The sequence below is a fragment of the Epinephelus lanceolatus genome, chromosome 18, assembly GCF_041903045.1.
Source record: "Epinephelus lanceolatus isolate andai-2023 chromosome 18, ASM4190304v1, whole genome shotgun sequence".
In the NCBI taxonomy this organism is placed as follows: Eukaryota; Metazoa; Chordata; class Actinopteri; order Perciformes; family Serranidae; genus Epinephelus; species Epinephelus lanceolatus.
The window spans coordinates 19,392,822-19,537,000 of record NC_135751.1 but is presented as its reverse complement, the minus strand read 5'-3'; the positions used below and the strand labels follow the sequence as shown (position 1 = coordinate 19,537,000).

The 144,179-nt window shown below is 41.1% G+C and overlaps 3 protein-coding genes across 3 annotated transcripts in view; 1 reads left to right on the top strand and 2 right to left on the bottom strand.

Annotated features, from left to right (window-relative positions):
* Window positions 1-7,726, bottom strand: part of gpr146 (G protein-coupled receptor 146) — a 9,291-nt gene extending 1,565 nt beyond the window's left edge. The window contains exon 1 of the mRNA XM_033645296.2: window positions 7,415-7,726. The gene's annotated coding sequence lies outside the window, so the exon portion shown is untranslated. The remainder of the gene's footprint in view (window positions 1-7,414) is intronic.
* A 43,042-nt stretch (window positions 7,727-50,768) lies between these two features.
* baiap3 (BAI1 associated protein 3) lies at window positions 50,769-109,542 on the bottom strand. Its single transcript, XM_033643783.2, has 34 exons — window positions 109,324-109,542; window positions 95,969-96,111; window positions 82,440-82,527; window positions 80,441-80,524; window positions 80,158-80,265; window positions 79,620-79,679; window positions 76,892-76,958; window positions 75,054-75,267; window positions 74,798-74,842; window positions 72,873-72,950; window positions 71,991-72,096; window positions 71,713-71,820; window positions 71,517-71,609; window positions 70,105-70,208; window positions 69,897-70,014; window positions 69,580-69,704; window positions 66,462-66,552; window positions 66,152-66,208; window positions 64,796-64,893; window positions 64,632-64,683; window positions 64,362-64,513; window positions 64,086-64,209; window positions 63,310-63,450; window positions 63,067-63,162; window positions 62,582-62,797; window positions 61,126-61,194; window positions 60,946-61,025; window positions 58,065-58,173; window positions 57,467-57,538; window positions 54,171-54,254; window positions 53,748-53,868; window positions 53,544-53,667; window positions 53,253-53,458; window positions 50,769-53,062 (listed from the first exon to the last, which is right to left on the bottom strand). The coding sequence occupies exons 2-34, from the start codon at window positions 96,100-96,102 to the stop codon at window positions 52,959-52,961; spliced, it is 3,528 nt and encodes a 1,175-aa protein (XP_033499674.2). The 5' UTR covers window positions 96,103-96,111; window positions 109,324-109,542; the 3' UTR covers window positions 50,769-52,958.
* Window positions 109,543-119,454: 9,912 nt separating this feature from the next.
* usp31 (ubiquitin specific peptidase 31) lies at window positions 119,455-134,209 on the top strand. Its single transcript, XM_033644704.2, has 16 exons — window positions 119,455-120,660; window positions 120,858-120,992; window positions 121,321-121,415; window positions 121,508-121,600; window positions 122,168-122,303; window positions 122,928-123,075; window positions 123,170-123,350; window positions 123,507-123,618; window positions 124,573-124,667; window positions 125,622-125,699; window positions 127,802-127,931; window positions 128,359-128,478; window positions 129,246-129,471; window positions 129,568-129,726; window positions 130,789-130,941; window positions 132,050-134,209. The coding sequence occupies exons 1-16, from the start codon at window positions 120,136-120,138 to the stop codon at window positions 133,534-133,536; spliced, it is 3,873 nt and encodes a 1,290-aa protein (XP_033500595.1). The 5' UTR covers window positions 119,455-120,135; the 3' UTR covers window positions 133,537-134,209.
* Window positions 134,210-144,179: the final 9,970 nt, after the last annotated feature.

Here is a 144,179-nt window from a genome sequence, read left to right as displayed (position 1 = left end):
GTACCTAGCGTGAATTCCCAGTTAGAATTCCCACAATGATCATTGTTCAGGAGGTTTTTAATGGGAGCTGAATCATCTACAGAGGTCTCTTCCTCTCCAAAACAAAGGGACAAGGTGATTTAAACTGGTAAAAACACTGAATAAAACAGTTTCATGTTACAAATCAGTGTTTTTCTCCAATGCTTTTTATCGCAGATGGACCCCTAGCCCTCTCTGATAACTTAAGACCCAGATATTCATGAGGTTTTTAACCGGGAGCCGAAATATTCTAAGATGTAAAAACACTGAATGAAACTGTTTCACCCTAAAAATCTGTTTGGCTTGTTGCAGAGGGGCTGCTAACTATAGTGGCTGATGCAAAAACACAAATGCCCCTATCCTAGAGTCAGTGTTTGGTTTGTCTGTTTGAACTGCTCCCTATGCAGATAAACAGCTCATTCTAAGGTAGTAAAAACATGACAATTCTTATTTTCAGATCATTTTACAATAAAGAAAACTTACTCATATTCCATTGCTGCCACTATATTCCCATAAATCCTACACACTGGACCTTTAATTCCTGAAGCAGGACACCCACTCAGTAGTTCCAGTAACACTGTGCATTCACTGACTAAATTAATACACTGACTACACAGTATCAGCCTTTATCTACAATGGGTAACTGTAGCAACAGGGACGCAGGCAAAGCCTCCCTTTACAATTTATTGCAACACATTAACAAGCTAATATCTAATTACAATGAAACATTTCAACATGTCAACCTATTTGGAGAATACGACAACTTAGAAGGAAACACAAATAGAAAGACAAAAGAGAAATGGCACAAGGAGTTAACAACAGGGATCAAATCAAATAGGAAGTGAAAAAGATGACAAAAAACACAACAATCAAATGGGCAGTTAATAGACTGAAGCACAAATATAAAAAAAAAAAAGAAGCAAACATTGCATTGTTATTTTGTAAGTTTTACTGTATGTATGATGCATGTACTTTACGTCCAAGTCTGTGCATGCTCTGTTTTGCCTGGTCTCTTATTACTGTGTATAATTATATTGTTGAAGTAGTGATGATGCATCACAATAGAGCTAACCAATTCTCTCTGTTGCTGGCAATGGGTGTTAAATTGAAGTGCCAGGCTAAGTTCTGAGGAAGTACCACAAAAAAACAAAACTAAACCACATTCAGTTGTATTTCCTCTATGAGCACAATTCAACGTTTTCTATTCTTGGTTTCTGCGCTGGCTAGAGGAGCAAACAAGGCCTTGACACAAAAACACGTCAGCCACGGCGCAGCTATTATGCCCTGGGTAACACTGTTAATTTCACTTCACTGCATCTGACTGGCTGAATACAAACGCCTCACAATATGTTTCACTTGCTAGCTCGGCCTCACAACCCACTACTTCTCCTCTTTGAGAGCCACACTGGCCAAAGCAAGTGTTTGACGCCTCTACAAGCTTTTCCTTTGGTGCTCTGCCTCTCTTTCTCTCCCTCTATCACAGTCACATGCAGGGTCTTTGCTGCCTGTGCAGTGCCACCCTTGTGCTTTTCACATGGTCAAGCAGCCAGATAAAGAAAAACACTTCTCCAGCCTGACACTTTACAGACTGTTTTTGGCGTTGCTGCTCAGAGTTAAGCACATGCACCCTTCTGTTCAGGTTGACTAGGGGTTGGGCACGTGGTGATGGGTAGATTTATAAAGAGTGAAATGTGAAGCAGGCTCTGGCAAAGGGTCAGCGGGGATTGAGTCGCGGGGGTTGGAGTTCGGGGCAAGGTCAAAGAAGACGACCACGCGCATGTCGGGAGTGTTTGGGATCAAGCTTGACAGCGCTGCGAGTTTTGAAAAAAGCTTCTGTAATGCTGCCTTGCATAATTAACTCAGGTCCTTTTAAATAAATTATTCAAACCGCTTTGGTCAAGGAAATGGAAGATCATAAGGCTATCGCGGGACTGCAGTGATAAGTCACTCCAGTTCACTGTATTTTATTCCCGCTGTGATAATTTGGCTGTTATGTTTCAACACGTCTGGCTTCACTCCCAAAACTGGAAAGGAACTCCAAAGGATTCTCTGAAGAGCAGACAAACTTAGACATAAAAAAAATTACGTGCTAATCTGTGCAGGATTTTCTGGAAACCTCTGCCTTCAAAATACCATGGAACAAAGTGCAGGAAGGCAGTTTTGTTTTCAGGAGGATGAGTAACGATGCCAGTAAAGGGGAAACATTCTTCCGTTCACTTATGTAACACCACTACAGAAGGGCTGTTTTGGCCTTAAGCCTCAGACACAGACGCATATACACACACAAGGCCTCAGTCCCTCCTCTATACTACTCCAGTTGGCTGTAATGAGACTACAGTGGAGGCTGGAGCTCAGAGCTGGACTGGACCAGGATCAGGAGGAACAAAGTGTAGAGTTACTCTTAACAAAACAACCTGTCTTCACCAAGACAGGAGCACTGGTCAGACCTCTTGTAAACACGGCTCTCCAACATAAGCAGCCAGGGTGACTCATTTACTAAAACAGGCCTTGACACAAGTACATAATTAGCTGTGGTCGTCTCCCATAGATTATGCGCTCTTATCTGAATGTGCTGTAGATTGGAAGACGTCTGTTTACCTTTCAACAACCTCTGATCGCTTTAGGAGAAAATGACTTAAAGAGAAGTTGGTGATTGTTAAAGAGGAGACACTGCATTGTGGCTGGCTGTCCCCATTCATTAGCACCTGCTATGTACAGACGTTTTAGCCACCCTTTCATTATCGCATTGGCTTGAACTACTGCTTCTGAGAACTGACGGGAAACTAAATTTCTGCAAACAGGTTTGTGGTGTGCTGGTGTTTAATTACTTAAACAGTTTGTTTCCAAAGACGTCGTCTCCTGTTACTCCATAGATGGTATATGCCTAGTATTTGACACGAGACCTTGACAATGACAAAACAATGAGGAAATAGAGATGAAAACTGACAGCCTGTGGACACTGACACCTTGGAATTTCATACTTTTACCAACCGGATTTGACAGGAATTAATTATATGTGCTAGGGTTCGGGTATTCGCACCAAACTGTCATGGTATGGGGCTCACGGTCCGGTGCACTCAGCTGCACGTGGAATACATGGTATGTAGAGGGATGCACGTTATGTGGAACCAGACTTCATAAGTGTGAGGTTTTGGAAGCTTTTAGCCATATGCTGCAACAGGCTCTGAGGTTAGCACAAGTGGATTGGCGTGCGAGTCAAGGTACATGTCCACAGGATCTGTCATTTCCACACTTCCCATTCATTATCTATGTAAGCAGTTGTGCCATGCAATCTGGTAGCACTGTGCTGCATTTCGAAGGCAGGGCATTTGCCCCTTATTTGCATAATGCTGAATTTAGGCAACTTTATGAAAATCAGGGGCATCCGGCACAAATCACCACCTCTGGAAACTCAAGAAAACCTTTTCAACTGACTAGTGTCAGACTGATTCAGCAACTGCACTGCATATTTCTAGCCTTACTTGTTTTCAGAAACACATCTCAGTGAACTATTTTTGCAATGTAAGAGAAAGTTGCCAAACGACCGCTATATCGGTCCAGTTTGAAATCTTCGGGGAGGCAGCCTACGTGCCTAGTGGCATGCCCATCAAGCGTCCAATGCTGGGAAGCAGCACGAGCCCTCACATCTAAAAGCAGCCCAGCACACACATTAAGTCAGTCACACTATGGTGAGTACAAGTGAAATATTGGACCCGCCTTCGATTCCTGGTCTATTACAACAGCAACAGAGAAAGCATGGCATGTAAGACAAGTGTTTTCGTCATTATATGAGATGTGAATGGAAACATCTAACATGCTAACGCACATTTGACGACACCACCCAGATGTGCGGATCACCAGGATGATAAATGTTTGGGTTCTTTGAATGTTTTAATGTAGCCAAGGTGTGAGACTAATTATAACTCTCCTACTTATGCACAAGTTTAATTTTCTATTATTCAGTGTATTTTTTGGCATTTTCAGTTTCATAGCATCAGAGATGCTTATCAGTTTTATAGCCTGTTGTGACCTGTTGCCTTTTGGGAACATGTTTATTCAGTGTTCATACAGTTTAATATGCAAGTGTTTTAAATTATCCTTATTTCTATAGTTTAAAAAAAGTTGTCAAAGGACAAAATGTACCTAAGTCCCCAGGAAGAGGATTCTTTCTTTGACACTTGCACTACTGTCTGTTCAAAATAAACAGAAAGAGACATATCCTGAAACATTTGTTAGTTTATTTTTCGCTGTACCGAACCCGCACTGAACTGGGACTTCTGTGTACCATTAAACCCCTATTATGTACATATATTTTATTCATGCTGGATCATCAGGGCCTTCTTTCTAAAATCACACCCACAGGATTTCACTCTTTTAAAAATAGGCCAAACCAATTTGGCCAGACATTACAGTTGTGCCGCATGAATGGAGAAGAAAATGCCCATTAGTACAATATTAGGGAGCCATTAATTTATTCTGCATTTCCTCCAGGTCACTGCGAAGTGAAAAAACACAGTCAGGTATTGTAGCCTGGTATTTTAAACCATACGCTTGTAAATAACCACTGCTGGCTTTGCAATGTCTGCATTCATTCATTCACTCAGGGCAACCTTTGGTTTTGTCATTGCACCTTGTAGCGCTGCACATTTTGCCAGCAGCCCATGATAATGAAATCTCTAGTTTTCCACTCAGCTGAGGGACAAACAGACGAGGTGAAAGAGAAATGTCTGTTTGAATTCAGGGTAATGGGGAGCATTTCATTTTGAAGTCCATGCCAGATTCTGCCAAATCTACAGATGTTGCAGCTGAGTGAAGGTCAGAGATGTGATGTCATGAGCAAAACAACAGGCAGTATTTCAGATGTTATTACAGCATGTGCACAACCTGGGGCATAGCAACTTGTGGTGGCTGCCTCTCTTTTAAGGCAGTACTACTATGCAGTGATTTATGCAGATTGGTTACTGTAGTATGCATGTGAGTATGTGAGAATAAAACCAGGAGAAAGGTGGCTTCATGCCACTTGCTTCCTGCAGAGGTGCCATGCGTAAAGTTACACAGCTGAGTAAGAATAGCCTTAGCTCTTGTCAGATCCTTCTTGCACGACTTTGACTGCAGTCATAGACTTGGCTAAGCCCTGTCTGAACTTTTTGCCCTTCTCCGTGTCAAAAGTGGTTAAAGTTAAATATTCTCAGAGGGGGAGGCCGTGCTTCAGCATGCTTCAGCCCCACCAAACCTGATCTCGTAAGAGTGACGCCCACGTGCTTGACGTCTCAGAGTTTTGAAGCCAGATCTCGCGGGCTGATGGGAGTAGTGTGACATACTGGGCCCACACCCCTCATATATCCTTACTGGAATTTACAGGCTCTTCTCAGAAAGTACTGAGTGATGTCACATGATTCGCTGCTTGTGTCTGCGGCAACGTGCAGTGGAGCAGCAACAGAAATACTACAGAAGGGAAATAAGGTTGCATGACACACATTTCTCAGCAAACACATGCTGGGACTGTGCAATAATGTCAGAGGGGAAGTATAACACAATGCCATTTGATGCACAGAATTTCCTGGCAATTAACAGTGTATGATTTTAAGTACCTGCCCATGGAACTAAACTACTTACAGTATGAACGGCCATTAAAATGTAAATGCTTCATTTAAGAAAGTCCCTAAATCTTTTCTGGCTCTAGTGTGTTTCTCAGCTGCCTTTTATTCTTGGAAAGCAGCCCATTAACTCAGAGTATTAATGAGGGATCCGACTTCAGGTGCATGCTAATGCTGAATAACATTTTGCAAATTAAAATCACTAAGCTCTCAGAGGTGATTAAAGTACTTGCCATCGACTCCATTCCTGTAGAAGGGTTTTACATAACTCTGAACATTTTCCCCCAAATCATCATCAGTCCCCAAAGAATTGAGTCACGGCACTGGAATTGTTTTTGTTGGGAAGATAACTTGTTATTGTATGGGTTCCTCGCAAACTACAGATTTTTTTACGCAAACTGTACAAATAGGTCAATTATCCACCTGCCTGGCTTCTTCTTGTCAATCTGTTAATCTACAAGTCCTGGCAGGTTAATCGCAGAAAAATCAAACAATCCAAATTTTGATGATTTAACTGACTCTCATGCCTACACAGAGGGTGTTGAATGATGTCCAAATTGTTTTGGGAAAACAGTATTGCCTCACACCAAGTTATAGTGTAAGAGCCTCTGGTCAAGCACAGGTCACTGCCAGTCAAGACAGCCCTCCTCAGTGTCTTTTCCGGCAACATGTTGAACTGTGACAGGCATCGACAGAGTCAGAGTTCAATGGTCAGCACAAAGCAGGCTTACTGCCATTAAGCCATGGCACACATGCCCACGTCCCCTTCAGTCACATGGATGAAGTTGACGACAACAAGTGCAAAGCCTAAATCTCAAGGAGCATTTTTATTTGGTGAGCAGAACTACTTTGGCAGAGACATTTACCCAGTCTCCGTGTTGCTGACTATAATTACTGGCACATAATTAGTAACTAAAGGGAACATCTGTTAATATATGTTATTATATAGTCCCTTTAAGAGCTTATCAAAGGTGTTGAGATGTTTATGAAAACAAAGATGGCAAGCTGTGTTGAAACCAGTGGATAAAAATAAAACTCGGAGAACATATTCATGTGTATGTGTGGGAGCTGAAGAATCTAACACTGCATTACTCTGGCAGGTTATGATCTTATATTTTATGTATGAATACATAAAAATACATGTGAAAAAGTAATATTAAGTCATGGATGGCCTGGAATTTAAGGACATATATTACTAATTTGCTGATCCAGAGAGCAAAACTGCCTTCATCTTGCTGTCTACAGTTATAAACATTGCATATGGACTCATTTTGACATCCTCTAGGTGTCATGGTCATGTCATGTCAACAAGACATAAGCTATTATCCATGCACTGCACCACAACTTTAAAACTACACTTCTTATTGCCAGTGAAGCACCCTTTAACTTCAGAGATCCCTGACTGAACTGATAACTTTTCCCAGCCAGCACATGAGAAAGCTGATCGCGTGAGAAACCTCCTCAGGTGTTGTTTTCCAAATATAACCGCGTCGATAAAACTGTGGAGCTGCTCCAGCTGAACAAGGGGGGAAGAAACACGAAGCAGCCTGTGGTTATCTCTCTCTTCATTACCGCGGACATTGTGTCTCTCCATCACACTTGACTGCACAAATCAAAGCGTGGATAGCTGTCACGGCTTCACCATTATTTCTGCGGCTATTGTTGGCACAGCTCCTCACCCTCGCATCTAGTCACCTTCAACGGGGCAAATTCACTTTTCCAACACTGTGAGGTGACATTTGAAGGCAACAACATCTCAGCTGTGGGTCGCCAGAATAACAAAAGATAGTAAAACTCACCAGAAACGTAAAGCGTTGGCTCGGTGACAAACCTACGGAGGCATTGGGTTTGGATGGAGCATTTCCACTGGCATTTCTCAGTCGTTTCATTTCACAAACACACGTCCTAAAATAGTCGCTTCGGCTTCTCCCTCGCGCTCTAAAAGCGGCAGAAACTGCAAAAAGACGCGTTTAAGTGCGTTACGATGGAGACTTACTTCACCTATCAACTTTTCGGACGAGGCTTGTTCTGAAAAGGGGCCGTCCGTAACAGACTTTACTACTGCTGGAGTGCTGCTGAGCCCTACAGTGTGTACACACGTGACCCTCCCCCACTGTCTCCCCGCTCCGCTCTGTGCTGCTGCTGCTGCTGCACGGTCGCGAGGCCCGAATGGACGTTCTCTGCTCTGATTGGACGGGAGGCGGGGAGGTGGGGTGCGAGGGAGACCGAGGGGAACACACACATACACACATAACAAAAAACCTACAAACTATCAATATGTAGTGATTTATGAGAACAATGGTTTAATAACTGTAAGTATCATTATAATTTCATACGCTGTAAGTTTGAAAGGTGAAGTGCACACACTTTAATCAATGTTTTAGTGTTTCTCCATTATTTTGTTTCCTATTAGCTAAACCTCACCCTACTTAATATAGGATAGGTTCACAATTTTTTAATGTAGCAAAGGAAGACCTGTAGTGTGTCTCAAATCACATACTTCCATTAGTACACTTCCTTGTAGTATACTATGTGCACTATGTACTTATTGGCGTACTGCGCAAACTTCAAACACGGCCATTGTGCACTTACCGGAAATGACGACCACAAATTAGCTAGTTAGCAAACAAGCATTAGCATTTGTGTTATCGTTTGCTGTACAAAATCATTACAGACTGCTAAATTAACCCAATAAACATACTGCAGGCTTTTATCTGACAATAGTACAGTGGTGCTTAGTGCAAAAAACACATTTGTACAATGCACGTTCACGGTCGCACAGTCCTCGGCCGCCATTTCCAGTTTGAAAAGTGATCCCTCCCCTTCCGCTACGTAGCCAAGATGGCGAACATTGAGGGCGAGAAGTGTCCATAGTTCCACACTCAACTTCTTGACAGTTTTGAGTGCACCATCCGGGTACTCATAGTGCACTGTATTTTTCCATACTTCTCAGTGTGAATATGTACTCAAAATATTAAGTGTAAGTACAGAAGTACGCAATTTGAGACACAACATCGCAGTGTCTTCCAGTGACTTCCGCACGATAAAAATCATTTACAATTTTTCCTTAAACCTGGCTTAAAGGGACAGTTCACCCCCAAATCAAGCACCAAAAGCACCAGTGAACTCATTGTCATGTTCAAGAAACCAGTTTAAGATGATCTGAGCTTTGTGACATGGTGCGTTATCCTGCTGGAAGTAGCCATCAGAAGATGATACACTGTGGTCATAAAAGGGATGGACACGGTCAGCAACAATACTCAGGTAGGCTGTGGCGTTTAAATGATGCTCAGTTGGTACTAAGGGGCCCAAAGTGTGCCAAGAAAATATCCCACACCATTACACCACCACCACCAGCAGCCTGAACCATTGATACAAGGCAGGATGGATCCATGCTTTCATGTTGTTTACACCAAATTCTGACCCTACCATCTGAATGTCGCAGCAGAAATTGAGACTCATCAGACCAGGCAACGTTTTTTCCAATCTTCTATTGTCCAGTTTTGGTGAGTCTGTGTGAATTGTTGCCTCAGTTTCCTGTTGTTAGCTGACAGGAGTGGCACCTGGTGTGGTCGTCTGCTGTAGCCCATCTGCTTCAATGTTTGTTGGTTCAGAGATGGTCTTCTGCATACCTTGGTTGTAACGAGTGGTTATTTGAGTTACTGTTGCCTTTCTGTCATCCTGAACCAGTCTGGCCATTCTCCTCTGACCTCTGGCATCAACAAGGCATTTTCATCCACAGAACTGCCGCTCACTGGATACCTATCCTTTCAACAGTGGTTCTGAACTAGGGGTCTGAGAACCCCCAAGGGTCCTTGAGGGAGTCCTAGAGGGACCCCTCTCAAAAAAATACTCTTATCACAGATTTCACTTTCTCCGCAGTTGTCTCCTGAACTATAGTTGACAACAAAAGAATTCTGGTCTTAATAATATCTTACAGCCACAATCTTTTAGCGTGGAGGTCCCTGAAATAAAATCCTATCAAATGGGGTGCCGTGACCTAATGTTTATCAATTTAAGAGTCCTTGACATGGAAAAGGTTGCAAATCACTGCTTGAACCCAGTTATCTTTGTGACGCCTAACCATGAACAGGAGTTCAAAATGAAAACAGCCCTGCATTTAAACAATACCAGAGATTGTGTTGTTTCAGATTCCAGCAAGATTTGAAATATGATCCATGACGGCCAGTAAAAGATCCATGATTTTGACGGTTAAACAGTCAGGACGCTTCTATTCTTGCATTTTACTTCATCTCATACCTTAGGGAACAAAGTCCTGCTTCAGACCAACCTCTGTTGATGTCCTGTCCTGCTTGTCCTAAAGGTGAAAGTAAATTACTATCATGTTTGAATTTCCAGTCCCAGAGGAAGAATAACAGTGACTTTCTATTATGAGAAATATATGAGGAAAATGAAGACTAGTTTGTAATGACGCAGGGCTGACTGTAATGTTGAGAAGTCCTGTAATAAATACAATATGTTAGAATGATGTAATGCCTTTGTGTTGTTCTGTTGAATGGAGTCTTTAATTAAGCAACCGAAGTTCGCTAAGAAGATTAAGGATTATGATGTACATTCTCCACAGTTTACAGCACATATCATAATCCTGACATGGAGAACAACGTTGCACAGCAGATAATTGGATGACGTATTACACGTGTCTTGTTTGAACTGCAGCCAGTTTCACTACGTACTACTCTGATAGCCCTGACAGATAACGAGCTAAGTTAGTTGATAACTCAGTTTTTTATTTCAATGCTGAGAGTGTTTTACGACCAAATATTCATATATAAATTTTCTGGTTTCTTGCTTTGCTGGTTACACATTCTTCATGTTGCGTTTTGCAAAGTCTGGGACCATATTGCATTTTAATAACTCAAATAAATTGCAACGATTTCAAGGCCCCATAGTGATGTATAATCATTACAGTACAGAATTACCACAGCTTTAAGTGGGTGCTGATGAGTCATAGACAGTAAATAAATGCCATGTTCAGTTTTATTGTCACTGGAAACCTATAAAACCTCGTTTGATCATGGCTAAGCTCTATCCATGGGTCTGAGATAACATGGCACATGCAGCATGGTAACATCAGGTCTTAATCAGCGCTTCACTGTGTACAGATCCATCCCTCAATTTCCTGCTCAGCCCTAGAGGGAGAGGAGGGATACAGCAACGAAAGCCCTAAAGAGAAACCCTGAAGGTCCACTGTGTTAAAGGAACTGGGAAGCAGATATTTCATTAAACTCTAAACGTCTTGGTGCCCCTTCAGCTCTCCTTGCGAGCGATGGATTAGTTCTAGGCCAGCAATAAAAATGAAAAACAGTAGTGAAAGATTTCTGGAATGCACAGTTTCAAAACAAAATGCCTTGCCATGGCTCAGTGAGCGCACTCAAGCTTTACAGAGAGTGCGTAGGAGTGCTGAGCATAAGTCTCTTGTGCCACTTTGAAAGAACTGTAGCAGAAATATTGGAATGGAATAATTCAAGAGCAGCATATTTCACTGATCTTATATTCAAGAGTTAGTGTAACCAGAGTTGTGTTCGGTTTAATAGATTCAGTCGCCAGCCTCTCCCTCGGTCAGAGATATGTGTAACCACAGGACTGTGAAGTTCAAGTGTGTAGCGTCCAATTCGATAACTGACCCTCCAGGAAACTGTAACTCAGCTCCCTGATTGTAGCCCATTGAATCTAATGAGCCAAGTAAGAGCAAAGAACTCTGTGCTCAAAATGTGAAATTGGGAAAAGACATTAACTTTGTCACCATATCTTCAAAAAGTGTACATGCACATTCCAGGACAAAAGAAAAACGCCTTATATCAGCTGTCACAATATGGCAGTAATAGGAGATTAGTGCAGTGGAAACACACAGTCTTTCCTTTTGCATGTGCTATAGTGATCACTAATGCAAGGAGGAGCTCTGCATCTCAGGAGTGAGTCTTAAATGTCAAGCGCTACACTTTCCACAGCTGCAGCAATGATGAAACCAAATCAGGAGCAACCATGCAGGAGAGTAGCAGGGAGATATCCACCAATTCACTGCGGTACGTCGATGATAGTAGGTCTCTAGAGGATACGACATGACAATAATGAATACAATAACAGTTTTACCAACTAATCAGCCAAGACAAAATGTATAACGGGCTGGTATGACTTTTGTATCCACGTATGCATCAGATGATGCCTCTGCAAGACAAAAGCCAGAATACAGCAGAGACACGTCACACACAAGAGCAACAATAGCACTGCAGTTTGACAACCAAATGATGTATCATTTTAAGACCACATAAAAGGAAAATCCTTCTTGTTCTTTCCTGGCCCGCTATTCTTCATCTCTGTCTTTTATCTCTGCAGTGGAACATAGGGCTCTCATTCGTGCAAAAGCATCACCCTGGAGACATGGATTAGGGCTGTTCCCGTAATTATGTTGTTGACAGTGTTCACTTATCAGATAAGACATTTTAAGTCCATTATCATAGCAGGCCGGGTAAAACTCACAACACAGAGAATTACAACATTTCAGTCGGTTTTTTTTTTGTCATGGAGTTACATTTATTGTTAGATATTGAAAGAGGAGATTAATTTTCGTGAGGATGTATCAGATACATTGTCTTGTTTTTCATATATTGTTGAATACATATTTTATTTGGATCCTCACATTACATTTGGGAAGTATTTAATATCACGCACCTTACCTGCAAGTAATAAGAGTTATGATGGAGTTTGGCAGAGTGATATATAAGATGCGAGATGCCACTCCTGTTGTGGATTTTCAGTTGTCCTACGTTCTTTTTGGGCATAATAAAGTGGATCAAGTCCCTGTACTCCTACTTGACCCACAGTCCTTTGATAGATAATTAAGTAACTAAGATAATATAGATAAGACAGGAGGAAGAAACTTGCCTCACAATATAATAGATAATATTTTCAATTGACAGAGGAGATTGAATCTGTCTCAATTTGAGCATTACATGTATCAGATTAGATGATAATATTACCATGAATCCAGATGTGTATTCAGATAGCTCTTATAACCTTAAGAAAGAAAAAAATACTATGTTTTATTTAATTAAACCTTCATATTAGCTGATATTTGTGCACCAACTGAATAACGCAAGTCCTTTTTAATTCTTTATTGCATATTAAAATAAGAGTCAAACGTTGTTTAATGCTTGTTTGCATGACAGCGCCTGTGATGTGGTCACTTACTGCAGCAGGGGAGAAAGCGGGTGTTAGTGTTAGGGCCAGAGTGGACCGTGGGTCTGAGAACTAAATCACAGTTTATCCCCAATCAAGCTCTGAAATCTGTTCCTATTCTTGGAAGCCTCGACACCACTGCAAGGCTCTGGTCTGCATTTACTTTCCCCTAAAGACTTTAGGCTGCATGACGACATATGGCTTGTTTACAAATGAAAGTCTACGCCTCGGCCTCAGTCAGCCCCGGATGCATGTCAGCTGTTTGCACAGTCACTTTGGCACCAGATGGTCACAGACACGTAATGTGAGTCTAATGGTAATGATTAAACCACAATGATGTCTGTGGGCGCGCTGAAATATTCCATACGATTATAACCATATGACATGTCTTTTCTCACACCGCCACAACACTAGAGCTGTGACCGCGCTGGAGGATGATGTTGTCAGGAAGGCATGACCAATCACTGTAGCAGACACACCTCGCTGCTTGTGTGTCTGACTTAAGTGTTTTGTGTGGAGAATGAAATGCACACAGAGGCAAACAGTGCAACACAGCAGTACAGTGCATGCAGTGCACATGCCTTTAAGCTCAGAGGCCTGGGAGTGCACATTAAGCTCATTAAGTCTGTGGTGGATTATGGTGTGTTGCAGACCAGGCACCAGCGTCCAGTGGCTGGGATACCTCCTCATTTTTAGATTGCAGGGAGGAAGTGGATAAATGAGGGTGGAAGAGCTCCTCCTAATCACTATCAACTCAACATTTCCTACTCATACAGATGGCTGACTCAGGATCCCGCACGCTTCATTAATATATAGAATAAGATGGCGTGAAGACTTCTGCCTTTAAACAGAAATAACTCATCTAATTCAGCTCTAATTCAAAACACACGTTTTAATTATGGAAAATCCTCCTTCAACGCAATGCATAATGTGATTGCACACACCTACACAGCTAAAAACAAAGCGCAACCACTAGCCTGCATAAAATGTTAGTAAGCAGGAGATCAGAGCTTAGATACAGCCAGCTCCCACGATAATCCAAAACAAGTTCATATTATAAACATCAGTATGAAGCCTGCAGCTTGTTTTTGTTTTGCCATCACGACTGATTCGGCACCACACTGGGGACTGTCATCCTGTCTGACAGCTTCCTGGAAAAAGGCTTCCCATGTAGCAAGATGTGTTTGTGTCACCAGGACTGCTTGGGGAGGCAGTGTGTGTGTATGCATCATTTAAATTTATGGTAATGTAAATGAGAAACAAAAACAAAAGTATTCAATTTTTTTAATGTTACGTGAATATATATGCATACAAATGATGGTGTTGGAATAGCAGTGGAGCCTGGATTACTGTAACGCTACATAAGCCTGTCTGCTAAGCTGGTGTCTGTGTGTGTTTCCCCACTGGGACAAATGATGCTTTGGAAAGATTTTTGATGATGAATTTTGACGTTCCTCTCCCATCTGTCTGTCTCACCACTTCTTCCCAAAGATTAATTAACCTTTAGGCTTTGGAAGCCAAATAATGACATGAGCTGTAGTGATTTTTTGCATTGCCCTGGCCCATAGCCCTCCTTTTTGCTGATGCTCATATGAGTATGCCTTGGCAGAGGATGGCAAACAGCAAATCTGCTAAACTGGAGCTACGCCTCCTAGTCAAAAAACATTATTTTGGGACGTTTCCAAAGCTTAACCACTGTAATAATAATAATCATAAAGAACCTGTTATGTGGGCAGACATGACATCATTTCATACAATAATTTTCTCTTGAGTGAGACCATGTATATCTTTTCTGTGTACATGTAAATCAATAGCAACCAGAGTGCATTCAGTAGAGTGCAGATCTCCATCAGCCAGCCAAGTGGCCACCTTGGCTGATCGCGGCCGCTCTAAACAATTCTTGTAATCCCTGCAGACTTGGCAGAGTGGGTTCCAGAAGCATCCCAGAAGCATCTCAGAAGCTAATAAATATGCGTTCCTTGTCTACTATTGATTGAGCTGCGGGGCATTGCACAGAGCAGATTGAGTTTTAATGCTAACTGTATGCGGCATTGTCTGCAAAATATAGATACAATATAACTATGAGGATGAATGCATTTTTAGTAGCTAAAACACAGCCAGAAGTCTGTTGACTGTAGGCCACAGCACAACAAAGTAGGAAATAACAACAACAAACACAACTGAAATAGACCAAAAAGAAACCATTTAACCATGTAGCCTACCTAATTATTTGTGGTAGAAGCACAAATACCATTGACAAATGACAATATTTGCAAGTCTACAAAAATTGCCAGCAGGTAAAAAGGAACACTTCATCCACAAAAAGACCATTTGTAAATGAATTAGTCATGTTTTACCTCGAATTTGTGAAGAAAACTTGAACATTTACGCCATAAAACCTTACTATTGAAGTCTGACTTTGAAGAGAGAATATAAGTTTCACTTTTAGTTCAGTTTTAAATAAGGTTTTAGTATAAATGTGTGTGTTTGGGAAGTACTGAGCATACGAAATATGGTTCTCAGTAAATCCATAAATCAAAATGTTTCCGGTTTTCTGTGGAGGGATGCACAAAAAACAAATATTTCTTCAAGACTGTAAGGCAACATGATGTACACTAACAGTACAGTAACTGACTGATTTACAGATTGTCCTTTTGTGGGTGAAGTATTCCTTTAATACTGCTGCCCTTCGCTGTGGTGTGCCTCTGGGTTCCAGTCTGGGCCCCTTTATGTTTACTTCATTACTATCTACATTTAGGCAGATACTAGTAATTCTTTTAAAAGATACTGTATCTATAATCAATGCTATGTTACCAAGCTGCAGACCATTGCAGATTACTTTTCAAGACCAATACACAACAACACAGGTTGACCATTAGCAACACATTTCCAGCAGCATCTGAGCCCCTAAATGTGGGCGTTTTTTAGTGACTCATCACTATTTTCGATAGTGGTTCTGCCCAAACATGGGTGTTTCTTTTTAGGGAAGGGGGGGTGCTTTTTAGCCAAAACATGATGTTTTTTCTAAGCATATAACCACACCTCAACCACGGCATGCTGAAGTTTTGCCAACACCTGTTTAATAAGGTGATAACAGCATTCTGAACATAGCAGTTGATGTAGCAGGAGCCTTCTCACCTTTATTTATAACGTTGATAACCACGACTGATACTCATTTAATAGAGTGATAACATTTTAAATGTGTGGTTCTATGTGAATAAACCTACTTTCACTATCTTACTAACTCTATGTTCTTTCTTTGGTGGTCTATCCCACAAATAAATTGTGACTCAAGTCTTATTATTGCGTAAATCATGTGACCCCGACCCCACAGACATCAGCCTGCGGATATTATCTCCTGTGGTACATAGCTGCAGAGAGGTCTGCATAGCTTTGTAACATTCCTGGAGTAAGTGAAGAGGACTGCTCGTGTTTTAGTAATGGGTGTGTGTAAAAAGAGGATGCAGGGTAAATGAGGTGGTGCTCAAGTGCAGGGAGGAAAAACAACACGCAGACAGCTGTTTCCACCCACTGCTCTGCTGTTAGCTTGTCCCCAGCGAAGGAATGAGCACTGACCTCAGGTCAACCTTGTAATGTATCCTTTTCAATAACATCCACTTCAGCTGTATGCTTAAACAGTAGTTTTATGGCACGTTCCGTGGATTTTCGCTGTCTCTCAAGGGAAATTTATTTGTTAGCCTTTTGTCACAGAATAGGAGCCCGAATCGGGTCAGCTCGCATGAAGCTTTTAGTGTAAATCCAGAAAATTGGGGTGACCTCCATTAGGAATGTGAGTAATTAAATAGCCTCGTGATCATGTGCTCCATCTCTCTCTGGACAATTGATCATCAGTGGGATTTTTGGAGCATCTAGATGCAACATTGTCATCATCATTATTTGGAGTGTTGTTCACGTCGCAGCCATGTTTTGGGTTGCTTAACTTCTTGGACAGTGGTACCAAAACATCTCTCTCAAAAGGCTCATTTATAAAATTGTGTTGCTGAAACTAATTTAACTTGCAGGGAGGTCATACTGACAATACAAAATTAAAAAGAGAGTTGATAAATTTACAATCATAGCTGTGCTCTGGTCATATATTCATAAAGCATTAGTAGGCATTTGTCAAAACAATGCACATAGCTCATTTTATAAGTAAAATCAATCTTATTATAGCTGGAAAAGAAAATAATGTCATTATTGTGCGCAGCTTAACACAATCACATTGCCGAGCACATGTGGGTTGAGTCACATTAAACTATTCAGCTATTTGCTTTTATTAGAGCTGCTGAGTCTGGGGTGGCCATGCAAATCCTCTTGCACCTAATCTAGTTAAGAATTTATTGGTCCAAACACTTTTATTGTATGAGAGTCTTGTTGCTTTTTGTTGCCCTTGATTGTTTTTTTATTTTTATTTTTATAATGGGATAAATATAACTTGGAAACACTGTTATATTCAGTGCTACAAAGGCGCTAGTTGGCTTCAGTTGATATGTTGAACTTCAAGATCATACGTACATAAAAAAAAACCCTCATGTGCTCGATGTCCTTTTTTTCATGTTTTTTCTTTCTCAGCAGGACAGAGAGGAGTGATAGGGCAGCAGAGGATCCGGTGGGGGCCCCCAGGACACCCGCCTCATGGGCCCCCTGCTCCATTCTGCTGCGGCCGTAAGCCAAGATTATTCCGCTGTTTGGTTCCACCAGATGCGGCAGCGCCACTGTATGGGCACTGTCTGGCCCTGATGAGCAGATCTAAGAGGGATTAGCGGGCTGTTGTGGTGGATCGGCAAGAACAGTGGGAGGCTGTCCACACACAGCTGTGTGTTTGTGTGTTTCATAATGCTCTGGCCTCTGGCCTGTCTCTGGCTTTGGCTCCAACCCTGAACCACCTTTCCCTCCCACTGACCTCACAGTTCAGGGAGCTCATGGACTGCAGACAGCAGGAACTCCGAACTTTCTGGAACCGCATGAAAGCTTTCAGAGAAACATGATTCTCCCTCAAGGATTGTGGAAGAGAAGTGCTCAGACAGAACCACTGTATCATCTGATGTGTTGTCCGTTTTTTTTTTTTTTTTTTTGCTTCAGTGGATGCAATTGTTTGGAATTTATACAGCTTCACAGACATTTCAAATATTCATCAACAAATAGTTTCAGGCGGTAATTCTTGGGGAAAGGTACAAAATCTTTATATTAATACTACATCAGTGGTATGTTTGCAGAACTGTGAGTCAGTGTAGTTCTTGGCTACCATTTAATCATCCTCTAAAAGAGAAAGAAATCCTTGTTTGGGTCTGAGAAACTGCTCCTTGATGTACCGGCACCCCCACTGGCACAGACAATTGCTTCTGTTCAGGTGAAGCTGCCAAGTTGTGTTTATGTCCTTTCAGTGACTGTGGTCATATTTCAAGTCGCCATAGCAGCCACTGTTAGCTGGTGACAGTTTCTATTTACAGAAAACAATCCCCATGGACAAAGACTTGGTGGAAAATGTCAGATGATAAATGTCTCATGGAAAGAAATGTCTCAACATACCAGCATTTTTTAAAAAAAAAAAACCTCCTGGAGAAATATATGAAACACTCTGCTACAAGTGTTGGAAAGCAGCAAAATCCAAATAAGTCATGTCATCACGAAAAGGTATTAAAACATTTTTTCATTGTTGGAGATAAAAACAGTGTTCTCACATTTGTGGTATGTGAAGAAGAAATATTTTTGTGGATTTTACGGAGCTTTTGGAAGACTCAAGCTGACCTAACCAGGCCTATTCAGCTTTTAGACAAGACCAAACAAGGTTGCTTACTGAAAAAAATGTGAGTATTAATTAAGGTCAGAGCCTCTCATGCTATAATCAGAGCGCAACACAAAGCTGATTACCTCCTGCTCTTATTACGATTTCATTTAACTACTTCCTACCATGAGACTCACACAGAGATAGGAGCACAGATACAGAATCCAGCAGCACCGTCAGTTCAAAGCTGTCTGATCTCATTCCATTGTTGACCCAGAGTTTTGTTTTTGGCGTGGGCCGCATTGTTTTCTCCGCTCTTTTTCTCAAAACACTTTTCCTCAAAGACTTTCCCAATGAATCGGAAAGTGGAGCGGTCAGGAGAAATTGCTGTCCTTCCAAAGTTTTTTTTTTTTTTTCTTGAAGGCCTTCGTCCGCACACAACATCGCTAACAACTGTTTGGATTCAGTGTCTCTTTCCTCTCACTCTCCGTGTGTGTCTGTGTGTTTGATGTCGTGGTTTGGCTGTCCTCTAAAGCGTTCATTTCAGAGTGGTTACTCTGGGCCTCATTTTGACTCACTGGCTGTCTGCCTACACCCTGTGGTCTACCATCCACTACAGCAACCGCCTGTGTGTGTGTGTGTGTGCGTGTGTATCTCTGTGTGTGTATATGTGTGTACAGTATTTCTTTTTGTGCACAAGTACTGTACATTCTGCAATATACTGTCTCTGATATATTCTCTTTGTTGTTCTATCTGCAAGATAGGCTTGTTTAGTCTGGAAACGGAGGTGAAGCATAAAAAAGAGCCCCTGGCTGTCAGCCAGCGCAACAACCAACCTCCAGTCAGCTGATGTTTTTCAGCTCCACTCATCACGCAGAAGCATACAGTATATTGCTGTCAGCTCATAAGCCTATTAATGGAAGGACGAGGAGCGTACATAGAACGTGCTCATTAATTTTTAATGAAATCCATCATCTTTAATCACAGTCAGGGCCGCACTCTGTGCTGACTGCTCATATAAGTGCTGAGCTTATCTCGTTAAAAGTGTTCTCGGTTCACTCTGGCAAATGAAGTAACTTCTGCTGCATTTCCGTGATGCCTTCCAGGAACAGATAAGCAAGGAGCTTCTTTTAAATTCAGCGTGCAACAGGAAAACCTTATTGTATGAGAAATGATGACTGGAGTTGCCGGCTTTGTGTTCTGGAGAGCCTGTTGATGTTCACTGCTATATCAGAAGTTTGCAACTGTAGAGATGAATGTTAAAAAGTTATATTTCTTATTTGTGCAGCAAATCCATCATCTACTGTACATTATTCAGTTTCTCCCTTCTGTAGACGAATGCTGTTTGTAGGCAGAAGAAGACTGTTCTAAATCTCCATGTACACAGCATTCTGAGCACCTTGCAGACAAAGGACGGACCAGTGACCACTAAAAGTCAGAGCCATCGACCTACATGGGGTCAGTGGTGAGCTGCTACCCCGCATATCTCATAATAGCTGGGTACTACCTTTCCTGGCTTAAATTCCAGCTTAAGTGTGATGTTAAATCAAGTACTTCCTATGGGTTGGCTCCACACAAGCTCTTTCACATCTGTATTTCACTGTCAGTGTTCAGTTCTGCGCTGTTACCGCAGTAATCGCAACACCACTTGAGAAGGCAACACGTAAATCATCTCAGATTCGTGTATATTTTATCATCATACAGTATAAGACCATACCTTTCTAGCTGCTTAGCCGGACAATGAACATGTCATCAACATTCTGACATTAATTTTTAAAAAAATTTTAATGCCTAAAAAATGTAAATTCTGAGGAAGAAAGAAGCTGCCACTTTTATTGTGGTAATTAACAGGTAATGTGACATCATATCCATTTCAAGAAAAGCAAACATGAAGCGAGAAAGAAGAAAATGGCAGATGAACCAAGGACACTCACATTTCACGTACTTAAAAGAAAATAAATATGTGGCGGTCAATGTACAACAAGCATCACAAACCTAATGAGCAGAGACAGCTAAATGTAGAAAATCAAGTTTACTTGAAAAAAATGTTATTTTTTATTCACTTTATTGTACGAGACCAGACTCACTCCAAAGACATCGAAATCCAGTGTCTGGGCAGTGACATGCGGCGTCAGAAACCAACGAAAAACAGGAGTCCTTTAATGTCAGCATGATACACAGCAGATTCCTGGAACAAGGACGAAAGTAAAGGCGAAGAAACTCCTAGTGGAGCAGGTGGGAGGGGTGGTGGATGGGTCCAACAAACACTGACTTTTACCCGAAGTGTATGATGTTACTTTTTTCCCATGGTCTATGTTATTCGTAATATCCAGTCGCAATACTTGATACTTGAATTGCAGTACTTAAAAATCACAACACATAATGAATTGGCACTCAAGAATCGTGACAGTATCAAATCAGGAGACAACCATATCTTCCCAGCCTTACTGACATCATGCCTAATAATGTGTTGGAACATGCTGCCATAAAGAAGCTACAACACAGCTTTGGTTACAAATTTTGTGGGTATTGAAAAGGCATACTTTTTCTGACTAGACTCCTCTTTGACTTGAGACGCACATTTTTTTTTTTTTTTTACAAGCAATAGTGTCTTTTTATTGTGCATGTGTGAAGGAAGTTCAGGCCTATTGCCTCTGAAAACATTTTCAGAATAACTGAGCCAGAGAATGACAGGAACTGTGCGGGGACCGACTGGAAGAGAGAAAGGAAGTGACAGGAACTCTTTGAATGGAGAACAAAGAGCCCATGGACCTTGGCGTTTATGACTCTCGATCTGCGCATGGAGCTCGTCTCTGCTGCATGGCTGTTTGAGCTGCTCTCTGTGAATCGGGCCGGGCTCTCTGAGTGTGGAGAATTGAATTGGTGTGGATGTTTGTACAAGTGAACGGAAGACAGCAGGGGAGGAAATGCTAATGATCTTTATGGGCAATAAACAGGACATATATCTTCAGGTTGATAGATGCACATGACCTTTGGGGTGATTTAGTTACACTTAGGAATCTGAGTGAGTGTCTGGGGAAGCCTGACGTCAAAAGGTCTTTTGGAGTTCTAGTGAAGCAGAGATGAGAAAACACAGAAGTTGAGAAGCTCTCGTTCAGGATAAACAATCTAGTCTTGATCTATTCTTTTCTTCCAGGAACCAGTTTCTGCTTCACCTCAGCTTAAAAACTCTTGGCACAAAATAATGTCCCAAAACCAACCTTCCTTTTCTGTGACTCACTAACATTAATACGTACAATTCAGAACACATCCGGCTGTCAGTGACATTTGTTGTAACATTATTGATCCTTCAGATATCTCTCGGTCACTGACCTGTGTGTATTTGTGTGTGTAAAACATTTAAAGCTGTCTGCGTCGCACTTTGTGATCAAAGCTGAGGAGTTTTAAAGGCAACGGACAGTTGGCGGCAGCCTTCACGGTGGATATATATACCACCCTCTGCAGCCCTTAATGGAGCAGAACACCCCCACCTTTTTTCTCCTTCACCTCCCATGAGCCTTCTCTGCCACTACCGGGCCTGAAGAGATGGCTTTGGGGCCCCTTCATCAGATAACACTGCGACTGATAAGGCTCGTCTCCTGCCTAGACGACTCTGAGAGAGGCATTCCTCGATGGTTATGGCCAACAAATAAAATATTCATGAACAAAAAAAAAGCTAAAAGTGTAGAAACATATTGTAACGCTGGGTATATAGTGACTGTTATTATGTGTGTTGATTACATGATTTTCTATTGAGGGAGGTGTCCACCGTAGGGGTATTGGCTGATAAGTTGTTCTGGGGAGGGGTAAGGAATGTTGGGGGTAAGTTACGACAGTTCACGACAGAGGGGGTGGGAGTGAGAGCGGGAGGCTGCGGAAGCTGTTGGCGGCATAGTGATTGAGGGGCAGAGTTCAGTGATAGTTAGAGAGCTGTTTTGTTGTTTTCCCGGGGACACCTCAACCTCGGGTTAGCTGTTGCTACGGCAAGGGAATAAATCGGGGCTCTGCTGAGCTAGCAAACTGCAACCTCGCCTCCTCCTCGTCCTTCCTCTACCCTCCTTGCTACCCCGCAACGCTACAATATTTTCAAAGTTTGATTTAAAGAAATAGTTCAACATTTTGAGAAGTACTCTTACTGGCTTTCTTGCGTAGAGTTACGTGGGAAGAATTTTTGCACTTCCGTTTTTCTTGTCTCAATGGGTTTTGTGAATGGGTTTTTGCTTTCATGTCTGAAATGAGGTCTGTGGTTAACATAAGATTAAGAGTCTTTCATGTTTTCTTCTACAACATAAAATAGCCCACCCGTGAATTTTGAAGCTTTTACCTGTCTTTATAGAGGCGGTTGCTGACAGGTGGCTAAATGACGGAGGTTGTTGGGGATACTGAAAGTCATTATGCCGAACATCGCCTTTACAGCCTTGCTGTAGTGGTGATGTTGATGTCATGCATTGTTGGTGAGGGTTGGTTAAACCAGACATGACCAAACTCCGGTCCTGATTTTGAAAGGCAAGCAGCTTGACTTTCAAAACGTATGGGGCTTGCCAAACAGTACTGGTTAATGAAGCAAGATCCGTTTGAGTCATGATGGCAGGACTATCATAGAGTTTGTAGACATGCACCAAGTGGGAACTATGCAGACGGAACCAATGTATTTTCATAAACAGATGGTAAACAAGCAAACAAATGGTTTCCTAACAATAGACATGGCCACAGCAACGAATCGTTACGTCGATAGCGAGGGCTACCATTTTCAGGAGTGATGATAAGTTGCATACTTTCCCACTGAACAATGAAACAGTTGTGTTTGTCTCATTTGTATGTGATTGTTTTATTTATTTTTTGATAACCCATATGATCCAAGAAGCAGCTGGCCACCAGGTATTTTCACATTATCTAATCTGGCCCCCCATTCAACAAAGTCAGGGATCCCCTGGTTTAGTCTAATGTTAGCTTTTTACTGCTTCAAAGATTATAAAAGTGGTGTTCATTTGTAAATCCCATTGGCTTTTCGTTGAAGGAACCAGGGCAATGCTAACTTCTGGGTTGGCCTACAAAAAATATGTCCTCCCTGCAGCACTCTAGATAATGCTACATCCAGGAGCTAGTTAGCTAGTTAACAGCTAACTTAGCTCAGTTCAGTAGTAACAAACTCTGCCTACCAGCACTTCTAAAGCTCAGGAATATCACCAAATGTAGCACAAGTAGACTATGCAAGTTTTTTAAACATGGGTAAGCCTGCTAGAACTAGGGTATAGACTCCTTTCCCATTGCCAGTAGATCAGGGCTGTGTATACAGCTTATGGTGGTTTTATATCTCTAACTTATTCAGTTTCTCTAAAACTCAGTGCAGACTAATTTGGATCGATGTTTGAGTGCTGCTTGGATGGAGATGGATGGTATTTTGTGGTGGTGCATCATAGCATCTCACTAGTAAAGGAGCTAAAATTAGCACATTCCCCCGGATGTTGTGTTACCATTAATGCTGATCGGAGCCAGAGGTGATAAATCGCTGTGACTACTGCAGAGTCATTTGACCCGGGTGTGAATGCCAATTAAAACCTTTCCCATTGCATTATAAAGCCAGATGTTAGCAGGTGTTAGAAGGTGCAGTGGGAAAGGGGCTTAATTAACACATAATATCTTGTTTGTTTAAGCCATGAAAAAACTGAAGCGTAAAAAAAGACATGATGTGGTCTGAAAAGGGCTTTATGTCCCCCTTTTTCTTAGCTGGGTGCAGGCACTTCCTGGAGTCTAGATTTAAAAAAAAAAAGAAAAAAAAAGAAAAGAAAAATAGATGTAACATGTTAATTTGTGAACTTTAGAGGTAGACAGAGCCAAGCTAGCTGTTCCCCTATCTTTCTAGTCTTTGTGCTAAGCTAAGCTAAATTGCTAATGACGCTAGCTACAGACATGAGTCTGGTAGCCTATTGATCTTTTCATCTACCTTTTGGTATGAAATCAAGTAAGTGTATTTTCCCGAATGTCAAACTTAAGTCTACACTTACAGTTTTTGAAAAATCTATTTTTCCTAACCAGCCTTTAACTTATTTCACAAAACTGCCAGGAAAGACTTTCCAGACGGTCTTAGTGAACATATCTGTCAATTCCAGCCAAGAAAGCCAAGGGATTTAGTTTGTCATCCTTTTCAACTGCTCCAACAAAAAAGTTCCTGACACCTGCTGATGTCAGTTTTTGATGAGTGGTCTGCCTCCTTTTAACCACCCAGTGTGGATTTCTGCAACAACTCTGTACCGTTGTGCTCCATATGACGCCCACATGTATTCTAATCAAAATGCTCTATACCTTCTTCTTGTGGTTATGGCTCATGTTGTAGCTTCACCACCAGATCAGGCAAAAACCACAATTTCTAAGAGATTTATCTTTCTACACCCTTGTGGTGTACCAAATGGCAGCCAGCGGGGGATCTGACTTCAACCAGCCATTTGTAGAAAACAAAGCCACAGAATAGGACCACATGTTTCACAGTCTCAGAAGGTATATGTTGGCTTCAAAGTGTTTATCCAGCAACAGCGTGTCATGATTTCTAGATGGGCAAAGTATACTGTATATTACAAAATACAACAATGAGACCTCAACTGTGTTCGCAGATGTATGCCAGTGTGGCCTGAAATTACATATTTATGTCACTTATTTCCACTCATGGACCCCTGCCAGCACTTGGAGGCATAAAACATAAAAGTCAGATGAAAACACATGTACGTACCAAATCCATGGAAAATACTTGTTTCTAATTGACAAATGGATGACCTTTTCGGCATAGTTCTTTTCTTATGGTATGTTACTATGGCATACAAGCCACAATACTCTCTAATGTGGGACAATAAAGTTCATAAGAGAGTTCTTTGCCTCTATCTTGTCCTATTTCCCTATATCAGGACATCTCAGTGTATTTTTGCTTACTCATACCTATGTGCTTTCTAGTTTGCATAGAAAAAAGGCCACATAATAACCCTGGATAGCACAACACACCTGATCCCACAGTTAGTGTGTGTGACGAGAGAGATGCTTTTAATTCTGAATTCATTTCCTTGAACTCCCCCTCAAACAATACCAAGCTTTCTCAAACCACAAAACATACAGTGGGCTGCATTTTTATATAACCAGCTTCAAACGCTAATAATCCACATTCCTGCACTAATGTTCCTCAAAAGTTCAAAGAGTACCATTTCTCCCTCTGGGGTTATGCTACATAGCGCTGCAGAGCTCAGAGAATATGAAACTACACGCGCATGAAGTCCATTGATCTCGCTCTGATTCAAATTATATGCTTGACTGGCCACCTGAAATCTCTCAGTACAGTAGAAAGCTATAAGGCTGTATTAGTACACAAAAAAAGAAATTAAAACATCTGCTGTGTGCGTGATGTCTCGGGGGGCGTACCAGAGACTGGGGTGTGCTTTGATGCAGATTTTTTGGGTGTTCAAAAATGTATTTGTTTTGGTGTTTTTATCAGATGTCTTTGTCAAACAGGGAACTGCTCTTTAAAGAGGGAAATGAAACACTTATATTCGAGGAAGGAAGACAAATAGATGTGAAAATATGAATAATAACCATTGTAGTGTATTCATAAGGGACTAGGTGGGTTTCTGCCTAAATGGTTCCAAAAAGACTAATCATTAGCCGCTTTAGAAAGTACACAATGCTGCTCTGAGTCACATGAGGACAAAAACAGAAGGGAAAACAATATCAGGCACTCTGGCATTGTTATATGTGCTATTAAATCATCATCTTGGCCACAGGGATTATCTTTTGTCACCACGCCTCCAGCTACAACGACTGAGGTCTGGATGAAGCATAACACCATAGGAAAAGGGCAATGACGCTTTGTCATGATTCAAACCTGTCACATTTCTCTGTTGTGCACTAACAGTTTTCTATTGTGAAACAAAGCTTGTGTCAAGGTGCAAACAATATGACAAATGACTCAATTAACAGTAAAGTTTTTTTTTTCTGCATTATGTCAGAGTTGTGTTTTAAACATGCTGCAGCCATACGCAGTTTTTGCTTGTTCTATCACCAGGTCTATCATCAGGTCCCATGCATTCTCGGAACCTGTTGGCTGTATTCGGCGTCTGTCTTCCGGCAGACGGCGATACAGCCTCTGGGGGCAGACCCCCGATTTTTTGGCATTCCGGTTTGAGGAGGCGAATTTACACTTCCGACTTCCGTTTATATATAAGTAAATATGCTGAACCATTGCGATGGATTCAGAGTTTGCAGTGACGCCAATTATGTTCTGCCTCGTTAGTTCACCGCACGGACCGTTTAACCTGGCAACAACTGCAGCCGGCTCAAACGTGATTGATCAATATCACGCGGACTACAAACAGCCTAGCACCAGAAACCAGGGCTCTTCCGCTCTTCTTCCGGAGGCAAGATCTTCGGGGTTTGCCTACAGACTCTTTCTGAGAGTTCAGAGTCTGTATATAGAGACTAGGTCCCATGGACAAACTTAGATATAACAGGGGGGCATTGTGCCCCTTATCACTTTGTTCCATCGATCGGCCCACGGTGATACTAAATTATATGTTTGTTTGCTTTAATGGGTCACATGCATGATTAAAGACACAGGCTGTATCCTAATTCAGGGACTGGATCCTGTGAAGAACTCACCCAATGACAGTGGGTCCCACAGTGGACCTGAAGGCCAGGCCGAACCTGTTCACCCTCTACGAATGACAAAGCTTCGCCTCAAAACCAACAGTTCAGTAGGTCGGTCAGCTTGTAAAGTACAAAGTAAACTACTAGCAAGTTGTCCTCCAAAGGCTGATTAAGTTTATCAATAGGGTGAAAGGACTGACAGAACATCAGGGAACACAGTGGAAACAATTCAAGGACTGGATGTGATCTTTTTGTCAAATAAACTTAACTAAACTAAATAAGGTAGCTTAGTTTAAATTGGGGGTTTTATGACAGCCCAGTTGCCAGAATTAAATGTTGGCATTTCTGCAAACCACAGATATGTCACATTTATAGGTTTCATACGTATCATATCAACATCTCTACAGTGACAGATTTTATATTACATGTACATGAGCCAAGTTTCTCATCAGGAAGAGGTGGAAATGGTAGATGGCATGCCACTTGGGTGAGACGGCTGCCAAGCAGCAGACAGCAGCACATCACTGTTCAAGACCAACAAACAGCAAAAGCAAGTATCTGTAATGACACGTTGGGACATTTCCAGCTGTGTTTGTTGCGACAGAAGCGTGTATTTTTCAATAACACGCCAGAACATTTCTAGCCATGTTTGTGGCGATAAAAGCAGGTATTTATTAATGAAACATCGGGATTATTCCAGCTGTGTTTGTTGCAACAAAACCAAGTGCTTTTTAACCACACATCAGAACATTTCCAGCCACGTTTGTGGCGACAGAAGTGGGTATATTTAATGACACACTGACACATTTCCAGCCCTGTTTGTAGTGGTAGAAGCAGGTATTTATTTACAAAATGTTGGGATAATTTCAGCTGTGTTTGTTGCAACAAAAGTTTGTATTCTTTTAACAACACTTTGGGACATTTCCAGCTTTGTTTGTAATTACAAAAGCAGGCATTTTTCATGACACACAGATATTTCCAGCCCTGTTTGTAGTGACAGAAATGGGTATATATTCACACATCGGGGGACTTCCAGTTGTGTTTGTGATGACAAAAGCAGTTATTTATTAACCACACATCAGGATGTTTCCAGCTGTGTTTTTTGCAACAAAAGCAAGTATTTTTTAACGACACATCGGGACATTTACAGCCATGTTTGTGGTGATAGAAGTGGATATTTTTTAACAACACATTGAGACGTTTCCAGCTTGTGGTGACAAAAGCATTTATATTTTAATGACACACTGAGATATTTCCAGCCATCTTTGTGGCGACAAAAGCAGGTATTTATTAACCACACATCTGAACATTTCTTGCTGTGTTTATGGCAACAGAAGCACTGTTTTTTAACATATCAGGACATTTTGGGCTGTGTTTGTGGCAACAAAAGCGGGTATTTTTCAGTGACACATTTGGGCATTTACAGCCATGTTTGTGATGACCAAACCAGGTCTTTCAGGCCAAAACATGACCTTTTCCAAACCCTAACCAAGTGGTTTTTGAGTCTAAACCTAACCACGTCAGACACATAAACGCAATGTTTTCAACATATCCGCTACATATGAAAAGTACAAATTTAGCATATTAGCAGTTTGCAGAAACATACAATGCCAACATCTATTCTGGTGATTGGGTTGTTTATGGAGAACCATTAAATAGTGGACTAGTGTAATAATTAATGTATTGACACCACCGGTACCATGTGGTAGTTTGTGTGTCCTCTGTCCAAATGCAGGTGGACTGGATCCAGAGGTACATCCTGTTAACTCATGTATTTTTCAGGGAGGTTGGTGGAGTTTCATGTTAGTACAAGCTAAATTTCTTTATTGATTCAGAATCATTAACCTGTTGTATGTGATTTTCATTTCCTCATGGTTACATTTCTAGATTTTGTTGTAACAACATGTCTGCATAACAAAAATGGAGCAACTGATCTGTGAACTGGTGAAAGACGATGGCAAAACACATTTGCTGTGTTGTTTTCAGAGTGGTGCTGTCAGCATGGCACTGGTTGCCTCCCTCTCTCTCTCTGTCCTGTTACACTGTGGGCCTTTCAGTTGCCCCTCTCTGGGCCCCCATCCTTTCCAAAGCCCTCCTACTCTCTATTGTTCTCCTGTTTGGTGCTTTGTTCAAGGCCTTCCCTTATCAGATGTGCAGGCTCCAGCTCTCCTATTTATAAACATCTCAAATATCTCCCCCTCTGACTTTCTCTGCCGTACTCCCTGAAAAAAAAAAGGCGATATTGCATATAACATTAAACAGAGCTAATCGTCTGACAAATCTAAGGGCCGTGTCTGTCTGCCTCCATCACATATCACCAACCTCTTACTCCCTGGACATTCCCTACTCTTTGCCTGCCAGCAGCCTTGTTTATTGGGCTTTTTAATGCATTGTGGGAGGTTTGCGTGGAGGTAGAGCTGAGGTGGCCGCCCTTGTCTGGAAGCCTTATTTTATGGGAGGTCTACATTCACCACACAGGATTTTCTATAGACAGGCAGACTTGAGCAGATGACAGAGCATTGGACATACCCGCCTCCCTTTCCCACAGAGAGCTGGAATCAAGACATTGTTAGTGCATAATCCATTGTCCTTATGTTCCTCATGCGCACATTATTTATGTATTTAAGGTGGTAGAGGGGTGAGCTGTGTGAGCATAGTGAGGTCATGTGGAGGTGGAACTGTATGTTTATAGCCAACACATGGAGGACCTTGGGTAGGATCAGTGAACCACAAGGGTGTCATTACACAGTTTTTCTTACATCAGCCACATTTCCTTCACACCCCAAAAACACATGACTGCAGCGAAAACAAAGAACATGCCTCTGCTCCTTCCAGAAACACAAAGACGGACTGACTGCGAGAAAACCATCACCACAAAGTTCTCCTGGGCTTGTCCGGGTGACATCTTGAACTTGAGTCTCTCTGCTGCAGCTGTGCAGGAGAGCTAGACCTCAGGCTTAACCAGCTTGTATAAGAAAGCCGGAATATATGCACGGGCCTCCCCTGTGCTTTCAATCAGATAAGAGTAAGTCCAGGGAGCAGGCATGGACTTTCCTGAGCATTCCTCTGCTGCTACACACAAGGCAGCTTTTGTCTGCCCTCCAAATCTGTGGCTGCTATTCCAGTGGCATTGCAGGATGCATGCCGCTTATTAGATGTAGAATCCTTTAGTCACTTGTACCTAACTGGATCACACAGAAAGATGATGTGATTAGAGCCGACATCTCCTGTTCATAATGGGCCAGCCAGCCGCAGTATGTGGCATTAAATAGAACAGAGAGACTCAATCACTGATGAACCATTATGTATCATTTGTTTACGCCTCTGCAGGTTTCAAAACCTTGCAGTACAACTGGGAAAACCCATCAGTCAGTATGTGAGAATTACATCTCAATAAATCTTAAAGCGGTGATATATTGCTATATATCATTCAACTGAAGCTATATGAGGTTAATGGTCTCGAGTGGGACTCACAGGGAGAAAAGGTATCATTATATTCAAAATGCTCTGGGGCGTTTCTGACTCTCTACACCTGAATACATTAAATTCAAAGCAAGTATGCTGCGCAAGTAAAAACACTGACAGAGGGGGGAAAAAAGCTGATTTACATTGCGTAGCAGATAGAATGTCATCTATACTGCCTCCCAACAGCTATTTATGACTGTAATAGACAATAGATTCTTTTAGCCCGAGATAAATGTCTGTCAAGCACAAATAAAAGGGAGAAAAGTATCTAGATTACATCGCTGTAGTTAATGTGTCACTTTCTGAATAAAGATTTTAATAAGAATGGGAATGCAGTGGAAAAAAATGCTTTGAATGTAAAATATGACTCAACAGAGTGGAAACCGCCAGGGATGAAAAATGAAGCCAACGGAGAAGTGCCAAAAAACTGCAGTTCCTTAAATGGCCACTGGAGGCTGGCTCCAAGAGTGAGTCAGTCCACACAGATTAAACCTTGCAGCAGAAATAAACATGTTTACAGCCTGGTACAAAAAACTGTTTTGGTCTCTATAGGTAATTGCCGAACTATAGGCTACAAATCACAGTGTAAAAGTGAACCACCACATCACTGCTGATCGCCACAGAAGACAATGAATATAAAGGGAAACTTTGCCGATATTGAACCAGCTGTGTGGCATCACAGTGTGTGCAGATTAATGGTGTTTGGTTTTGCCCCCGACAACGTTCATCTGCGCACACTGCGATGACACACAGCTGGTTGAATATCAGCTTCCCTTCACTGGTTCCTGTACAGCAGGGTCGGTCTTTGTTTCACTGTTATAATCATAAAAAGCAAAAGCAGCATGTGTATACATTCAGTAGGCTATATCTTCAGTAGCTAGCTAGCTAACCCTACACTTTTCAGGGTTTGATTTTGGTTTTGGAACAGGGAAGAAACGTATATCTTTTTCCAACCTCTCCAGGTAACGAGTATCATTAATACACAATGTGCCCCAGGCACAACATTTAGCTCCAAATCCACAAAACCAGCCTGAAAATGAAGGAAATCGGAAATTATTGCATTAAGTCAATGGAGCACAGCTGTGTTGTTGTCAGATCCCTGGTCTGAACCAGCCTAATGCTACATTATGATTGGCCAGTCTGCGTCTGGGGACTTAGCGAGGGGTCAATTTCCCAGTTAATGACAACTGTATGGGGTTGAATGTTTATATAACTCGCAGGTTTACATTATATTAAGTGAGTGACAGGCGTTCAACAATAGTGTCCTCAGCTCTACAGTCAGATCCACCCCTTGCTCCAACACAGTACCAGGGTCTGACGCAAATATGGTCACATTTTGCTCCAAAAATCCAATGTGGCGACGGCCAAAATGCCAAATTTGAGGCTTCAAAACAGGAGCTCACAAACCAGTGTGTGACGTCCATTATTTTTATACAGTCTAATGACAAGTGACAATTTACCCTCCTTCTGTCTCTTTGATTTTGGGAAGTAAACATCCTCTTGTCATCCACCAACCAATCAACAATCTGTGCATACGACAGCAACAATTCATTGCGTCATTTTTAAGTGGTGTCTGTATAAAACTGCTTTTAACTCTGAGCTGCTGTTTTCCATACGTTCAATCCAAATTTGCAAATCCTTGCTCTGCTCGTAAAACCGACAGTCACAAGTTTGTCGTCACACTGCTTTTATCACAAATGGCCCTAAAACTATGTCTGTTTACGTCGTTGCACTTCTGAGGTTTGGCTGATGGATTTAAACGTCATGAGAAATGTTTCCATCCCATTAATATCTGATGTCATTATGTTGGCATTTCTCCTCTCCAGAATTGGACCTACCATAAATAATACCTCATTATGTCTAATGGGTTGTTTACTGGTTTTGGCTTGGTGCAGAGGTTGATGTATGGCTCTTTAAACTGTGTACACTACACCGTAATTCAGCCACTGCACCACATGGGCAGAGATTTATGACACTGATTATTTTATAAATAGACGGTGATGCAAATACGACCCAAAAAAGGTAGTGTAGTTTTGCAAATGGTTGTCTTTCCATACTGTAGTTATTGTCATTTAAGTCCCATTTATTAAATCCACTGATATTCAACTGTTTAATGCTTTTTGGGCGTCTGTTTGCAAATATATAGACAGGACATTTATAGAGAAGTTAAAACCTGAGCTAGACTGAGACGTTTATTCTGCCTACAGACATCTGCTCCTGCTAAGAACACATATAAATGATTGAGGGGAGGTTTGGGATAGATAGATAAAGATGGAGAGATGAACAGACAGACAGAAAGCATTGTTTTACAGCAGGTGGTCCTCCCAAAATGAACCCATCGTTCCTCACTTCAAAGACAGCAGCGCTATCTGGGGCAAACCGCAGGATTTTTGCTGTTGTGTAACAACCAAGGGGTGTTTCTAGGATTTGAGAGAAAGGACGGCTGTGTGTGCATGTGAGTGTGTGTGTGTGTGTGTGTGTGTGTGTGTGTGTGTGTGTGTGTTTGGCTGGGTGAATGCACTCAGTCTGATAAAGTACAGTCCGTTTGCTCATGCACTGATTATCTGTGTGGTATTTTCCATAGAAGGTGATATGCATGCAAACCGAGATTGGTTAACCTCATTCTACGTTATTTTGTGTGTTAACATTGGTGCAAAGTGGAGCAACAGGATGGATCTTTAACCTTGAGTTGAAGTGGAATCTAAAAGTTTACCTTTAGGATAATCCAATCTTAAGACTTCCTCTCCAGACACAAGAGTATATTCAGGCTTTTACCAACTATCATGTTCTAAGATAATAGCATTCACAAATTAGCCCTTTAGACCACGAGCCAGATTTCTCTTAGCTCTCTCTTTCTGGACCCATGCTGCTGTTTTGTCAGATTTTGGAATCAGATTATTTCAGTCAAGACATATACATTTGCTCTTCTGTCGTGAGGGGACTCCACCATTGTGTTGGTAGAAGCCAGTGAGGAGTATAAGATGAGACAGTTCTGGTGTTGCCAAATAGCAGGCATCTGGATTGAGTTTACCCCTTTGGGGGTGCAGATGGTGCTCGCCAAACAAGCAACACAACTGTGATTAGAACCAGAGGGGCAGTCCCTGCATTTACGTGCGCTCATTTCATGCGTGCTTGTCAAAAGGCCAGTTTTAATAACATGTACTTCAGGGAGAAGAGTGCTTCCACACTGTATTGTGGTGAGGGCAGGGAAAGCTTCATTTACTGTACAAGTGAGTGCTGATTGATCAACATGTGTTCCTTTCTGTTTTTGTAAACTTCAAGGACAACCTCCGAGTCTGAATATGTAATTTAGGTTTTAATTCGTTTCATTGTGGGCAGCATTTTTTTTTTTTGCTCAGAACAGAGGCATCCAATTTGTTTGCATGTTAGCAAAAGGAATTTGGGACAGATGGTGTTGTGTAAACAGTTCAATTGAACCAGCTCTGCAGTAAAACGTCTTCATCAAGCTCGCCAGTGAGAACAAACAACTACAAGGCGACACAAGAGTGAGATGTCACCTCGCTGCAAGCTGGCACACAGCCTCGCAATATTCCTTCCTTTTCATCTAGACCGAGTGTACTCTCGAATTACCGAGCATTAGCTCCTGGATCCTTTGCAAAGGGAGGCGGGGGCGCGCTGAGCTACTGTTCTGCTGGAATACAGGATGGCAGGTTCTTTTGAAAAGCTCACCACATGATGTCCACATGATACAAAAACGCACTGCAGCGCTAACCCACAATGGCCGCAGAGTTTACTCGCTGTGTGGGAGCTGATGGGAGCAGACTGTGAGTGTTGGCAGCTGCCATGGTGGTCCCAGCAACTCAACGACGACATCCATCAGGCTTTGAGCAGACTAAAGAGGCTGAATGTGGGATTTTGGCTAAAGCCTGGCTACGTGTAGAGGATTGTGGCATGTTGAGGGTCGTATGGTTTGCTACGCAGTAAACTGTCACCTTCAATTTGTTTGCTCCTCCCTGCAATGGCATCTTTGTTATTCTGACACACTCACCCACAACAGTGTTAAAGACAAGACGGCAAAGGAGGGAGTTGACTTTTTTTTTATTTTTAAGTTGCTGCTATTGTATATTCAAGAGGCTAAGTGGTCATTTATGTTTAGATGGGGACGTCTATTTAGGAAGAAGGAATGTGCTGGAAACAACAGACTATTTAGAGAAACAGTGTGTAGGATTTCTGCCAACTCCTGGTTTTCTACACTGTTCATTGCCCAGGAGGTTTTTACCAGGAGCTGAATTGTCTGCAAAGTTCTCTTTCTCTCCACAACAAATGGGTGATTTGAATAGGTAAAAACACTAAATAAAGCAGATTTGCATTACAAATCAGTGTTTTGTCCATGCTTTTTGGCTGGTGTAGGACAAACAGCATAGGAGAGCTCCCATTTTTTCTGTGATAACTTAAAATCCAGATCTTCAGGAGGTTTTTACCACCGGCCGAATTATCAACAGTGGTCTCTTCCTCTATAAAACAAATGGACCCTGTGATTTAAATCACAAAAAATCCAAAATAAAGCAGTTTCATGTTATAAATCAGTGTTTTGTCTATGCTGTTTGGCTGGTGGGAGACGAACAGCATAGGAGTGCTCACCTTTTTTCTGTGATAATTTATAATCCAGATCTTCAAGAGGTTTTTATCACGAGCCGAATAATCCACAGAGGTCTCTTCCTCTATAAAAGAAATGGACCTGGTAATTTAAATCACTAAAAATACTTAATGAAGCAGTTTCATGTTATAAATCAGTGTTTTGTCAATGCTGTTTGGCTGGTGGTGGACAAGCAGCATAGAATGCTCACCTTTTTTCTCTGATAACTTAAAATCCAGACGTACCAGGATCTGAATTATCCACAAAAGTCTCTTCCTCTCTAAAATAAATGAATCTGGTGATTTAGATTGGTACAAAGACTAAACAAAGCAGTTTCACATTAAAAAATCTGTGTTTTTCCAATGCTCCTTTAGTACAAGGCTGCTAACTACGGTGGCAGAAAAGCTCTGTGTAGATATAAATGGCTCATTCTAAGGTAACAAAAACATGACGTTTCTTATTTTCAGGTGACAATACACTAAAGAAAACATTCTTATTATATTTTATTTAATTCCTGCTATAAATCTTACAGAATTGGCCATTAAAGGACTATTTTTGATGGTCCTTAATTTGCTTTTGGCTCACGTGGACCAATTTGTATGTTTCAAAACAAGTAAGAAATGTTAGTGGCCATTATGATGCAAAATGAACAAGAAAAATGTAATCAGCAAACAGAAAAATGTGGGTGGTCTATGCTAGATTATGTTTATATAAAATCGTCTGTCACAGCCTTTTTGTATCCCACTCTCAGCGATATCTAAACAGATTGCCGGGGGGAGGAAGTTTGTATGCAGAGACTCAGTTATCACCCGCTCTGATAATGTGTCACATTCATTTCTAAAAGTGTAAATGGGCTCTCAAAGTTAAAGTCAATGTCACAGGTGACAGTGAAACAAAACATGGGACAGCTGAGCCAGTTGTGAAACATCGTGTGCTTGGACAGAATGGTAGGATAACATTTTAACAGCTGCTCCTGGCTGTCCTGAAAAAACACAACTTGAAAGTGCCAACACCCCATCCCTGACCCCCTGTACTTCCAGTGTACGCTGTGCAAAACACTGCTGATGTACTGTTAGAGAGGGGGGAAGGGTGGCGTTTTGGCTGGACAGTGGTTTTGTCAGGGAAAGCTGATGTGACTTATGCGAGGGTCTCGGGGCATGAGAGTGAGGCCGACATTATACACTGTTCCTCGGACTCACACACTGTACCCACAGGCCCCGTGACCACAGAGGCTCTCTTTAGATTTGTGTTTCTCACCCTTATTCCCTTTTGGGAGGATTCCTTCATTCCTTTCCCACAGCCTCCATGTGAGGGTCTAGTTAGGAGCAAGACAGAGAGCGCTACATACAGCTGTACCTCCCACCCTGTGAACTTTGACTGTGGAGGCTTTTAATGAACCGCAGCAAAAAAATGACTTACATTTACATCCTTTCTAAAATGTCTCACATCCAATTAATACATGGAATAAAAGGTGGCAGGAAATCTTTCAGGAGAGTGGAAATCTTCCACCTAAACTGAATAGTTGGCAGTGAAATACGCCGTACACATTTTGTGAAACATTTGCAGCCAACACAAAAGCATGGAAAGAGCAAGAGAGGAAGCACATTGTGTCTAAGTTTGCTTCAGAGGCCCAGGTTTCCTGTATTAATCATAACATTGGTTACCAAAGGTGCTGCGGCGTTTTGGCGCAGAATGTGTTTCTTGTCCAACAAAGTTTGGGAAGTGTGAAAAGTCTGCTGACCTTGAAATGAACCGGCAGATTTTATCTGTGGCAACTGGTCACATTCTCCCCTTTTCACCGCTGGTGGCCATGGATACAGTCGTCTTTGTTAGTTAGTGGCTATCAAAGACTTCAAAGACAGAGCTGTGGACACTTTGGCTCTGCGACTGACCACTTGACCCTCGGACGCCCCGCTTGTGGAGAGCTGCAATAGGAAATGAACTAAAGATTACTCCGACCACAGTCAGTCAGGGGATAAGAAAGGGCTTTGCACCGGAGGATATTAGCCTTTGCAGCACGAAGAGGGAAGAATACACAGGCCATTCAGAGATAAATACTAGGGTGGTGGTCCTCCAGATTCAATTAATACTGACTTTGGGTGGCATGGCTGCAACTTTGAAGAGTTCAGACTTTGGCTCTGTTATTTCGTGGCTTTGAAAAGGCCAACAGTGACAAGGAATAAATGACAATAGGACTAAACAGCTCTGGTCAAAATGTCATCTTTAATGTCACCCCGGTCATTGACGCGGTTGTGAGCATGCTTAGATTAGCAGTGGATTCGAGTCTTCTCCCTCTGCTACAATCTTCACCTTTTGTGACCTTCACACCCTCTGTGTGTGTAATTAGAGAGGATACGGTTTGTGTATTTCTTTTAGGGAGAGAAGAAAGTTGTATTACATCCATCACTGCACTTTGCCCAAAAACAGAGGAGGTTTATGTTTGCTTGTGCGTTGGTGGTAAAAGTAAAACTGTGTCACACTGTATGACTAATGTGATGAATAATACACGCAGTGCCAAAGGAAAATTACTCTGTTTGAACTGTTTTATCAAGGCCAGATTACTGGCATGATCCCTAAATACAGTTTTCCTCAAAGTCTGCCATTTTGCTCCTGCAGTGCCAAAGCAAACACGGTGCATAAAGGCACAGCAGATTTAGTAATACTCAAATTTTACAGCCTTGAAATTACTCTTCAGTTATTTATTTTTAAAAATAAAATACAGGGACTAGGTTCAAGAAAGTCCTTATGAAGAGATAAATCATTTCATGTATTTACAACCTGATTTATCTTAATTTATCTTAATATCACACACATTTGGATGAAATGACCAGCTACATTGAGATTAGCAGCACACTGTAGTTTAGGCACATTTTCACACTAACGTCTTTATTAATCTCAAACATTCACAGACAGTTATTAGTTTTACATCTTCCATTTGGACCAAATGTTGCCTACTGCACATAACATTTCACTGACAACTTCCTGTTTGCCTGAGGAAATTTTAGATGTAAACAGTGTTGGACTCATTGTTAAAAAATGGAATTCATCACTCATTACTCGTTACACTTTTGAAAAGTAGTATTATTACTTTACTTACTACTCCCTGCCAACAGTAATTCGTTATACTACTTGTTACATTACATCCAGCTAGCATGTGAGGCGGGCGGCAGGGTGGTGGTTAGCACTGTCACCTCACAGCAAGAGGGTTCCTGGTTCGATCCCAGGTGTGGGAGCCCTCCTATGCGGAGTTTGCATGTTCTCCCCGTGTCAGCGTGGGTTCTCTCTGGGTACTCCGGCTTCCTCCCACAGTCCAAAGACATGCTAATTGGGGATAGGTTAATCGGTGACTCTAAATTGTGAATGTGAGTGTGAATGGTTGTCTGTCTGTCTCTACATGTCAGCCCTGCGATAGTCCTGTCCAGGCGTCCATGGCAACCTGTCCAGGGTGTAGCCTACCTCTCGCCCAATGTCAGCTGGGATAGGCTCCAGCCCCCCCGCGACCCTCAAGAGGATAAGCGGTTAGAAAATGGATGGATGGATAGCATGTGAGGCTCTATGTTAATGTCAGGGTAATCTCTGGCGAGCGCAGCTGAAGCTAGGTAGCTTTTTTATCTCAAGGTCTTCTGTGGTATTTTCCCAAAGATCTAACTGAAAGACGGAGAGTCAGTCGTGGAGATAGGAAACATTTCATCCACCAAATATGCAGCCCAAAGCTTTATTAGTTCTCTGACTGTAGCATTCAGCTGTCCACAATTAAAATCCAGTTTGGTAGGGCTACAGCCAGCCTCCGTGGTCGCAGAGCTCACCTTTGGTGGGGTATATTTTCTGGAGCTTCACGTTGTTGTGCTGTTTGTGGTAATGGATCTTTGACAGTCTTAGTACCCTGGAACAATGAAGTTCTTGTCAACTTGTTCTTGTAACAAAGTAATAATAAGTCATTACAGTACTCAAGTCTTTTGGGAGTGTCTCCAATATGTTTCCTCGAAGCATCGTCATTATTACTACAAAATAAAGACGGAGGGAAGAAGGGATGGATGGATGAAATACTGAAGGAATGGGAGGAAAGAAAAAAATTGATTTTGTTCTTGTGACTTGTGGAAAAAGATCTTGTTTTTCTTCAATTATGACATATGCTACATTTTTAAGGTGGTGTATTGTACGGAGAAATAAACTTAATAGGTCTCAAAATTCGGACTTCTTTATTAACAGCATTTACTTGTAGGCTACTTTTACTTTAAATACTTAACTATGTTTAATATTATAAAATTATTTTAAATACCTTAATACAGTAAATATCAGATGCTTTAAAAGTTTAAGTCTAGTGATATTCTGATAGGTGACTTTTAGAAATCTATACTTTTATTTAAGTGTGGCCTTCAGATACTTTATCCACCACTGAGCGTCATACTTTCTGCTCCAGTCGCTGCAGCATCACTGTCCATCACCGGCACACACGGGGCAGCCTAGTGCACCATACAGTGCCTTTAAGGGAAGTTTAAGGAGGTTTATAGTCCACATTGGAAAACAGGCCAATATGAATGGCCATTGGGGGGTCCTTTTTCTTTTTCCCCAAACATTTGCCGATATTTCCTCTCCTGACAGTGCGCATCTGGTAATGTGTTACCCCCCAACACTGCACGGAAACAAGGCTCTCACCATGTGCCAACAAATGTGTGGGCCCAATGTTTCTAAGGCAAAAGTCCATTTTAATACTGCCAGCCAAGTTAGGAACACTTAGTCTCCACTTACACATATAAAACAAACTGCCAAGAGAAAATGAAGTCTGAACGTGTTTTCACACTTTCCACGGACAAAAGGAAAATACCAGGAGAGCTGCTGAATGACGTCTAATGCTATCTTACAATCTTGTAATCACAAAAAAAAAAAATATGCACACAAAGATAATTGCCAATGCTGATATCCTGGTGTAAAGCAAACACAGACTTCAGCCAACATTCTGCTCTCCAAATTTTTCCGCCACTGCGATTTGTTTGTGAGCTTTGTGGGAGTGCACACTGCTAAGGAAGTGTATAAGTCTTTTTTGCTGTTGCAGAAATAGCCATGTGCGTGTTTGGGACCAACCGAGGGAACCACAGTTAGTGTGCTTGCCGAACTGAGTGGATAAACAGAGGATTCATGAGGACAGGCCCTGCCACAATAATGACTTCTACACAGAGCCATTGGTGAAGAAAAAGGGGAAAAAAACAGTTCTGTTTTTATTTAAGTCCCAAAATGAACATCCTTCTCAGACATCAAACTATGGTGTTGGCCAGCTTCCACCGAATGCTCTTCTGTCTAGTTTTCACGCTCTGTTTTGGTGGAACCTCCCTCTCTGTGATGACTCAGCCATTCATCATCTACCAGCAAAAGAGTCAATTCACAAACAGGATGTCCAGTTGTCTTCAGGGGAAACAAAAACCTCCTCTGGGTGTACATATCAAAGACATAAGGAAATCAGATGCTGTTCATGTGATGACCCTTTTGGTCATACCTCTCTAAAGCACATACTGTTCTTTATGTACTGAGGCATTGCATTTGTTTGCTGAACATAGTCTACTTTGGACAACTGTCACAACCAATTATACGGCAGTGTTCACAGCTTACAGCACAATTTAACTGTGTCGACAAAGGAGAGCATGCAAAGAGAGTTGGAGTTAAGGCTGGGAGCCAAACTTTGCAGGTGCACCAGCAGGGGAGGAGCTAAACAGTTGGGCGCCTCAGAATTAGTTTGTTCATGAAACAAGTCTCCCCAGGGAAGAATGGGGAAGAAGTTCATTATTACAGTTTCCAGGGGCTATTTTACATGATGCACCTGTAAATGAAGACTGAAAAAACAAAAGAACAAAAAGAAAAGAACTATGTTAAAGGGACAGTTCACCACAAAAATCAAAAATACATATTTTGCTTCTTACCAGTAGAGCTGTTTAACAATGTGGATCGTTTTGATGTGAGCCCAGAGTGTTGAAGTGGCCTTCTGTTGAATATAATGAAACCAGATGGTGCTTTACTAAAAAAAGCAAAACTTTTGAAAAACTCAACAGGGATGCCTCTTTCCAGAAATCAGGACCATATTACTCAAGATAATCCACAGACCTTGTTGTGAGCAGTTTCATGTAGGAACTGTTTTCTTTCTACCAAGCTATTTCCGCCAATCATATCACTGCGCAGAAGCAAGAGTGCATCTACTCATGGACAAGAGGCTAGCACTCCTTACATTGCAAAATGTAAACATTAACTCTGAAACTCACTCCGAAGTCGTCAAAATCTGGCGCTTGGGTAAAAAAAAAGGCATCCTTTAACATCAGCATGATATGCGGCAGGTTGCCGTTACAGTTTAATAGCGCTTGGCGGTACCTGGGGAAACACGGTGGGACAAGAACAAAAGTTAAGACAGTGAAAATCCAAGTAGGGTTTATGGGAGGGGTGGTGGATGGGTCCAACAAACAACGACTTTCACCCAGGAGAGCAGTGTTTGCGTCCCGTAAGATTCTAAAGCCAAACCCTGTTCTTTTTTTCCGAAACCTAACTACATGTTTTTGTTGCCTTAATCCAACCACGTTTGCAGTGCTGTACCAATGTAGTGCGTTTATTTTGAAAGAGACTGTATGTAAATGGCAAATTTCCTGTGAACACGGAAGTGTATTTTAAAGGAAGACAATGCATGTAACAGGCAGAACTTGACACGGCATCCCAGAACGTCAACAACCAAAGCACCCAGGGTACCTTGCATATTGTATCTGGACGTGGAAAGTCCATGACCAAACGTCGATGTGTGAAGAGGTCGAAGTGAGAATGTGTTGAAAATCAGCTAGCTCAGTGGTGCTGGGCGAGCTAGCAGTGGAGTCATGCTTCCTTCTGCATGGTGATTCAGTTGCTGGGTGTAGTTTGGTAGAAAGAAAATAGTTACGATATATATAAATCTGCTCACAACGAAGTCTGTGGATTATCTTTAGTGTCCGGGTCATGATTTATGGAAAGAGGCCCTGCTGGTGAATTTGCCAAATCTTTTTAATTTTTAATTTTTTATTTTTTTGGTGCTTTGAGTGCCACATCCAGAACACCATCAGGTTCCATTATATTCAAAAGAACAGCCAATACCTCCAATACTTGGCAACTCACACCAAAACAATCTAGACTACGGATGAGGCAACAAGCAAACTAAAGGATGTTAAAACATTCTCTGTGGGTCACAGTGAAAAATGGAAAAAATGTTAATTAGACTAGCTTTAACACTCTTGGTTTTCTTGGCACTAGCATCCAATGGACCTTAGATGAACTGCATGAGCAGGCTACAGCACACATTTTTTGTATTGGCTAATCACTTTTTAGCCTTTGCCCTGAGCACTGAACCCTCATAGACTATAACTGACAGCTCCGAATTTCTGTGGTCTCTAAAGTAAAGCTAATATTTCACATGTAGTTGAATGTTTCTAATTCAGTCTAAGTATATTAGCAAAATTATATTGCTGTTGGCTTAAATCAATTCAACTTAATTCAATCATTTATTTGTCACATAGAATTACACAAAGTACAGCTCCAGTGAAATGTGATCCCATCTGCTCATTTAACTTGTGCACTGTACTTTAGTCCTTTTTTGCATCTTCTTACACTGTTGGCTGCTGCTTTATAGGAAAACATTTGAAAATTGTTATTATTGGAAGAACAAGGTTCAAGGTAATGATCAAGGCACAGCTACACACAGTGATTGCTCCTGAGCTATGTAGGTCTGAACTTGTTCTTGAACTCTTTTCAATGGGTCTGGATTTCCCCTGTCATTCCCTCTTCTTAATATAACTATGAATTGTGGGTAATTCTGTTAACCAAGGCCTGCTGAATTGTAGGAAAGAGCCCTCAAGCACTTACTGGTTTTACAGTGGGGTAAGCCTAATCAGAGCGAGGCAAAGCCTGCGTGTTGGAGTGGGATGGGACCAGTCACTCGCTGTACTGACATCAGTTGAAGCCGAAGGGATGATTCTGTGATGGGTTCTGTTAAAAGGCTCAGTGGAGTCTCTGGCGTTGGCCCAAGCGCTGTCCCAACTGCATTCCTCAGGGGCAAGCTGTCCAATATTATCTCAGCTCACACCAACAGAGGCCCCTGAAGCTACAAAGGACTTGCTGTGTCGGCCTCTCCTCACCCTGGCCTCATCACATTTTCTTTAGAGGAGAGGCCGACTTCAGAGGTGCCTAATTATGCTGACACCCCAGCAAAGGATGCACCTGCAGACAACAGGTGTTTATGTCCTTAGTCTGCGAGAAACCTTTTTTTTATTTTAAAGGAAGCCTCTTAGCAGGCCTTATTTATGTGGTATGGCTGATGTCATCAAATTCCAAAGGAGGAAATTTCTGTTGAAGTGCATCAGAAGTATTCATTCCTTCCATTCTTTGACCTTACTCTGAAGACACTTAAAATAACTTCATGCATGCAAGCAAAGACACGCAGGTACACATGCATGCTGTTCACACGATAGCTTGATTAGTTGATCTCCTGTGGCAGATGTAAATGCATCAGGGGGAGGGCTATGACTAAACCTGTAGCGTCAGTCTTCAAAGGAAAGCCACGCAGCGCCACGTCAGGGAATCTGCAGGTGTGTAATCTAGAATCTCAGATAGAAAAAAAAAAGTGGAAGGAGTGTCTGTGTGGGGGCTCCAGGTTGAGCTGCTCCAGCGGGAGAGGACGGGCTCTGCAGTGTAACATTTCTGCAGGGAGGATTAGGGTTGTTTGAGGGGAGATAAGACACCGCGGGATCACAGCGCTGTTAAATGTATCTGCCAGAGCCAGCAGAGGAACAGCGGCAACGCAGAGGCTCTGCCAACATTCCTGGGGATCAACACCAGCTGAAAGCTCCCACCTCTCTCCCCTGCTGCCAAAACTTAGAGAACACCTGATAAGAGAAGCTCACTGCAGCCTCTCACACCACAAAAGCATGGAGAAATTCAGTGCCTTTTACTCTTGATGGTTTCAGTTTTCAATTGAGGCCTTCATAAGAGTAGGAATTAATCAATCAGAAATGGACAGAACCACAAAATAAAAGACTTCAAAGTGCATTAATTCAGTTTCTCTATGTATATGACAACAGCAGGCATAGTTGTCCCTCCATTTCAGCTATAATACAGTGCCACAATATGTTGGGTAATAGTTGTATGGTTTGCTGATTTATGCTGATGTTGCTGAAAGAGAAGCATCAAAAATATACTTAAAATACCAAAAGTAAAAATACTCATTATGCAGAATTGCACATTTTAAAATGATGCACATTGCATTATGGAGTCATAATTACTGATGCATTTATGTGTTTGTCACTTTAATGTTGCAAAAAAGGTGGAGCTAATTTTGATTACTTTATGCTGGGTAGCTTGTGAATTTATTTAACTCTAACCCTAACCCTGAGATCTGAGAAATATCTTATGGCTTCAGTTACAATACTTAAACTGATATAAATACACTGACGCATAACTTTCTTTGAACTTAAATACCTCTTGTGTGTAAATAGGTTGTTTTAAATAAAGTTTTTACACCTTTTAAACACTTACCTTTGTGTGTTTCTGTTGTGTATACATTTTCAAACACTTGCCCTCTGATTTTTAACCTATTTGAACCCCATCATGAGCGATAAAGGCGCAGTCAGTGATTCTAATCCAGTACCCTTTTTTGTCAAATTCAGTGATGCTAGGTGTCCGTTAGTGGTCGGTTTTGCATGTGTGCTAATTACTAAAGAATATTAGTGTTCGTACCCAGCCCCTGCTTAGTAAGAGCTTGTTTATGCTCCTTTTATGTACAAAAATAAAAGTTCATTTCAGTTGTTGTAACGGTCATTACCCACATACCTTAAGCGCATCCTTTGTGTTGGCATAAATACATCCACTAGATGGCAGCAGAGGGCAGAGTCAAAAGTTTCTGACAACTGCAAACAGGTCGTGATGATAACCCTTTCAGTGGAGGTAGTTCTGTAGACAGTGGTGGTTAGATTAGATACATTGTGACATGTAGACATGCCACTATATGATCTATTGATTCTGTTCCACCTTCTTTTAAATGCCTCTGTTGCGTCTTGCTCAAACTCCATTTCGACCACAAAACACAGATGACATGAACGCAGAGTATGGACAGAAGGCTCCGCCTGTGTCCATGCACTTATCTAACAGTGGGGCCTTAATGAGCCTTGAATGGGAAACAAACAAAGTGGCTTGGAAGCATTGATGAGAGGGGTGTGTTTGTTTGGGTGGTGGCTTCAAATATAAACAATCTTTTACCAAAATTGCTGACTCCACCTTTAAGTGGCCATCTGGGGACAGAGTTTTGATTCGCTGCTCTGTGCTGCCATGGCTGAGTAGCAATGCTGTCATGAATCAGGACTACTTTTATAGAACTAAAAACGTGACTCAAGCTCATAGAAGGATTTGTAAAATTACGAGGACATCTAGTGGTGAAAATCAGAAGTCTCAAATGAAAATGTCTGTCTTCTGATTTCTCACACACACATGCAAGTTATCTGACACGCACTGAGTGCAGCTTGAATTTTACGATCCAGGATAGATGAGAGGGACCCAGAGAGAGTATTATGAACTTATATGAGGCTCCCAGCTGCTCAGAGACATTAGAGCAGCAGAGCACTGCAGTGTGAGGGTGTAGTGTGTGCAGTCGCTGACTAGAGGGCATGATGTCTGCATTAGATGACAAGGTCCTCTCCACACCTGAGCCTGCACACAGTGCAATACCCTTTTAGATTAAACGTATCGACTAGCGTTCAGTACAGTACAAGCGTTCACAGACGCTTGTATCCTCCAGCTATGAGAAATCCTTGTCTAATCCACCATTTCAGCAGCTCTTTGAGAAATGGGGACAGTGAAATGATTGTGTCACGGTGAGTCCTCTGGTCCCCTCTGATCCCTGGACATAATAAAGATTACTGTTTCTCACTATTTTTCTACAGGGTTGCCTTGGCGTTACAGGATGTGTTTGATCTCCACGTAGCTGCTGCAGAGGGGAGGTAATATTAAAGGTCGAGGAGAGACGGAGAGACAGTACAGAGGGTGGGATTGGGCAAATGATGACATTGTAGGAAAGATGAAGTGAGGAGACAGGTCAGTGTCAGACAGGGGCATGTCTAAACACTAAATAAACAACAGGTGCATGAATCATATGTCCAAACTACATATTCAAATGCTGCACGCTCATGTCAGTGAAGGCACCAAGTTCAAATTTAAATACAATCTTTATTCAAGGTCATAGACATCTCCCAAAGGTATAATCCAGTAAACAGCAACACAGGCATTTACAATTCAAGGACAAATAATTCACTTTTACGATAACAAATTGAAAGTGTTTTGCTTCTCGCAGATACGTTTCACCAGCTGCTGCCTTTAAATTTGGACGGCAGACGACAAACCAAATACTCAGTTCAATAAATATTTCTATATTAGTACCTTAAATAAAATATGTCCATCTCAGCACTTGACGGAAACTAAATTGCGATGGTATTCTTTTAATTCACAGTCTGATATCCTTTGCTTTTTTTTTAATTATGGCCAGCAAAACTAGAGTCTTTTATGAAATGCACTTTGTAGGACACAAATACGATGATAATACAAGTGACTTCACTGAACATTTTAAGACTGTAATACTTTTTAATTTGAAAATCACCAGAATAAATCAGTTTACTCAACAAATACTGACCAGATGGCCTTTCTAAGGGCAACATAGGGACGTCTACAATACTGTGACTGAACATAGATCATTGTATTGAGTAGAAAAAGACTTCGCTCACAAAGAATTTGGAAAAAATCAATCAATTGTAAACTGTCCCTGTTAAATTCCACTGAATTTCTAACACTGTTAGAAAGAGGTAAATTACCTCTTAAAGTTTTATTGGGACCCTTGAATCCTTTTTATTGTATAATATCAGCTTTAGTTGACTATATAATGGTTATTCAGACCCAAAGTGAGGTTAACTGAGTCATTAACTTTTGATATATGACAGTGAAGTCCTTCTGTTTTTGTTAAGGAAAGGATACTCAACTTGCTTTAAATAAATAAGTTATATAATAAGCAATAAATAAGTTGCCTGTTTTCAAACTTTTGATGTTTGCTGTCCTCAGGTGTATGCAGGGGGTCTGTGGGACCCTTCCGTGGCACTTCTTTGGGATAACCAAGCTCTATTTTGATGTTGTTTAATGCATTCTGGCCATTTTTTTACATTCAAAGTACAAAAAAAATATGAGTGTGAATTCATGTATTTTCAGTTTGAATTAGAAAACGTTATGCGGGCCAACTGGCACCCTATAGTGCCAGGGGGCTGTAAGTTGAGTATCACTGATTTAGGGTGACCTACAGAATGTTGTTAACAAATTAAGCAGAAACTCCTCCAACCCAAAGGACCACATAGGTCATTTGTTCCTACCCTCTTATACGACCCACAGAAGCGTTTTCTGAATTAGCGACCCTATGTGACAGGAGATAAACACAGAAATAAAATTTCATGGTTTGGGTTAAATTAAGTACAGCTGTTAAGTATGTGAAATAACTCAAAATTTGACTTGCCATAACTCATTGTTGACTTATGATTTCATATGGGACACAAACAGCGGTTTCCTATGTCAAAGTCCTATGCTTGTTTGACCCATCCACCCACCCCGTCCTCCTGCTAGAAAAATATTTCTAAATGAATATAATATGTTAGAATCTACAATGTATGCAGTGATTACTTATTGTAAAATAACAACAGAGTTGTCCAGGTTGACCTTCATCTCTGGCAAGCTCTTGAACACATTTTGTTGCATTTCCATGGTAACGGTTATATGAGTACGAGGGTCAAAGTTCGGGGCGTAATGTTATGAGGAAGCAGTATGTCCTGATTGTGTGCATACTGCATAAAACAGTACGTACTTTTTAAGGACAGCTGCAGTACATACTAAAAGTAAAAAGAAAAAGTATGCGATTCGGAATGCACCCGTAATTACTACGGCCACTGGAGGTCATCTCCTGACTGTAAACATAAACATGGGTCATAATCTGCTTGTACAAATGACCTATGGGGTTGTTTTATGGCAGGAGGTAATAGTATACTAACAATGAAAGAGTTTACTTGTTTAACAACTGCTTACACAAACTGTCTGTAATATCTTTAAAACAAAACTAAAACATGAAGGTACGTGCAGCTCAGATGGACAGAAAGGATTCCTCGCTCTCGTTTAAGTAAGGCAGGCTTCTTGATCACCTGAACGGTCCCTGTAATGCAGCACACTCTCCAGGCATAGATATGGTTTTTGCGTGCTTCATCCTCACGACTCCACAGAGTAACGACAAAGCACTACACAAGCAGCTACTGTTAAGTTACATCACTAACAAAATGCTGTCGGTGTGAAGAGTTTGGTGCTAAGTTCTCGGTACTTGCTACAGTGTTTTTCAGTGTTTCTTCACCACATGTCTTACTATTTTGTGATCCTGCTGTCTTGTCATTAAGGTACAATAAAAGTGCCACATTTCAATTGGCAACATTCATTAACAACTCCCAAAGGCCTGATTTCTATTTACTACTGATTATTTTTAACATGCAAAGTCAACATCGTGATTCCTATTTTGTTTTCTTTTTTCGTTGTTGGGTGTTTTTGAGTAGAGTAGAGGAGTGTACCTAGCTTGCACCTTTCCAAATTCCTAGAAGTGTTTCATCCTGTTATACATTTACCAGTTGTAAACTTCAAGCTACATTAGTGACAGTAAGGGCCAGTTTACTGGACAGGATTTAACCCTATTTAATATCCTAAATACACTACAGATGAACTCAATGCAGTCCTATATTTAACTCAGTCCTGTATTAACTGGACTTACTTCCTGAAGGAAGATTAAAGTTCCTCCAGGACTAAAGGGTCTTAAATTAAAACTCTGCTCTGTAAGGTCAGAATAATTGTCAGGTAGTGGAGACACATGAAAAATTTGGACTCAAAAGTACATTTTTATGACATGATGATTGATATTAACCTCATTAGTGAGAGCAGGGTGCACTCTCATTAAAGGTCTAACACAGCTGACTAAAATTAAGCTTGTCAGTCTTGTCAGACTTTTGCTGTGTTCAAGCCAAGTGGGAACTCAAAAATCTCTGACCCCCTTACTGGAGGAAGTACAATGAAATGCCACTCAAAGTCCTTCTTATAAACTTAGGGCAAATCCATCTACCCTGATCTATGACGAAGTATTTATCTGAAATGACACCATGGCAGCACCCATTGAAGTGCACAATGAAAATGGTGAACCATCAAAGGCTATGTTAATTATATTTGCCTGAATTTAATTACAGTAATACAAACTACCATATAGAGAAACCTGTTCTGCATAAATTGATGTAAAATTACATTGCCAATGTTATTAGGTCTGGCTGGTTATGGTAAACAGTCTCTGAAAGTTGTTTTCTCTGCACAATAGTTATAGTCATAATAGTCATGTCTGTGCTTTCTTCTTTATGCGTGTCTTTTTATGTTTTGTACTTTAATGCTGCCATTTTGGCCAGGCCTTGCTCGTAAAAGAGATCATTTGATCTCAAGCAAATCTGCCTGGTAAAATAAAGGTTAAATAAAGTAAATAAATAAAATAAAATAGTTATTTGAGAAAACTTCAAAAATAACACCAAAAATGTTAAACCATAAGGAAAAGCACTGCACAACACTGCTGAGAGTTCAGCTGTGTGTACACTTACCAAAGAACCATGAGTTTGGCATTGTGCACCTGAATACTTCAAGATCCAAAGTTGGATGTTTTAACTGGAAAATTCAACCTCCAGTTTTAACCGGAATAGATACAACACAGTATCGTGATATTTTTGTATGGCAATAATGTATTGTTACATAATACAATATACCAAGTATTGATTATTTTATTATATAAATTAATAATATTACAAATACAAATTAAACTTTGGGTAGCCTGGTAGAATGACATAGTCAGTGCCATGAGCAGACTAACTACTTTATCTTATTCAATAAAACTGTTTATATTGACAAAGTTTTTCTTTGGGGACATAATTTGCCATTCACAAAAGGTAATTAATTGCAATATATCACAATATATCTTACCACAATACTCAGCATATTGCAACGTGTTTAAAATCACAATGTATCATGACTTAAGTGTCGTGATAATATTGTATCCTGGGGCCTCTGGTGCAACTGGAATGCAGCATTTGTATTAAAGAAGTTAAAAAAGCCAATTTTTAAGACATGACTAACTATTCTGGATTTAAAAAATGAAAACAAAATTTAATTAACATTAATTCTTGTCCAGGAAACTGGGCCTTTAGACTTGCTACGGTAATATAAGCTTGCTAGGTCACAGCTACTACAGTGAAATCTAGGCTACTCCCTTATTAAGCTGATTTCAGAATCTGTGCTTTTTTGAGCTGTTTTGTGATGTTTCAATTGCATATCAATTTCATATTTTCCATAACATGAGAGTTGGATCCCAGGTTGTAGTCTGATCCATATTATATATATATATATATATATATATATATATATATATATATATATATATATATATATATATATATATATAATTTTTTTTTTTTTTTGCAAAACTATTAAGATCCCAACTTTTCAGTCACAGACACATACCTCTGGAGGATTGGAGAGACCTGGTGTTGAATTATGCCTGTCAGACCACTGAGAGCTGCTGCAGGCAGTGAGCTCTGTTCTTACCCCTCAGGTATAATTATTCCACAGAACAGGTTCATTATGCTTTTCCTTTCTTTTTACCACAAGAGATTGAGCACCTCACTGAGACTCAAACTCAATTTCTGGTCCTTGCATAAGGCCTGTGATGAGCCTGTATCGATTTAAAGTTAGGATAACAAAAGGCTTGCCATGTTTAATGGCTGTTTCCAGAACTTTCTGAACATTATACAAGCTCATTAGCTGCAATTAGCTACCATCTGGCCACGCACTGTGCCACACACTGCGTTATCTGTAGGGACGTTAGGGTGTTTTTTTTCTTCTTCGCCATTTCAATTATCAGGCATCAGGGTGTCCTGGTGTATTCCCATAACCATAAAAGTATGAATTGTTCTGAATATATTTTTTTCTCCCTGAAGAGGAGGTGCAAAAGAGATTCATATGTCATGAATTTTTCAACAACTTGAACTCCATAAATGAATAAAAAAATAAAATGTTCTTTTATTTATTTGAATTTTTAATTCCAATAACATAAACTTTAAAGGTCCAGTGTATAGAATTTAGTGGCATCTAGCGCCTCAGAAACCTTTCCTGTGTGCCAAGTGTGTAGGAGAATATGGTGGCAGATTTAAAAATGCAAATGGCCCTATCTAGAGCCAGTGTGTGGTTTGTCCATTCTGGGCCGCTGTAGAAACAACATGGTGGACTCCGTGGAAGAGGACCCGCTCAATATGTAGATATAAACAGCTCATTTTAAGTTAACGGAAACACATCAGTTCTTATTATAAAAACAATGTTAATTAATGAACATTACAGGTGCTAGTAGGCACATTTTGTGACCACTGTACAGGCTAGCTGTTTCTCCTGTTTCCAGTTTTTGTGCTAAGCTAAGTTACGTGGCAGCTGGCAGTAGCTTCCTATTTATGAATCAGACATCAGAAAAGTATTGGTGGTTTCATGATGACACCCAAACATGCTTATTATTACATGGAGGCTCCTCAGTGCTGTATGATTGAGTTTCAGTTGCTAACATACGGATTGGTAGCTCATTAACTGTTAAATTGACAACACAGATTGAAGCAGTACAAAGATCAGTCATTTCCTCATTGGGATATCAGTTCTCTAAATGAACCTGTTCATTGTTCAACACATTTTCCTCTTCAACATGTGAGAGATTAATTTGTTTCTGTCAATGTGCTGACTTTGTACAACTTTAAATCAGTGTGCTGTTCCCGGCAAAACGTCAGCTCACTGACATCAGACTACAGGAAGGAAGTGAATAAAACGAATTTGTCCTCCCTCTACAAGATTTTTGGCCTCTTCAATGACCCATCATGAGCGTTGCGAAGAGCAATCTGAAAAGTCGAATGAACCCGAACTGTAGCGTGTGCCTCAGGGGAGTGTTAGGCCTCCCTGCTGCTGAGCTGTTGGACTGACCTTAAAACACCCAGTCTCAGAAAGGGCAATACCCCAAAGCTATGTGTGTCTTCATGATTTCCTTCATGACAGGTATTTTTATTCATACCTGTTTGTTAGTACCCCACTGTGTAATCAGGAAAATCAGTGTGGGTTCAAGCTTTCACATCCTAAATAGGCTTTCATGCAGTTTATCTCCACAATATCCACAGACAGTGTGAAAAGTCTCAATACCTGTTAAACTCCCCTGCAACTAATGTGAGGTATAGATTTAGACTTTGACTGAACACTATTGGATACATAAGCTACTTCCACAAAATAATTCTGAATCTATCATATCAAAGATCATACAACAAATATAACAATTACCTAATTACAAAAAATATAGACTAGTAACATTTAGGATTAACTATCCATTCAATTCTAAAATATAGTTTAAGTGAGACAGCATAAGGTTGCACAGTGACAGGATGTTCATCTCCCAGTTAGAAAACAGTGATATGCTTCACTACTTTCTTTTTTTGTCTTTTCATTTTGGTATAATTACTGAACAAACAATAACATTGGAAATAAAAATTCAAATATTGTAAACATCGTACCGGTACAAAAGCACATGTCGCAAGACGTGGTCAGAAAACACCAACACAGGCAGCGCTGACAGCTTTTACTCCTCCTCCATTGACTTCTCAATCTCCTTCAGCCTGCGGACAAACTCCTGAGCCTCCCTGTCTCCGATGCGAGCGTCCAGCATCCTCATGATTGGCTTTTCTGGAGGGGGAGAGCAAACAGATGAGAGCAGATCCGACACCTGACACAAATATCTCCAGATTGAATGGCTTTTCATGTTGTATTGGAGAAGTAATTGGAAACCCAGACCTCCACCCCTCTGGTCTCCCAAGGAGCCAATATTATGTTTGTGTAAAACAAAGAGCTTGATACAGCCTGGGGCTATATGTACCACTGGGTTTACTGCGAGACAGGTGGAGAATGACAGGCTGGACGCTTTTGCCGGCAGCTGAGGCGTTCGGTCTCCCCGGCCAGCAGAAGTCGCTGAGAGGAGCCACGGCTTCACCGGCAAAGTCGTTGGTGGAAAGCCAGTCATAGTCCATCACAGTGAAGGTCAAACAGGCAAACCTGTGTCTGTACTGTTCCGGACTGACGTGGCTGGAAGACACAAGATGCAAAACAAATCAGGCTGTAATCAGGGTATGCACAAATAGAAGGAGGGAGAGAGGAAAACAGTACTCACAAGTAAAAGAGCTCATCGAAAACTGGGTGCAGGGTCTTCAGTTTCACTTGTGTGCGTTGACTCTTGGCCATAGGGAAGAGGTGGTGAGGACAGATTTCCACTATGACAAATGGGTCACTCAGACCTGCAGACGTCCAGAAAAAATTAGTGAAAACTCAACTTTAAAATAGCGACATGTGCTATATTATATTTTGACCCTTTTACCATTAGCATCCAGCGCCAGGATATCTGCAGCGTGCAGAATCTCCACCGTCAGTCTCTGCTCCGGAGCGTCATAGTAGCACTTTACACTGATCCGACCATAACGGGTGTGTTTGAGTGTTTTCTGAAACATTACAGACAGATTATAATAATCAGCATACCACTGAAAACATGCTATAATAACATGTAAAAGCACAACACATTTTCAGTTTCAAAAGCAGAAATAAGTTGAAGGAATTATTCAAAGCATGTTTCAGTCTAAGTGCTGCGTTGTCTGACAGCATCTTGTTTTTCCAACAGTCCAGGAGATTTTCAATCAGAGGAAAAACAACACAAGACAGAGTGTTGTGTGTTGTGTCCAATCAATACGTCTCTGTGCACCTTAGGGCTAAAATGAAAGTGTTAGCCTGGTAAGTTGAAACACACCTGGTGGGAAATCTTCTCCAGATAGTACTGTTCAATCAGCTCAAAGGAGGAACATTTATTCAGCCTCAGCTCCTCATCCAGGACCTAAAGCAGCACCGTCAGAAAGGGAGTCAAGTCAGGTCAAATATATTTCTATATATTTGCATTTAACACAACGCAAGTTGACCAAAGTGCTGTGCAAAATTAGAGAGAATAAAAACAGGTCAACAGAGCAGACAACAAAATAATGCTTATACCCAGGCAGAGACCAAGATAAAAGCGATGAGTAATGCAAAAACTAACAAAAGACCAATTATTAGTACATTCAGAAGCCAAAGAAAATAGGTGGGCCTTGAGCTTTGCTTTGAATGACTCAGTAGAACGGGCAGATCTGATGTGGTGGAGCAGTTTGTTTCCAGACTGTGGCCTGTGACTAAAAAGATTACCCCCAAGCTTCTGCCGAGCCCAAGGGAAGACCAAAAATGACAGGTTAGAACACCTGAGTGACCTAGGTGGGGTTAGGTCAGACAGGTAAAAGAGAGCTCATTCATTAAGTGCTAATTAGACAACTAGTAAAGTCTTGAATTTTAAAACTGACAAGGAGTATGGATGAAACATGCTCATGTATACGGGAACCAGTTAAGAAAGTTGCCTCACTGTTCTGCACAAACTGCAGATGTGAAAGAGAGGACTGACTGACTCCCACGTACTAGTAGTTAAAACAGTCAAGGCGAGCAGTAATAAAAGCATGGATTATTTTTCACAATGTTGAAGTGACAAAAAGAGTTTTACTTCGCTAAGGCTCACAGTTGGAAAATGCTGCCTCTCACCACAGAATTGATCTGATTTTCAGAGTCAAAAATTGTCCCAAGGTTTTGGTTTCACAAAGGATGACAGTGAGCAGAGACTTTCACACAGAAAGCTGGTGGATTAGGGGGGCCAAAGAGAACCACCTCAATTTTTAGTCTGCTTAGTATCAAGATGTTGTGAGGCATCCAGTCTGTAATGTCCTACAGACAGTCAAATAGAGGCTGCAATGCATGGCCAAGGGTTGTGGCTATTTAGCTGGAAGAATAGCTGGATATTGTCCACAACACAAAGGAAGGAGATGCTGTGCTTCCTAATAAGGGAACCAAGTGAGAGCATATAGAGAGAGAAGAAAAGAGGCACAAGATCAGAGCCCTGAGGGACTCCGCAGGTAAGAAGGGGCAGAGGAGGAAGAAGCATTCCCCACACAAACACAGAGACTTTTGTTATCCAGATGTGACTTAAACCATTTCAGGGCTGTAGTCTGGCAATAAGCAATTCATGATAGACTGTTTTAAATGCCGCACTATGATTTAAAGTATTCAAATAGAATAGTCCCCTTGTCTGCTACTACTAGCAAATGATTGTGAACTCCTAAAAGAGCTGTTTCAGTGCTATGTTGCTCCCTAAAACCAGATCAAAAGGCTCTGAATAGCAAATTCTTGTTTAAAAGAGATGGAGTTGCTGGTAAATATCTGTTTCCTGCATTTTGGATCTTTGAACAGAAAATCCTGCACACTGCTCTTTGCTCAGCTTCTCCATTTTGGTCCTCCTGGACCTTCATCAAGAGTGTTCAACACCATTACCTACATTACATTACTGAGCTTAAATAGAGACTGTTCCACCCATTTCGCAGGTGTGCACAGGTGTGGGGGAATTAATCAGCCATGTTTCTCAGTAATTGACAACAGCCTGTGCACCATATGTCACATACCCAACAAAGGAAACAAGGGACAAGAAGAACATAGGAAAAACCTAGACATCTAATTCTCCTTACACAATAAACATTTACAAGATTATTTACACAAAATGTTGATCTTATGAATGAACACATCGGCCTTGCCGCTCTCATAAATCATTCAAAATGTTCAATACTCTTACGCCGTGCATTATAAATTGGTCTTTTAAGAGCCCCAAATCCATTATAGCATGACATGTCATGGTATCTCATCATTTAATCGTTTGGGAGATATAGTTTGCTGATTAAATATCCAGTATACTTCTCTTCTGCTAAGCATTTCTTCAATATTACCACCTCTCTCTGGCAGAGTAACTTTTTCAATGCCCTGTATTTTGGATCAAAATTGAAGCTTGGAATTTAGAGAAAATCATTACGGTCACAGTTGTTAATTTAGGGAGGGTTTAAACCAGTGCGTGTTTAACACACAAGAAAAACAACCTGAGGAAAGATAACAACTCAAAATAGAAAGGATACTGGGACCCACAATATCAATCTTTTAGTAGGAGTGAAGAGATGTGGTCAAAAGGGCAGGCTGTAGGCTTCAGATGACAAATTACTTTCCGCACAGAGGAAAGAGACACAGGTTTTTAACTGACTAAAAAGAGACAGGGCTATAGGATGATCAAGAGGTAGCAGAGATAACGGTGAGATTTGCCTTCCAATAACAACTATCTTGTTGACAAAGAAATTTAGGAAATTTTCACAAGTTACTGTGGAAGGGTCAGAAACAAGCGGCAACCTCCAGGGCTGAAAAATAAGGCCAACATGGTCAAAAAACTGCAGTTCCTAGAACGGCCACTTGAGGCTGGCTCCAAAAGCAAGTCAATCCCTGTAAACACCCATATTAAAATAACCAGCTTTACAGCAGAAATACACGTTTACAGCGTGGTACAAAAAATGGGTTTGGTCGCTGTTACTTGTTTTCTTTGTGTTAACAAGGTGACAATGTTGGTTTAGGTAACGTAACCATGGTGTAAGCCCTGATTCACAGAGCATAGGTGTTGTCATAGCTATTACTATTTTAGTATGTTTTCAGTTCATGAAAGTTAATAGTTTTGGTCGTCTAAAAAGTCTTGTTCAGTGCTTGTTTCTACTTAAAGACCCAAAGAAGTTGGATATTCAGTTTTTCTGGTAAATACATTTTGTTTTATTGGATTAAGCCTGTTTTTCATGAACAAAAATTAGCATTACCATTAACATAACTGACCATATAGCCGTAAATGCACTGTGCTAACCAAGTTAGCAGCTAGCATTAGGGTTATCTTCATCCTCTTGTCTAAACACGGTCACTTCCGGCTCCAAAAATCCAAAATAGTGACAGCCAAAATGCCAAGCTTGAGGCTTTAAATGGGAGACCATGAGCCAGTGGGTGACGTCACGGAGGCTTTTTTATTATTATGTTATACAGCTAGGAATGGTATTGTCAATTGTGTTAATGGCAGCATTTTTCGTGCTAAATAGGACTTTGGGTCTATGGCAATCGTTCAATATTAAGTCAGAGAAGTCATAGACAAAGACAAATAACACCTTAAGCAAGCAAACAGCTTACCTTATAGTCTCCACTCTTCATGTCTTCCAGGGAAAGACCCTCTCCCTTGGCATGCAGGAACTGCAACAGGGTCTAAAGCATTCAAGTAAACAAATATATATATTTAGAACTTGCGAGCTGGGATTCATCAGAGTTATCCCTCTAAGTTTAATAAATGGAAGTCTAATCACAGTAGAAAGACATGTTGTTCACACAAACAGCATGAAACCTCTGGCAGACAAACACGATATCTGTCTGCCAAACTCCAAACTCAGCCCTCATGAGTAGCACGCCATGACTTTTCATGCAAATCTGTCACGTCCAATGCCAGCTGGTTAATTTGGCATCAGAATATACAATAGCTCCCAAATTGTCATTCATAAGGGAACTCACTTTGGCACTGAACTACTACCTTGCGACTTCATAAATATCTAATGTATGCTGATGACTGCACGACAGCAAGCACAGAGAGCTAATTAAAGGATGATGGTAACAGTAGTCATGATTATCTGTACAAAGTTGACACATCTTTTTAAGCAGAATTCTCCTCTTAGTCAAACTATGCCAGGCTGGAAATACCCATAAAAAAAGAATTGTGAGATAAAATGCAATCACTGACCTCCACTGTGTACTGGAAGCGGTTGTAGAACTCCACCTGAACACCTCTGTTTTCTGCGACAGCGTCCAGGATCATCCGCAGGAGCAGCTCCCACATGCTTTGGAGAACCCTACGAGGCAGCAGACACAATGAGACACCCACACTTATTTGTTTACCAGCTCTTCCGATAACACCCCTGTACCCTAACTTAGCCTCCTGTACGTTTTCACAGAGATCAGCTCGATAATGATAGGTTGTAATGCAAAACATGTCTGAGGGGTATTTTTACTGTGACAAAGCTTACACAGTACTCGCAGCATCTTATTTGCTGAGCTCTCACACTTTGCACCTAGTACTATCAAACAAATTACATCTTATTTAGAGAAGAGGAAACAGGTTGTATGATTATGTAACTTGATGTAAGGATACCTCTATTGATATCTATCAATTTTAAAGTGTGCCAACATTTTCCCAGTCCATCCATCCATCCATTTCATGTGCTTAACAAGGGCCAGGTCATGGGGGCAGCGGACTGAACAAAGTATTTCAGACGTCCAGCTCCCCAGCAACTGTTTCCAGGTCCTCCTGGGGGATCCCAAGGACTTCCCAGGCCAGATGAGATATATAATCCCTCCATTTTGTTTTGGGACTAACCCAGGGCCTCCTACCACTTGGACATGCCTGGAAAACTGATCAGATGCCCGAACCAACTGGCCCGTTTTGATGCGAAGGAACAGCGGCTTTACTCCGAGCTTCCTCCAGATGTCTGAACTCCTCACCCTATCTGAGCACACTACCCAAAGCTCATGACCATAGGTGAGAGTCAGAACGTAGATGAACTAGAAAGCTTCACCTTCCAGCTCAGCTTCCTCCTTACCCTGACGATCTGGCACAAGACCTGTATCACTGCTGATGCAGCACCAAACTGCCTGTCCATCTCACACTTCATTTTACCCTAATTTGTGAACCTAACCCTGAGATACTTGATCCCCTTCGCTCGGAGCTATAACTCACTCCCAACCTAGAGAGAGCAATCCAGTGTTTTCCACCCTGGTCTACAAGTCAAATGTATGCTGATGACCAAAAGCGAAGGTTTGTGTGAAGGAAAACATAATTTTCAGGTGGCAGGTCAAAATTCAAAATCTACAAATATAATGGAATATCATGCAGTGAGGCTCTCAGGCATTCTGTATTGCTTTCAAACATTTATTCTCAATTTTTCTAATTTAATGTTATTCTTGCTGAGTCACCACATGTGTAGGATTGATTTAGTCTTCCCTTCTCCTTTGTGTCTTAAATAGCTCATGTGTTTCAGCAACATTCCTGCTCATGTTCAAAACTCTCTGCACATTCAAAACATATTCTACATATGTTTGTTCCCTGAGATTTCGAGAATTAAGTCAAGAAAAAAGGCCCAAAATAATTAAATATATATATATATATATATATATGTTCTCTGCTCTAGTCCATCTATGTCTTGTTCCAGTAGCCCATTTCTCATTAGGTTGCCCTGGCTCCTTAAAACCTGACGCGGACCTTGTTGACCTGGTTGAGCCTGTATGACTCTTGTGTTTGCATTCACTCATCCTGAGGTAGGCTAGCAGCATTAAGAACCTTGCCTAAGAATCCAGACTGGATATGTGTTGCCTTGCCCTGACCGGGAATTGAATCCCTGATCTTCTACGCCAAAGTCAGTACGTCAAGTCTTAACCACTGAGCTAACCAGCTGCTACAGCAACAGAAGAAGGCAGCGGTGAAAAATGTAGCCATCCAAAGTGACAGCAACATCAGCAAGAAGGAAAATGAGAAGCTCGAAAAAAAAAACAAGGGCTGAAGGAAGAGCTAGAAAAGATGTAGGGAGTAAAGGCAACAGTGGTGCCAGTGGTAATCGGAGCACTGGGGGCTGTGACCCACAAACTGGGAGAGTGGCTCCAGCAGATTCCAGGTACAACATCTGAGGAACAGCTAAGATACTGCGCAGAACCCTCAAAATCCCAGGCCGAGCTTGAGGAAGACACACCACCAGCTCAACACATCTGATCAGGCATAAATCTCACCCTTGTATGGCTAATTGTCCAAACAAATGTAAATTCATCGGTAGATATAGTACAGCTCCTGGCCACTTCCCTCAGCTTTCAGTTGGAAGAACACATAAAGACCACAGAGCTACTAATCAGGGGAAAGACACTACACTGCAGTCCAAACTTTTCACAGGTCAAAATAACTGTAGCTACAGTTTCCATGACCTGTCAGAAAATGCTAAAACATGCCTCAAGAACAATTCACTGAAAACTATTTCTTATCTAGTGGGAATATGAGGGCGTTTGTAGAGCTATATGAAATCACATTTAATTCAAATGCATATGCAATTAATGTCAAATTAGTGGTGAGGACAAGTTTAGGCAATCAGGAAAGTGATACAGACAACCCCACTGTCCCTACCATTAATTACACCTATGCTGATGATGCAATGTTATACGTATGCAAACAGTTGGTAACAGACTGGTCAAGAGTCCTGTGCTACAGTGACACACATTTCAAGCTGGCTAGTCAAATCATGATTCAGGCCTAATGTCAAAAAATAAATAACTACCACTGGGAGGTGCTGTAGTGGCTTTAATGCTTTGCTGTACAAGTGCCTCCTTTAACTATTCTTTTATTATGTGCTACATGTGTTATGAGTTTATGTGGTGAATTCTGTCTTGTTTGTGTTTCATAATTACATACTCAGTGATTCCTTTTATCATCAGCTGCACAGGCACGCCAGATGGAGATGAGCAATTAGGCAGAATGTGGCACAATTATCAGAATAGTTATTAAAATTAATTTGCATTGTCCCTGTCAAACAGAAAATAAATGAAGTCATATTTGTAGCGAGGAGAGGGAGGGAGAAAGTAATTACCTAGTCAGAGTCTCCTTCACAAGGTTTTCAGTGAGGATGACCATAGTGTCTTGTAAGTACTTCATAAGAGGAGACACAGCCTGGAAAAAAATGTCACATTAACATACATTACATATACCCGGGCTGCATACACCACTGATACAGGAATGAATTCTGTAGAGAGCCACTACTGGGTCTTACATCATCGTTGTTGATTGAGTCTGGAGAGAGGCTGATGTGCTGGATGTACCTTCGCAGCTCCGGCAGCATCTGCATAGAAATATTCTCTCATACATGGGCATGCAGGTGCATACAGTATAGACACAATTCTGTGCATTATGCATATGAAGATACAGAAAGTCACACAATTTTGCAAAAGGTTTACATAATACAAAATTGTGCAGCGTATGATTTCAATGCAGAACACCCAAGCACATCGTATGTCCTTTGAACAGTAGTAATAGATCATAGGAAGAGGCTTGACTCCCATTATTATTGGATGCAAACTTTATAAAAAAAAAAATAAGTCAATTCTCGAAAAACTAACACAAAACAGTACTGTGTTAAGTGATGAACATGAATTTTTGCCAATATGTGCAGTATTTTTGAACATATATCATTAAGTCACTGCTTGCAAACCTCACCTCACAAATGGAGTTACAAAAGCTCTATGTCCACAGAGCAGTATGGTACAGTTAAGTTCAGTATGTTTTGTTTCCGTTTCCACTGTGAAAAGTTGTGGATGGTACCAATGGAACCGTTCCATACCGTTACCATTTTTGGTCCCCCCTCTGTTGGGGTACCTAGCACACAGATCTGGTACTAAAAGGTGGAGCTGTGAACACCACTGTTCATACTGTGGCAAGTCTTACATACATTAGTAAACTATAACTATAAAAATAAAGGATGTTTTACTGCCTTTCACAACAGCTGTAGTCTGAGAAAAATATCTTTCACTGGGCCGACTGCCAGCGACTTTTAAGTTGGAACGTTTACTTGTAATGTTACTCAATGCATGAGGTGAGGATGTGAATCAATCAACACACCTTAAATTTCAATGTGACAACTTTGACCATTACTTCAGTTTTTAATTGTTTCTCTTGGATGACACAAACTTTTAGTAATGAGTGGATCTCCAAGTGTTTAAGATCATTTTGACAGATTATGTGAACTGCATATATTCTAATCTTTGCTCTGAGAAAAAAAAAAAAAGCATAGTGGAGCACTGATCCTGTGGGCTCCGGCCGGGTGCTCTTCCCTGAGAAGGGCTAAATGCACAAACATGCTATTTTTAAATATCTCATCGAGAGAGACTCTCACTGCAGCCTGTTCTATTTGTTTTGAAAATGTTGGTGTGCAACTTTGAGGTGCAGACTTGCATCTGTGTCACCGGTAATGAGGGAATACAGTGAGGGCTGGATGGAGCAGTGAGTGACAATAACTGCGCCAACATTGAAAGGTACTCTCTGCGGTGGAAACGCTACATGGACCTAGGGTCTAGGTATCATGTCTGAAGGGTTACTATTGGTTCCAAGGTACCATACCGAAAGTGTTTGGTGGAAATGGGGTTAAAGTTTTCACTTGCAGTAACCAATTGCTCTATATGTGCACCATGTCTCATACTGATTTCCAGGTATTCATGCTTTCAGCTCCGCACCTTGTCAGTGAGCAGCGTGATGAGACGTTTGGCTTCTCTCTGCAGGTCCAGGTCCACGTTGAACAGCTGCCCATTGAGAGCCTTGCAAACCTGCTCCTTCCCCTCCACCCCACAGGACTCCTCCATGGCCCGCTCCACACCTTGCCAGTCCAGGTCACGAGGCAGGTGACCCAGGAAAACTCGCACATGCTCTGTGTTGTTCAGGGCGATGCAGAGCTAGCAGAAAGCGAGGAGGAGCAAAAGAGGAGAAACAGAGGGTGGAGGTGGAGAAACAAAGAAGGAAAAGAAGCAGGGCTACAGAGAAGTGGAGGGACGGGATGCCAGTGTAAATGATTCACGACGACAAGAGGCAACTGCGATTTTTTTTTTTTTTTTTATCTGATCTGCTGTTGAGCCCTTTGTGTTGCCAGGAAGAACACTTGCTGACATTTACTTCCCACGTCATTGCATGCCCTCCCCCTGTTCTGCCTTGCTACAGGCGTTACCTGCACTGTGAAGCTCTTGTGGTCTCGGCCCAGCTGGTTCCTCTCAATCTTGCGTGTTATCATCTCTGAGTAGCACACAGCTTCACTACAGAAATTCTGTGAAGAGTAAAATACCAGTCATAGTTTTCTTTTTGATTCTGACTCCATCACCAATAAAGTCTTTTGTGTGTAAGTAAGTGAGTCTGTTTATATATGTGCTGGTTGCGCGTACATGAGTGTGGCAACACTGGAAGCAGCACTCACGTCTGTCAAACGAGTGACAAAGATGAAGGCCCCCGCAGAGTCTGGCCAGGCCAGCTGGAGCCAGATCTCGCGTACCTGGCTGAAGCATGTTGTCACCTCTACAGCTGAGGAGCTGTGTTTGACCTGCTGCACCGGCTCGAGCTGCTCACAAAGCACATTAAAATACAAAATATAACATGCATAGTTTATAGTCGGTGAATAAAACTGAAAATTCATATGAACACTGCCTCAAGACAGAACAACAACTTGGAAAGATGGCAAAAATTTTGGTACATGACCTGCTCACTTTAGAGTCCTGTACACAGAAACATGGTGGACGAAAGTAAATGTTAATGTTAATGGTAAGAAACCTTTTAATAATTCATGTATTGCATATCAATTTTTGTTCACATGTAATTTATAATATGGTATTAGATTGTAACCATTAGTTGCTGACCTCGTAAAGTGACTTAGATTAGTTAGAGAAGTTATTTATAAGCATTAACCCTGATAAAAAGTCAGCTAGAGCAATATTTTAGTGGTTTTAGGGGATGTTCTTACGCAGCAACAAGTGTTGGACAAAATTATTTTGTAATATAAAGCTACTAACTTTTTTGTTTTGTTTAAACGTTCTTAGGGATAAAATGCTGCACATCTTGGAGTGTCCATGTTGTTTTCACATTACGACTTAAAAGCTCTTGAACACACCAAAGTCACGGAACGTCCTCCCAACATCCCAACAATGGGACCATCCGAGGAGTGTATCTGCTTACATCTTCATTATAGTAGCCTCTCACCTTGTCTGTTTCCACTGCTTTACGAATTCTGTCACAGGATCTGTCATGAACGATCTGCAGCCACTTATGAATCGAGGACTTGAACCAGTTATGAAAGCCCGTCAGGGCCAACATTTTAGCATCCCTGTTAGAGAAGAACACAAGTCCTGTTTTTAATAAATTCAAAGCAGAAGAAAAAGTTGTACTTTCCTCGCTGTCATTTCAAACAAATAACCACGAGTCAGAGCCTTTTACGCTGCTGTTTGAATTGTCATGAGAGTCGAATTGAGAACCAACTTGAGAGGAAGAAACTCCCGAAAGCCTTTGAGGATCTTCAAGGACATGAAGAGCTCAAAGATGGTCTCTCCCATTGTCTGAGTCAGTCTGGAGCTCTCCTGCTCCAGAGTCCCACAAACCCGCTCCATCGCTACATTTACATCATCGGCTACCTGGGGGATGAAAGAACGTGCTTGTGTTCAAGTGCTTGTGTCAAAGCTGGCAGCAAGACTCAGACAGGCTTTGGAGGACTTGTTTACAAGGACTTTCATGTCACTTTCAACGACTTACCTGTTTCTCCAACTGTCTGTATGATATGCTGAAGAAATCTACTTTTACCGCACTGTGAGAAGAAACAAAGGATGAAACAGCTTCTGTCCAGCAGTAACAAATCCAAATCAATGTTTCGACATTTCTACATTGTTTTTCTTGAGATGAACTCTGTTGATATTTACCTGTAGAAGAGTTTGTTGTAGATGTTCTGGGCTCTCTGTACGTCTGCACACGCAGCATCAACCACCTGAACCAGCTTCTTCAGCTGCTCCTCCAGAGTCTATGTTGTTAATACATGAACATCCTAAATATCAACTCTCAAGCCACAGTAAGTAAAATTATAAAATGCATGATTTCAATCGCTCCATATTACAGTAAAACTCCACCCCAAAATGATTATTTGTATATCAATTACTCACCCCATGGTACATCGAATCAATAAAGAAAACTTTGGGTTTCTTGCATTCCTCCACAGTGGATAAAGAAATGAACAAATGAATGCATTGAAGTCATTGGGGTCCGCAAATAACGACAGCAAAATTCTATCAAAACATCTGTTTACAAACTCTCTCACAGCTCATGCAGTATATTACAAGTCTCATTTACCTCTGTCATATGCTCAGTACTGTCGGAAAATGGTGGATTGCCCTCTTCGGGTTGGGGGAGAGTTACTGCCTCAAGCATAGGGAGTTCAAGTATCTTGGGGTCTTGTTCACGAGTGAGGGTAGAATGGGGCGTGAGATGGATCGGCAGGTCTGTGCGGCTTCTGCAGTGATGCGGGCACTATGCCGGTCCATCGTTCTGAAGAGGGAGCTGAGCCGGAAAGCAAAGCTTTCAATTTACTGGTCCACGTATGTCCCAACCCTCACCTATGGTCATGAACTCCAGGTAGTGACCGAAGAAATGAGATACAAGCGGTGGAAATGAGTTTCCTCTGTGGGGTGGTTGGGCTCAGCCTTAGAGATAGGGTGAGGAGCTCAGACATCTGGAGGGAGCTCGGAGTAGAGCTGCTGCTTCTTTGCGTCGAAAGGGGTCAGTTGAGGTGGTTCGGGCAGACCCAGAACATGCTGGAGGGATTACATACTGTATCTCATCTGGCCTGGGAACACCTTGGGGTCCCAGAGGGATGTCTGGGGTGCTTTGCTTGGCCTGCTGCCCTCACGACCCGGCCCCGGATAAGCGGATGAAAATGGATGGATGGATGGATGGATGGATGGATGGATGGATATGCTCAGTGCTTCCCAAACACATGCAGTTTTGTTAAAACCTTACTACTTACTACACTTCCGCATAAACAGTCTCCCACATAGACGAGTTGTGCACCAGGCAAGCAAATTTTAAATCTGCTCATGCATTCAATTAAACCTCCCACTCCTTCCGTCACTGGCCAGGAGTTCTGCTGTTACACACCCACTTCCTGTCACTTCCTGAATGTTCTGATATAGTTTTTCTGTTGTTAAACACGGCCCCCTTTGAGTAACTAATATACAAATGGTAATTTTAGGGGTGAGGTATTCCTTCAATAAGTAATAACTTACCCCTTCCTCTGGTTTATATTGTGCAATTAAGTTCTCATACCACTCCGCAGTTCCTTTCTGTTGAAATAATAAGACAGATTAAAGAGAATAAATGAGTTAATTAAAGGTGTCCTGGGGAGTATGGTACTGCACTCTGATAGCTCTGTTCTTAGTGCATATGCCTCTTCTTTGTGCCGCTTTCATGGAATATAAAGATATGCACTGACCTGCTAATCAAGACATTTGTTTGCAGTACAACGACCCCTCAGTTTAAAAACTCGATGGGACACCGTTAAGTGAACCTACAGTAAAACAAATATTTCATTGTTACCTTGGCAGCAGTAGTGATGTCCAGATGCAGTTCATTTCGAAGAGGACATACAGTCTTAAAGGCCCGCATGTTTTGCATGTAGCCAATCCCCCTGACATTCACAGACAAGAAAAAGGCCAATTACAATACAAGACTGCTTTCGGGTCACGTATATGCTGGTTCCAAATCATATTGTTCATAGAATATAAAACATGAAAGAAGCACAGACACTACAGTCTCACTAAATTATTTCTGCTCTAATTGTATGCAGGATCCGGGGCTGTCTCTGCAGGGGAGGAGAGACGCAACTTTGACTGTTAGCTGAGTCACTCTGTGTTTGTGTGTGTGTGTGTGTTTCTGAGAGGTGCAGAGATGATCTTCCTTGAGGTGTTGATCACTTGGGCAGAGCTGGTCTATTAAGAAACAGTCTTCTCCAAATCAGTCCGACATGGCAACATGAACTTTAATAATTAGCTGATTTTACTGGATGGACTTCATGTGGAACAGACTTCCCTAATTTGGTGTGTTTCACTGATCTAACATCCTTTCTTTGTGTGATGATACCTCAGTGCCAAGTCGGTTTCTTCAGAGCAGAACAGCAGTATTGAGCAGACTGCCGTCAAATTAAGCACAGGTGCCCATGGACACAAGCTTTCTGGTTAAAATTCCCTGATGGCCAAAACATTGGTTGATGACAATCTGTCTACAGATTAATGCTTGGATTTCCATGAAACTCACTGGGGTTATTCACATTTCCCATAAGATGACTGCTTATGATTAGGTGATTTCCCCAAGCTAAAGGCTCCACAAAGAATATCAAAATCTACATCTAGAAATACCACCTTTAATTTGCTGAGCACATTAATGCTTTGACAGGGTAAGCCTCTATGATACTCATGACTGTATGGCCCTTGGACCGGTGTATATGAAAGGGTTTGGTCATTGATTTTACCAGTGGATTGGGAGCATTATATCATAGGGAATAGTACATGTTATGTAAGGTATGTATGTTTTTGCTTCTGACTACAATATGTTGCTTCAAATAAGTTATTTTCAAAGGGGCAGTTCACCCCAAAACCTAGTTTTCCTCTTACCTGTAGTGCTATTTATCAATCTGGATAAAAAATATGTTTGAAAAACTCAACAGCACCAGACTTTTTTGGGAGCAGTTTTCCGGTAGGGACGATTGTCTTTCTGATGAATGACACCCTCCAACAGTATCACTGCACAGATCAAAGACGAGTATCCCCAACCTCGCTTCTGTCAACATGTGTGTACCCTTACTGGCCGTAAGCTAAATAAATAAACGGTCCGTGAAAAAAATTTTTTTTTACAGCGGATGTCTTAGTTACAACATTATTGAGCTAACTGGAGTAGTTTCATGTTGTATCCAACAACGGGAGGCTTTTAACAGATGACGTCCTGATGTTAGCTTTGCTGCTGCTGTTAGCTGTCCCTGTCAGCTGCAGCCACTGATGCTTTCTAGACATCGTGATTTCCCAAAACTGAATAAATACCACACATAGCAACACAAAACTGCTTTGCTAGCTCAATCATGTTGTAACTAAGATATCTGCTGGAAAAAATATTTTTTTAATCCAGTATCTTTGGTGAAACTGCACTGATTTCAGCACCAGAGAGGAGATATCAGTTGCCAGATCTCGCAAGAGTGTGCTGTTGAGACAGAGACAGGTCTTGAACAAAGTAAATTTTCTCCCGATTTGTCCGTCTGAAATTTGCCATTTTGGTGTCGGAATGTTCTGAAGATGTGTGGCTTGTGATGAATGGGTCCAATATTTGCTTCCGTGACTATGGGGCGAAAGAATCAGCCATAAACTGTAATCACGTTCATTTCTCCCACTGAAGTCAATGGACTCAGGACCTGCTGTTAGTCTCCTAAAGGGGCGTGGTGGTCGCGAACCCCATGTGACACTGATACAGGAAACTGACTGACTCGCAGTGGACAGTCTTGGTTTATCCACCGTCTTTGTTGCAAGTCACAAGCACAAGCCTCTCGTCCATGGGGAGAGTTTTCCAAATGTATCTTTTTGGCACTTTGAGCACCACAGGCTAAGTGCCACCTAGTTCCATTACATTCAGATGAAGGCAGACATCTCTACGGCCAATATTTTCAACACTCGGCAACTTGCATCAAAACAATACGATATACGATATATACGATACAATACGAGGCGATACGATACGATATGATACAATAAGGAAATCTGTCACTACAGGTAAGAGGAACAATATGTATATTTGATTTTAGGGTGGACTGTCTCTTCAAAAGTATGCTATGCAGGAATTGTGGGTTTCTGTCTGTAAACACAAAATTCTTATTTGGCCCTACGGTGCGTGTACGTAAACTGCAAGCTATTGTGCTATTGTAGGAATGTTACATTTGTTCTAATAGAAAAGCCAATACCTTAGCAAGCTAACTAAGCTAACCACCTGTCCACCTGTCTGACAAAAAGCTCTGCATCACTCCTCATCCTCTCCTTCAGTGGTCATCAGAAAAAGTGAAAACGACAGGCAACTCCAGATTGACTCATTTCGGATCAGGCTTTGTCTGCTTTGCATTTCGCCTTGCTATATTTGCGTTTTTTTGGTGCTGTGCCCATAATTTTTGTAGCTTCCTCTTGGATGCATGCTGCTACTACCTGATTGCTACCATTTTATAAAGTCCTGACCTCACCTGCATGCTGTTTTTGGCTGGAGGCTGCATACCTGCACAAAGGTTGTGTAACAAACATCCCGAACACAGCAAAATAAGAAGGAAATAAGAAAATACAGGCAGAGGGCAGGGTGTCTGCAGAAAAATACATTGCTGCACACTTAGTTGGTTGTACAGTATGTGATGATAGTATTGTTGTATTTTTTTTTTTGAAATCCTGCATAGTATACCTTGGAAGTTTTAGACAACAAAATCTGTGGTCAGAAGCAAATGTTCAAATTTTGAAATGAATTATGAGCAATGATTAAGATATTTCTGTTTAAGGAGCCCAACACTGCTTCTTGAACAGAGCATGACTGACTGGTTGAAGTCTCTCTGTGTCTGTTAGGGTGAGAGGTTAGGCGTGTGCCTGGTATGACAGCACAGGCGAGTGTTTGATGTGATGTGATGGCAGTGTGACTTTACCTCAGCATGAGCTCGTAGCGTGTAATGGCAGCAGCGCTGGTGCACGGGAAAACCTGACGCATGTTCTTCATCAGGCACAGGCAGTGCTCTGTGTACAGCCTGAAGCTGTCTGACAGCTGCCTCTCCTGGACACAGGAAGGGCCCTCAGTTATAGCTTCAAGTACACTGGCTGTGAGACATTTTTGGCTGAACCAAAAACCTTGATGTATGTCAGTGAAGAGCTCATCTAATGAGGTGACTTTCCAGATGATGAGAGGAATTTCTTTCTCTTTTTTTTTTTTTTTTTTTGATAATAGACCAAAGGCGGAAAAACCTACTAGGTCTCCCCTCACAGCAGTGGGGTCCCACTCTGCATCGATGGTCCTCAGGAGGCGCAGCAGCAGGGAGTAGCACACCCTCTGGGTCCGATGGTGGCTGCTGTAGCACTGCCAGCGACTGGGTTAAAAAGTAATACCTGCACGTTTTACCAGACGTTTAAGCTTTCATATTTGATTTGATCAATTTTATTTCTCCATTAATACTCACATAATGGCCTGTTGGAGAGGTGAGAGATCAGTTTGCACAGCATGGTGAGTCAGTACGGTCCACGCTGGAGGACAAACCTGCCCGTTCCAGTTGTAGGGCTCTCGCTAGAATAATATGTGAATGATCACTATGTCAGTCCGAGAAGAATCTGTTCGTACTCATCAAAAACATCAGTTTGTGTTACACATAGGCTGTATAAGCTTATGTGACATCACCCATTGGTTTGTGGACTCCTGTTTTGAAGTCTCGAGTTTGGTGGTTAGATCGTCGCCATCTTGGACTTTTAGCGCCAGAAGTGACCATATTTGGACAAGAGGGTGGACCTAACCCTAATGCTAGCTTGGTTAGCATGGTGCATTCATGGATGTATAAAGAGAACTGGATACAATGTCGGAGGTGGAGCCTGGTACATTCCTATGAAAATTGCGTCGTGTCGCCTGAGGCCAAAAAGCTTGATTTCTGCGATATGAAATCACCAAAATCTTCCGCTTCATGGCACCCACATAACAAGCACACCACAGACGGTGGCCAAGAGGCTAACTTCTGGTTTGGCCCTCCGCCACCTTGAATGGGAATAAAAATGATTTAATCGTGCAGCTTTTCTAGACTTTAGAAATGTTATCACATCAAATGGATCAAATCCTAATTGTGAAATGAGTCATTTTGCGGGGTTTGCGACTAAAAAATGTATGTCTCTTTCACAGTGTGTCTTTCTGGGCCCTGTGACATTAAGTGATGGAATCAGTCATTGTAATTCTGCATTGCACCATGTAAAATTGGCTTAAGCCCGGGGTTGTTCCCGGGGGCTTTGGTGCAACAGTCTATGGCTAACTGTGATAATGCTAATGCTAATTTCCACCAGCAAAAAAACAGTCTGAAACCCAAAACGTACTTACTGGAAAAACTAAACATCTGACATCTTAGATGATACAACTAAAGGCTGAAGAGGACTTTTTCAGGGGGCCAAAATCTTACAATTTACTTTCATGTTCTGAAAACACACTGTAATAGCACTATGTAGCACTTATGTCATGATGATGTTACCTCACCAACATTGCAGCAACTTACCAACGGACGGCACCCAGATTTCACTCAAAGCGGCCACACCCTTAACTATGCAAACATGTTTATTCCTGCTGTAAAGTTGGGCATTTTAACATGAGTGTCTCAGGGGACTGACTCACTCTTGGAGCCAGCCTCAAGTGGCCATTCAAGGAACTACAATTTTTGGCGATTCCATGTTGGCTTCATTTTTCAGCCCTGAAGGTTACCGCTTGCTTTTACAATACGGCATACAGCAGACTAACAATGCAAAATATAATCATGACTATAAAATAATAACAATACATAAAGTGTGTAAATGTAACTACGATTACAGTATGTTAAACTGGTGGTTTTGCTTTGAAACTCACCTTAACATGAGCGTGCTCATACTCCACAATCTGACTCAGCAGTTTCTTGTGGATAGAGACATTTGATTCTCTCTTAGACAAAGTTGTGTCTCTCTGAAAGAAAGTTAAAGAGTGTGTTAAAAACTGTAATTATTCACATCGTACACATGCAAAAAGAGGAGTAAATTCTAAAACTCTGTTTAGTGAATACACAGACCTGGCTGGTGAAGAGCTTCAGTATCAGGTGACATTCGCCCTGAACTTTAGATGTACTCGATCGAGGCTCCAGCTTAAACCAGGTGTCATAGCCAATAACTGGGATCTCCTACAACAAGGAAACCAGCCAGTTTAACCCCACTGACATACATACTTCCTGGGAAATACTTCACACTGCATCCTTTGGAGAATCTATCTGTGGTTGTGTTTGATTTGTCACCGTGCTGTAGCTAGACGCCTGTGACAACAGAGGGTTTGTTTTGAGCTTCAAACACTCACATTCAAAGGGATGTTGATGCATCCGAGGAAGTCATCTGCGTTCTCCTCAGAGCCCGATGATGCAGATCCATTGGCACGCACTGACTTTGCTATCTGCTTGAAATACCTGACAAGGAAAAGCAAGAGTGCAAGGAAAAGGCAGTCTTGTTTGTCACAGGTCGAATTTACAATGAAATGCACTGTGACAGCTATAATTTAACAATTTTTGTTTCTAGGCATTTAGCTAATGCTTTTATCCACTGTGACTTACAACTAGAGCATCGGCAGAATGAGTTTCATTTTCTAATGAAAGTTTGCTGTTACTATGATTTTTTGTTCAAAATGGAAATTGCACATTTTCTGCCACACCATTATGATCCTTTTGTCCCCTGGTTATAATTGACGTTCTCAGGTTTTCATTAGACATGTCTGCTATTTATTAGTCTCTCCCCAACCCTGGTTGAACTCTCTGTGTTCTCTGTGTGCCCAGCGTTATTGGCACCGGGCTCTCTGTATGTCAGTCTTTCTTTAAGGTTAAAAGGACAAACACCAAACGATCCTCTAAAATTAACAAGCAGGTTGGTGTTGGTATTTTTCAACAAATTCAGAGAACGCTCTTCATCCATTTACAGCAACTTCTGGCTTAATTCAAATGGAAATTACCCTTTGATTGACATGCTGAATGACTCATCTATTCACTGCCAAAATGCCAACTGGATGAATAAATTAATTACCAACTTATATTAATTGTGCATAAAATTGCAATTTGTGATTAAGCTGCACAAAAACTAACAAGGCTGCAGACTGAATATCCAGCATCTCTTACGAAACAAGCAAATAAGACATCATTACACTTCATTACATTAATGGTAGCCCAGGAATACACAGTACAGTTTGCTCTACCTGCCCATTCCTCTAAGTCCACTGACTTCATTGAGCTTTTTGCAGGCCTCAGCAACAGACACGTCGTCGTCATGATCCCTGTGAAAAAGAGGGAAATTCAGAGGTTATTACAACCTCTCGTATCCTCCAACATCATTATTGTTGCACAACAATGAACGGAACTGAGAAGAGAAGGAGACCTACAATTTAGCCCCATTCAAGAGAAGCATTTGCCAACAGCACTTAACTTTTCAAGAGTCAAGAGCCTGCTGTTAGCCGAGCTCTGACCGTACATGAGAAACGTTTCTCTTCTCGCTAAAAAACGACTCTTCAACCGGTCTTTTCAACAAACTTGTTCCTCAGCAAAGAGTGGGAAATACAATCAAACTGTTTATTTAGACCAGTATGAATATTACTTCTTTAAAAATCCGGCTTCAGATAACATATATATTATGAATCATTCATTTGGTCTAGCACTTGAGAATTACGGCTCTTGGCATACCAACACAACACCCTGTTAAAACAATACTCACAACTAAGATTAATTTTTTATGAAAAACCCTTTTGATTCTTTTGATCTGGGGACCCTTACGGACTACAGAAATATGGATAACTTACGGGGTAATTAAGGAATGGACACATAATCTGAAGTAGCCAACACCCTGCTTTTATACATCAAGAACTCCTATTAAAAAAATGAACTGCTTGGCAACCAGACCAATTGAGACAGGCGTTTATTTGTTTATGTGTAGCCACACTGGGCTAGTAAAATGGACTGGGTGTTTAAGTGGGACCAGGCTTTTAATAGTTTTACGGTAGTTTAGAAGTTAAAACGTAACTTTATCTGTACACTGATAATATTCTCACTGGAGGACATAACGGATTAAATGATCAAGTATAACCAAAATCAATCTTTCTCATCCAACCTCAAATACCTTTTCTGTTTGCTTGCTGATTGAAAAACTGATTGCAAAATGAGTGTGTGCAAAAAAAAGGAAAAAACTAGTAATACCACCATCTGTTGTATGCCTCCACAAACCAGTCAAGTTGTTTTACAGTTTACATCCATGTCTGTTCAGACACATATAGCCATGACAATTGGCAGTGCTTCTAATATGTACGTTGCGGCAAAGTAGCTCCATACTACATATTCCAAAACATGGATGCTTTACACATGTCATCAACCCAGCAGAACAAGATTAGACAAGACTAAGATCTATACAACCAGCACAAGGTGGACACCCAAGATTAGTGTCAATTTAGTATATGAATTATGGCCTTGAATAATGGCCAGAAAAGTGTTTTTGGAGAACATCACGATGTGATATCAAAGTTGACCACTGACCTTTTGGATATAAAATGTCATCACTTCAGAGTTTTATTCTAATAGACATTTGTGCAAAATTTTGTCACAATTGGTGTATGAATTCTTGAGTTATGGCCAAAAACATGTTTTGTGAGGTCACAGTGACCTTAATCTTTGACCACCTAAATCTAATCAGTTCATTTCTAAGTCAAAGTGGACATTTGTGCCAAATTTGAAGAAATTCCCCTAGGACCTTCTTGAGATATTGCGTTTACAAGAATGGGATGGATGTACATGCAGACAACCAATGGCCGTCGCTGGTGCTGAGGCATAACAATGTTGAAAAATAAGCAGTTTGTTAAGATTTTGAAAAATAAATCATTGATTTAAATTGTTTTTGTCAAGTGATTTTAAAATGAGAGAGTACCAAACCTAAAGACATTTGTTGGATCAGTCTTTCTGTTTATATAGTATAGTATACTATACTGAATCTATTTCTTTTGTTATCTGTGACGCAAGAAACACAAAAAACAATCGGACACAAAGCAAATTACACCTAATCTAATCTCATGATAATCATTAAAAAACTTTATTGGTCCTTTATGTTGATATTTAAGGTGTTGCTGCATTCTATTCTTACCATATGTCAAGATGTAAGAGGTCATTGTGGACATCATCTATTTCACTGTGAAGAAACAACAACCAAAAACCAGGGAAGTCATTAATCTCCATGAGTAAACACTGACACATCAGTCCTCACAGAGATGACACTCTGCTGCACTGGTCACATACTGTAACTCACAGCTTTGGACTTCAGTGTGAAACAAATGAAACTGTGAATCGTGCATGTCACACATATCACCATGTTCTGCTGGAGGTTAAACTGCTGTACTCACAACACAAAGTGCTCGTCCCACACCGGGTTGAGAGTCTCCGGTTTGACCTCGGTCACCTGGATACACCTGGCAGGTAGCACCTCCTTGGTGCTGGAGCGTTTCTCCAGCTTCTCCCTTCTCTTCCTGAAGCTGAACTTTCTCTCTTTCTTCTCCTCCATCTCCCGTGGGCTCTGGCCCAGCAGGATTCCCAGCATGCAGTAGGGGTCGCTGTAACCTGGCAGGCCGGGGATGACACATAGAAAAGGTTATTGCACAAACTGTTAATATCACCCTAATGATGCTGTTATGGCAGCGAGAAGAGGGGAAGCCTTTGGGCTCATTTGTAATTAAAGTCAGTATTGTGTTTTGGTAAAGTGCCCGTCAGTGTAATGAGTGTGTCTGTTTGATAACGGGCTTGTTTGAGATTAATACCGCCTCATGTGGAAAGTGGACTGTGGTCAGGGGAAGTTACATAAACCTGCAGCCATGTTGGACAAAAAGAAAGTCCTATAATCTTTTTTGGCTGACACATATTGTGTATTATATGTTTGTAATATTTTTCATAGAAATGCCATGTAAGTAACATGCACCCCCCAACCTTCTTTCCATCTCATAATAAAGACATACTATCCAAATACCAAAACCCTCACAATATTAAAGGTACGAATACACACATTAATGATGGATGTAAGACTCAATTGATCCTTCGCTAAGTCCCGCCCCCAGGTGCAGATTAGCGAATTATAACAGAGCATAAGGCTGGCTCACACCAGGGTCCGACAACAACACAGCTGTGCTCCATTGACTCTAATGCAATCGTTTCAGATTTCCTTCATTTTCAGACTGGTTTTGTGGATTTGGAGCTAAATGTTGTGCCTGTTGTGTATTAATGATATTCGTTACCTGGAGAGGTTGGAAAAAGATCTACGTTTCTTCCCTGTTCCAAAACCAAAATCAAACCCTGAAGAGTGTAGCGTTAGCTAGCTAGCTACTGAAGATATAGCCTACTGAAGGTATACACATGCTGCTTTTGCTTTTAAATGATTATAACAGTGAAACAAAGACCGACCCTGCTGTACAGGAACCAGTGAAGGGAAGCAGGGAAGCTTTGCTGATATTCAACCAGCTCTGTGTCATCACAGTGTGCGTAGAAGAACAGTGTTTGACTTCCCCAGGAGGTCCCAGACAGTCCGGCGACAGAGGTCCGGGTGCTGGCAGCAGCACGGGGGTGAAGCCAAACACCATTCATCTGCACACACTGTGATGCCACACAGCTGGTTCAATATCAGCAAAGTTTCCCTTTATATTCATTGATGTGATGGTTCACTTTTACACTGTGATCTGTAGCCTATAGTTCGGCTTTAGCTTCTAACTATCTTTGTCTTTTTAACCTGTTGTTGCTGCTGAGTCAGTTTGACATCCTGGATATATCCTTCAAACAGACTGCAGACCCCTCTGTCTGCTTCTCTCTGGAATCACTGTTTCAGTTTTCCAAAAATATGATAATGTTTCTTCAGGGAGTGCAGTTAGTTACAGTGTGGGCTCCATGCTTACTCCGACAGCTTGTTGGACCATCACAAAGGGGCGGGGCTTTGTGAGAGGTCAATTAGGACATGGGGCTTAACATTTGCCTATGAAGATCCTGTAATATATTCAGCCTCTGAGCAGTGGTAGTTTTCACGAACCCAACAGCAATTATCATGTTAACACCACAAAAAGTCACAAGCAGGTTGGACAGGATCATACCTATCATGCATTGCATCAGCATTGCTGGTCAAACCTGCAAGTCATATTTCACAGAACTTTTCTGTTTTCCAGTGGACAAAATTTAGGGTAATTTAATAGTTGACATATCTCACCATTTGCATCCTTGGCCATCAGACTCTTTGCTTTCATGACAGAAACTCTCAAGGAAAAGCTGGCTCGCTGCGAAACAAAAAAGAAATTTTCTGTCTGTCCAGCAAGAAACTGTAAAATGTGACAAATCAAAGACATACACTGAGTACATTACAGTGCTTTCTTTAACACGACTCTCCTGGATCCCCATTTAAACAAACATCAGCGTGCATTACAGAGTGAGAATGTGAGTCATCACATCCTATATGTTTTATTCTATATACTGGCTTCATAAGTTGCAAGGCAGAAAAACTCAATGCTCCACCACAGGAAAAAAATGGAGATTATTTGAATGGCAAAATATTTTCACTCTGGTCACTACATTTTCAGCACTCAGTCATATTATGGATCACAGATCTTAACACAAATATTTCAAAGGTCCTTTGCAGTAAAGTAAAAGACACAAATTCCTACTATAACAAAGTGGCTTTCAGTGTTACAGGTCTTATATCTTTCAACTCTTTGAGGCCAACTGTTTCTCTCCAGGCTATGCTTTCACCTTATTACTACTGCACTGCTCACAATATATGAGCATGAAAATATAAGGCAATGTACTAAAACACAACCTGTGGCTGCACAACTGAGGATTTATTGATGCCTTTGTCACCACTGCTATTATGCGTTTAATGTTTTAGTAAAAACCTTAACAGAGGATTTGCATGTTTTAGCACTTCTGCACCCTTCAGTGTGTCAGCTCTGGTAGTTACCAGCTACGCTCCTCCAAACGGCTGCTTTATAATGTACCCTGGGTTTTAACAGATCTGGGGAAACGGTTTTCTCCTACTCTGCACCTTGGACATAGAACAATCTTCAGAAATATCTAAAATTAGAAACACTTATATCCATTGACGAATTTAAGGGCACTACAAAGAATGACAGAGACATGTGCTTGTTTTTTTTTTTAGTGAGGCCACTATGTTGGAATAGTTGTTGTTGTTTTTGTGGAAATTTGTATTATATGTTGTATTTGTTGCATTTTAAATGTGTTTTGATTGGCTGCTACCTCGGCCAGGTCTCTCTTGTAAAAGAAATTTTTAATCTTGATGGGACTTCCTGGTTAAATAAAGGTTAAATAAACAAAGTTTGTGGATGTAGGAGCTAAATCTATTCATGGGGAAAAAAAAAAACAAAACTTTTTTCAGTAGATATCTTAAGCCCTTTTTAGACAGGAATTGTGCAAATTTGCAGGAAAGCCCAATCAGTCTTCTTTCAGCACTGGCAGTATAAAAATAAAATCGGGGAGTGCGGCAAAATGCCGCCTGCCTACTTTTTACTACGTTTATACAGAATGCACCTTTTTCGGGGCAATGGGGGGCGTGAGCAAGTCACAAAACGTGTAGCTCAGCTTGTGACGTAAACAGGGATGTGGGAGGGAAGCCCCAGCTAGTCAGTCCTTCTGCGATTCTCTCGTAAATCGGCCAGTCCTTTGCAGTCCCCGTCATCTGCCGGTTATTGGCCTCTTCGTTTGCGAGGGCAAGGAGGGCGCGCAATTCTTTGTCTCCCCAGTTGCTCATCTTTACAGTGTCTGTCAGGTTTGCCTTTCCCTCTTGCTACTAGCTGCTCACTAATTCTTGCTATCAGCTGTTTCCTGTTAATCCACCGCCAGTGGGTCGCACGTGCAGCGTCATCAATAGCTCCTCCCACAAGTCATCAACAGACCCTCCCGTTGCAGAAGGCCGCCTCGGTCTTTTTAAACTAAAAAGGTTTCCGCCAATATGACTACCCTGCGGGGCAGAAAATTGGGCACCTCGGATCAACTCGCCAATCCGGCTCTGTGTGTCCAAACGCTCACACTTTGCCGGCAAAACGGTCCAACATTCGCAAAAATCTGGCAGTGTAAAAGGGGATTTAGTCGTAACAAGACTTAGCTGTTTATACATGGGGTATTTATTTAGTTTGGGAAATCCGATGATCCCTAGAAAGTATTCAGCTCATGTTGGTTGGTGGACTCAACAGGGACTAGAAAACAGGTCTCTTGCTAGGTCGTTACTGAGGTTGATCTATTTGCTGAAGGAGTAAACTAGGTTTCATAACATATAGTAGTCTACTGACGTGACTGATTCTTTTCCAGTTAGTCAGACCCTATGTATTTCAATGGAAACAGAAACAACAGTCATGAAATGTTTTTTCTTTATTTTGAGTGCTAATTGCCCCGCAACATGATACATTTTGACATGTATTTTTATTTTATCTTGAGGGTGTGCTTTAACGTCATCTGTGGCACTGACAGCATCACTATCGTGCCACAAATTATGTTAAAACACACTGTCTTGTGTAATATTGCCTAAATGCAGTATGAGTTTGAAGCACCACAGATTGGTAAACGTCACTGAATGGTCAGTGCTAGGATGTTTTGAAAGGGTAGCTGTGCCCCTCTCCGGCCACCCATTGGCAGCACCATTGTCATAAAGCCTCCACTCAGTTTTACAATTTGGGGGAATCTACTGCAAACAAAATATGACCTATTTTACATCACACGTACTTCATCTTATAATAAAAACTTCTCAATAATATGTTATATATAGTCAAAAGTGGGATAATATCAGCACAGAACGGAAATTTAACGACTAGTATAAATGTTACCCTTTAAGTACAGACATCTGGTGTTAGCTCTCACTGCTGTAGTATATCTGACAGATGTTGTTATGGCAACATCTGAATGGAAAGTGACTTACACACAAAGAGTCTCACCTTGGATTCTTGAACTTTCTGTAGAATGATATCATGCTCCTCCTCGCCCATATCAAACACCTTGAAGAGATGGTCAGACAGTAAAACAGCTTTCTTTATGCGGCAGAAACCTGTCTAAACATTCTCGAAACACCCAGATTCTTTTTCACAATTCAAAATGCACCACTGTTCATTATAACACAGCTGAAATTCTTTTATAAAACAGCACCTGACCAGCTGGGAACATAACACAAGGTGAAAAAAAAAATACACCCACTCCTGACATGAAAGACGCTACAATCCTTGACATGATTTCATCTGAATGGATGTAATATCACAGCTGAATATCAGTACACAGCGTGACTGGGCTTTGATGTTTAATCAGGTTTGAGCCAAGAGCATCTGCTCAGATTCTTACTGCCTGCTCACAACAAATAACACTCTCTATGAGGCGTGCAGCAGTGTTACTAACACACATTTAATAGAGCTCAGAAAATAGATAGATGGATAGATGGATGGATGAATGAGTGAGTGCATGGTTGGGTTGATGGACAGGTACCTTCAGCAAGTAAGCAAACAGCTCTTCGTCACTTTTCACATGTTCGGATGATGGCACTCCCACACGGTTGACCACAGTGTACACAGCTTCCTCATAAAGCAGGTCCAGCTACATGAAAACACACTCCACTTAATAACAACCCTTCAAAAATAAAAGCTCGTGTTCCTTCATGGTTTCTGCTCTGCTGCACATCAAAGGCAGGGAGGGGGTTCTGTTATCGTGACTTTTAAAATGTAATCCCCGCTGAAAATCTGATGAAAACAGAAACGCTGAGCTGACGCACCTCTGTCCTTCTGATTCTGTCGGGGATGAAAGCCTGGTCCACGTGCTCTTGGGGCGGCGGGACTGTGCAGGCCCCTCTCTGGCACTGTGAGGGGTCAGGAAAAGTTCATCTTTAACAAAACCTGTCTTATTTTATTATCTCTTGGAAGTAGTTTAGTCCAGTGGTTCCTTATTTAAGGTCAGGCCCTTTCCAAAAGTTCAGAAGATAAATCTTGGGGTGTAAAATAACAACTTTGTATGCATTTTTTGGACTTCTTCCTAATCTTTGCTTTTTGTAAAATATTGGATTTTTCTTTTTCTTTCTTTCTTTCTTTCTTTCTTTCTTTCTTTCTTCCTATCTTTATTTCTTTTCAAGTTTATGAGAGACTTGTGGGTTTCAATAAAACCCATTTTCATAAGGTGAGAGTACAAGAGACCCCTGTGAAAATGGCAACATCAGCTTTTCCTTGGCCAAAATTTAGCTTAATTTTGGAACAATATTTAGCCCCCCCTTGGCGACCTATGTCCACATGGTTAGTACCAATTGACCCTTCGCTAAGTCCCGCCCCTAGATGCAGACTGGCCAATCATAACGTAGCATTGGGCTGGCTCAGACAAAGGTCTGACAACAACACAGCTGTGCTCTATTGACTCTAATGCAGTCGTTTCAGATTTCCTTCATTTTCAGGCTGGTTTTGTGGATTTGGAGCTAAATGTTGTGCCTGGGGCACGTTGTGTATTAATGATACTCGTTACCTGGAGAAGTTGGAAAAAGATATACGTTTCTTCCCTGTTCCAAAACCAAAATCAAACCCTGAAGAGTGTAGGGTTAGCTAGCTAGCTACTGAAGATATAGCCTACTGAATGTATACACATGCTGCTTTTGCTTTTTAATGATTATAACAGTGAAACAAAGACCGACCCTGCTGTACAGGAACCAGTGAAGGGAAGCACAAAAACTTTGCTGATATTCAACCAGCTCTGTGTCATCGCATTGTGCATTGTGTGCCCTCAGAGATCCCTGCCCATCTGTCGGCTGAGGTCCGGGCGCTGGCAGCGGCACGGGGGCGAAGCCAAACACCATTCATCTGCACACACTGTGATGCCACACAGCTGGTTCAATATCAGCAAAGTTTCCCTTTATATTCATTGATGTGGTGGTTCACTTTTACACTGTGATCTGTAGCCTATAGTTCGGCTTTAGCTGCTAACTATCTTTGTCTTTTTAACCTGTTGTTGCTGCTGAGTCAGTTTGACATCCTGGATATATCCTTCAAACACAGACTGCAGACCCCTCTGTCTGCTTCTCTCTGGAATCACTGTTTCAGTTTTCCAAAAATATGATAATGTTTCTTCAGGGAGTGCAGCTAGTTACAGTGTGGGCTCCATGCTTACTCTGACAGCTTGTTGAACCATCACAAAGGGGCGGGGCTTAGCGAAAGGTCAATTGATGCATTCAGTTGTCTAATTTTACACAATACCACAACATTCATGCTAGCTGAATAGATGAGTGTGTCACAGCCTCTTTGAGACAGTATTATTGGCCATAGATTTTTGCCAGAAGGGGGCCAGTGGCAGAGGGGCAGCAATTGTAACAGGACAATCTGGGGACTCACTCCAAATGTAGACATCCACAATAAGAAAAACAGGCCAACGTTGAGCCTCTTCGAGGAAACTATGTCTTCCCAATTATGACATGAAGTGTAGCTGTTTCTTAAGTGTCGAGTCTTTTTTTTGTCCCTCCTGCCTTACAGCAGTTTGGAAATGAAGACTTCACTTCGGCAAAGATGTTCATACAACACTACTGCCTTATTAGCATTGGCAGCAAGAGGAGCTGAACACAGCCATTGACAGCAGCTTGTCACAGCTGAGCTTTCAGTCTTCTGAGCACCAAACCTAACCCAGCCCTTCTGTCAATACGCGTCATACTGCCCTGAGTGACAGCGCTGAGGCCTACGCGCCACACGCACGTGCTTTAAGGGTGTAACAGATGGAGAAGGTAGAAATTAGGAGGAGGTTACCTCAGCCTGCGCAGCCCGCAGCATGTTCCCCTGTTTCTGAAGAATGGCATTCACGCGCTCAAAGAACTCCACGCTCTCCTCAGAAACCCTGCCAAGGAGAGGAAGCAGATTGACAGTCTAAAAATAAAGATGGAATACTTGGAAAATATGTTAATTAAGAAGAAAAAAAATGTGGTGAAATGCATGTTGTATTATGGCAAACAGATACATCGTGTCATCAGAATACTTCTGGATCGTGATGAAAAACAAAGTGGGATTCAGTGACATCAGTGGGATCACGCTGCATCTTGTTTACAGACACTTGAAGAAGCGTCTGTCCATAATGATGATCTGTTTCCTTTTTATGTTGAACTACTGGACTCCATCGCCTGCAGTTCAGCTCCTTATTAGCAATCAAACACTGTCTTATCTCATGCACTAAAAAGCAAAGCAGGTCTGGACCAGAGCTGTCAGCCATCCAACATGTCTGCACTCTGCATAAACCATGTTAATCTACTATGATGAGCAGGGCTGTGTGCAAAATGCAAATGATGTTTTCTGTTTCCTCCAGGTGTGAGTGAATCCCCGGACTCCTGCTGGCCCCAGTTGTCATGGTGACACAGGCACATTCTGGGAGGGAATAGCTGGCTGAACACCTTGGGAATCCCCCCACACCACCACCCTCACCCCTCCCAAATCTCACACCGGGTGGCTTCCTCCCAGCCTGTATGGAGATCAACCGGGCAGGCGGCAGCTCTGATGTGAGCTGTAGCAGAACCGTCGGGATCAGCCACGCCGCCTGCCTGTAGCACCTCACCCCCACAGCTCCCACACCTCCCAGCTTCTGTCTCCTTCCTCGCCTCTCAGCCAACCGCCTATAAAGAGGAGCCATCCACAGAGGCCCTGTCACGCTCCTTTATTAGCGTCATCACATCACAGCAGGCGTGTGGCAGCCCATCCCAGCACCCACTGACTCTCGCCATGGTGGGGGAGCGGATGGCAAACCCCTGAGGTATTGATGAGAGCTAATGGCAGCCATGCTGAGAGAGTTGGTCAGGTTTTCTCTGGCACAGTAAAACTTGAAAGCTGGACTTCTTCACTTAAAATGGTTGAAGCCTGTTATCAATGCTACACTATAAAATACACTATATTCTTCATAAAGGGCCCCCTCTGAATAAAAAATATATCACAGGGCTGCAGCTATCAGTTATTTCTGTATCATTGTCTTTTAAACATCCTGAATTGATGACTGTAATGTACTTCTGCAGCAACAAAAGGTCTTTAATTGGCTCAAAAGATCTTAGAAGCTGGATCATATAACATCTGTACTGATGTCTCTGCATTGACTACTGGTTCACGCAAGACCTGATTTCAAACCCCCCCCCTTTTCACCTCTAGGCTTTAAATGGTCGGGCTCCCTCAGACAGATTTCTCCACATACTTCATCACACCCTTTACGTTCCCTTGATGCTGGTTACTTAACCATTCCTTGATTTAATAAGATCTCTTCTGGTGGTTGAGCCTTTGCCCTGCAAGCTCCACTTCTCTGGAATAATCTCTTATTGCACATTCGGGAGGCAAGCTCTGTTGATGCTTTCAAATCCAGGCTGAAAACGCATCTTTTTCTGGTTCACTATGAGCATTCCTTTTATCAGCAGGGAACCCAAACCACTGTTAATTTTTCAACTTATTGACAAGTAGAGTAGATACCCCTGTGTGGACCCCAGGAAAAGTAATTGTTACTGCTGTGACAACTGATGGGGATCCTGAATAATGAAGAATAATACAGAATACCCCAAAACTGTTACAGTTATACTGTATGATCTCTGTTTTTTGATCATTGCTAACCTCAACCTGTTGCCATATTCACATTATTACCTGTGGATGTATGCGTGTGGCAGTGTGTGCATTTTTTTTACATATAATATAGTGTGTCTTCTTTTCTGCTGTTTTTTACTGTCTGTAAAGTGAACAGATATTTTAAATAAACTAAAGTCTGAGTCTCAGTTAAAGCCGTTTCACACCAAGCATGGATTTTCATCTGAAAAGTTTGCATAGATTTATAAAACCATGTTCTTCCCGTGTCTATGTGTCTGTGATAGTCTGAAGACCTGTCCAGGGTGAAATTAGTTCTCCGCATTTGACCCATCCACTGAGGGAGCGGTGAGCAGCAGCGCTCGGGAATCATGTGGTGATCTAACTCCCCAATTCCAACCCCTGATGCGGAGTGCCAAGCAGGGAGGCAATGAATTCCATTTTTATAGCGGCCAGGGATCAAACCCACGACCTACCAGTCTCAGGGCGGACACTCTGCCGCTAGGCCACTGAGCTGGCTAGTGTTAGCATTAAAACAGGTCCGATCAGTTTATGCATTGAGTAGTTAAGAGTAGTCCCAAACATTTTCTGTCTGGATAGGCACTATCTAGGAGGAAACTCTTTGGGCTTTATTCGCAATTTATCTATTTATTTTTTCAAATGAAAATCAAAAACATTACCGCGCATAATTTACACCACACCAGGTGTGCAAATATGAACTTTCTGTATTCCGGCATTGCATTTTCAGGCAGCAATGGTGAGAAACGGCTTTTAATTTGACAATAATTTGCTTGACTAATAGCTTTAGTAACTTTAAAAGTAGCTTTAATAGCTTTAGTCCATGAAAAATCAGAAATTTGAACAAAATGCCTCTCATAATTTTGCAGAGTACAATTTTTGAGATTGCTCGTTTTGTCAAACCAACAGTCCAACAGGGGGGGGTGCGGGGGGGCGGCAGCAGACTCCGGGGTTTTTTCGGACCTAATCGTATCGCGGAGTTTTGCACAGTTGCACAGCAGCGACCGGATCTTTGCTCTCAAACCACAAAAAAATGTGATGGCACAACAGTCTCCTTCAGTACATTATTCTATGCTTTCTTTTGATTTTCACATTGGCTAGTCATCTTGTTTAATTTGTCTTCTGATTAAATCGAAACGTTGAAACAAGCGGTAGGAAGCCTCTGCAAGTAATTGGTTGCTGGCAGACATGCTGTGCTGCAATGAAATGGTTAATCAGCAGTGCCGTGCACTGTAGAGCATTTATAGACTGAGCTGAGTAGTGATGCGCGGGTCGATCCGTAACCCGCGGGACCCGCGAATGGACCTGCGTGTCGGGCAGCAGTGATCGTCTGTTAAATCGGTCTGTAAATGATATTTTGACATTATTGGCTATTACTGTCACGGCATCCGAAGGTACTGATGCGTTGAGCAGGTGACAGTCTGTGGTTGTTTTCAAAACACACTTGTGTCACGCACTCCAAAAGAAACTTGTTGAAACTTTAAACAATAATTTATTGTACAAAACAGGGGAAGCAAACGTTGACAAAAATGGTTCCATAATTCATATTAACTTCAAAAGATAACGGAAAAAAAGCTACAAGTTAGAGGGAATAGTGATAAAGTGGTAAAACTTGGCATTGATCCACAGCCTCAGACGGATGCGCTCAAGCGTGCCGTGCGCACAAGCTCAGTTGGTAAGCTATACTATGTTTTCACATTTTTAACAATGCAATTTAAAAGTTTTGATTTTTATTGATAACCTACATTTTCCAACAACAAAAAGACTACATTTAGCAACAAAAAGATATGTTAAAATAAAAAAAATTAAAAAAGTAAATAAAAAAAAACGAATACCAAATTTTCATAACAAATACCTACCCATAGAAACGAATATTCGAATATCCGAATATTTGGGTACAGCCCTAGCTCTTACTACCACTAGATGGCACAAAATAATGTCCATGAACAAGGACAACAGGTCTAAGTTAAGAAGAGTGAAGTATAAGGTCCAGTAAACCCATTATGTAAGGTCCTCATAAGGACATGGGGTCTCAGGAGGATATGGGGTCTGCCCATTGGTCCGACAGCCCATTTGTCCGACAGCCCATTGTTCCGACCATATTAAACTCATTGTTCCGAAGTCCCTAAATCATCATGATGCCCTGTGGTTAAGGTCTGGTTAGGTTTAGGCACAAAAACCACTTGGTTAGGGTCAGGAAAAGATCATGGTGTGGGTTAAAATGAAAAAGAAAGTGGCAAACACATAAGCCGTGAGCCTGCTTCACCTCAAGTCTTTTCCAGCTGACCCAGAGCCAGTCGCGGCGCACCATCAAGGCAGAAATACGCCCGCTGGGAGCCGTTCAACACCGCGGAGAGCTCCCCACACAACCCCGACCATAACAGGAGGTTATGGTGTTTCACTCTCTTCTCTCTGTGGCACTTGTATCTCGACCAGTAGCCTACTTTTGTTGCGTTGCTGATCCTCTATGGTACACAAATACAGTATAGCCTAGTATAATCACATATCGGAACAACGGGACGTCGGACTAATGAGAGGTCAGAACAATGAGAGGTCGGAACAATGCTACGGCACCGGAGGATATTATAAGCTTGCAGTGACTTCTGGATATTTTAACTAAAAGAAATGACTTAATTCCCTGTATTTCTACTATATGTATAGTCTACTCTTTTATTTGTTAGCAATAAAAGGATTCAGCAACAAAGACAGGCCTTTATTTTTCAGTTTCACTTGTGTCTTTGTTTATTTTGCCAAATTACTGATCAAAAACCGAGTTGTTATTCTGATCCGAAACCTCTCACTCACTGTTTGAAAGCTTGAAACCACAAGCCGAGTCTTCAATCTGTGAACGACTCCACAAACAAAGCCTGTTCCGCTGACAGGAGATGGGAGGCTTTGTTTTTTTGGGGGGGGCTTACAGTTTTGATTTGCACACATAGTACAAATAAGCTTCATGTGATTTTTAATACTTGTGTTATGAGACACTCAATTCTCTCCACATCCATCTTCAATCATCCAGGGCATCCTCTTATCCAGAAATCTGTCCCATCTTCTGTCAGTCGGCTGAAGGATTTGTCCAGACATTCTGGGATCTTTTGTTTTGAGCTTTGGGGCGACGTGTTCATGAGCAGACATAATGCCCAAATGATGCAAATCCAGTCAATCTTGATCTGATACATCTAAAAAAAATGATGCTGATATCTTTCAACCTTTTTCCTCTCACTCACACTCACACACATGCACACACACACCGCCGGAATAACAAACTGATTTGATGTTGCTAGGAAACAGGTCCATTTTTTTTTTACTGTCATTTTATTCTCATTTATTTTCAGAATTCATTCAGTTATGTTTTCCTGTCTGTGGAATAAATCAGAAGGAAAACATAAATAAAAACACAAATACTGAACTTTTCTGTGAGAATATGAGTTTAAACGTGACTAACTGAGAGTATGAAAGTGACAGCAACCCCTTATTTAAATATAATACAGCAGTGCACACATAGTAATTAACACTGCAGACATCACTGCTGCAGCATGAAAGGCAATGTGACATCTGTATGCATTTTAATAAAATAAGCAGATTCTTTAATCTGATTCATCACGGTTGTCAGTGCAAAATATCAGCCTGCAGCTCCTATCGTAACAGAGGATCTCCGTGACAAGGATCCCCTCCTCAAAACAACACACAAGACTTGTTTGTTTTACTCTAATTACACATTTGATTGAGCAGCAAAACACTACAGGTGAAAAGGATCTAATGTGGAGATACAATCGTAGAATCTCTCCATTCAATAACTTGTGCATGAACTCCCGGCTAGAGCTACTGACAGACAGAACAGACGCTTGGTGTGAAATTGTTTTCAAACTAGGTCCTCCTGGGTGCTTTACGATGGTGATTCACAGTTTATACTTCCTCGCAGTGTCGGTCAATAGCTGACTGAGGATTTGACGCATTTCAAAACAAGCAAAGGGCAACTCAAACGTAAAGCTCTTACGTGTTGCCTGAATACAAGGTATTCAAAGATGCTTGAACAGTGAACCTCTGATTTATGTTCCCATTCATCAGACAAAATTCTATAGCAGGAAAATCATTCCTGATACATCCGAGAGTAGTAGGTCATACTGTTCCATATTTAGTATTGCAGGGTTTACTATTGTATGTCCATAACTGCATGTTTTTAGGAATCAAATCCCATGAAAAGACCAAAACCAACAATGAACTCATGCTGCTAATAAGTGCTGCCTGTGTAGTCAAAGCCTGGTACGTCTTATTCCTCTGTGAGCTCCCATTGTTGTCCAAAATCTATTAAAAATATATCAGCGAGCCACTCTGTTGAATTTTCCTCCAATACAACGAACATGGGCACTATAGTGTACTTAAAGTCCAACACATATACACCATTTATTGCTGTAAATGCTGACTTATGTGGGATTTGTACTTCTGCATCGAATCAACATCGTACCCTACGCTGTAGCCTGACTGGCACCTCCCAAAAAATGTAACTACACATTGCGACGACGCAGACTTCCTGTCTATTATTGTAAGCTGAAACCATTTCCCTCAGTGGAAACAAAGCTTTTATGTACTTTAATTTCACAAAAGAAACAATAATTGAAGTGAAGATACTAAAGCCTCCAAAAGAATAGCATTTTAAGCCTTATGCGTGATTTATCCTTCAGGGATTTATACTTCGGGATTTATCCTGGTTTCATATGAGCAGAGGAAATATCCACTCGTCGCTAGGCTAATTTATACAATGCCACAGGCTTGTGCTAACAACGTTAGCATGTTATATTTGTTTGGAAAACGTGTTTAGTATAAGATAGCAGTTTTGTCAGTGAACCTGGTGAGTTGTAATGGAGCTGAATTTTGTAACGTTGTCTTTGTTAAATGTTGCTGTTGTCCCTGGCTTCATATGAGTAGAGGAAAAGTCTGCTAGCTGCTAGGCTAATTTATACGATGTACTATGCCATAGGATTGTACTTGTAACATTAGCATGTTATATTTGTTTGGAAAACATGTTTAGTATAAGATAGCAGTTTTGTCAGTGAACCTTGTGAGTTGTAATGGAGCTGAATTTTGTAACGTTACCTTTGTTAAATGTTGCTGTTGTCCCTGGCTTCATATTAGCAGAGGAAAAGTCTACTAGCCACTAAGCTAATTTATACAATGTAAAATGCCATAGACTTGTGCTAAAACATTAGCATGTTGTATTTATGGGGAAAATGTGTCCAGCAAAGGACACATTGTTTGTCTGTGAATGCTGTGAGTTATAGTGAAGCTGATTTGTAAATTTGTTTTGAAGTTGTCTCCATTGAGTCATGTTTAATGTTTGTTTTGGGTGTGTTTTGAATCAGCTCAACTTTACAGCACTTAACAGAAACTCCACCGCTGACTAGTGTTTTGGAGGTGTGACTGCAGAGTGACACTGACACACTACCACACAAGTATAAATGCTCACAATGCATAGGCTACAGCGTACGCCCTGCATAGAGCTGACCCACAAGTAAAAAATCCCAGCTCAGGCAGTGGAGTCCCAACCACAAGAGTGTGGATACTAAGGTTGCCCCTTGAAAGTCAAAGATTCAGTTGGAGACCCCTGAGTCGACAAAGATTCCTTCAAGTCAAGCAGTCTTTTTCAGTCAGTGAGCAGTGTACATCTGGGGACATTTCGGCTGTCAAATTTTACTGCAGAGTGAGTGCCCTTTGCTTTCACGCAGCTCTTCAGTACAGGCAGCTGTGGACACATAGACTGCTGCCTGGAGGAAGAGGCAGATCTGCCCCGCCAGGCTCTAGGGCCATGTTATCTTCTGCCCTCTGCATAGCAGTGGTGAATTTAAAGCTCACAGCAACTTGATACAGTCCCTTTTGTTTGATGTCTAGTGTCCGATCCAACATTAGGCTGGTTAGGTTGGTTACTATGCTACGTGAATGTCACTATCACACTTTACATTCTGCTGAATTCTGTTCAAACTCTCAAATTCTATATAGAATAAAGAAACAAATGGTTGAATATTTGTATTGAACAACCCAATCTGAGTCGTGTACAGCCCAAATGGATACTCAACCCAAGCCTGACAGGACCCAACTTCTTAGGCCAGGTATGGTATGGCTATATATTTAGAAATGATGTTTGGGTTTGGTTCCGGTTTGGCCTATGACAAACCAACAGTCTGTGCTGTCTGACTCCTAGAAATTAATCTGAAACCTGTAATAAGGGGTCACAGGTAGAGCAGACTGCTTTATTTTAAGGGGTCAAATGGACAAATAAGGTTGGGAGCCTCTGCACAGGAGCACCAAATGTGCACTAATTCACGGCTGAAAACAGTCCCAGAAAAATAGCTACACTGTTTACTCCTGTTTGACGATTGCGAAAAACAACAATCCCCAGCAATTTCAGGATCTAACTGTGCCTTTAGAAAAACAAAATGATGCAGTATCGGTTTCTAAGATTCGTTAAAGACGCCTTCAGTTGGAACAAACACATTGTTTTGGTGTTTTCATGCAGTTACTGGCAATAAGAAAAATATAGAATAAGAACAGCCTTGCTCTTTATATGTAAGGTATACCTGTCATTAATTACTGTAATTGTATGCACATGTAAATTTGATGAGTTATTCTGCATTAATAAAAAATGAGAGCCTCTGTACAGTGTCACAGAGGGGTCAAATCCATTAATGACACAGCAGCGAGCTCACAATCTTAAACACAATGAAGTCAAGTGTGAAATATGAAGTCCACTGCTGTTAACAGAGATGGAAAAGAACAGTAAAATAAGCAGATTATAATATAAATTTAAATGTATCTCCATAACGCCCGGTCAAGCTCATCTCTGACAGTGTCTCCTGCACTTCCACAGCCTTAACACCCGGCTCACATGGAGGCAAAACCATAATTTGCTCAACTGAATTAAAAAGTTCACCTGCAACGTGCTGGTCTCTGCTCTGAGAGCTCGGCTCTGACAGCCCACTGTACAACCGGGTCAACAACTGGGGACGGAGCTGCCCAAATCTAGTCGGCCTCATTTGCAAATTCTCAATTAAAGTGAGAGCGCAGGCAGACCAGCGGCAGTTTGAATGAATAACAAAGATCAACAGCCTGCCTCTAATGACTAGCGCTCAGGGTACGGCTGAGACTCAGTGGGGAGGATGTAGCACCAGGGAGCTGGCATGGGAAATGAGGAAAATGGTGAGATACTGACATTTCGAATCATTCTTTAATTAAGAACATAAATAAGGTCTTTCCGGAGCAGATTTTACATTAAACTGCATTAAGAACATAATTAATGCTAAAACAGATAACACATACAGAGACAGCACTAAGAAAACATCTTTAATTAAAACACATTCAGGAAAAATGGACAATATTAGTCTTTCTAAACCACAACTGATCAGTGACCAACAAAGCATCTGAGGTCATCTCTCACGTTATAAATAGACACGGTCGTCAGTACAAGTATAAGTTCACATGGTGGCAGCAGCCCATGTTTAGGTTGCTATAGAAACCTCAGGTTCATACTATTACTTTTGGCTTTAGATGAGGCTTCAAAACAAGACTGAAAAAAAAAAAAAATAAAAAAATAAAATATCAGATGACTAAATTTACCTGTGCCACTTCATTTGTTGCTATGATGCAAACAAGGAAAATTAAAATTTAAAAAAAAAAGGAATACACTTTCAGATTGATCAGACAAGACCAGAGTCAAGGATGAAAAATCCAGTAAAGTCATCTTTATTCTTCCTCGAGAACACAGCGCTGTCAAGGTAGTGGTAACAGATGCCATACATCAAGACATTACACAGCATAATAACAGAAACAAAATACATACATACAGTACATAAAGGACAGATTACATATCTACATAGAGATACACAAACCCACATATAGTACATGCATGCAGTACACAGCATATGGACATAAATACAGACATACATAGAAACATACTATGTAAATGCACAAGTATTTTCATTAAAAAACATGTAGGCTAATAATTCATTACAAATCAACACATAAATCACTGGGTTATGGTCAAGCAGTGAGTAGCTCCTGCCTTTTCAAACACTGACCCTGACCCTATATGTAGGCGTGGTGTTGTATTTTTGACATTGAAATGGTGACTGCTTGCTTATACTTCGACCCAGAGAAACATACTGTCAAACCAATCCCCATACTATCATACTATATAGTATGCAAGAAAAAAATTAGTATGTCCCAATACATAATATGTCAAATGCAGTATGCCAAAAATACCAGGATCTTCTGCTACATCCAGTTAGATTTTGCAGTATGCAAGCCAGCATGCTTTTCTGGATATTCACAATCCTCTGCAGCGAAAGATACGTCACATGGACTGTCAGAAGTCACAATGATGGATGCCATCACATTCAGGTGACTGATGACCAGTCGATTAGCAATAATAGGAATAGTAATTGTTTAACTGAATAAAATAATCAATGAAACAATCACAAGGACATGTATAGCCTATGTAATTTTACTATCGTGAATATAATATGTTAGAATCTACAATGTATGCAGTTACAAAATAACAACATCAGAGTTTTCCAGGTTGACCTCCATCTCCGGCAAGCTCAGTAAATGCGTTTTGTTTTGTCTCCATGGTAACAGATACATGAGTAAGAGGGTCAAGGTTCAGGGTGTAATGTTATGAAGAAGCAGTATGTCCTGATTTTGTGCATACTGCATGCAACAGTACGTACCTTTTAGGGCAGCTGCATTATCTACTTGAAAGTAAAAAGAAAAAGTATGTGATTCGGAACACACCCCTACTCACCATTGTCTCCGCTTGCATGATACATACCATCAGCAATGAAGCAGCTGTCGCCTTTTCTAACCTGGTCTGCAGGAATTAATAACATTGTAACCTTCTCAAGAGTCGCCATGTTTATTGTTTACATCCTGCAAATGCGGAAGTTCAACACGGTTTAAGTTATCCTGTGTGCATGCTAGTGGAATCCTCCAGTAATGAGTCTGTGAACTATTCCGTTCACAATGCGGATGGTTGTCTATGTGTGGTTAAAACGCAATACCTCCAGCCTAAAAGTAACATCTTAGTAAATTTGAACAGTGCACATTTATTATGATAACATACTAATATAGCAGTAAGATTTATACTTCATACAGTATTTCTTAGACATGTACATTTTCATATTTTATTATCTGGATGGTATGTTCACAAGATGAAAAGTGGATTTGCCCCATGTTCTTGGTTGTTTCATGTTTCTTTAATCTATTAAATGTCAGAAAATATTGAAAAATAGCCATTGCAGTTTCCCAATACCCTAAGCAACACCTTCAAATTGCTTCTTTTGTCTGACTAACAGTCCAAAACTAAAAGATATTACATTTTGTAGAATTTACGGCAAGGAAAGGCAGCAATTCCTTACATTTGGGAAGATGTAACCATTAATTATAGCTGCTGTGCAGCGATGGGTCGGGTCCGGGCATTTTTAGGCAATTCTGAGCAACAAGCAGAAGAATTGGAAGACATTTAGGAATTTAGCAACACAATCTGCCTTTTGCATCAAACTGACTAAGCCAGACGTGCAGGTTTAGCAGCCGTCCATGCATGGAAAAGCAGATTTCAAACCACTGTAAAAAATTCAGTTATTGAAACAAAATCTGAAAATACACATAATGCATCTAGGCAACATGGAGATGTTGGTAATTTATTTTAACAATGACTGATTTGCTTCATAAGTGAAAAACTGATGTTTAAAATTGCCATTTTTACACTGACTCCAATTGTTCACATTAGAGCAAAATTCAAAATTCAAATTGTCATTTTTTTCATGAACATTGAAGATTTATTTAGCAAGAATTTGCATGTATATGTTTACAGTCAAACATTTTGATGCACTGTAGGCTCAATTTTTGATAAATCAAAAATCTGAGAAACATAGTTTTTGTAGGACAGTCTGAAGATGCTCTGTAGCAAGTTTGGTGTCAATTGAGCAAAAATTGTGGGAGGAGATAGGTTTAAGAAGTTTTACAGTTTTTGAAAAGAACAGTGATGAACTTCATCATAATATATAATGTAATTTTAATAGGTTTAAATGTACAAAAGTTTCTTCAGTATTGGGGCTACAGTTTGATGAAAGTTGTGAAGTTGTAGCACGTATGGTTGATTTGTTATGAATTTTCAAAGTTTTAAATTTTAGATGCTTGCTGTAGTGCCACCATCAGGACTATTGGCTTGAGTTTACAGCTGAGGATATCTGGCATGAGACTGGACCTTTGTGCAAAGTTTGGTGAGTTTTCACCCATGAGAAGTATGATTTCCTCAGAAGAAGAAGAAAAAGAAAGAAGAAGAATACCTAGGATTACAATAGTGTCCTGGCAGCTTAGCTGCCCGGACCCTAAATATTTGGAGTATTTGGCTTGAAAAGTGACTGAAATTATTAAACCGATATCAAAATAGTTGTAGATTTATTTTCTTTTGATCGACTAATCAATTAATCACCTAAACGTTTCCACTCCAGTCCAATGTGACATCTTAATGATATAGAAAACTTGATGTTTTGTTTTTGGCAATTCACATACAAAACTTTTAAGTTAGCATATTACCAAGAAAAGCCTGACTTTTGACCTTTATCTGTTCTTTATTTCTTTTCATTTTTTATTTCTTTTCATTTTTTATGACTGAAAAATAAGTGCAATGACATATACCGTGGCCACACATGTACATATAGTATACACACACACAAAACCTTCGATCCCATTACCCCACCGATCACCCACGTACCTGTAACTTTGATGTATACTGAATACACACACAAAAGACATCCATAGACAAACTACGACATAAGGTGATGTGCTGCACTTATGTGATGTGCATGATATCTTCATCACTCAACTGCAAACAGCAAGCAGCAGTGTGCTGCACCCTCATGTCGAAGGAGACATGTGGACATCAGAACCATGGGGTGTAAACTGATACACAAGAAAACAGCATTTGCAATGCCCTCAGAGCCTGACTGTGCATGTAATAGTGTGGTTGATGTGTCCTTGGGGGAAAGGCAGCTTGTGCATTGCCTGCTCACAGCAAGTCACAACTCTGGAATAAATGCCAAACACATTAAAACATTCTGTTGACAAGAAATAATGACCTGTGGCTTCGGCTGGACGGCCAGCCGAAAAACAAATGAATAACAGACAGGAATTATTTCTTATGAGCTTGTGCCGCCGTCTTCGAAGGGCTGTCATCTACCAGAGCTACGTCGCAATTTAATTTTCCTCAAAAAAAAAAAAAAAAGACTTTCATTATGAAAGCGATTACTTTTCCTAAGCGGTAACAATCAAGCAAATATTAACTATAGCTAGAAACAGTAATATATTAATAAACAGTCGGTGTGCTGCTTCTTGCTCAAACTCAAGCGAGGCTTAATTTGTGTCTGACAGCAACGCAATAGGTAATCTAAAAAGCAAAGGCTGGAAGTGCATCACAATTTTACTTTTGATCTCATAAAATCAGGCAACACGCTTCTGCCAATCAGTGCGCCCAGAGGGATTTCAGTTCAGTCAGCATCAATACATGGTAATCAGTTAAATTATAAGTAAAAAACAGTCATAAAACCAGTATGTCAAACAAGACAGCACCAAAGTTCCACGAATGCCACATCCATGACAAACCACCATAATGACCCAAAACCAGCTACTTGCAGTTGTGTGTATGCTTGCAAACCCCAGTGACTCACCTGCGAGGTAAGGGGTCAGGACAGTGCGTGAGGGGGCTGCTGGCAGTGGGTGGCGGCTCCCTTCGGCTCCTCAGCGACTGGCTCCTCTGCACCTGCCTCAGCACGCTACTCTTCAGGTCGAGCAGGGTCGTCATGATCTCTCACTGCCAGAACAGACACAAAGGGGCAAACATCAAGATGCTGTCGCTCTGGTCCACCCCGTGATTGGCAGAGTTTATGTAATTCACAACCTCTATTATAGAGAAGTGAGTCACAATATGTACAATTCATTTCCGCTGTGGGATCATATTTATGAAACCAGTTGTTTCTGGAAATACAGTTAGCTCGGGGGATTCTTTTGGTCTAATCAGCTGCATAATCACCCCCTTGCTCTTTTAACATAATTATACTCTTCCTCAGCAGAAGGTGCTTTCTATTTCTGTCTGATGCCGCAGGGTGTGCAATTTATCTTTCACCTTTGGGTCTGGTCAGTTCAGAGTCAGTCGACCTTTATTTTTGGGATCATACTTTGTAAGAAATATGCAAATTAAGAAGCCCAGCAGAGCTGTGAGCCGCAAGAGCCCCATAACAACAAAGTCATAAAAACTGTTGGATTGCTAAAATGAAATGGCGAGACTCTGCAATAAAGCAAAGTAAAAGCTATGTTTAGAAATGATTCCCCTGGATGTCTTAATTATAGACCTGGAGCCTCTGCAGGGTAAAAACTAGAGGATCTAATAATAAGACCCAGAATATGTTGCAAAAACAGCTCAGTCTGATGATGTGAAAATAGAATAATAAGATTTTGACTTTTGAGAGTCAACAAAAGAAGAGCTTATATGAAAAGTGTGCTGTAATGAGGGTTGTAAAGAGAAGTAGTCTAATAAAGAAGCACTTGTGATTTGATGAGAAACACATTCAGTAACAATTTGTGTACTTTCCTGTACAGAAAGTGTTATAATTAAAGTTGGATTAAAACGTGAAATTCAGAACGTATGAGTTGTCTGGACACAGTTCCCAGCGGCTAGCAGTTTATGGTGCACCAATGCTGACAGCACAAATGCCAGATTGATACTTCTGATGCCATACCTACGGCGTAGGCTCTACCTCGACGCAGAGCCTGCGCCATACCCTACGCCTTAGCCTGACGTGCAACTCCCCAGAAACTACACGTCGCAGTGAAACAGACCACCTGTCTTTTTTTGTAAGCTGAAACCATTTCCCTCAGTGGAAACAAAAGGTTTTATTTACTTTAATTTCACAGATAAGAAACAATAAATTGTAACGACAATAAAGCCTCCACTAAAATAGCATTTTAAGGAAATATCTGCTTGTCGCTAGGCTAATTTATACAATGTAAAATGCCATAGGCTTTGTTTGGAAAATGTGTTTAGTATGAGACAGTTGTTTTGTCGGTGAACCTTGTGAGTTGTAATCTAGCAGGATTTTGTAACGTTATCTTTGTTAAATGCTGCTGTTGTCCCTGGCTTCATATGAGTAGAGGAAAAGTCAGCTAGCCGCTAGGCTAATTTATACAATGTAAAATGCCATAGGCTTTTGCTAAAAACATTAGTGTGTTGTATTTGTGGTGAAAATGTGTTCATGACAAATATTTGTCTGTGCATGCTGCGAGTTATAGTGAAGCTGATTTGTGTACTTGTGTTTGAAACTGTCACTGTTAAGCCATGTTTAATGTGTGTTTTGAATGAGCTACACTTTACAACCCTTCACAGAAACCCTGCCACCGACTAGTGTTTTGGAGGTGTAACTGCAGAGTGACATCGACACACCACTGAACAAATATAAATGCCTTGTAGGCCTCATCCGTAGGCTACGGTGCAGGCTCTGCATTGAGCTGATGCACAAGTATAAATGCCACTTAACGGTGCTCAACGGAGAGGAACCAGAGGGTATGTGCTACTACGTCCTCATATCAGACGTAACTGCCCTGTGAATACAATGCAAAGTGATTAGCTAGCCAGTGGGATACACACATGCACTAACATACACGCAAAACCGGACCGACTTACAACTTACGCTCGGACAGTGCCAGGTTAGCGGTTTCCAGCCTTTATGCTGGCTGCTGGCTTTATATTTATCAATATATGGGTATCGAAAATTACATGCTGTGAAACTTCAATTAATAGCCCAGTCTATTATTTGCTTAACCCACTGAAATCCACAGGCTTATATTTGGGACAGGATTACGGCACTTGGCACACCAACACAACACCACTTTACCCTGTTAAAACAATACTCACAACTTGGATTATTTTTTATGGAAAAACCCTTTTGATCTGAGGACCCTTGTGGATTAAAGGAATATGAATAACTTGCGTGATAGTCGAGGAATGGACACATAATTTGAGGTAGCCAACAACCCAGTTTTATACATTCGAAGAACTTCCATAAAAAAATGAACTGTTTGACAACCAGACCAGGCTTCTAATTGAGACAGACATTCATCTGTCAAAACGTGTAGCTACACCAGGCCAGTAAAAGGGACTGGGTGACCAACTGTTGCATTTGCAGACAAATAATTTATCATAAGGAACCACCTCTATTAAAGTCCTTTTCAATTTCCCAAAATGTTTCACAATGCTGTTTTCATAAATCCACATGGGCCTAAACCTCTGATTAATGAATAAGATTACAAAAACAATGGTTAATTTTTAGTAGCATAAACCAGCATTATTGAAAAAGACAGCAACACAGGAAGGAACTGAACTATACAGGCAATATATTTCCTCCACAAATATTGTATAAAATCATTCTTTTTCACTTGGATATGGTTCAACAGAAGCAGGAAAGTTGTCCGAGCATTTGCAGAGAAAGGTAAACTAGGGCAGTCGTGACTGTGAAACATGAATTCAGAAAAATGAGCCTATCTGGCGACCTCAGAGAGATTGGCACTGTGTTGCTAAGCAATTCGCCGAGACCGAGTGGGTCTTTCTCAGGGCCATAAAGTGAACTTTCATTTCGGGCTGTGAAGTATAACTGAATTATATGACCTCATAACAATATTGTGCACCGTCAGTGCTCCCCGCAGTGGAGGAGCCGGAGAATAAAATGAACTGTTCTGTTAAAGGATATCTAATGAAACTGTGCATGTCTGCATTTCCCCCGAATAAAGAGGTAAAGAAAAAAGGGGAAAGTAAGCAAACTTGACAGTTTCTTTGCAGTGGCAGAATCAATTGCTTTTCTAAATCAGCTTTTAACTATGACCAAAGCCGAGTCTGTAGGCACAGGAAGCCAAAATATAAACAGTTTAATAGGAATATACTACTCCTTGTGATTACTCAAGGCCCACATATTGGCTTTAACATATTATCTTTAGGTGTAATGCCCCATTCTTTTTTATTTGGCAAAAATTAGTCACCGAACTTCCTCACATGTCTGCAGTACATCTACCCTTTATTAGGAGTTAATCCTTTTAATTTCGAGACAAGGTTGGGCGTCTATAAATACCTACAGTTCAATATTGAAGTCTGTTACAAAACCCCCAGAGGAACAGAATACATTTATTAGCTGACACATTTTTAAAGTCACCATGGCAGCAAGACTGTTTACACCGCTGCCTGAGTTTCACCATTCACCTCAAGTTAAAAAAAAAAACATCAGAATGATCTAATTTCAAGGTCAATAATCACATAAATGTCAGGAGTTCCTTCGGCGAAACACTCAAGGATGCTCACACATCTGCCTAGCAACTGAAGAGCCTGTTGTAAAATCAAAGACTCTCCTTAACAGCAGCCAATCCCTTTCGTCCCTTGTCCAATTTACTGCATGCTAACTGTGATACTGGCTCTACCTGGATATCTGAGGGTCTTTTGAGAGCCTCCAATAGTCAGTGTGCTGATGAACAGCCGCAGAGGAAGAAGAGACTAAAAAAAAACAAAAAAACAAGAGGAACGACAAGGACACAAGAGGGAGGATTTGATTGATGGAAAAGTTGTTTCAGAAGACAGCCAGAGAGACTCAGACAGTCAGACACTCTTTTCAATAGTTGACAGGCGATGTCTGTACATCTGTGCGAAAGAGAAGCAGTGAACCGCCGGGCCGGGAGCTTGTTCCGATTCTCCAACCGGCAAAAAAAAAAGGCACTATCGTCACTGTTATTAACAAACTGTAATAGAGGACAATTAGCTCATTGTGCCCGTGGGATGAGATTCTGAGCTGATGCTGCTCATTTTGCAAGCAATGTTAATTTTTTTCCCCTCTCTTTTATGGCACTGTTGAAGGCTGCCTGTTTTGAATTACAGTGCTTACACCAAATGGATCCAGAAAATGAAACATATTTGCCTGCACGACTGCTATCACTCGGTGCTCCAGGCCAATTGCACAGAGAGCAGCCGTGCAGTCAGTCTCCCCAGCTCGGAATAAGCCAGAAATTTGTGGTACGCGTTGCATCACTGGACTAAGCCAAAGGACAGTATGCTATTGATCCAGGAGGCTGACACCTGATATCCACTTGGAACATCCACACTTTACTCTATTAGACTGAAGTGTCTGTGCTCCTTCCATGTCAGATACCATCAGCGGGGCTCATGCAGGAAGCGACATTTGAGCAAATTTCCTTAGTTTTGTTCATATTCATGAATCACTTTTATTTTGTTCACACCCAGTCATTTCTGGTATTCCCCAGTGTTGTCTTATTTTGGCTCTTCTCTGAGGTGAGAAAAGATTTTACGAGTGTTTGAGAGTTCTCTCACCAAGACAAGAAAAAAACATCCTGTTTTCACAATCCACAAATTGTCCAACGCAAGTTTATATAATCAAATTTAGATTAATTATAGAGTGGAGTAATTATAACTATGGGATCATTAAATTCACCAGCTGAAGAAATACAATTTGTCAACTGATCCCAATTAATTCGAGAAAAACTCTTGGGCATACATTTTCTTTGCTTCCAGTTTCATGTCAAACCTTTATTTTCTAAAATTTCAGTCACTTAGCTGACCTCTACTGACATTTACAGCATCACAAATGCGTTGCCATTGCTTGGTTTTTGATTTTTCTGTAATGCCAGTACTCACACTCTGGAAAATCATGTTTGCTTTGTTTAAGTTCATGGGACAGTGCTTCGATATCACTACCGCTGAAGGTCACCTTATAGCGTTTTTTGGTGGCATCTCTCCAGTTGACCCTTCACTAAGCTCTGCCCCATGGAGCCCACACTGTAACTAACTGCACTCCCTGAAGAAATATTATCAGATTTTTGGAAAAATGAAACAGTGATTCCAGAGAGAAGCAGACAGAGGGGTCTACAGTCAACAGCAACAACAGGTAAAAAGACAAAGATAGTTTGAAGCTAAAGCCGAACTATAGGCTACAAATCACAGTGTAAAAGTGAACCACCACATCACTGCTGATCACCACAGAAGACAATGAATATAAAGGGAAACTTTTCTGATATTGAACCAGCTGTGTGGCATCACAGTGTGTGCAGATGAATGTTTGGCTTTACCCCTGTGCCGCTGCAAGCACCCGGACCTCAGCCATCACACAGGCAGGGATCTCTGGGGGAAGTCAAACAACGTTCATCTGCACACAGTGCGATGACACAGAGCTGGTTGAAAATCAACAAAGTTCCCCTGCTCCCCTTCACTGGTTCCTGTACAGCAGGGTCGGTCTTTGTTTCACTGTTATAATCATTTAAAAGCAAAAGCAGCACGTGTCTACATTCAGTAGGCTATATCTTCAGTAGCTAGCTAGCTAACCCTACACTCTTCAGGGTTTGATTTTGGTTTTGGAACAGGGAAGAAACGTAGATCTTTTTCCAACCTCTCCAGGTAACGAGTATCATTAATACACGACTTGCCCCAGGCACAACATTTAGCTCCAAATCCACAAAACCAGCCTGATAATGAAACAACTGCATTAGAGTCAATGGAGCACAGCTGTGTTGTTGTCGGACCCTGGTCTGAGATTGATGATTGGTAGTTTGCATCCGAGGCCTTAGTGTAGGGTCGATTCTTATTATTTTGCACATGGCACAACACCTGCCCTTAGAGGGTGTTAAGCGGGCATTACCTATGCGAATTACAAACAATCTGCCACGCGCTTCCAATTTATGATCAAGTGAGATTCATCTTTTAGCGCACCTGGGTAAAAAGCAGGTTTGGATGGCTACGAATGTTTGGTGCATCTGGAGTTGAATTTTTTTCTCTTAACAGAAAATTAAAATAAACTATATAAGAAATTTAAGGGAAATGTTGCTGCATGAGGATCACTGTGTAATTTCCAAGTGAGAAACTCTTCTAATATCTTTTTTTTTTTTTTTGTTTTTACTTCACATATTGACTATTACTTTTCAAAAAATGGCAGACAGGAATAAGGTGTAAGCTTGTTGCTTTCACCCAGAGGTGGCGGATGTATAAACATTCAGCTTGCCAAGTAGTTGTCAACACAGCAACATGTCTTGTGGTATTGCTTTCGGATCTATTGAGGCTGTTGTGAATAGCTGCCTCTTGCATGATAGATTTATTCTTGTCAGCTTTTCAAACGCCACTCCTAAACGTCTCGAGGAAGCTCTTGCTGTGGGAGTCTGACTGAATCTCAGGGTTGTTGATACTTTCTGCTGTCAATCTCCAATGTGGCTGCACTGGAAATACATCAGAAACATTAAAGTATAATGGCTAAGTTCAGAAACATGTATTTAACAACAGGAAAAAGAGACACCAGGGTGAAAGGCAAAGAGTGGCTCTTTTTACCTCTTACAATGTAATATGAACCATTGAAGAATACTTCATCTGCAAAATGACCAATTACTCACCGCATGTTACCTTTACCTTGTGAAGAAAACGTTTTTCTTGCATGCCTCCCTGCCTCCACGGTGAACAAAGAATACCATTCTTAATGAATGGAAGTACTCAAGGTCTGTGTTTAAAAGCTGCAAAACTATGTTTAAACAGTGGTTCACGAACACTCACACATTTTTACTAAAACCTTACAATTTAAAACATGTCAGTATAAAGAGTTTCATGTATGGCTGACTACTGAGCTTGGCCATGCGTTTGAACTCTGCTGAAGTGGAGCTCAACAGGCACACTCAGGGCGAACTACTCGTAGATGGAAGGGTTTCAAATCATAATGTTTTAGTCTGCAGGAGTTGTGTGAGAGTTTGTAAAAGGATGTTTTGCTGTTGTTTAACGTGGACCCAGTGTACTTCAATTCATGAAGAATTTGTTGGCTTCTGCTTTCACCACGCAAATAAACCAAGTTTTCTCTACAAATCCCAAAAAATACGCAGTGAGTAACTGATATACAAATGGTCAGGTTACAAGGTAAAGTATTCTTTTAAATAGTTCGGCCTCGTTGCCAGTTTTGTCACATCAAATGTACAGGTCCACTGTGTGGAAAAGGGAGGAGTTACCACTTCAATACTTTGCTATTAATGGATTTTTATAAGGTCAGTGCAAGAAAACATATTTTAAGGAAAAACACAGATTTTCAAATTATCATTATTTTCATTAAGGATTCCCAATATATATTGAGCCGAAAAATTATCGTTCGTTAATGGGACATTTTCGTAATTACGCATTAATAAAATGACGGCCGATAAATAGTGCCAATAATATGACGCCAGACTGCTTTCATTGACTTAAGAAGGGCAGCGTCTACACACTCGACACAGTGTGGGGCAGTACATGTACACAGAGAAGAAGAAGAACAACTGTAGCACGCTGTCTAGAGGGCAAAATATGTCGCAGTGTGGACGTCTTTCACAGTTCCAGAGGAAGACAACAGGATTGCGCTGATCCCCGACTGCCCGACACAGGTTAGGCACAGTGCCGAAGGACCATCTCCAGAGTGTTAGCAGAAGGTTAATTAGCAGCAGCGGTTTACATCCAACACCAAGCTTTTAAAAGGCTCGACTCTGTTCTTAAACTTATTGATAACCACTACCCGTGTAATGTCACAGTTGGCGGTTATATTGTTACGTCTCTGGCTGCGTGTGTGTGAGACACAGCCACTTGTTTGTCTGAGTTGAGTGTTAATGAGGTGAATCAATAGTGCACTGATGTTCTCCTTAGTAGTGGTAGGATAGTCTATTGATAAAAACATTTCATACATCAGTAACGCGGACCTGCTGATGCACATTCAACGCGTTCATATGATTCAGCTGTTACTGTTTGTCTCTGTTAGTAGAGACTCCACTCAACACTGGCTTTCCAATTTCCAATTTCCCTCTTTGTTACTGTTAGCTATAAATGTAATACTGATTAAAAGTAATTTTACTCTCACAGCTTTGTATTTATTATGTTCATCTGGGGTGGAGGGTTATATGGGGGCAGGGGAGTTGAGGGTACGCCATTTGACAATACCCCAGAAAATCTACTTACAGGTATGGAAGGATCAGAACTGATCTTTGTTTCTGTTGTGTTAGCAACAGTGATGTCAGTTTGATTTGGTTAGATCAGGGCTATGGAATATTAAATCAGCCATATTTCCTTTCCTTTCTTACCCTCAGATGTACATAAACTACAAGTTATACACTTCTTTTCAAAATACCAAAATGTGAAATTATCCATTATCGTATCGGTTATCGGTCATGAGAAGCAGGTAATTATTGATTATCGGTATCAGTTGAAAAACTCCATATCAATGCATCCCTAATTTTCCAACAAACAGCAGTGTACTTTTTCCAAATGAAATGTCAATGAATCACAAATGTTCAGATCAGATTTTGCTGATTTGAATCACATTTCTATTTCTTATCCACACTACAGATTTTTTTGCAGTATCCCAGAAGGTCTGAATTTCTCAGGCCTCTAGGTGCTATTTTGTCAGAGGATACAGCCTTGTGCAGGTAAGGTGAGAAAGTGTTCACTGTTTGGTGCTCTTCTTCCTGGGTGAGTTGTATTTAACAGTGCTATGCTCTCTTGGTGAGGCCGTGCAGCTAAAAACCTGAGGCGTGTTTTTTCACTGTGGTAAACAGGGAAAAAAAATGTTATTTTTAAAAAAAGAAAAACTGCTCAGGCATCACATCATATCCACTACATGCAGGCTGGTAAGCACCGATTGTTGACAGCTAACAGGCACCGCAGAGCAGCTGTCTCCCAGGTGAACTCATTTCAATTACGGGAGTGGATCTCTCCCAACTGGATTTCACTCTGTCTCAGCCGTCAACCCATAGTGACAAAACAGGTCGACGTGCCACCGCCAGTGGGGCACCGGCTGCCAAGGAAACCCTGTCAAAGCCAAGTAAATGCCTTTCTCGCTACATTGGTGCCGAAGTCGTGCCAGGGAAACACTTGCTCACCAGTGTCTCTCTCCTGTGAGAGCCAATGAGCCCGGCAGCCAAAGGCGCCTTGCTGATAGGGATGGAGTGTCTCTATGGTAACAGCAGAGGAAAGGGAGCTGGTAAACACAGGTAAATGGAATTCTACAAAGGCTGGGAAAAAAATACCATTGATGTTATAATGTGTTCACCTTTAATGCAGTAAAATCAATCATGACGGGTAATATTTCAATGGGACTCATGACCTTGTACGTCTTAACTACTGTTGCTACTTCACATTCCTTTCCTGCGTGATACTTCTAGGTCAGACAAAAGACAGCAAGAGATACTATAGCAGGTCAATACAGTTACAAGGTCTACAATGTGTTCTGCACCAGTGGGTTATTAGCAGCTTCAAGGGATGCCTCAAGATTAGTCTTTGTGTGGTTCTAAGTAAACACCTTTCTAAGTCATTAGTCTTGTGTTGTCGAGCACTTCTCCAAGTGTCGTCTGAGCGTGAAAGCGTTGTCCTTTAGACTGGTATTTGTGTTTCAAATGGGCAGGAGAGAAAGAGAAAGACAGAGGAGGGGGAGATTATGACATTCCACACATCCTTGTCTTCCAATCAATGTAATTAGGAGTAGGGAGGCACGATAATATCGACACATCATCAGTAGATAAAGGCTTTAAAATGAAACATTGGCATTGGCTCAAAGTGAACATATCTGCTAATATGACAGGCCATTAAAATTATGCTTTAATTATGTGAATGTAATTAGTCCAGATCTGTCAAATATGCCTTGATTGTGGCTATTGTCGGGGTCGGGATTGTATCAGCATCATCAAAGCCTGTTTAAGTAGAACGAATCTGACTGTTTTGCTTGAACATAAATATTGAAGTTGACAGTTTTCTCATACAATTTTTCTACCAAAATTGGTGCACATATGCAGGTTTTTAGACGCGGAAATAGAAGTCAAAAAAAGCAGTTGACTCTTTTTCCATTGCCAGTAGACCAGAGCAGTACACGGCCCCGCAGTAGACGAGTACCTTTCTGTTTTTATGTATTTATTTATTTATTTTTCTTGATGTGACACATTCAATGTCCCGATGGGCCTGAAAACAGGTTAAAAAACATCCAATCATTCATTTTCCATAACGGCTTATTTTGTTAGGGGTGGCGGGTGTGCTGGAGCCTATCCTCCCAGCTGACATTGGACGAAGGGTGGGGTACACCCTGGACATGTTGCCAGACTATCACAGGGCTGACACACAGAGACAGACAACCATTCACACTCACATTCACACCTACGGGCAATCTAGAGTCACCAATTAACCTGCATGTCTTTGGACTGTGGGAGGAAGCCGGAGTACCTGCAGAAAACCCACGCTGACACAGATGGGAACGTACAAACAGGAACCCCATGGTTTTAACCCCTCTTTATGGAGGCCAGTGACAATGTTACCATGACTCCTTCTTTTTTATATCTCTTAGGTATTCAGTCTCTGTTTCAGACTCAGTGCCGACTAGATTTAAAACGATGTTCTAGCACTGCCTGGATGGAGACAGACAGCGGCACCTCATTGTATTGTGTCGCAGAAGGGGCGAAAATTAGCGCGTCCACGTGGGTGACGTAATACATATTGATTGGAGCCGATTGGAGCTGGAGCCGATAAATACTGGTGACTACAGCAGAGTCATTTCTCCAAGGAGTGAATGCTGACTGTAGCCTTTCCCATTAAAATACATAAGTCAGATGCTAGTGGGTGTTGGTGGTTTTTTGTCCAGTGGGAAAGAGGCTTTATTTTGCCCCGTGAACATCACGATCAAGCATAATATTAATTCCACTACAACAGAGTCTTGATTGTTCTCTGCAATTACATGGAATAAAATGTGCATTTATTGACATTGAAATCGGCCAAAAGTAGTCAGAAAATATCAACGAAAACCCAATATCGTGCATCTCTAATTAGGAGCATGGATTTAATTCCATTTAATTCCATTCCTCCTGAGTCCCCAAAGTGAAAGGGGAATATTAAACGTCTCCTCTTATGAAGACCTTGACAGTTTGTTTAATTGAATGAAAGGAGATGAGCACATTCTCAACTTAATTCCCATCAGCCTGAGGTGATGCACATTCAAATCATAACTGTAAGTTGATTATGCTACAGCGCTGATGTTAAAAAGCACAACTATCATAACCTTTACGACCGAGCCTCATCATCGACCATCAATGTAATTATCTGACTGGCCCTCAGGGACATAACGGTGTGGGACCAAGCTGCCAGTTGTGTGTCAAACCATCAACAAACTTTCCAGTGGATTGGATGTGTGAAAAGCGTGGACATCGCTGTGATCTATACTGTATGCACCTGCAGATAACACATAATCTATAATCGAGCCCGCTCTGGCCCAAAGAAGCACACGGTGCATCAAGCTATTCCCAGAAGCTCCCAGTGTCTGTGTTGTCAAGGCACATGACGAGCACTTTGGCTTGGAAATTGATTGCCAGAGAAAATCCCTGGAACTGAAAAAAAAGGTGTCTGACTGCACACCAGCCACAAATCACTGACAGCCACGCACAAAATATAAAAATTTAAACAATGGCACAAACGCTATGCTTATTGTACCACAGACAAAGCACCCTTTGTCCCCCCGAAAAACACTCACTCCAGCTGTAACGCTGCTGTCAAAAATAGCAGCCATTGAGTCTCTATGCAGAAGCAACAATGCCACTTCCAAACTTGCACAAACATCAGTCTGCACCAAGACGATGCGCTACAACAAAAGTGACGCTCTGAAGTCATACAACTGCTCAGTCACTATAATTAATGCCGTACTTCCGAACACAACAACTGAGAACTATATTTGTGAATCATTACCATAAGCTTTTTATGATGTCTCTTTGAATGTGTAGCAGAGGGGGAAGCTGGTATTTATAGGCAGGGTTTTGACCACTGATCTACTGCGTTATATTAGGAGGAAATGATTAATTCATGACTAATGGACTCATGAGGATTAGTCCAAAGTGGAGTTATGACCTGTCTGCTTCTTAAGAAAAGAGCAGAAAGCCACACAGAGACATCCACAGTCATTTTGTGCTGCTTATTCTCTGTTAGATTGTTGTTTCATGCAGTTGATGAACAATAAAAATGCAGTCCCTTTTATTACCCTTTTAATGTGCCGCACATGTAGTCATTGTCAATATTAAAAGCACAGGTAAATTACAGGAGTCGGAATTGCTGCTGCGGTCACTGGGGGGAAAAATCTAGCTGCCGTCTTTGGGTGTGTGTGTGTGTGTGTGTGTGTGTGTGTGTGTGTGTGAAAGAGAGCTCACTCCACGAGCATCTCCAAAGCGCAAAATTGATTTACACACAGTATGAAGCTCAGCAAGCGTTATGTGTCAGCTGCTCAAGAGTTAAAATCACATTTCAAGCCTTTATTTTCATGACACTTGTCATTTTAGGAAGACCAGGTTACTAACACAAGCCTAGATATGTGCAAAGAAAAGTGCATTCAAGATGTGAAATGACATCTTTAACAGCAACTTTATCTTTATCTGATGTGATGCTGCTGTGTTGCACCTGTATGTTTTGATTCTTGATGGGTGTGGGGCGAGTCTAGCTTCTGAGATGTGCAGAGTAATAGATTACATAACAGAAAAACACACAACAATATATCAACTGCCTCACAGAATCTCATCCACCTGTCAAGTTTGGGTAAAGCCAACATTATGCAACATTCCACTTAAGTGGATTTCCAGTATCTGGCTTCACACAGAGACAACTTGAGAGGTTTCTAAGCATGTATAAAGATCTTTCTGGTGCACAGAAGGAGAACTTTTGCCCATATTCGCAGATGCAGTGTTGCATTCATGATGGTTCTTCTCATCTAGAAAAGTGCAACACATCTGAGCTCATGAGCTTTAACATATGCATACAATATTTCATGCACAGAACTTTACCTTCAGTCAAAATGCCTCATTTCTTATGGTTTTCAACTGCAAGGAAAATTCAGATCAACAGGTGCCAATCAGCCAACCTCCCTAATAAAGCCAGTATGACTCAGAAAAGCTGATGCACGCTTTTTGCTTTGATTATTCCAAAGCAAACAGGTCATTTTTCCTGCTGTGATATGATAAAGATCCAGCTCACCTGTGTCTCCCGACAGTTTTCCAGTGGCTGCGTGTGTGTGTGTGTCAGAGTTGCTGTGGATCAAAGCTGTGCTCGCTGCAGCAGGACTCTCTCCTTTTCTTCTGGGGACGAGACGCAATCAACTTGGGTGAAAACAACGTTTGGATATTTTTCTTGCCATAGACGACAGACAAAAGCTCATTTTGGTCCTTCGAAAGGCTTCCTGAGCTCACGCTCCGCCGATGCGCGCCCAAATATGGGCATAGGAAGTGCAGCGACACTTCACTGTCCTCAACTACTGTCGGAAATATCGCATTTAGGAGCCGACCGCACGAGAAACACACACATACACACACAAAAAGGTTGAGGCTAGATGCAACAGGGAGAGGAAAAGCTTTAGTACTGAGTGAGAGGGGCGTAGCTGATGGTTACAGACACATGTTACTTGTATGTATTCTACTTGTTCCTGTTTTTAGCCTGGTTTATTTCTTCATTTCGTTTAGTGTGCTGCCAAAATGCCCTTAAAGGTCAAGTATGAAGCGTTTAGTGTCTTCCTGTTTGTCTCTTTTCTTAGGTGAAAGAGAATTTAATGAATGGTTGAAGGCACTCTTGTTAAGATAAGCAAAAAATGCATAAATATTATCAAATTCATATTATTATGTTTCAGAGTACTTATGACTGTAGCATTATTAAAGGTCCAGTGTGCAAGGTTTAGTGGCATCTAGTGGTGAGGTTGCAGAACTGAACATTCTCCCGTGCGACAAACTGCCAGCTGCCTCTCACATATTACGGGTTATTAAGAAAATAAAAATAAATGCGAATGTTTCATCTTTCAGTCATTATTAATCAATTCAGCTTTCCGCCACTCCCGAAGTCGCCGGCCCTTGCGCTTGAATTTATGCTTCTTAGCTGTGGCCATGTTTGCTACTACTACTATCTTACTTAGTGCATGTGTATGAACTGTGTGACTGACCAACCATCGTGCACCCTAAATTGTCTGGTGCTTGTTCCTTGGTGTGTTTCTTTTTGGGTCCTCAGTAGCCTGTATTTGCTCTGTGTTTTATGGTCCTTTTTTACTTTCTTTTTGTTGCTTTGTTTTAATTGTTATATTGCCTTTGTTTTTATTGATTGCATGTTTTATTGTTTGATTGATTTATTGCATTTTGTGAAGCACTTTGTGAATGTTATTTTTCTGTGAAAGGTGCTATATCAAGTAAAAAATATAATAATATTACTATTATATTTTGAAAGACAAGCCAAGGGCCATTCAAAATCAATCTGTGGACCACAATTGGCCCCTGGGCCAGACTTTGGACATGACTGATATAGGAGAACTGCAGTAGCCAATTAGCCTGGTTCCAGACCATAGACCCCGCCCACTCAGCTGAGTAGGCTTGCATCTCTGGTCTGGCATACTGCAATGAATTTGCAATTTATCTCGTCCAAACGATGGAAGGACCAGTGAACGCCGGGGATGGGGGCGGGTCTAGCGATTAGCCAATCAGCACCACGCTGATGTCAAGCTGTGCGCCGGTGGGTAACTGGTGAGGATAGCAACAATGGCAACTGCTACAGATCCTACAGATCCTACAGACCACATTCACCACCACTCGTGTTAATGGAGGACCAAATTAAGGAAGCTGCTAAACTGGATTTAATGGCGATGCAGCTGGGCGTGCACGACAAGGGAGACATTTTAAACGGGCAATACTCGCTTGTTTTTCGGCACCCCAGAAGCATGGATACTAATGACGTCAGATTCTGGGTGAGTCGTTGATCTCTACTGATTGGTTAGGGAAAAATCAAATTCCCTCCCCCTTGTAAATCGCCTTCAGTGGAGGTGATGTCAGACTGAAGGTTCTGGGAGCTTCAGTCTGACACTCAGTAGCCAATGTGATAAGGCAAATGGCCTTATCTTGAGTCTGTGTTTGATTTGTCCGTTCTAGGCTACTGTAGAAACAACATGGCTGACTCTGTGGAAGAGGAACCGCTCTGTACGTAAATATAAACAGCTCATTCTAAGGTAACGAAAACACAACAATTCTTACATTGAGATGATTATAGACCAATAAAAACAAAGTTATGAATATTAAATACCATTTCTGCTAATAGTTGCCCCTAGATCCTATGCACTGGACCTTTAATAACCTTGCTTGACTTGATGTGTTTAATGTGCTATAGTTTGATATTCAGTCTAAATTCAGGTAACACAAATGCACAACAATAAAATATCACACAAAGTGAAAAGTAACACAAAGTAAAATTTTCTGTCTCTCTATATAGATTGAAGTCAAGTAATGTAGGGCATCAGGTACAATGGGACAAATAAGGTTTTATATCTTGGGCTTGGACAAATGTATTTTACATGAAACAATTATTTTAGTTGGTCTGAAACAACTAGTAGTAGCAGAGCAAAGAGTCATCAGTGACTCGCCAGGTCAGCCATGTGGCATGTTGATTTGGGTAATTAGAGTACTTCTGCTAAAACAATAAGGGTATAACAACAAAAATGGCTGTGGGGATGTTGCATTTTATTAAATTTTGGACTTATAATTAAAATATTTTCACTGAACACTTTGCTTTTTAAGTGAGTGCTTAATGCATTCAGGTAAAATGTGACAAGAAATACAAATGTGACATGGGACATTTGTACTGAAGTGAAACCAGCAAGTTTTTAGGCTTCAGGTGCCATAAAATCATGACGTATGCTTTTGTGGACCACCCTGTCATATTACAGACATTTTTAGTTATTTTGACATTTGAAAAAAATATCAAAAATAATGCAGTGAGTCCATGTCAGCCACAGTACTTCAGAATTAGCCATGCAAGCACACAATATCGCACCAGGCAGCAACAGAACAGGGAAACTATAGCAGAAAAGCTGGACAATATTTTTTAATGAATAGCCACGTGTTACATTAATGATTTAATGGATTAATTACTGTAGTGCTAAGTGGATTTAACAATAAAAACCCCAGACATGACTCTTCCATTCTTCCTGAACATAACTTCGTAGCAAGGTAGGGGCTCTTGTTAAAATAAACTACATGGTCATGTCACAGCAGGCCTATAGGGAAGCCGAGAACACTCTAGTGTCATATCATCAAAATAACACTGACGGTTTTTCTCTTTCCATGTCTGTGCATGCTCTGTGCTGTTGATTATGACTTCCAACAATAGGAGCACTTGAAATAAATGAAAAATAAAAGTTTACGATGTGCACCTGAAGGCACCACTTGACTGTTGCTGAGGGATGTCGCCGAGAAAAATCTCCAGCGACGGAAGGAGCAGGTTCATCTCTCAGTCAGACTGGGAGTCATGCAGCACACTTTGACTTTGTTCTGCCTAATGAGCTCATCTACTAATATAACACTTTGATATGATTTAAATACTAAAAATATGAAATACTCAGAAGACTAAGAAGCTATCAGACTTTACAGGGTGCACATAAGGTCTCTATGTCTAATATAAGAATAAACAAACTAAAATTCTTTATATTATATTATTATTTTATTTCATTTATTTATTTATTGGACTGTGCTTAATGCTTATTTGATTTATGTATAGGCCCTACATAACACAAAGCTGTAGCTTTATAATATGTCATGTTAAATGATGTGGGTTTCCATTTACAAAGAAAAATATAAAAGGGACAAAAGCCTTTTGTTTGGCTGCATGCGTCAACCATGAGCTATTATGTTACTGTGCAAAGCTTTTTAACATTTGAACCATAATAAAGAATAATAGATGCTTAAACATCTGATTAATATGTAAATAATTTCATTAAAACACAATATCTTTCATGCTACTTGTGCTAAATTGACTCCACTATGTTTTGTATATGTGCCTCTTTGAGAGACACTCTTACAGTCACATTTACAGCCCATAATAAGGCTGAGCGTAGCATAAACAGCACTTTGAAGCCCTTGTATCGTAGGACGCGTCATGCATTTTCTCACTCCTCTGTTTGCACATGAGGACACATGAACGGAAGGGCATGTGCATAAACGCTTTAAATAGACACAGGAACATTAATTATACGCCTGTGGGGTAGAGGTGCCTCTCTAAGCGGAGAAATTATTTCACACACGGCCATTATAGCAGAAGCTGCTGTCAGGCACCGGCTCGTGACACACTGACAATTCACCAACGGAACCCTTCATCAGCATCAACAAAGTCAAAGCTTATCAGCATCCTGCGATTAGGGAGTTTCCTTATCATTGTTTACCTGTAATAATCTACATAAGAGCCACTTCTGGAGCCTTCGTCATGTCATGTGGAACAATTTAATTTAATCAGTTACTGAGAGTGAAATTTGTTTGTAATACCCAGGTAACAAAGATCAAATCTGATCTGTTATTTGGAAGTAATAAATTGCAGATCCCTGCTGCACACACCTGCTAAAAGGGTTTAAAAGCCATTTTGGAGCTACTTCACCTTCCACAGCACTTCAGCTGTGCGTTGGGTAAACATATATGCATTCAAGGAGATAATAGCTGCAGCTAAGTGTTTAAAACTAGTCCTTCATCCAGTGTTTTCAGCTCAAAGTTGATGATAGTTAATGCCTAATCCTTGGGTGGGTTGTGATTGGATGTTTGACAGTTTGTTTTTTAACTTTACTTGGTGTTTTCTCACCAGATGTTGAGAGAAGGAATCTTCTCCTATCACTGATTGCCTCCTGAGCTGTGAAGAAGAGGGGGAAACAACGCTAAAGAAACAGACTGACGAGGAGACGGACGCCTGAGTCTGGAGAATTACATCAGAAACCGTCTCTAATTCACTAATGAGGAAAAACAAAAGCGAGGCTTCGCTCTGATTTTGATATGTTTTGACATCATTTTGAGAATCTTAGCAAAAAAACGAACAGAAGGCTTTGTGTTGAGTGATGAGACACATGTGACCCCTTGCCTTGTTTCCATGGACACATCATTAGAGAACTTCCCCAGCTGGCCCCAACTGCTTGTGTTGACGGCAAATAACAAGTGAAGGATTTTAGTTATAACCAGGACGAAGGCGAAACTGACGTTCAAGTCCATCAGTCAGTCTGATTAAAGTCCTATAGCGGTGACGTAATGAAGTCATTACAGTGGATATATTGGAAAGTATTGGAAAGTATTGGAGTGTAACGACTTTCGTGGACAATCTATGAAGAAGGCAGCAATACTCAAAGTCACTGCACTTTCTTACCTTCAAATAGCACATGTCTTCAATCATCCAAAGGTCATTCAGACACTGTACTCATTAATTTCACTGCTGCAACTTCTGGAGACAAAAGTCACACTTCCTTCTGTCCTATCCTTCTCTCTAGCACATATGAGATATCTGAAACCAGTGTTTTCTGCAGAGAAGAGAATACTCTCATACGTGCACACTACATTACTAGTTTATTGCCTCATAAGCGGAAGTGGCAGATTGACCATGTGCATGCCGAATGCTACCCAGTATTATATTACAGATCAATACAGAACCACTGCCACCCAAATCAGAGCTCAGCCCAAAACTTGCAAGTAGCGCAATGGAGGCAGCGAGATGCTCCCAGTACTCCCACTCTGATTTGACCCATTTTGTTCAGTGATGAACGGCACAAAGCTGTTTCTAAATCTTCCAGAGTGGCAGCACATGAAAGGCAAAGGCTTTGAGGTGCATGTACTATACAGCCACCCAGTGGTGAGTAGTGTTCATGTACTGCACCCTCAGTGTTTGGCACACACTACCACTGAGTGTCTGGGTGTGTTTTGGGGCCGCACAAATCACTGTCATGCATCAATCCAATTTCCTTCGACCTGTATTGATCTCTGCTGTGTTTTCCGAGACTGTTGGAGCGCGCCCACAACGACATGTGACAGGGGTTCATCTCTACACAATAAAAGTGTGTGTCAATCTGTGTTACTTAGTGTTTACAGTATACAGATCACTCCATCAGCGAGAACAAGCGGCTCATCAGCACGACACAAAACTATTGTCACTCAAAAGTCGAAAGTTATTATCTACAGAGAATGTGCTGGGTGGTTGTTGACATGACGAGCGTAACGACGGCACTTTAGCTCCTCCTCACACACTCAGACTGTCTTCGGTTGAGTTAATACAAAACAGCAGCACATGATCTTAATGTTATTGGAATATTCACAATATAACAGTGTCTCTTCATCATTGTCTGAGATGTTTTATTGGCATATACATCAGAATTTTGCCTCAAACACTACAGAAGGTAAAGGTCACTGACTTAGACTGTGTAACTGATATGCTGAACTGGATAACACTGGATAGACTACTAACAACAAGCCCACTGTGACACACCTCTTCCCGTATGTGTAGAATTCTCACTCCCTTTATCCTTTATCTTTTATAGCTGAATTCACACAGCTATACTGTGATTACAGGGCGACAAATAAACTGATATTACTCACCCCACATAATTTACCATTACAGTGTCAGCAGGAGTGTCAACCTGGAATAGATCATAAAGCACAACCGTGCAGTCTGCATTTTTTTTCCCCCACGTCAGCTTCATTTGGCATCATTAAATCCCTGAGATAAGTGTGGATGTTCTTCCTCTGCTATCTCTATTCATCTGCTCCACCCACTTACCTGAAAAGGAAAACTGTTAAAAAGGATGATTCATATTGAGTAAATACTTGTGTGCATTAGCCACTGACTCACAGTGGCTCTGCTCTCACTCTCAAGTCCACTTTACTTAATTGGCTGCACGCTGAAGATGTTCAAAGACAAGGACGTATAGATAAAGTCGTGCATTTACACGTCACCGCCATGCCACTCTTGTGAGACACATACAAATACATGCATAACACACACACATGCACACACAGGCCTCTATAATCACTGCAATGAGGTGCTCAATATTTAGACCCGTTGTGCCTCCCTCAGGCAAAAGAGTGAACTGAAAAAGAGCAGTGACAAAATTACTTATTTCTTCCATTTCTCTCTTTTATATATGATTTTAATTTGTTTTGACACATGAATGGACATCCTTGATTTAACCTCAGTTCCTCTACCAATCACCTTGTGCAGAACACGACTTAATTTGAAAGAAAGTCTAAAAAAAACTGATCCACAGTTTCACCCAGGGGAGACCGGGTACGGTTGTAACAACAGGATCGCTGCAACAGCACCACCCTCACTTTGACCTGTGACTCATGTTATACATAAATTGTACAGGAACGCTGGAACATATCCTCAGCAGCTGTCCTAAAGCACATGGGGAGGGTCACTACCGCGCTGGCGCCACGACCAAGTGTTGAATTGCTGCGTCCATCTGCAGCACCATTGATCAGGTCAAGCATCTCCGACCAGCAAGACCCAGCAGCATCACTTTTGTGAGAGCAGGAGAACACCCAAACACCAAAACAAAACTCCAGGCAGACCTCTTGGGGGCAGCAAATGATTGGCATGTTGGACCTGGGGAAACAACTCTTAGACTGGACATTGTGCCTGTATCAGCAACATTAAAACAAGTGGTCATGCTGGGGCTGACAGTGTCCTGGGAGGTTAGCGTAAGAAGGGGAAATACGCTGAACAAGTGGAGTGCTGCAGATGTGGGCGGCATGCTCGGTGTATGCCCGTTGAAGTGGGGGCGAGAGGCTTTGCAGGGAAGTCACTGGGGCATGTAAATGACAAGCCATCAGCAGAGCTTCAGAGGCTGCAGAAAAGCTTCACGATGGCTGTGAATCAGGAGGGACGAGCTGTGGTGTAATGCTGCTGGACACAGGCTGGGAACTGATCACTCCAGGTGGAGTCGCCAGGGTGAGTGGCTCTGAAGCTGAAACACCCAAAACCCTTGATGACCCCTGGTACTATCACTGATGATGTATCCTATACAGTCATATATCTACTACTATATTTTGATTAGTAATTAATTATGCAACTTGTATGAGATTAGAGAGGAGTTTCTTGGGCGTCTTGTCTCATTTCACACCACCATGCTGCTACAGCTAGCTAAACAATGGGTGACAGGGGTCGTGATGGTTGTAACACTTTTAAAAAAGTGTAACAACCATCACCAGTGACAACTACACACATTTTCTCTGTTTTATTCCTTTTTTTAGCAGGCCAGGAGAGGCAGTGAGAAAAACTGATGGAGTTGTGATTGCACTAAAATCTGCATCTGGTGAGTTGAAGTAGGAAGAGACAGGAGGGTCTGTCCCCTACGTATACTTGGACATTTAGCAGTTACTACAAAAAAAACAAAAGAAATTTACAAAATCTCAGAGAAAGAGGATCAACAGCAGCCCTGTGTACTACCTGTGTGTATTTTTTGTAATTGTGTAATTTTTATTTCTTCATCAGCAGACCTGCAAGTGTGGGAGGGAGTGTGCTGCTGGAGAAGCTCAGACAAACGGGTGGAGCCAGGTTGTGGAGGGCTTTATAGGTGCTGAGGAGGAGTTCAGAGTGGATACGCTGGGGGATGGAGAGCCAGTGGAGGTTATGAAGGACGGGGGTAATGTGGTCTCAGGTGTGTGAGAAGACAAGCAGCTGAATTCTGGATATATTGTAGTTTCTTGATAGTTTTGGATGATGAACCATAAAGGAGACTATTACAGTCAACAAGTCTGAAAGTGATGAATGTGTGAAGGAAAGTCTCTGCAGCTGAAGAGGAGAAAGATAGACAGAGCCAGGCAATGTTTATGGAAGACGGCTGTTTTCGTGATGTGTTGGACATGTTGGTCAAAGGAGAGGGTTGAAGAAGGATGGAGTGGTTGATGGTGTCAAGTGCTGTGCTCAGGTCAAGTAGGATGAAGATGTTGAACTCCTTGTATTTGACATCAGTAACAGGATTCTGTGATATAGCTGGCAAAGTTGGAAACTCTAATATAAATATTCAGTGAGTTCTAGGTGCTGCAACAACCATACCTGGTCTCCCCTAGATTCAACTCTAAGGTAAAAACAAGCAAGCAAGAAAAGCTGACTAAGGGTATATCAAAGCTACTTCTGTCAATATATATGCTTTATTACATGTACATGTACAGCCAAAGCAGAAAAAAAAATGTTGAATGTTAACATTCAGTGGCACTGACGGCAGTGCAAAGGCAGAAAGAAGCATACTCAATTTAAAAAGCAGTTATCAACAGTACTTCCTCTAGTAGCCTGTCTGTGATGTCAACTTCAGATCTATATATGCAGCTGAAAATAAGAACTTATATCAGAGTCTTTTTGCATTGAGAACAGTGTAGCTGATTAATTATTATTATATTTTTTTTCCAAACATTTTATTGAGAGTGAAGTCCAGTATGCACAATCCATTAATTAATTTACAAATATAAAGGTTACTAAAATATAAATACAAATATAATATAGACCATCAGTAATTGATATACATAACTTACACGGACATCAATCTCTTTACGAAACTGACAGAAAAAAAACAGCATATTGAAAAAAACTAAAGAGAATAAAAAAAAGAAATAATCAATAAATTATACACTAAAATAAATAAATAAAGAAAAAATAGATAAATAAATAAATAAATTTATTTCCCACACTCCACCTCCCCTACTACACCACCCAGAGGATCTACTTTATAGCAGTAACAGAAACTACCTATAAGCAGAGTTAAGCTCTGCTACTTGGCCTCTCAAGATAGTGAATAAAAGGTTGCCAAATTGCATCAAATAAATTCACCTGATCATTCCTAATATATCTATAGCTGATTAATTATTTGTGGGTATTTTGTTCATATTCATAGACTGTCCTGATTCTGTTCAGCTGTTGAAAAGGAACATTTATTTATTTATCAGTATGTACAGTTGAAGTATTGACAATTAAAATGCCTGGCTAGGTATATATCTACCTACTGAAAAGACACATAAAATAGAAATAGAATAAAGTAAAACAAAATAGAATAACATAGAATAAAAATAAAACAAAATAAAATAAAATAAAACATAAATAAAACAAAACAAAATAGAACGAAATAAAAAAACAAAATAGAATAAAATAAAATAAATTAAAACAACATAAAACATAAATAAAACAAAACAAAATAGAACAAAATAAAAAAAATAAACCAAAATAAAATAAAATAAAAATGAAATGAAATGAAATGAAATTAAAAACTTTTACTGCCAGGCTGCTGCTGTTACTCCAGTCCGGTAGGTGGCGGTAATGTGGTTGTAAACCAGCTCACCAGCTGCCAACACAAACAAGACGAAGAAGCAGAGGAAGCAGTAAAACGATTCTGCTATTTGGTAGCTTAGCCCGAATGTGCCTCCAAATATGTGACAAACGTGAGGTTAACCAATTTTCGGACACTCTCTTTATTTTATTTGCCATCACCTGCAAACCATGGCGGACTGTAAGTTTCTGTTGGACACGGACATCTTGGCCAAAAGGGACTGTTGCTGTTTCTGCTGCTCTTGTTGTTATTGTAGCTAGCGCTAGCGTTAGCTAATTTAGCTCACTGCTGTCTTCGCTCTCAGCATAACCGATGTTGATTCATTGCTGCGGGACAGTGAACCGTAAAAACAAGGTAACTCTGGAGCAAGTTACAGACATCGACAACTGTCCTTAACCATGTTTATGTTGCGCTTCTTGACACATTAGTTAATTAGCCTTAGCCAGTACTTTAGGCAAGGTTGCAGTGCACGACATGCTAACGTTATTTAACAAGTGAAACATCAAAGTTACAGCTGCGTGCTTTAAGAGAAGACACCTTAGTGAAAATGATGTTACTAGCTAAAGTCAGCTAACACACCTACGCTGCCAGCAGTTACAGCTGTCTGCTAGTTTTAACATGGAGCAGCAGACAGCAGCCAGTGACATGGCTCTCGGTCTTCACCACACATCTGTCTGAGTTGTAACGCCCGTGAAGGAGAAACCATGTCTTGCAAAGCCGCAACCAAGGACAAGAAGCCGAGCTTCAGCAAGAAGCTGTTCAGGCGAGGCTCTGTGCGCTCTGTAGGCAGTTTCATGAGCAGAGTCCTCAGGACACTGACGGCGCTATCCCACTTTGGCTCTGAGGTGCAGACAGAAGATGACAAAGATGATGGAGGATTCTCCACGTTCAAATCTGGGAGTAAAGATGTGCCCATGGATGATGGGGAGCTCGCAGGGTTTCTGTCTGGAGAGAGAGTTCCTGGAGTGTCAGGCCTCAAGAACCACGGGAATACCTGCTTCATGAATGCAATCCTGCAGTGTCTCAGCAACACTGAACTCTTTGCTGAGTACCTCGTTTTGGAGCACTACAAAGGTGACGAGCTGGATGAGGACAAACCAAAGACAAATGGCGTACTTCTGCAGAAGAAGGGTCCTCTGGCCAAAGGAGAAGTTACAGAGCAGCTGTCAGGACTTGTGCGGGCTTTGTGGACGTTTGAATATACCCCACAGCATAGCAGGGATTTTAAGGTAAATCCACTACCAGTATGGATCCTACTTTTGCACTGTGTGGAAAAATAACTTTGCCAATGCATGCTGAAAACACACTGCCACATAAATGATGTTTAGGATGGAAACATTAATGAACTAATGAAACTTTATGACCATCATATTTAAGCTCACTTGCATGCATTGTAACCTTTGGACCAACACGTTGTTTGTTGCAGAATGCTGTGTCAAAAAATGCCACCCAGTTCAAAGGGAACGCTCAGCACGATGCTCAGGAGTTTCTGCTGTGGCTGCTGGACAGAGTACATGAAGACATCAACTCAGTCAACCCCAACTGCAGACCTGCTATAAAGGTGTGTTTAGAAGACGTGAGGGTTGGTGTTCATGTGACACATTTCCCCCTTTTTTGTTCAGTCACACAGTCCTTAGTGTTTTTATCGCAGTGCTGTTTTGTTATTATTGTAATCATTCTGGTCACTCAGTCAGTGTATCGTGCAAATTGGCTGCGTTCACAGTCCTGCTAAGCTGTGCTTGCCTGGTCTTGCTTCTTCTTGATTCCATCAAACTACTTAATAACATCAGGAGCCTGCATGGCTTTCACAATCACTCAAGAACCCTGATAGACTGTAATTATATATGACTTGGTAATCCGACTAATAAAACCAGTTTTTGTTTGTTCAGCCACCCATTGAAGAAGATGATCAGAGCATAGAGGGGCCGTCTCCTCCCCTCTCTGCTGGGTCATTTGTACAAGAACTATTTCAGGCTCAGTACAGGTGTGTTTTATGCCCAGTAACACTTCAGTATTTTCCCACGATGGCCACATTATCTATCTGCTATATTTAAAGAGTTAATTTTTTGCCTACAGGTCTTCTCTTACGTGCCCACATTGCCAAAAGCAGAGCAACACGTTTGATCCCTTCCTCTGCATCTCCTTACCGATCCCACTGCCACACACACGGTGAGTTACTCTCTTGAGCTGTGCTACAGCAGGAGGCGTGATCCGTTTTCAGTGCTTGCTTGACAGGTTTTAACATGTTCATGACTAGTAATTACTGATATATAAGGTTTATAGAGAAATTTGCATATCTAAAGCAAACATTCACAGGCACAGAAATACTTTTAAACAGTACACAAAAAGTTGTTGTACCTCTTTTTCTTACCATCTAAATAAGGGCAAGTTTTTTGAAAAGAAGTGAGGACACCTTTCATTGAAGTGTGTGTGTTGACAGGTTTACGAGAACTTGAGGCCGATGTATGTGTTGCTGCAGAAGAAGGAATGTAAACGGGTGTGTTTGGAGTATGTGGGGGGTTGAGGGTGCAGGAGGGGCAGCGAACAGGTGTGGGAGGAGTGTGCACATTCAAAACAAAACAACAGTGAGGTCATTTTAGGGGTGGCAGTAAATGTTACTGTCAGTAAATGTGTAATAGGAGGGACCAGTGAACCAGGGGCTGTAAAGCAGGAGAAACCTGCATGAAAGTGTGTTGTGAGAGTATGTCAGAATGTTTATTTAACTGTTTTTGCCAGGCCCCTGTATGTGACAGTGGTGTACCAGGGGAAGTACTCTCACTGCATGAGGATCGGAGTGGCTGTTCCCCTCAACAGCACCGTCTATCGCCTCAGAGATGCTGTGTCACGTGAGACCAAGATCCCGATGGACCAGGTGCTATTCTTGTCTCTTTATCAGCTGAGGGTCTGACACAGTGAAGGCTATGTTACAGTCACACAGTCTTCACCCAGTGTTCCTAAAGTCAGGCCGCCTCTGGGCAGTAGTATGTCATAAACCCAGTTTTTATGAAGTGGACTTAGTAAACAGGGAAGGACATTTTTGACACAGTTGCTCCATCAGATTCTGTGCTGTAAAGAAGATCTGCCATAACGCCGGCTTTTTTACACTCAGCCAAAGATAGTCTTTTAGATAGTATGTTGGCGTTTTGGAAGCAAAAAAGGCGTGACGTGTAATGTAACAGTGATGGAATCTAGTGTCATTTGACACAGATGCCAGTTTGGGAGAACAACTATGCCCTCCCATTCTGTGTTGGTGTGTTTTGTCCAAAATGGCGAGGAGGAATAACAGCACGACATTCCCGCCTTGAGCTGGCTGTATAAAAGGGGCTATTGATTAAAGTTGGCAGGATGAAAAAGCTGCATGAGTAAATGTAAATGAGAGCTAAAGCAGGCCAAGGAGTGATAAAATGATGACTAATTTTTACAGTACCAGTAAGAAAACACTAGAGAAAATGGACACTCGCAGTTTTTTTTAATTGACTGTTTTCTTCTCTTTCAGTTTGTTTTGACTGAAATGTACTATGACGGTTTCCATCGTTCATTTTGCGACGATGACGATGATCTCGACATCATTCAAGAGAGTGATTCCATATTTGCCTTTGAGACACCAGAGACCTTCAAACTGGAAAACATACGCACAAAAAGAGGTAAATCATGCTCAGTGTTTTTGCAAATATTCTGCTTTTTCATATAAAATGAAAAGACTTGAATCTATCAAATTATTTTTTGTGTCTTTCACAGGAAGTCTTCTGGCAAACCTGAATCATAACAACTTCAAGTACGGGCCAGAGATCAGCAGGACTCCGTCTTTCATGCAGGGGGCCATGACTCCTTTATCTGCATCCCCCAATAAAAACCTGGGACCAGAGAAAATGATCCTTCTGGTGTGTAACAGGGCTTGTTCCGGCCACCAAGGAAAGAGGTAATACAGTCACAGTATTCTGTGTTCTGTGATGCTAACTTGTCCTCTGTCTCTCTTAGGACACATGACCTTTATTAATGGGTCATCAGTGTTGTTCAAAGCTTCCTGGAGAAAGTGATAAGGTTTAACAAAGCTATGCACACTATGTTCTTTTAGGTTCGGACTACCTTTTGTACTGTACATGGAACGCACTGTGACCTGGGATGCGCTACAGAAAGAGATCCTGGAGAAAATGCGTCATCTTTTGAGGCCAGGTGTCTACATTCAGGTAGGAAGAGGAACATAACACACAGTTTGTCTGTACAGTAAATAGGTTGATGCCACAAACAGTGAGAGTGTTTAAGAATTGTAGAGACAGGTTGATCAGAAAATCTGTATAACAGATATGGGCCTCCAAAACAAGTGAAATCAGTGCAATGAATGTGAGATTACTACTAGTGAAATTATTGATTGGCATCCCTGTTTCTCTGCTTACATCTTGTTACAAGTCTAAGACCCCGATAACACAGAGGCGCACTGCACTGCCTTTTTTAAAAATTGATTGCCATTTGTAAATTAAACATGCTTGCTGCACCTTTTTATTGTTGCCTGGCAACCACCCTGTCATGTCCGTACACTAACCCTCCCTTGTAATCAATCTACCATTATTTATTTGTTTTTTTCATAGTAATTAGTAGCTAGTTCCTGAAATGGACAGGCAGAGGGTACTTGCTGTAGCTCTGGTTGAGGGTGAGAGGCTGTCAGTAAATAGTTTGTTGGGCACATGGAAACAGAGATCTGTGTAGGTACATGAGACCCTAATAGAGAGGATGGATCATGGAGAGTACCACCAGTTGGTCCAAGAGCTTCACCTCGATGATGGCCGTTTCCAGGTACATTTTAGGATGACTCGGGGCAGTTTGACAACTTGCTGTCTATCGTCGGGCTGTATAGCTCTGGGTATCCAGCAACTGCTACCATCAGTTTCTCCTCCATTGTTTACCAACTGTCAACTTGTTGTCGTGACCACCACAAAAGGCCCACCTCTCAAATCATCTGATTGGACGATGGAAAAAACGATGATGAAAAAAGAGATGACATGGGGTGCTTTTCCACTCTTAAGTTGGAAGTTTTTTGACTTTAGGAGTTCAGAGAATATACAAAAAAGCCGCCTCCAGCTGCTAAAATGCTTTCTGTGTGATCGGGGCCTAACAGATGTACTGATAGTGGTGTCTCTGTATAGGTTGGACCTTTCAGTCTTCGGGTGGTCGGCGTTGTTGGTATCACCTACCTCCTTCCTCAAGACGAGCGACCACTGTGTCACCCAACAGTGGAAAGGTCAGTTCTGCTGTTGAATACAACATCTGTCTACTGCTTAATATGTGCTGAGTGTTATGACCAAAATGTGTCAATTATTTGAATATAGAATTTTGTGATTTCGGGGTCTTGTAATGACACAAATGTACCTGTCTTTAATACTTTGTGCATTAACTACTGTATACACTTTCATAAATCTCATCCTACTGACATTGAAATTCTCTTTCGCAGCCATTCATTTAAAAGGGTAGATAAACAGTCATACAGATTTGAATGTTATAAGGTGAATCAAATGTTAAGAAGGCATTTTACCATTTCCATTTTGATCTTTACCTCTTCCAAACCAACACTACATATGCTATACATATGCACACAAAGGTAAAGGCAGGCATGATCTAAGCTAATTGGGTGAGGTCAAATTAAATCCACCTCGTTTATCTTCTCTTTGCAAACATGTCCCATTAGTTCTCTTTCTCATAGGCCTGCTTAGGTGACATGCCCTGACATGATTTTGACTGTTTGTTAAAATGCCAGTTTAGCATGTTTGCCTTATACAGTAAAACAAGTCACAACGTTGTTGCTCAATAGAGGTGCACGAATCAGAGTGAAGTCAGAGTTGTGTTTGGTACTGCTATGATTGATCAATTGCTTCATTAGTGACAACCAGAATGTATCTGAATATATTATAGTCTTTATTAACACAATTATTTAAACTTAAGCTGTTACAGCAGAATGCATCAAGTAACTTAATGATTTAATTTCCCATATTAAATTAGCCCATCCGCAAAAGACATGTCCTTCACACTAACCACATTTTTAACTGGAATGTAATTGCACGTGGATTATACGGCTCACAACTCAGGAAAACCTTTTCACACGAGCCTACAGTGACATAAATGAAGTGGTATAAAACCACATTTATAAATGTCACTATTGTTGTTGTTGTTGTTTTTTCTTTTGTTTTTTTTGTTACAGAGCCTACAAGTCCTGTGGACAAGGAGGGCCGCCGCATGTGAAGATTGTGGTGGAGTGGGACAAAGAGACCAAGGACTAGTGAGTGAAAAAGATTAATATTTGCCAAAGTGCTGTGCTCTGTTTATTTTTATCTACAGTAGGTTTGCTCTGCACAGAATGGAACAGAGCCAGGTTTTGACATTTGTTTGCTGTGATCTTCATCGGGAACAATATGTCGGATTTCACAAAGCTGGACTGCAGACACCAAATTATATTAAACCACAGTGTTCATTTGGAAGAACAGGTTAAACCATTTGTTTTAATAACTTGCCTTGTAGGCATGACATCGAATGTGTAATTAACTGTAATCATATTGTAGTCAGTTTGTTAATAGGCCAGCTAACAAGTTTGTCCATGTAAGCGAATATGTAGTGATCACAATTAAGATGACAGGATCAGTTTTAATATTAAATTCTAAAAAAATTATGAAAATATTTAGGAAGTAGGTGTGCTTGGACGTAAATGGTGACACGGACGTGCAGTGGGTATCTCAAAATAAAGGCGTATCTTTAAGATGACGATATATATTGATGTTTACACTTTGGATCAGTGATTAGATTACACCCCTAATCAGCAGTATCATGCATTGAACCAAAGTGTGATCTGTAAGTATTTGAAGTCACCACTGCCACATTGTGATCCTTAATTGGTCAGTCAGGTTATTCAATACTTATACCTGCTTCTCAGCATAATGTGACTGCTCACTGGTTTAGAGGGCAATAACTCAGTCACAGTCACAAAATTAAGCTTGCCTTCACATCGCTGCATGTTCATGGGTCACGTAAGAACACCCTCATTAGCAGGTTCATACTGTGCACACACTTTAATGTTCAAAAAACACTTTATTTTTCTCGTAATGTCTGTGCTGGAACACTTGTCTTTGTCTGCACTGTTATTACAGCTGGGGAATGAGTGAAATGGAGTAAAGCTGCTGTGTATCGTGAACAATCACCAAGAAAAGCTTCTAAACCAAAATCTTTACAACTGGGCATGTTCCAGCATGAATATGTTTCGAAATTGAGGAGAAATGAACAGCATCAGCAACCAAGATTACAGGTTTGATGTTAGCATGTAGCTACATGTAGCAGTGTATGTAATGTAAACACTTGTAGTAGCTTGCCTTGAGCAGACGACCATATGAGGAAATCCGTCACGAGATGACGTAGGCTTGTCTCGCAAGTAAAAACAAAAAAAAACATTGGAAACAGAGTATTTAGGAAGCTCTGAAGCTTGAGGCTTTTACTCACAGGGATTACTTTTACATTTAATATGAATGGTCAGTGATATAAGACTCTATATCTCACAGAAAATAAGGAAAAGCATAATAGGTCCAAGTCAAAATTCAGTAAAATCGATGGTGAGTCACTGCATTGTGCAGGATTTCTGCAGGGACTGTCAAGTTAAGCAAATCCTCAAACATAACGAGGGTTATTATGCAGCTCTAAACCTTTTGTGAGCCCTTGAATGTAGGTGCCTTCACTATTCATCACATTATTTGCTTTTGAAAAAATAAACTTGCTTAATCTTCTTACAAATGTGCTTAATTTGAACCACTTGTGGTTTTAAACCACAAGTAAACAGGAGTCTGAAAAACCGCCTACACAATCAACAACATGTCTGCTCTTATTTCCTTACTTAAGCTAATTACTGTGTGTGGTTAACACACATATGCACACACACACAGATACACACCCTTTGCTGGTCAAATGGAAGTCGCATCTTAATCAGAAGTCATGTGTAGTTCATCAGCTTCCCAGTTTGGCAGTGAACTAACAGTCTTTGGCAAACATGTGGACAATACCCGCAAGACACTGTCAAATGTGAATACTGTCAAACCTGTAGTTAATGTTTGTGCAGGTGTTGTTTGTGAAGCCTTTTCAATGCTGCCTCACCCCTGGCAAGATCCAATACTTTTAGAAAAACTTACGGTACTTAATAGTTGAAGAATATTTTATGCCAGATATTAAATCAAAGACAAACTGGATTACTGTGATGTGTTTAACAATCACATCAAGGGTCTAAATCACACTGAAATAAAAATATTTTACGACTTTACTGCAGTATCCAAATCTCAAGGCAGATCATATGATCCTCACATGACATTGATGTGAGTGAATGAGCCGTGCTTTGTGTTCCCACAGTCTGTTTGGACACACTGAGGAGGAGTACATTCCTGATGCTGAGAGTGTGTATCTGCACAGGGAGCAGCATCATCAGCCGCAGGCCTGCACCCTCGCCCAATGCTTCCAGCTCTACACTAAGGAGGAGCAGGTAACGCTGTGATCGCACACATGGCCAGTGCACGCATACACAAAGCTACACCCCCACACACGATTACTGCGCAGTCAGTACTTTGACATTAGACAATAAATCTTAGATTTGCCTTGGCAAGTCAGTGGTGAGTATATTTTGATGTGTAGCCTCACATTTGTCTTCTCCCCACCGGTCGATCATTTCTCTTCTAAAGTTCAAAAAGTCTTTCACTCTTTGGTTTTACTGTGTATTTGACTTCTAATGCTATGTTTGGAAGAAACTGAGCACAGGCCTACGTACACATTGTGGTCTGACTTGCCTGGGATTGCTCCGCAGGAGAACAGGGAGAAAAACTCGGGGCCTTATCCTGTGTGAGGCCAGTTTTATAAGCAGTGTGGTCGGAGCTTGTCCTTGATGGCTGCTGCCTGGGCTGTGTGTGTTTCAGCTGGCCCCAGATGACGCCTGGCGCTGTCCCCACTGCAAGCAGCTGCAGCAGGGCCGCATTAAGCTCAGCCTGTGGACGCTGCCGGATGTGCTTATTCTGCATCTCAAGAGGTTCAGACAGGTATTTCAGCTCAACCAAACTCTGCTTAAATAGAAAACAGAAATGTGGAACTACACTCTGAGTATCAAGAGCAAGAATCATTTCTGTTTTTGTTTTACATGGAGTTGTTGCTTTTCTTTATCTGTGTTTGCTTTGGACTTGATGTTGGAATTCTTATCTGTTTTTTCTTGTAGTTCTTGTATGGATGCTCATGTTAACATAGTTACAGTTTATTATGTATGTCTTCATTTGTTCATATTTCTGTAAGGTTTAGAAAAATCATTTTTATATTGGCTCTGAAACTCACATATCATGCCAGCACTGACATCGAGAATGCATTCTTTGTAAGTTTGACTAAATGGATCTTAAATTTTATGGAAAAGCTGGCTTGCACTCTAAATAATGAAGCAGTTAAAGGTCTGTAGCTACTTGTCACAAGGTACAGTGAAATGCAGCTTTGCTGGTGTGGCACTTGGGGACTGTTGGATTTCTATACCTCTACGCTGCTTCGCTGCTGAATGATTACAGCCTGGCACATGTCAGCAGTGCAGTGGAGGTGATGAAGCAAGCATTGGGTCAGCAGCAGTTTAAGAAAGCCTGCGCACGTTGCATTTTCACTGCCCCTTATGCAATAGTTGTAGCTACTGTGTACTTTTCACAAAACCACAAATAAACTGACACTCTATGGAGAACATATCACCCTACCACAAGCGCTCTCAGCTGCAACTAGTAGTTCAGCCGGTGTCCTCCTTTTAATGCTGATCTGTTTAACTTGGCCTCTGTTACAGGAAGGGGACCGGAGGGTGAAGATGCAGAACATGGTGAGGTTCCCACTGATGGGCATGGACATGGCACCTCATGTGGTGAAGAGAAGCCAGAGCAGCTGGAGTTTGCCTTCCCACTGGTCGCCATGGAGACGCCCATATGGCCTGGGAAGAAACCCCGACGACTACCTGTATGACCTGTATGCTGTGTGCAACCACCATGGGAACATGCACGGAGGCCACTACACGGGTAATGTACAAACAGTTGTTCATATGGACATAGAATTAGACTGTATGTGTTCATTATCCGTTCTGACCCATTCTCTCATTTGCTTTGTGCTCACAGCGTACTGTAAGAACTCCATTGATGGTCAGTGGTACTGCTTTGATGACAGCGAGGTTTCATCAGTACCTGACGATGACGTGTGTCAGCAGACGGCCTACATACTGTTCTACCAGCGGAGGACAGTTATCCCCTCCTGGTCTGCTAACAGCTCTGTTGCTGGTCAGTATTTATTTCATTCTGTCTAAATAATATCTGCTGTATTTAGAATTCCTGTGTGTAGTTTTATTGCAGTATTTGCATGAACCTTTATTGTGATGGAAGGTTTTGGTTAGTGGTTGAATACTGGAGAGAAACTTAAAACCAATCAATGTAAACATCTTAATTAAGCGGCGTTTCTACCAAACACTTTCGGTATAGTACCCATATGGACTCATTTTTGATCAGTCAACGGACTGCAGTGTTTTTAGCTCCACCTTTTAGTTCCTGATCAGTGTGCTAGGTACCTCAACAGTGGGGTGATGAAAAAGTGGGACAGACTGGAATGGTTTTGTTGGTACCATCCACAACTTTTGACAAAGGAAACGTAGTCATAACTGTTCTGTGTAATGAACTGAACTGTTAACGCTGTTCAGTGCAGCATTAAGGACAGTCCCTGTGAGCAGCTCTCCTCCTGCTCTCTGCCCAGATAGCACAAGCTAACACAGCATAACGTGATCTCATCCCTTCTCGTCATTTTTTCCGCTTGGAGCCCTGAGCAGTGGTTAACATCCGACACCAAACCGTTAATCTCACACCGACAACAAAATGGCTCAACTGTCATTAAACCTGTAAATAAATGTTGGGTAACATTAGCCGTGTGACGCCAACACTTAGCCCTGTCACTGTGTGTCTGTGACTCCTGTCACAGAGCTCTGGTCCTGCTGCAGTAGTCTCATGATAAACAGAGAAAGAGAGGGAGGAGGAGTGAATCAATACGCTGCGCACAGATCTACAGTGAAATGAGATTTTACCCTTTTTAAATGGTCAAATATGCAGTTAAGTTGTGGTAATTGGATAAAATTACAAGGATATGCAGAATTCATAGGGGCTGGCTGAATTTGCATTAACTGCTGTGATTGCAGCATCCTGAAGGGACTGATTATGATTTCATTGTGCATGTACCTACTACATAAGGCAGACCTTTTTGGAAAATATTACCTGAGGAAAAATAACAAGATTAAAAGTCTCACTTTGGCTTTGAACCTCTAAAGGAAACAAGAGTTTTTATTGTCTTTCATGCAGGTTCCACCAGTTCATCCCTGTGTGACCACTGGATCAACCGGTTACCTGGTAGTAGGCCTGCTAGCTTGGCCTCCGGAGCCTCATCCAGACGCACCTCTCTGGCATCGCTGGCTGAGTCAGTAGAGTTTCCAGGAGAACGCAGTGAAGATGATGGTGAGACAAAGAAAAAGCCATGTTATCGTTGTACCACTTTTAAGGTCATCCACCCACCAGATGAGACTGGACTTTATTTAAAATCAGACCAAAACCAATACGAAACAGAACACATGTGGCTAACCGTCAGTCACAAACCAAAATGACAAATGAAAACAGCTTCAAAGAGACAGTTTTGATTTCAAACACAAACCTTTGTACCGACAATATTTCCACTGGAATCAAAAAATACCATCAAGGTTTCCCAGAGCGCCTTGTAGTGAGGAACTCTCCCACCTGAACTTACAAACTCCAAAATTCCATAATTTATTTTTCTAAAGTGGGAGCATATTGCAGGAATAAGGCAGAACTTGACACGACATGTGTGACATCTGACTGGGACGAGCTAGAAAACATGCTTGACAGAGCTCTGTACTGTGGGAAACCTCACATACCGAGTGAATCCAAATTAAGACAGATGTTGGCTTGGGCTCCTGTTTGTGGTTAATATAAATGTAGGTTGTGTTTAACCCTCCAGAATGAAGGGTCAGCACAGTCCCCAAAAATGTTGGCCAGGCAAACTGGTATTTAACTACAACTTTTACAGATCTCACTATGGATACTGCCTCTAAATGATGTAATTTGCTGTATCAGTGGTTCCCAACCGGTGGGTCATGGTCCAAAAGTGGTCTAAAGTGATTGTTTTATTATTTGTAGTGTTCATCAAGTACATTTATTCACACCCTTTTAGTTGACTTAAGCTATTAACAAATTTAAATAATGTAGTTTGTGTAGTTGTTGTTGTACTTTGGATTAATTCAAGGCTTCCAAAAATGGAGAGCATTTTCGCAAAATGTCATCTGCAAAATGCGAATTTATCCAATTGGACAATGAAAAAAGTAGACAAAGGCTTTGGGTGCTTTTCTGCTCCAAGTTTTTTTCAACTCCAGGCATTTAGGGTGTTCCCACAGTGAAAAAGCAGCGAGCAAAAAGCTTACTCTCATTGAAATCAAGTACAAAAAGCAGTAGAGACTGCTGAAAATTGATCCTTTCTGATTGGGTCTTCTGTCCAGTTTTTGTGCCCTTAACAAAAAATGCATTTCTTCCTAATATGTTTCCTTGTTTTTAGGAGGATTCTCTGTTCGCCCTTTTGTCAGGAGCATTCAGCGCCAGAGCTTGTCTTCCAGGTCATCCATCGCTAGTCCCTTAGCCTTCAGCGACAGTGGGATAAAGCCTTCCTGGTCTCTCTCCGCAAAGCTGCACATGAGATCCAACTCCCCCTCACGTTTCTCCCTCGACTCTCGATGTTCTCCTCCTCTGGAGAGGATAGGCGAGGCCTGCGATGACAAAGTTTCCACGTCCTGTTTTGGCAGCTACAGTAGACACGAACGCTACTTCGGCAGCAGGACTCCCCTGTCCATGATGGAGAGCAACTTCAGTGACCAGGACAACAACAAAAGGTTCCTAGACATGATGTACTGCAGGGCTCCCACTCCAGTGGATAAGAAGAGCACCAAAAATGAGCCAACTGAAAACAACAACCAGATCACAGCTATAGACCAAAACATTCTACCCGCCCAAGCTACTCCCTCCAAAGAGCAGAAGCGTAAGAGCAGTATAGGAGGATTTGGCTCAAAGGCAGAAAGCACAGGCTCCACAAAGAGTTCCAGCAAAGTGGAGCAAGAGAAGACTTCCAAAAAACGTTTGTGCGCAACCCACAAGACCTCCACTGCTGAGACGTCTTCCGGTACACCTGTGAAAGGCAAAAAGGTGAGCAATACTAAAGAAAAGAGTGTAAAGAAAAGCACCGCTACATCCTGTGGAACTCCCTCCAAAACAAAGGAGGCAACTCGGCCTCTAGATGCAACGCCACAACGGAAGCCATTAGTGAGCTCCACACCTCAGTCCTCAGCTTCTCCCTCGCCCACTGCAAAGAAGAATTCCAGTGTCACTGAGAAAAACTCCACGAGTGGTCGGAAAAGGCTGGTAGAAAGGAGCTACAGCAGAGATTCTATGCACACGAGTCCCCTGGTCGACAGTCTCCGAGGCAACTTGGCATCGCACTCTTCACTGTCTAAGAGTGGTGACAGCACCCGGCCTGAGAGGAGATCAGTGAGGAGCTCCAGCAGCAGCTCTTCCGTCACTAGCCTGCGCTCCCCGAGCATATCCACCAGAGACCTGCAGCGCAGCAGCAAATCTGAGGAAAAAGGGTTGTCTTTCTTCAAGAGCGCCCTCCGACAAAGGGAAAGCCGCCGGTCGGCTGATTTAGGAAAAAGCACCTTGCTTGCCAAAAAGGCCTCAGAGAGGACATGCAAGCAGAACGGACAAGCTAAGGACATGGGTGGTGATACTGGAAAAACAGGAGACGCTGTGTCTTCACAGACGTCCGTAGAGACTAATGGAGGTGAGACAAAGTCAGAGACAAAGGAGTCTTCCAAGCCCCCCAGCTCTCTCAGTCGCACTCTGTTAAACGTCGGCAAGTCCAAGTCTTCCACTTCTGAAGTAAGTCTCAAGTCTCCCTCGAACGGGAAGAAGCCTCTCGAAAGGATGGCGTCTTCCCGAAAGCTGTCATCAAGCATGCAATCTCCTGCATGTACAACAAAGAGGCCTCAATGATATATTCATAGTAGTTACATTGAACTCGCATAATGCAGCTATTTTCTTTGTGCCTAAGTTTCAGTGAGCGCCGGGTGTATTTGTAAAGAGACACATTTTTTGATGTTACCGTTTTGTACACTGGAATCAGATACACACGCTGGCGTTGAATTACAAATAGTGGCAGACGGCTTTGGGAAATTTTAGCTGTGCTGCATAGAAAGTAAAGTACTGTACATCATCTGCATATTTTGGGTGCCAAACAGATGCTTGGTATGCCGCCAGTTTGAGTTTTTGGAGCTGTGTGTATTGTTACCAATTACACCTTTTGAGCATTAGGTAATGTTTTGATGCGAGTGAGACAATCGCTTGACACGTTCGATGTTTCCCTGGCATGGCGGGTACATGAGCATGCCATATGCATTCAGCTGTACAGCACAAGTACACACCTGTCTGATTGTGTGTACTTGAGGCTTATATGACAGCTGACAGAATTCCCTGTTGGAATCTTCGAAATCCAATTATCTCTCCTTCAGACAAGAGGCTTGTGATATCTTCGAAACATTGCAGACATTAAGTTCAGTTTGCTTGCAAAACATCCTGCTGGCTACACTGGATCTAAAATGCAGCAGCTTGTACATTAAAAGAAATTAATGGGGTAAGGAGCATTCTCACCCCCCCCCTCCCCCCCCGTATGCACCAACAATGCATAATTTGTCTCGTGGAATAACATTCTTCATCATTATTCAGATGGAATTAAGCTGGCTTAAACCTAACTGGTGTTCTCTAAGCATTTAAAGCTCAACGCTAGTGAGAACAGAACCGTAACATCAAAAAATAATCTCTGGACAAATACCGAAACTGGGTTGATGCTCTCACACACACACACACACACACACACACACGCACACACGTACAAAAGAGTTTCATTCCGAAATAATGGTGGCTAAGCGTTGGCAGTAGTTCTCATTGATTGTTTTAAGCCGATCAAATTGACCATTGATGGGTGAAACCTGCTTTGCAAACCCTTTCTTCACACCTCATTCATTGGTTAATAGGGGTAGGCTGTGTAAAGCTAAGGAGGAAAAGACATTTGTAGACTTTATTTAGTGATAATTTCACTTTCGTGTCTTAAGAGTGTTAAAGATTGATAGCTGAAAACACACCTAAGAGACTTCCTGAGTATGAACCTTAGAAGAATAGAAATACAGAGGTGACGACAAGAAGTGGACCAAAACAGAAACTATTTGAGAAAGAATTAGAATCGGTACTCACGTTGAGACAAGTTTTCCGATATTTAAAAACCTAATTTTTGTTTCTTACTAGTACTTTTTTGATAGAAATGTATTTTATCAAATGCTCAAAAGCTTTTTTTTGTCACAGGGACAATGTGTTTTGGAATGAAACCCTTTAAAATCAAAGTATATGAATCCATATATATGTGTATATATATGTGTCCGTACAGATAATGACAAATATAGTATAGTATATAACTTTTCCCTTCCATGAGCAAGATGAAAATTATCTTAAGCGCCTTTCAATACTGTACATGGAAACAAATATTTGCCTTTGGCAACATAGTAGTCTACTACTGTATGCATCACTGAGTAGGAATGTTGTATTGTTCGCACTTTGTATAGATAAAGTAGTTTTCTTTTATCCAGAGTAGTTATATACACACACACACACACTAACTTAGCAATGTAATTATCTCATTTTTAATATGTTGTCATGATTTCAAGACATATCGTAGAGTCGTGTCAACAGGCCTTAGAGTCGTAATGGTAAAAGGGTACATTCATCTCAATGTTTCAGGGGTCGTTTTAAGGAATCGCCCCTTTACTACACCTGGTGCTGTAACAGACCGATGCTCCTCTGGCACTGATATTTCTTAAAACGAGCATATTTTCAAATGCTGATGTTCAGAACTGTGACCACACACTTCAGTGAGCCAGAAACCTGTTGGCAGCGATTATCATAACCTGTGGTACCTCACTGGAGAAGACAACGCCATTTCTTTCTTCACATGGCTGAAACAGAATATTGGTAATGAGCCATTTAATTAATCATAGAGCTCCATTTCTATTGTCTTTGAGCAGTTGTTTTGATATGTAGGCTTTTACTGCACGCTGGGTTTGTTTTGCAGTAAAGTGACAGAAGCAAAAGCAGAGGCAGGAAGTTGTCACTGCAGCTGTCATGATGCTCGCTGGCCTCGTTTTAAACAATCAGCATTATCGTTTCAGAGTTACTCCACCTGCAACTGCAATATGCGTACATTAGATACCAGCATAGTGTATGTTTTTAATGAATGAATGTGGTTATGCCATTAAAATCCAACCATTAGTTAGTTCTTACTTTAAACATTCATACAATCTTTTACTTGTAGATCTACAGTATTCCTCTCAGCTGTTTCCCTGTAGCATTTACCAGGTTTACATTGGTTCTCAGATGGTTTCAGAGGAAATACAACGCAATTTAAAATTGTACGTATGTTATTTAAATGGCCTGAACATGGTTTGAGCAAATCAGTTTGTGAGCTTTTTTGTGTTTTTTGGCAACACAGTTGTGTAACTTTACTGTGGTGACTTGCAAAAGTTGGATAGCAAGTTGAAGGCTACTAAATAAAACCAAAATTACCATTTGAAACAAATAATGACATTTCAACCCAAGTACAATAATACAAATACAGATTTGGTCATAGAACAACAGAGCACATGTCAAGCTAAAAACACAGTAGACTTAATAACAGGGATGCACCGATTGTGAAATTCTGGGCCCATACTTGTGTTAAAAATAATAATTTGGCCAATATTGATGTTTATTTTGTTTTCGTTTTTCCTCTTTTTTTTTTTTTCAGGGAAACAAATTGTAAAATAATAACCAAACAGTTTTAAAGTCATTTAGTCATTCATTATACTGTCTACAGATTCAATCATACAAATTTATGAAATAACTGTGTTCTTTTATTCACAAAAATACATCGTTTTTGAAATAATAACTTATTCCGAAGCCTTTTTAAAGATATATAATATATTGTCATTTCCTCTTTAGTATCTATTTTATATTGCTGTGGAAACATCAACAAATTTCTCCTTCAAACAACAATAAATTTTATTTTTAAGATTACATTTGAACACATCATGATAATGTTATAATCTACTTTTATCCAATACTATTTTTTCTAACTAGAGCTTGAACACATCTTAACGTAACTTAATACATCCTCCGTTAGCTGTTAGTGTCAGCAACCGGCCGCTAACAGCTAAAGTAAATTAGCACTCCTTCTGACTATTTCAACACGGTTTCAAATAAGGTGCATCCCCTGATTTTTAGTTCACTGCTTCTTTTCGGCGTCCTGGGATCTTTGATCATCCCAGACACATATCCTATTGTCTATGGGACGACGGGACGCTGTTAAGCCTGTGCAAAATTGATGTGACACAGCAGAAAAGTATCAGCCACTGCCATCAGTGAATGTCACCTTATTTGCTGCAAGGCCGATGACGGTCAACAAGGCTAATATCGGCTTATACCATAGTCTTCCCTACTAAAAAATGTATTTGTTTATTCCTATTGATAGTTTATTGATAGTTTCCAAAAACCTTGCGGGACCCTTTTAATACCGCACCATTAGAAAAAGTAAAGAGGATGCTTGGCTCAAACTGTCAGTGGCAATAGAAATAACACACTGCTGTTTAAATGTTGTGGTTTTCCTGTAGCTGCTCTTTTCTACTTAACATTGTAATCTATCAGGAACCTGTGCATGGCACTTTGGATCAAAGCAGGACAATTTTCTGTCATTTTGGCTTTCACCGTCTTGTTTGCCTGTTTTAAAGTCTGTAATTAAGTTGTAGTGGCTAGTGTGTCGGGCTGGATCATGCCGTCATTCCTCCACTTGCTAAAGGGGACGTTTATTGGATTACGAATCCATTTGTGTGGCCAGAACCCAATGCATTAGGATTTTTTTAACATCTTAACTAAGTTTTTGGATGCATTGTAAATAAGCATCAGTAGATAATGTCAGTCATTCTGTATATTGCTTATGATGTTTGAATAATTTGAGATCATATTGAACTATCAATGAGGCTGATGACAGAATTTTTTTTCTGTACAGAGGTTAAGTCTGAAAGTTGCAGCCTGTGTTTTCCAACCACTTTTCATTCATCCATAACAATTGTATTTGTAGCACCGCTGACTTTTGAGAGCTCAAAATGCCAGTGAAGACCAGACATGTACTGTACTCCATATGAAAAGTACATACAGTATAATAATCCAAATACCTGTTGAAACAAGATGTCAAGAAAAAAAAAAGAATCAGCATCTTTACAGAATTAATTTTCCTCTCTAGCTTTCGTCACCGCAGTTATCGTCTGTTTTTTTTTTAGTTGTCAATGTACAGATTTGAGAATGATTAAGGAATGCAGTATTGCATGAAAACGCTAATGCATGTATTTCATTAACTATGCAAGAGTCTGCGGCTGTGTCACGTAGAAAGCAGAGCATGGCTGGTATATCCCATTGCTTAATTTGCACACCATTCCAATATTTAGAAGTTGTAAATGACAAACTATTTCATCTGTACAGTTAAAAGGATTCAACTTTAAGTAAAAAAAAAAAAAAATCTATTTAATGCCATAATTCCTTTTAGCATCCTACCATTTAATGTTTATATATATTTTTTATGTTTTTTCACAGTATGTTATTTTGTAATTCTGCTGATCTGTGCTCTCTGGGTGCTCCTACCAAACTGGTAGGTTACGCTGTCTTTTGTTTTTGGACAAGATGTTTAATATTAACTGTTGTACACCAGCAGAGACAACACTATGGATGCGATAATCTCTACGTGGTTACTAAATAGCCTCATGTATGTATGTATGTATTGTGAAAAAGCCTTCCATTAATTCAGTGATAACAGTTTGTGAACCCCTGTCGAAATGCCCTTAGCTGCATCGAAGATGTGGCCGGTCTCTCATATAAAGCCAACTCTAATAAATAAATATATATATATATATATATATATAGTTAAATGCAATAAAGATAGTAAATTTGTAGTTTTATATTATAGTATGTAATGAACAATGACATTAAAATGTAAATGTTCAGTTGATACTTTTTGTAGAATTCACGCCACGTCAATCATTGCAATCATTTTTATTTTTTATTTGAAACAGGGTCAGCAAACAGCAACGTCATCGTTTTTTCTGTTGACTGATGAAGTGGGTGTGAAACATTATTGAAGTTGTTAAAATGCATACGTTAAATAAGATTAGAGAATCCAGCATCTGTTTTGTTGATTAACAGAGTTCCAAAACTTTTTTAGGGTGAAACCATTAATTAACGACATTATCTGCAACATTTTTGCGTAATTTTCTCACTGAATCAAAGTTGCAATAACCACTGAAACTGAGACACCAAAATCCTTTCGTTGAGCCACAGATTTCAGATTCAGCCGAGATATCGTACAGCAATACAGCTGTGTGTCGTCCTGGATATTAAAGGACTCCAAATATGTAACTTCAACATGTGAGTCTGGGTTTAAATTGTTTTCGGACTTATGTAAACACTACGAACAGAAGCCTTAAGCAACACAAATTGTAATAGTTGGTTTGTATCTTCCTTTGGATGAAACCAAGGAGCTGTGTAACGAATGAATGAATGTCACGAGTCTCATTTTAATGTTTTTTTAAGCTCACAAAGAATACTACAGTGCTACACGCATAGCACGTCTCCCCTTTGACCTTTACGTCTTATGTTCTCTTTTTTAAAGCATAATTCATAACGCATTTTGTAAAATACAGTGTGTTGCATTTATTGAGATTTTTTCATGTATTACGGCTGTTTTACTGTATTCCTTGTCGTGCCAGGTTCATGAGGCTCCGGTTCTTTTTAATATATATATATATATATGTATTCGAGCCTCTGTTCCACCATTTGCCTCTTCATTTTCCCTTAAATTCACTTTTCTATTTTTTTAAGAGTTGATCAGAGTGACATTCAGTAGTTTAGTAGACTGTGTCAGAGTCCTCTATGTTAATTTATTTCTCTTTTGTTAACATGTATGCACTTTTAATGTTTGTTTTTTTTTCTCTCCAAAAGGACAAATGTGTATATACTATGTTGGTTTACCCATGCGAGTACAAAATGAAAACTCTGATTAAAAATTTTGAAACTTATTTGTGTTTGTGTGTCCGGATTCGTTCAAACACTAGAGGGAGCTTTTCTCTAACAAATCATCCCCCAGCATTTCTCTCAACACTCAGCATGCAGCTCCTGGATTTCACTGGAACCACTGGTGCAGCGTTAAAAAAATAATTAAAGCGAGATAAATATTAAAGTTACACAAAGCTTTGCGTGTTACGATTCCACAACTCCAGATTGATTCGTGTCAGAAAAGCCTCTGATCTCACCTTGAGCCAGTAATGAGTGTACCCACTCAACAGCAGGCTCAGATCTCAGATCTGCAAGACTGTCCACAGTCTGTCTCCATAAAAGTGTTTGTGTTCTGGCGGCTGTCAGGAGTTGTACTGTAGCAGCGTGAGACACATTTTGAAGGTGTTTTTATTTTTAACGTTCCAAGATCCCCCTTTTATCCCGCCGATGAGCACACAAATCTACTGCTCATTGTCTCATTGCTGACGCAGAGACTGTGTATTATCTGAGACCTCAAGGCTGTGCGATACATGAGTGCCTCTAAATTTCTGGGCAGGATTATTGTTTCGAGCTTTTCCTGGCCACAGAATATAGAGGGTGCAGGAGCAGGGATGTGCAGATGCAAGCATGTCTGAGCTCAGTTTTTACTCTGAGGGGCGTCCACTTGTCATTCAGCGCCTACGGCTGCAAAGACAGTGAAAGATTTGACCTGTATAATTGAAAAGTGAATGTTAGATGAGTTATATTTTCAATAAACAAACCTGATACATTTCTTATAATCGGGCAGGGAACACAGTGACAAGGCAAACAACAGTGTCCTCTAAAAAACACTCCTGGGCTGTTTGTAACAACCAGCTTTGAGCCACTATGATTCAACATTTAATACTTAAATAACACATCATTATACTTTAAAATGTCTAAAAAGAAAAATGCTCATGACAAGTGATCAGTGCCAGCAGTTGTCACAGTGTCTCTCAGTTACTTATTTTAGAGCTGCAGTCAGCAAATATTTGTGAACTAAGACTTAAATGTTAATCAACGGTGGTAGAAGAAGCCCTCACATCCTTAACTTAAGTAACAAGCAATATTTCATGTTAGGGACCAAGCAGTGGGGCAACATGGACTCAGGAGTTGTTGACAAAACCGTGGGTTTTTATTTATAAAATGCATGAAAAAGTACAAACCAAGACATGAACAACTAGGCCTAATAAAGAGGTCAATATAATAACTAAACAAGGTGTTAACTGAACAAACTGACCTGTCCGAATGACACACAAGGGAGCATGTAAAGTGGCTTGGCTAAACCAAATAATACATAAGGGGTAACTAAAATGGACGCCGACTACAACTAAACACAAAGCAAAACTCACGAAACCCAAACCTCAGCCCTCAGCCGTCAGCCACGCCTTTTGCTCCACCAGGAACAGACCTCCCCAAACAACCACGGTAACTCAAAGACAAAGACATAGATGATTAATATCAAACAATTTGCCTGTGTAACCCTACAATGTGTCCACTTAAATTAAACAATGTAAGGTTAAAAGCAAATGAACGGATTATAAATCATACCAACTGTGTGATATCAATTGTTTATGTATGGTTGACCATACAAAGCGCTGGTCCATCTACGTCCCAACCCTCACCTATGGTCATGAACTCTTGGTAGTGACTGAAAGAATGAGATCGTGGATACAAGCAGCCGAAATGAGTTTCCTCCGTGGGGTGCCTGGGCTCAGCCTTAGAGATAGGGTAAGGAGCTTAGACATCTGGAGGGAGCTCGGAGTAGAGCCGCTGCTCCTTCGCGTCAAAAGGGGTCAGTTGAGGTGGCTCGGGCATCTGATCAGGATGCCTCCTAGGCGCCTCCCGCTGGAGGTGTTTCGGGCACGTCCCACTGGTAGGAGGCCCCGAGGCAGACCCAGAACACGCTGGAGGGATTACATATCTTGTCTGGCCTGGGAACGCCTTGGCATCCCCCAGGAGGAGCTGGAAAGCGTTGCTGGGGAGAGGGATGTATGGGGTGCTTTGCTTGGCCTGGTGCCCCCGCGACCCGGCCCCGGATAAGCGGAAGAAAATGGATGGATGGATGGATGGATGGTTGACCATAAATGAAAGTAACCTGTGTAGATAACAAACTAATGACTTTAAAGAGTGTGGATTTGGAAAACAACATCATGTGTAGCTGTGACCATCACACTGCAATACAGGGTTTTATTATGTGGCCTGGACCTCTGTAGGGGGGTTCAGGGGGATCCTTCCCTGGGAATTTTTCTTGATAAACAAGTTCTACATTGATGCTTTGATGTGTTTGGGGCACAACCTCCGCGGCTGAGAAAGTACCAGTTTTGTGAGTTGTCAAGTAAGGGGAAACTCTATGAGACGCTGTCTAAATGCTGTCTACAACAAATTCCTAATTATTTGTCTGCTCTTGTTAATTCAGCTGCCACTTGTGTGGAGGTTGTTTACAGAAAATAATAGGCGCGGCTGTTTTGACAAGCGCTGGCAGCTCACATACCAGTTGCAAATTTGAGAATCCCAGGATAGCGAAGGAATAGCCTGCCTTACTCTGCATCTTACTGGCCTCCCCTGACGTTCTTACCCTAATCCTTGTCTAGACCTAATCAATTTAAAGACACACAAAGGCAATGAGTACTAGCCAATCATATAAAGCATAAGGCAGGTCATTTGCTCGCTATGTTTGTATGGCTATTTATATACATTCACCAGCCACATTATTAGGTACACCTTGCTAGTACCAGGTTGGACCCCTTTTGCCTTCAGAACTGCCTTAATTCTTCATCACATAGATTCAACAAGGAGCTGGAAACATTCCTCAGATACTTTGGACCATATTGACATGATAGCATCACGCAGCTGAAGGCAGGATGGATCCATGCTTTCATGTTGTTTACACCAAATTCTGACCCTACTATCCGAATGTCGCAGCAGAAATCCAGACTCATCAGACCAGGCAACGTTTTTCCAATCTTCTATTGTCCAGTTTTGGTGAGCCTGTGTGAACTGTAGCCTCAGTTTCCTGTTGTTAGCTGACAGGAGTGGCACCTGGTGTGGTCTTCTGCTGCTGTAGCCCATCTGCTTCAAGGTTCAACGTGTTGTTGGTTCAGAGATGGTCTCTTGCATACTTTGGTTGCATCATTACTGTTTGCTTTCTATCATCATGAACCAGTCTGGCTATTCTCCTCTGACCTCTGGCATCAACAAGGCATTTTCACCCAGAGACCTGCTGCTCACTGGATATTTTCTCTTGTTCGGACCATCCTCTGTAAACCCTAGAGATGGTTGTGTGTGAAAATCCCAGTAGATCAGCAGTGAAATAACTTCAATGACCTTTCATCCCCTTTCTGATGCTCGGTTTGAACTTCAGCAGGTTGTCTTGACCATGTCTTCATGCCTAAATGCATTGAGTTGCTGCCATGTGATTGGCTGATTAGCAATTTGCGTTCAGGTGCAGATGAACAGGTGTACCTAATAAAGTAGCAGGTGTAGGTGCAGGTGATATAAGTAAAAGTATTCAAGATGCAATGTTCATTAATAGCAGAGATTTCTAAACAATATGTGGATTATTATTGTGAATGTTGCAGCTGGTCACGCTGGAACAAATTTGATCAACTTTGTGAAATGTTTTTATCTACAACAGTAGATCACAAAATGATGTCATGTTTTGTATAGAGAATCTCAATCTCACTTGTAACTCCAGCTCTTAGATCAATGTAGTATTCCCCAACAGAGATGTACAGTACTCTAGTGTTCAGAATGTCATCTTTGAAATGTAATAGGATACAAATTACTAGTTTCTCTGTTAAAAATGCGACAAGTATTGTAACTATTTTAAATACTTCATCATAGTAATGTAACTTATTACGCTTGATTACTTTTTGATTTCTCTTCTGACAAAGACTATGCCAAAAGAAAAAAAAAACTTTTTCCTGAAAAGAGTATATTTGTAATTACCAACATTTTGGTTAGTGAGTGTAATTCGAATATGTAGCCTATTCTTCTCAGTAACAGATCTTTTTTTTCATAATTCAATTACATGTTAGAAGTTACATGCGACTAGTTACTCCCCTACACTGAGTATTTAGTATAGAGTGGCATAAATCTGGAATACACAAATAGTATCAAATAAATAAATAAATAAATAAATTTATTTCTATGACAAGTATCTTGAAGTAGTACTGAAGTACCTGTACTTTGTTACTGTCCACCACTGTGAAACATCATAAACTCATACATACTTCTCTTCAGATCAACTAATCCATTATTCAACCAGTCAATTTTGCACTATAAGATGGATTCCAATTAAAAAGTGACCTTTCATAGGCCAGAACATCTTCTTCTTCTTCATTAAAATTATAGACAGCTGTCTGGCTTTTTTTTTTTTTTTTAGATCAGTCTAATGCAGGAGGTAATATTGTAAGTACATAACCAGATCATCTGGCAAACAGATTTCGAAGGGCCCAGAATGTTGTAGCATCTGTCATCATCTCCCACCACCC

Excerpts from the sequence above, each read along its gene's own strand:
- usp31 (XM_033644704.2), top strand. The coding sequence starts at position 120,136 with ATGTCTTGCAAAGCCGCAACCAAGGACAAGAAGCCGAGCTTCAGCAAG. Across the intron at positions 123,351-123,506 it reads TCCGGCCACCAAGGAAAGAG|GTTCGGACTACCTTTTGTAC; the intron begins GTAATACAGTCA and ends ATGTTCTTTTAG. Across the intron at positions 129,727-130,788 it reads TGCTAACAGCTCTGTTGCTG|GTTCCACCAGTTCATCCCTG; the intron begins GTCAGTATTTAT and ends TCTTTCATGCAG.
- baiap3 (XM_033643783.2), bottom strand. The coding sequence starts at position 96,102 with ATGACGACCCTGCTCGACCTGAAGAGTAGCGTGCTGAGGCAGGTGCAG. Across the intron at positions 79,680-80,157 it reads TGTTTGCTTACTTGCTGAAG|GTGTTTGATATGGGCGAGGA; the intron begins GTACCTGTCCAT and ends CATCTCTTCAAG. Across the intron at positions 76,959-79,619 it reads AGAAAGTTCAAGAATCCAAG|CGAGCCAGCTTTTCCTTGAG; the intron begins GTGAGACTCTTT and ends TTTGTTTCGCAG.